This window comes from Sarcophilus harrisii, chromosome 6 (genome assembly GCF_902635505.1).
Source record: "Sarcophilus harrisii chromosome 6, mSarHar1.11, whole genome shotgun sequence".
In the NCBI taxonomy this organism is placed as follows: domain Eukaryota; kingdom Metazoa; phylum Chordata; class Mammalia; order Dasyuromorphia; family Dasyuridae; genus Sarcophilus; species Sarcophilus harrisii.
The window spans coordinates 100,118,299-100,262,477 of record NC_045431.1 but is presented as its reverse complement, the minus strand read 5'-3'; positions in this window follow the sequence as shown (position 1 = coordinate 100,262,477).

The following is a 144,179-nucleotide window of genomic DNA, read 5'->3' as shown; positions in this document are numbered from 1 at the left end:
TTTCTCAAATAACTTAAAAGTAGCTGAGACACTTAAGATTACTTATCATCTCCACTCTCCCTGGCGGCCTCAGTCTTCTGAGAAGGTGGAGAAAATGAATCACATCCTCATTTGAGTCTTTACTCAACTGTGCCTGAAGACTCAAGAGAATTGGGTGCAAAATCAAAGGTTTCCCCCCCAGCTGGATTCATGCTTCTAGAATTAAAAGTGTTATTCCTGTTACTTCTTGTCCCTCAGGTATTCTTGAATATCCCTGTGAACCTATAGTGGACCTAAAATTACTCTTCTATAGGACTCCGGGAAAAATACTGGATAGAAAAGGAAAGGGTGAAATTGTCTGTGTCCTTCTCTCCCTCACTCTAGCTTTCTTTCTTTCTTGTTATTTGCCACTTTTCCTGGTGCACCTTTAACAACACTCTGAGGATGAGAGCTTTGCTCTTAGTATTTTCTCTCCATTTCTCTCAGTGTCACTCTGTGGGCCCCTAACAGTGGGGAGAGAGCTCCTTAATCAGGCTAGGGAGCTCCGTGGGCAGTGGGGGCACTCAGGAATGTTGGGTGTGCCATCCACATCCTCAAGACAACCCACACATGGGACCTGATGCAATATTTGCAAAGGCCCTATTCCCAAACATCACCATCTCCACCCTGAATATCACCCCATTTGTATATACCCCCCAGAGGAACAACTCTAACCTGACTATCCCCCTGTCTTCTTGCCAGAAAGGATCTCTTACCCACATAATAATTATAGGATATCCCATTCCAAAATTATTCTGGCAAACTCACTCATAATGCTTCTATACCACCTTCCTTGAAGCTTCTTTATAACCTCCTGAAAACTACTTTCCTCCACTCTCCAAGATACGAACTTCCAACTATTTGTTCACCCTGAATACAATCGGCTAATTAATCCTGACACTTAGCACCCCTCTGAATGCTGCTGCCTCTGTCTTCAAGTTGCCTGTCTCCCCTCCTCAGTCTGGACCCCACTAGGCAGAGACAGCTCTACACCCCTTATTAGCATGAAGCAGCACCAGAAGATGAGCTCTCCATCCCTTTGTCCCAAATGAATTTGGGGTGTCACTGCTTGAGAGGGAAATGATGTAATATAGCTTCTAGGGAAGACAGCAGTGATATTAGAGTCCCTTGACCTTAGGGGCTTCTGTTATAACAACAATTCAGTGATTCTAAGTCCTCTGGCTTTGAAATCTGTGACTGAGGCCCCCCACACCCAACTGAAAATTCTAAAGTCTTCTGGCTTCAGAATTGTCCCACACATCAAATTCCTGAGACAATAGTGAATAGACCATTCTATTTTCATTTCATTGCTGACTGTCAGATGGATAATCTGTGTCAGTGATAACCAAATTTCAGAGACCACTCCTTGGTTCTACCTCTGGGCCATAAAATTAACATATCAATAACATGAAGAACTACATAAATGTGTCTCCTTGCTTAAGTTTCTTTGCTAAATTCTCTTGGAATTTAGACTGCTTCCTATTGACATTATAATTTCAATAAATCTTGTCCTTTGACTAGGAAATGGGTTCAAGCCTGCAAATTCTTTTGAGATACCTCAAGACACTATTTTTATGACTCCATCCTTTTGGGGTTCCCTTCCCAATCTCAACAAGTTGGTTTGAGTTCCCATCAATAGTAACACAGAAATGGCAGTAGAAATATTTAGCAAAAATATTTTTAATGCCTATTTATGAAATGTTTTAAAGTTTGCTAAAGACTCACGGACATGCAATCTGATTTGTCTGAAAGTTTCAAATCAAGGGAGAAAGCGCTAGTGCTCTAAATATGGAGCACTGGGTATGGTTCCCCCCACCCCACCCCCACCTTTATTTCACTTCAAAATACTTTCAAATAGATTAACAAAAGAAAGATGTAACAATTTCCTAAGGGCCACACATGGAGATGAGAGATTGAAGAGTTTTTTTGTGGGGAACAACTGCAAGAATACTAGGCTGCCTAGAGTAGAAGAAGAGTATGTATAATGAGATATGGATGGTAGATAAAGTTCTGCTTGTTAAAGGTGTGAAAAGCCCCCAAAAGGAGGAGTTTATAGGCTAGTCTGTTCCCACTCCAGGCTTTCCTTTTTGTTGAGACTTTTTCATTAAGCATATATCTTCCTCTTGTAAATAAATATTCCTCCTGTAAAACTTGAGGGCCTGGAAAATAAAATATAAATTCCTGTGTTTTAATCACCCTTTTCAAGTTGGCCCCAATATATCTTTCCATCCTTGTTATACATTTTCTCTTTTCAAGTTTGAATTAGCCTTCTTTCTGTTCTTCACAGGGAAGCTAGGTGGTACAGTGCCAGATATGGAATAGAAAAGAATCATCTTCCTGAGCTCAGATTTGGACTTTACTTATTAGTTATGTGACCTCTGGATAGAGCATTAGGTGACACTATCATAGAGCACCAGGTCTAGAGTCAGGAAGAGCTGAGTGCAAATTCCACTTCAGACACTTACTTGCTGTGACTCTTAGGAAGCCACAACTGAAAAAAAACTGAACAACTCTTTTTCACTTGTAGCACTCCTCCCTCTACTATAAATTTCATTGGTCATGTCTATATGGCCAGTCTACAATGTCTGCAATAAAATACACTTCATCATCATCTCTGTCTCATAAAAAGTTGACTTTCTTAGAAACATAGCTCAAGTATCTGTACATGAGCTATATTTTAAAAGAAGTAAACTTTTTTGTTTTCACAAAATGTATATAAGTATCCCTCTGTACAGGAAGCTCTTTTTGATCCTGCCCCTCAAATGTTAGCACTCTCACTCACCTACCACATTATACTTCATGGATATTTTTTCTGTATGTACTTATATATGCACATGCTATTTATTGCTTTATATTTTGTACTTGTATCTAACAAGTATAGCTCCTAGGACATAGAAAGAACTGAATAAATGAATATTGGCTGATCGATTGAATAAAGAGGGAGCTGCCAGAACTTAGATGACATCTTTATTATATTTTCTGTTCACAGAAAGCTAAAGAAGCACACATATACTGCACGAAGAGCAGAACCCAAAGAGAATCTGGGAGTGTGGAATGCTAGGCCAAATCTAGGTATGGCTCAGATACCACTTTTTATGAGATTATTGTTGAACCCTCTTGCTATCAATATTCTATTTTTTTGAAATTACTTTGTATGTGTTGTGTTTATTTAATTTTATCCAGCTATTTGAATGTAAACCTTTTGAGAATAGAGAATGTTCAATATTTGCCTTTTTATTGTGTCTAGCACAATTCTTCATGCATAATGTTGCTTGTTAAATAATGAGTAACTTTTGTGTAGTTCTTGAAGGTTTTCAAAGTGCTTTATAAATATAATCTCATTTTATTTCACAAACATTCTGAGAGGTAGGTGCTTCATTATTTTCCCCATTTTAGATATGAATAAACAAGTTAAGTGACTTACCCAGGATCACACCATTAATAAATAACTGAGTCCTACATTCAAACTTAGGTATTCCTGATTCCAGGTCCAACATTTCATCCACTGTGCCACAGAGCTGCTTTGATGAATTGAACTGAATTGCTAATATAGAAGAACAAAATGCCAAAAAGGTCTGAGCTTCTTATTTTCAACAACATAGGTCAACTTCAAACAAACAAACAAATAGTATACTATTCAAGATCTCTTTATCATTTGCTCATCTACATGAAGTTTTAAAATCCATTAAATTTGGTGTTATCTTTTAAGTTTTTATGATCTCATCATTTCTGAAAAGGAATTTTTAACATTTCTAATGAGACCTTTGGTAAGTAATTTAAAATTAATGCAACTATCTGGTGTTCTGATTCTATAATCATGTAAAATCCCCTTTATTCAGATTGGCTTTCAAAATTGCTTATGACTAAATATTCATAACCTATCATTCAGTGATAATTACATAACTATGAAGAATAAGTATTGGATACTAAAATTCTATAGAAATCAGTTGACACATAATTTCAGTCACAGCCTGGAAATATGCTATTTGGGTTACATACTCGATTTTTTGAAAGAAAATTTTGCAAATTTGATGTGTAGGAATAAAAAAAAAATCACTAAGAGTCTGGAACCTCTTTTCTATGTCTCTGCTTATTTGAAATGTAAAACTTTTAACACCTTTTCAAGATAAAATGTGTTTGCAGACAGATTGGTAATGTATTTGGCTTAGAGAATTAAAATCACATATGCTATACAATATGTATGAAATATCTTTCTTTTTCTCAAATAGATATCTGATAACAAAAGTTCTATTCTATCCTAAGTTTAATTAGCATTCTTTCTTTGACCTGTTAGAATGTACACTGTAATTTCAATACACTACTCTGCTGATTTAGCAAAGCTTTCTTTTAGTCTCTCACATTTAGGAAACAGTGACACATTAACACTCACCATAAACTAACCAAGAAGATTGCTGACTAATGTAATAACCATGCAGACATATTCATTCATACTAAAAGACAAGGAAGCCTGTATTCTTTTGTCCATTCTCATTGGTGGCTGCCCTTCTTTATCTAGTCTAAGGAAATGAGATTGCAAAAGTAACTGCTCCATCTACATAAACAGTCCTGTTACTAAGTGATATATAAAACATAAAGTCAATTCTATTGTGATATAAATAAAGGGAACTGGTGCCTTTTAGAAGTGCAACAGTCCTTGGTAATCAGGGAACTAAACAGAAAGGTTATCATCATAGATTCATCTTGTTATTTTGCTGATTTGTTGTTTTTATGTACTACCCTCTTCCAAGTAAAGGTTTTTCAATTAATTTCAGTCTTAAAAAAAGGGCAATTTTTGTCTGTTCTTCATTGCTATATTTCTTTTTGTTTAACAATTTATGTACATTTGTTCTCATATACAATAACCCTTTATTTTAATTTGTTAGTTTAATAATTTTTAATGGGTAATTAGTTTCCGAATTCTCACCTTTTCCTAATTCATGTGTTTAGAGATTAAAAAAAATTTTTTTTTTTCCTCCTGGGAACTGATTTAGCTGTTTCATAAAATTAGTAATGCTATTTAATTGGAATTATAATTTTTTATATCATTACTAATTTTTCCTATGATTTGTTTTTTTGTAGAACTAATTACTTAGGATTTCATTATTAGTCTCTAATTGCTGTGTCTTTTTTTGTATTCCTTAAACTTATTTCTATATTCATTGAATTGATTATAATTTTATTATATCATACAGTTTTATAAAGAATCCTTTTAGTATTTTTGTCTTTTTATATTTATTGGCAATATTGGCCATTTATTTGGTCTTTTGGGGGGGGGGTTGGTTTGTTTAATGTATGTACATTCTGTATCAGTACCACATTAGTCCAATTTTCTTTATATTTGGATATCTTTCCTTTAGTTTCTTATAGAATTAATTTGTTGTTCATAAATAGCATTGTTAAGGTAAATCATTTTTTCTTATAATTTGTAACCCAGGATTATTTTGTTTTGTTTTGATCTTTTAAACCCCAAAGCTAGCTGTGGAATTTTTGGATTGGTATTATGTTTTCTAAGTTCAAATTTCTGGAAAGTTGTTTGTTTTGCATTATTTCTTGGGTTATGGCATTCATGCTGTTTGACTTGTCAAGTCCTTCAAGGAGATGTATAATCATTAAATTGCCTCTAGACATCCTGTCTTCAAGATCAATATGTTTTGATTACATAAAGATAATGTGTTCTTTAAAGGTAATGGTTTCCGTTTCTCCTCTTCTGACCTGTCCTTCAGTTTTGCATACTTGTATTTCTGATCTGTTTTTCTTTCACTTCTTTGGAGAAATTTACTGTCAAGGATTAAAATGTTTTGTTTTGTTTTTTAACTTTTGTTCTGTTTTTGCCTTTTAATTGAGCCAATTATTTCTTCTGTGTAGCTTATCTTTTAATGATTTTTTTTTCTCCTCTCCAATCATTTAGAAGCATCCTATTGGGGTTCCATGCTCTCTCTCTCTCTCTCTCTCTCTCTCTCTCTCTCTCTGTCTCTCTTTCTCCAATGTCCTCTGCTTCACTAGGCATTAGTTCACTTTCTTTTGTTTTATAATATTTATTTAAAGATAGATGGACTTCTTTGGATGACCTGTAATTAATCACTTCTACTATGCATATCATCCCTCTTGGTTTATGTGCTGGTGCCCAAGGTTTTAGCTCAACTTCCTTCCTCTGGAGATTTTTGGTCATTTCTCTATTTTCTTATTCTGCTTTTGCTCACTTTTCATCTTTAGTGAAGGCTATTCCATACTGGTGGATCTTCTGAAGATAAACCCTCAAAGATATTTCAGTCTGTTCTCATATTGGAGAATTTGTTTTTCTTCCACCTCAGTTCCTACTCCAAGTGGGGAGTAGAAGTGCAGAATTGCCTTAAGTGAATAGTTACTAGTCCCTTGGTGCAGCCCCAAACTGCGGTTCCGTCCTAATTCCTTCTTTTCTTTAATTCTCTGGCTAAAGCAAAGCCAGGTTTGCTCCTGGCAAAGCAAGCTTCAGCTTCTCTAAACTTCCACCTTCTCTTTGAGGGGAAGGCAGAGTAGAGGTTTGAGGCTTTTTAAACAAAGGTGGAGTGAGGATAGGGGTTGGGTTTCCTGGCAGAGAAAACTGCTGTAATGAGGAAACTATGGAATGAATCTCACAACATAAGTCTATAAAATTATGCTGCTCTACCAAATTCTTTGAGTTGATGGGGAGGGTTTACTGAGTGAATTCTTTATAGATTAAAGAGTAGCCTTCTTATCTGCTAATTAATCAGATGTAATCACTTCTTGAGATTTCTTGGTGGTTTATTTTGCAGATTTATTACTTTATCTCCCACCCATAATCCTTGTTTTGGAATGTTTGGAGAGTTTTGGGTAGGAGAATATTTCTAGTCCTCCATAATGTTGATTACCTGATCAGAATTGTGCAATAGTTTTCTAATTGATCTTTTTGCTTCAGGTCTCTTAGAATTCCCATATATCTTCCATTTAACTTCCACATAAAACATAACTGACTAAATCACTTCTTCCACTTTCTCCCTATCAATAAACTCTAATAGCTCCAATAAATTATCTGGCTCCTTCATGCTTTTCCAGGCTTCTTATACCCTCTTCCATTTTTTTCTAGTGTCTGAGACACTGATAATTTTGCTATTCCTCACACAAAACAATCTATCTTCTAATTCTTTGTACTAGCTACCCTCCAAACTTGGAAGGTTTTCCCTCCACTTTATCTACTGATTTTTCTGTTTTTCTTCACTGGAATTTCTTCTTTTGTAGAATGTCAGGAAGGATTATTGTCCTAATTAGCTCAAATATGGGCTTGGAGTCTTACTAGCTATGTGACCTTGAATAAGTCACTTAACAGTTTACTCATCTGTAAAATGTACTGGAGAAGGAAATGGTAAATTACTTTGGCATCTTTGCCAAGAAAACCCCAAATAGGGTCACAAAGAATTGGACACAACTAAAAAATGACAAAATGATTGAATCTCTCTCTCTCTCTCTCTTTCCTTTATCTCTTTTTTTTATCTCTGTCTTACTCTACAATACAACTTTCTACTTGTGTTTTTGTATACATACACATTTAAATAAATGTGTATATTTGTATATACGTATAGAGAGCCAGAACACTGGACAAGTATACTTGAAACAAGGTGTTAACTCAGTGGAATTGATGAGATGATTGTTCTCTAGTTCACATATATACTTACTATTTAGCATGGCGACGTAATAGTTCTCTAGTTAACATATATACTCAGTATGTTGTAATGATGTAATTATAATACGGTATTTAAACTGGGGATAAAGTCAGACTGGAAGGGAGACTGGTTGAGACTGGCAGACTGGTAGACTGGCAGACTGCTGTGAGAGACTGGGTCAGACCATGACAGAAAGCTAGCCCATGTCTATATGTGTCCATCTTTATGCACATTTTTATTTATGAAAATCTATATATGTGTATATATGATTTGTATACATTTGCACATGCTTTCTTCCTTTACCATATGGTAGGAGGAAGCATACTTTTACCTTTTTTTTTTTTTTCGTATCCCTAGCATTAATTACTGTACCTAGTAAATAGTAAGAACTTAATTAATGCTTGTTTTTGGCCTGACTAAATTTTAATATCCCCATAAATCTTTTTTCTCCAATCTATACAACATCATTTCCTCCAATCAGTGCTCTTATGACATGAACTCTAAACCCTTTAGTCTGCTTGCTTTCCTTTGGATACACTCCAGTTTACCAATTTCCTTCCTAAAATTTTGTCCATAGAAAAGAATACAATACTCCAGATGTGGTTCCATTCTTCCCTCTGAGCACATCCATTTGGCACCAATATCTTGATGGTTTCAGCATCCAATTCCCTTTTTGTGTGTACAAAGCTGCACAGAAGAAACACATATAGCAACAATTATAGAGAAGTGGGCAATTGAGTGAATGTGGATTTTCCCAATATGCAAAATGTAGGCTTTTCTGCAATGAATGTAATGACTGCACAAGTCAGCACAAATCTCAACATGAAAAACAAACAGGAACAAAAACACATTTTGTTATGGGATATCTTCCCAAAGAGTCTAAAGCCTTTAAACATATTGGAACATGTCATCTTGACTGAAATATAGCAAAGTTTCTTATCTTAATGCTGAATTAATCAGAAAACAAGATATATGTACTTGCTTCTGCCTCCTGAATGTTCTATAGCTCTCTTTTGGGAAATAGGCAATATTTTTTAGAGTAACTAAACATGTTCTCTTACAGGTCCAATCTTGTTTTTGCAGGATAGAAATTTACAAGTATGTTGATATCAAGAAAAATTTCCTAGGATTAATATAATTTAGAGCTGGAAGACATTTTAAAGACAGATCGTCTCATTCAATGTTCTAAATTTAGCGATGAGGATACTTAGGTCCAAATGTAGAGAATGTTTTGCCCATGTGTCTTGGGCACATTCCCAAGAATTAAAATTAGAATACTTGAAGATAGAGATTCTTCCAGTAGCAACTTGAAACTCCATCAATGCCATAGGATATAGAAAAGCTAATTTGACCATGAAAGGAATAGTCTTAATTGATAATAAATCTCCTGTTATTCTGTCCATTGGATCATAGGATCCTAGCACCAAGGCTAGTGGTAACATTAGAAGCTATTTAGTCCAACCCCTTCATTTATAAATGAATATTATAAAAAAATGAAGCAACTGAGGCCCATATAAATTAAATGACTCACCCAAGGGCAATTAACATTAGAGATAGAATTTTAACTGAGATACTATCTCTAGAATCAGGATTCTTTTCAAAAGTTATCACAAATCATTCTTTTATTTAAATTCAACATTAGTTTTGTGCCATTGTGCCAGGTCCTTTTCCAAGTACAAGTCCTTTTTCCTGTTGATATGTCTTCACCTTTCCTTCTACTTAGCAGTTCCAATAGATCTTTCTAAATCTAGGCAGGCAAAAAAAAGGACACATCATTTTGAAGCCCCGGCAAAGTTACAAATTCTCTATGACTGTTCTGACTATGAGTGATGGTCCATAAGATTACCTAATATTGAATTCACATACCAAGAAGGTAAGATTTTAACAGAAAAAGTCCCGATCATTGAGTTCTAGTTATTTGCGAGTTCTTTTCCTTAGAAGGCTGCATTCTCCTTGAAGATGGGAAGTGTGAGAGAATATTGGTGCATGATTGTTCCTTTGCAAATTCTGATGCACTCAATGTTGTCTCTGCAAGCAGAAATGCAGCAAAGTATGGATCTGTTCTCTGATGCTTGTGCTGATTTTTGCCTAATGATCAACACTAAGAAAACATAAGTGCTCTATTAGCCAGCACCACACCATCCATATGTGGAACCATTGGTTACAACAAATGGCAAAGTGTTGAATGTTGTGAGTAAGTTCACTTACTTTGGCAGCATACTTTCCAGGGATGTTCACACTGATGAGTCTGACCTATTCATTATCAGAGCTAGCTCAGTGTTTGGAAGTCTTCAAAGGAAATTGTGGGAGAAGAGAGGAATTAGACTGATTGTCTACAGTCATGATGCTGACTTCATGATTGTATGTCTGTGAAAACTGTGAGAACAGCGCCATGCCAGGAAACTGAGTCACTTCCATATGAATTGTCTTGGAAAGATTCTGAAGATCATCTGGCAGGAGAAGGTACAAAACTCTGAGGTCCTTTATTGAACTAAGCTGTTGAGCATCCAAACCCTACTGCAGAGAATGCAATTGCATTGGGCTGGCCACATTGTCACATGCCAAACACATACTTGCCTAAAAAACTGTTTCATAGAGAACTCATTCAGGAAAAGGACTCACATTGGGGTCAGAAAAAGTGATTCAAGGATACATTCGAGGACCCATTTAAGAACTTTTGAATTAATTGAATTAATAGTGTCATGGATAATATTGGCATAGGATTGCCCAGCATGGCAACAGAAGGTCCTGTGCTCTATGAAAAAAGAAAAATTGAAGTAATTCAAAGATATATAAGATGCAAAATTTAGAGAATCTACCCCAAATGTCCACATGGACCACTTGGGCCTGAACATTCTGAGCGCATATTGGTTTGATTAGATATACACACTGTAACTTTACCCTAATAGTGATGTCATTTTGGTCTTCCTCAAGAATGAAGGACAACACCCAGCCTTGAAGACAGGAACTTTTTGTTTCTGGTCTTTATTTGTACCCTTATGGCTTAGCAGATAGCAGGCACTTACTAAATACTTTTTGACTAACAGGCTTATTTTGTAACTCTCCTGGGACTCAGTTATTTGGCCCAATTCTCCTTGCTATCATTTCCAGAAGAAGAAACTAGTAGAACCAGAAGAGATTATAAAGTTCATTTAATGTGCAATGTGTGTGTGTGAATATGTGTATGTATGTATATACATATAATCCATTCCTGAAAAATTTTAAAAGCTAGCATTTGTATAGCATTTTAAGATTTTTTTAAAGCACATTTACATGTTACCTCGTTGAATAGCAATCCTAAGAAGCAGCTATTGTTGTTATTATCATCTTCATTTTCCAGATGAGAAATTGAAGGTAAGCTGAAAAATGTTAAGAGACTTGTCCAAAATACAACCAGCAGGTATCTAAAATGGGATTTGCTATCAGTACTTCCTGCCTTCACTTCTAATACCCTATTACCTAAGTGTCTCATTTGAGCTCTCCAAGCTTTATTTTATATTATGTCTGGGTTTGTTAGCCATTAGACTATAATGCATATATTTGACAGTGTCTGCCCCGTTTTTTGAGATGTGCTTGTGAAGAATATTCCATATGAAATAAACGTAAACTCTCTTATATTGAAAGTTTGAATTTGATGGTGAGGTGGTCATTAGGGTAGTATACTTTGAGAAGAAAACTTCTGTAATCCATTTTTTCTAATGGAAGAGTGCTGAATCCAATGATATTTCCTTCACTTTCTCTTTTCCTCTCTCCCTCCCACAAAGTCCTGTCACTTCAACATTTCCACTATGAGCTTAAGTGACACCAAAATTCAAGAGGTGTAAGATCTGTTCTTCATCTTTTTTTCCCCCCCAAACATACCCTTCTTGATCATAGATACAGACTCTTCTTGCATTTTAAATGCTAAACTAGGAATGTAGAACCAAGATTTCCTGACTCTTCAACTGATTGGAACTCTCTAGTTTAACAATGGCTAGTGACAAGGAATCCTCAGGTGCCAGTCAGTACCTTAGGAGATTTTTTCACAGTGAAAAAAGAAAAAAGCTAATATAGAAAGTTCACTCATACATGCCATCTCTACTGCTTTTTTCTCCTTTCATTCCTAGGACAAGGTCGTTTTCACTTGGAATTTTTTTTTTTTGAAAAAAAAAACTTTTATTTCATGACATCTGCCATGCCTGCCCTAATTTTTTGTCTCTTACAGTGATCTCAGGAAACTGGCACTGAAGTTCACATTTATCTTCCAGCAGAAATTAAGGCAAACTTTCTCTCTGTCTCTCTGTCTCTCTGTCTTTGTCTTTATCTCTATCTCTGTCTCTCTATCTTTCTGTCTTTTTCTGTCTATGTCTCTCTCTCCTCTGTCTCTGTGTGTCTGTCTCTCTTTCTTTGTCTGTCTCTGTCTCTCTCTCTCTCTCTCTCTCTCTCACACACACACACACACACACACACACACACACAGACACATAAACTTTGAGCTAGGTACTAAGTGCTGGGACTCCAAAGAAAGGAAAAAATAGCTACTACTTTCAAGGATTTCACAGTCTGATAAAGAGATAACAAGAGGAAGTCACTAGCAGTCTTATCTTATCTTATAACCTTGAAAGGGATGCCTTTGAACTTTCCTACATTAGATCTATAGCTATGTGACTTGGCAGAAAAGGAGGCGATCAGAAAATGTTGCAACTTTCACCTCAAAGCAACATTAGGTTATATCAACACAATCAGTTCCCTTTGAAATGCTGCATTTAAAAAAAATCATTCTGAGACGGAATCTATAGTCTTTACCAGAATGTTGAAAGGATATATGACTTTTTTTTTTTTTTAAAGACTAAGAACTCTTGATCTATGACATAGGATCCATGTGGGTTTTATACAAGTCAGATTTTTGAAGAAGGTATGACTTGTATTCTCATATGCTATTAAAATACAAATAACCAAAGCTCCTTTTATTTTCTCTTCCTCCCTTCTTCCCTCCCTTACTCCCTCCTTCCCTTCTTCCTTTTCTTCCTTCCTTCCTTCCTTCCTTCCTTCCTTCCTTCCTTCCTTCCTTCCTTCCTTCCTTTGTTCTTTCCTTTCTTCTTACTACCAGCCTACTACTCTCAGTCACCAATTCCATTCTGATCATTTTAAGAGCTTTGGCCTGCCCCATTTCCAACTAGTTGGGTTTACTCCTTTGTAGACAACTTGGGAATATTAATGTGGAACTTAGTGAATGAATCCCTTTGACAGTTCCTGTATTCATATTATCTTAGCTCAAGGGATCTGGTAACTTCAGCTTCCTCATTAACTTTCTATGTGTTTACCATGACATCCAGTTCTATAATTATGTTTTGTCTAGGTGATGTGCTGACAGTTATACATTATGAAAATTTTCTTAGGAATTATATATCATATATCATAGTTACCTTTGTCTCTAAAATACTTTAGACATAGAAAAAGATTAATAAAATTTTGAAATATATATTTTTTCTCTTTTTGTAAGCATCTTCAGAAGTCTGGTCCAGTTGTCATTCTCTTTCCCCGCCCCCAACCATTAATAGTCATCTCTATATTTCTTTTTATCTATGGATGTATTCCCTTTAAGTATAGTACCCTTGGGAATTATGGGCTACAAACTGATATTTTATATTGATATAGTGTTGAACATATTTAAGTTGTTTCAGCTTTCTCTCAAGATCACAAATGCCATATTTTTGCTTGATTGCAAAGAGGTAGAATAGTCAGCTGTCATTTCAATCTCCCTTATCTTTAGTGGACAAATGATAGTTTTTTCAAGGAACGTTCTTTTTCAGCTTTTCTATAGTATACAAATCTAATTTCATTGGTATCAGCAGTGTAATATTCCCTCCTAACCTTAGCATCCTTGAATGTTATTTTGTTAGCATTTGCTCATCCAGGGTCCATTTTCCACCTCTTCTTATATCCTTATCTTAGTTAGAATTCCCTGGATATTGGGGTTTTCTTGTTGTGGTGGTAATTGTTGCTTTTTTGTTTTATTACCTATTTTTGGTAATACTGACCCAGGTAGTATTCCCTAGAAAAGTATAGTAATCTAGAAATTCAATTAAATTTCTAGTTTTCCTCCAATGCATCTATTGGGGTGAGTTATAATACCACCTAGTGAAAAAAATGAAGAAATGCAGAGCTTTATAAAGAAATGATATAAAAGTTGTGAATAATTTGGAGCAAGTTAGAAGAATATATTCTATTTTTTTAATATAAGTATCAGGTTTATTTATTTATTTATTTTTTTACAATTGATTTTCTTAAAGCAGGAATCATTCACATATCTTTTCAGATTGACTAAAATAAAATCAAGTGAAAATATTATTGATATCTTGTTACGTTGGGAAACCAAGTTACTATTCCCATTACATTGTACTTATTTATTTTTACATTCTTTTCATATGTAATGAAAAATATTCTTCTCTATGGTTACCACCAATTCCACACACCACCTCTTCAACTCTTGCCAATAATATGTCTCTAATCTGGAAAGACCACTGTACTGGTAGATGGGATAACTGAATTTTATTTTATTTTATTTTATTTTATTTTTTATTTATTTAATAGCCTTTTATTTACAGGATATATGCATGGGTAACTTTACAGCATTAACAATTGCCAAATCTCTTGTTCCATTTTTTCACCTCTTACCCCCCACCCCCTCCCCCAGATGGCAGGATGATCAGTAGATGTTAAGTATATTAAAATATAAATTAGATACACAATAAGTATACATGACCAAAACGTTATTTTGCTGTACAAAAAGAATCAGATTCTGAAATACTGTACAATTAGCTTGTGAAGGAAATCAAAAATGCATGTGGGCATAAATATAGGGATTGGGAATTCAATGTAATAGTTTTTAGTTATCTCCCAGAGTTCTTTTTCTGGGAATAGCTGGTTCAGTTCATTACAGCTCCATTGGAAATGATTTGGTTGATCTCATTGCTGAGGATGGCCTGGTCCATCAGAACTGGTCATCATATAGTATTGTTGTTGAAGTATATATATAATGATCTCCTGGTCCTGCTCATTTCACTCAGCATCAGTTCGTGTAAGTCCCTCCAGGCCTTTCTGAAATCATCCTGTTGGTCATAGAAGAATATATTCTAAATAAAGATCCTGTAGTTCTATTATCACCATAATTTTATTCTTCTTTGTTTTTAAAAAATAGCAATAGAATTAGCAGAAACATTAGCCTTATTTATGCCATATTGAGAGTATATTATATATATTCAAAAGTAATATAATTTATATTATATTAATTTAAACGGCCTCAATTCAAATGTATTTCTCCTTGATTTCATTTATTGTTTTATTTAAAAGATTTAGGACAAAGCTGTGTGTGTGTGTGTGTGTGTGTGTGTGTGTGTGTGTGTAATGGCAGTGCCTCACACATACTAGATATTTGTTAAATACTTATTACATTGAACTAAACAAGACCAAATAGCAATCATATAGATATGATGAATTCATTTCATTTTAAATTCAAGCCTCTGTCATCAGGTAAACTCATTCTTAATTTCAACCCAATAAAATACAGAGCTACACTAATTTTTTTTAATTACAGAAAATTTTAGATTATTTCTTATAAACTCACTATGTACAATAACTCCAATGATTTCTTGAAACTTTTTCAAACTACATTTTTTATCCTCTAATTTAACTATTCTCGGTAGAGTAGTTACATATAATTTACTAATGTATATTACCCATTAATATATTTGAAAAATCATGATTTAGAAGAAGGAATATTACAGCATGTGTTTGTATATGGAGGGAAGAGCAGGTTGGGAGGATTTATATTCTTGAGTTTCAGTCCTGGCTTTTCTACTAACTATGTCTCTTTAGATAAATCATTTAATCTCATAGAGATCTTACTTTCCTCATCTATAAAATGAGAATTATTAATAAATGATGTCTTTTTTACTCTAGAATTTTCATTCAAAGCTCATCTTAGGCTTCTCTTTATTTCTTAAAGTGCAATTTCTTAAATTAAAAAAAAAAACTCTGTTATTCTCACATGAATACCTGTTATTATTTTGCTAACATAAAATTCTATTCCAGTGTTTCATCATTCTATACAGTTAACCCTTGTTTCTCAGAAAGCTATATTAAGGCAGTTCATGTTCTGATAGGTGTAACCAAACTGGAAAGATTTCCCTGTTAAAGCTTCCCTCCCTCCCTCCCATCTTTCTGAGGATTTTTTGGATACAAATGCAATTAGGTGACTTGCCCAGGGTCACATACCTGGTAAGTATTTGAGGACAGATTTGAAGTCATTTGACTCCATGGCCAAGTATTTTTTCTACTTTGTTACTTAATTGCCCTTCCATCATAGATTTAGTGATGAATTGTATGTCTATGGTCCCAGGACTAGTCTGAGTACAGATACTTTTTTCCCATAGAGTTTGTGATCAAGTTAAGATTTTTTTATTTTTTTTATTTTTGCTCAGTAGCTCATTAAAATTATCTATTAAGGCATGGGGGAGTTGTATTCTATAGAGTTTTTGAAATAACTGGACACAATATTATTAAAGGCAAAACAGTGCTAGATTATTTAAAAAAAAAAGATATCTTCTATTCCAATGTTATGCTTCAAAGAGAAAGTTTTTCAGAAGCAAAATAGCAATATCCCACTCCTTGCACAAACTATCAACTTACACTGGTCTTATTGTCTTCACACACATACAGACACACACAACTACTCCTTTGCTCCATGACTGTACTTTATTCCTGAAATCATCTCTCTCTTCACCTCCATTCTTTGCATCTTCTGTCTTACTTCAAAATTCAGCTTAAATCCAACCTTCACTAAAATATACTTTCCAGTGAATCCTCTTCTCCTTCCCCTCATTTGCTAGTGCCTTCCTTCTGAGATTCTCCCATTTACAATATATATCTATCTATACTTTTTTTAACCAAAAATATCAAAAAGTGATCTGTTTTTAGGTATCACATGCTGTATTAGGTATTACATATTACTTATTTATGTATTATATATGTATTTTATCTTTTAAATATATTTATAGCAGGTTTTTGTATGATAACAAAGAATTGGAAACTGAAGAGGTGTCCATCAATTGGGGAATGGCTAAATAAATTATGGTATATGATTGTGATGAAATATTGTGCTGTAAGAAATGGTAAGGGGTATGATTTCTGAAAAAACATGGGAAGACTTAATTGATGACATAAGCAGAACCAGATTACCCTACAGTAACAGCAATATTGTACTCTGATCAATACCATAATATATCACATCTCCAAAAGACTTATGATGTAAAATACTTTCTACCTCCAGAAAGAGAACTGATGGAATTTGGATTACAGATGGAAGCTAACAGCTCCCCCCCTCCTCCCTTTTCAAAGTATCACTAGTTTGGAAATATATCTTCCATGATTTCATATGTACAATGGATATCATATTTATTGATGGATGATACTGATATGAAACTGAAAACAAAAATAAAATTTTTAAAAGGAAGTTAATAATTTCTCTATTTCTTGTCCTTAAAGTCAAATTTCTAATTCCATGCATTTCAAAGATATCCCTTTTCATTGACTGAAGGAGTGCAACTGCAGTGGTCTCTGTACCAAAATAACCATAGGTCCATTCTAACCACATTCTCATTAACTATGGTAGTTTCAAATTAGAATTTGAATTCTATTCTCCTAGATGTTTTTTTCAGAACTCCATCTAATACAACTAGGTGTGTGTAAAAAAGTTAAACTGCAATTTATTTTTCACTTAATAAGCATCTTAAAAGTAATTTATCCTATTCACTAACCACAAAATATAGTCATAATAAAGTCCTCTAGCAAAACTAATTCCTACATTAGCTTTTCCCAAAATACGTTCTTATGTGCATTCAAAAGTTTGTTATCTAATTATCAGTTTGTCATTGTGCTATTCAGGGTTCTAAAAACTTTAAAAGTTGTTTTTCTCATAATGTAATTGTATAAGTTGTTTTCCTGATTCTGTTTACTTCTTATGACTCAATGATATTTAATTACATTCATATATCACTATTTGTTTACTAGTTCTCCAATAGTGCCCATTATTTGTTTATCATGAAAAGGGCTCCTGTAAATAACTTTGTACCTAAAAATCTGTCATTTTTCCTTCCTGTGACCTTTCAGATATTAGTATTTATATAGCAGAGTCTAGCATTGATTAATGCTAATCAAGAGCTTTTGATACTTTTCTGGTCATTTTTTTTTTTTTGCAAGGAAATTGAATTAAGTGATTTGCCCACAGTCATACAGTCATCTAGGAATATTTCCAAACTACTTTGAAGAATGGCTGTCCCAATTCACACCTCTACCAAAAGTGTAGTAGTGTACCTGTTGTTTTATTGTCCCTGTAACACAAATCATTCTCTGCTTTTGTTTACTTTGTCTAGAATCTCAAAGTGGTTTTAATTTGATTTTCCCTAGCTATTAGAAATGTTTGAGGTTTTTTTCATATAATTTAATTCCTTTGATTTTCTTTCTTTTATCATTTATCTATTGGAGAATTGTTCTTATTTTTATGAAATTGAAATATTTTCTTATGTCTTGAATGTAAAATCTTTATTAGAGAAACATGTTAAAAGATCCCCCCACCTCAGTTACCCATTGCCCTTCTAATTGTTACTACATTAGATTTGTTTGTGAAAAATATGTTTAATCTTATAATGAAAACTATACATTTTATCTTGTGTCAGCCTTTCTATTACTTATCAGTTCAACTTCTTCCCTTATTCATATCTTAAAAGGTAATTTCTTCTTTATTCTTCTAGATTGTTTATAATGTGACCTTTTAAATTTAGGTCATGTATATAGTGCCATTTGTAGTATATATTGGTGTATAAGAGAGGTTGTGAATCCAAACAATTTCTGTCAGACAAATCCAGTTTTCCTAGAAGATTCTGTCAAATAGTGAGTTTTCCCCCTCAGTAACTAGGACAATAGAATATTTAAACTAAACTACCTTAGAGCTCATTCTGTCACCTAAACATTGTAAAATAAATTATCACCACAAAAGGCTTGGGGAAGTAATCAAGACTCCCATTTCTTAAATCACTTCAATGAAGTGGGTGTAATAGAGTGTTAAAATGAGTCTTGCAAAAGTTGTCTAGTTTTCTGGGATCTGGTATGACCACTTCTAGAAAAGATATAAGAAGAGTGGTCAAAGAAGAAAGCAAGGGGGAAAAAAAAGTTAAGGAAATAAAAATGGAGACTGAACATCATAATTAGGTAAATGCAATCAAAATTTGAAAGAGGGAGATTTCACAAAGCTATCAAAAATTGTGCCACACAATTCTTTTCTTAATGTCGTTGTGTATCCCACATTTTATCTAATATATTGATTTGTATATAGTAGGTATTCTTTAAATATTTAAATAAAAGGATAAAAGTATTTCTTTGTAATATACTCTTCACTTCCATTCTTTTCCCATTTATAATTAGCAAATCCTACTCTTATTTAACTCTGCTTTTTAACTTTGGGTCCAAATCTATGATTTCACTGACAAAGGGAATTCTCTGGATGAAAATTCTATCTACTAATGCAAAAGAACTATTATCTATAACTCATAATCTTCACAAATAGACTGATGTGTGCTATACTAATAATATGTGTCAGAGGCAAGGTCATCCTAACTCCACAGCCAGACTCTTATTTACTTATTTATCTTATACCATGTTGCCTCTCAACCCTTAGCCAGGATTAAATCTCAGTGGAAGAGTGACAGGACTTAGAATACAGAAATAAGCTTTTGTGATCCCAGATGCAGCATTGTTGTTCTGCAGAATTAGTTGCATACCTCTCTAACAGTGGAATTAAGTCATTATTCAAGGGATAAGAATGTCTCAAATACATTATGGTGTTTATACGACCCCATTTTGTAATGTTAGGCTTTGGAATTTTATGTACTGCTTACTCATTAATTCTATTATGTTTTTAACTACACCAAATGCACTCAGTCAGGATCATTTCCAGCTTACTGCAATGGCAGCCATAAAAAATGCATTAAGAAATAAATTGGGATGTCTAGATGCACCATCTTCAAGATTCATTAAGATGACTGGTTGTTAAAATATAGAGAAACCATTTAATTATGTTATATGATAGTAGGCTGGAGTGAGGCCATGGCAATATAGCTCTATAAAGATTTACCAGCTCATTTGACTGAAGCCAGGAGTCACCATCTAAGACTCCTCAAAAGAACTGAAGTGTAATAATAGTTTATTAATATAGGGACAGACATTCTAAGAAACTTAAGGATCCTGAATGGCACTTAAACCTAGAGGAAACAAACAAATCCAGAACCATGCCTGACTACTACAAGTCTGGCAGCTAAGAAACTGCCCATGAAAATGTGACCTTTGCAGGGAAAAGACAGGGAACTGGGAGTTACCAGCTCTAAATCTGGATCCTAGCTCTACCATCCTCCTGTTACTATCTGTGTTTTCTCCAGCAATTAATTAATAAGCATCAATAAGTGTGACAGATGGAATGAGGTTTTAGAAAGGGGTATTTACAAAAGTGGCTGACAAACTCATGAAAACTCTATGACAATTTTCCATAAAACATACAGAGCTCAGGACATAGTTGATTTAAGATTGGGGGACATATTTGTCAATAGAGTAGAAACTACCTCCATTTACAACTCTTCTGGATACTGGGGAGCTTTTTGTGCCACCATTGTCCACGCTCAAATGACTTAGGGGTTTACCAGTAATATTTTCTCCTTTTTGCTGAGAGAAAATTGGATGTCTTTTTCCAAATTTAATTTCTTCATTTTGCAGAAGCTATAGAAACATAGTGGTTATGACCAAATCTCTCAACCAATTTGGACAGATTTCCTTTTCTGTCTTATAAAAATGCCTTTTATTGATCCCATAGAGTTGTCTAGGGACTTGTTCACACTTAATTCATTTCTCAGGTTGACTGAATCAATTGAGATATTCTCACCTGGCCAAGTTATTAGAGTTAAATGGAGTGAAGGGGTTGATTGACTCAAACCATGATTTGGAACTTAGGAAGACTTCACACACTTTTCTCTTCGAACCATTTTTCATAAAGTCTTGACCAGGTTGAAATCCCACCTCAAACACTAATTTTCTGACTCATGGCAATTCATTTAACCTTCATCTGCCTCAGCTTCCTCATCTATAAAAAGACCACTTGGCCTCAAAGGCCCTTTCTAGCTCTAAATCAATGTTCTTATGATTTTTGGGAACTTGGTTTGATTGCTTGGGAGAAGGTTATTTCAACCTCTGATCCTACAATTAATTTTGCAGTCAGGCAGCCATTTTATACTGTCAATTTTTCATGGCCATTTAGCTGTGCTTTATTTATACTTTCTGTGGGAGAAAATGAACAGAAATTCACCTGATTTCTAGAGACTCTTTCAAGAAAGAAGTGATGAATCTTTTGTAGGGATAAGTCCCCACTCAAATTTAGTCTCATGTCATTTATATCTACAGTTACATATCCTAAACTGCCTAATGAAAGATGTTGTATTGATGGAAAGATGGTACCTAAGTATGAATCCCTGCCCCATCACTTCAGAAATTTACTAGCTGTGGGCACTTGGGAAATTCCTTTAAGCACTTTAACCTTCAGAAGCACAGAATCTTAGATATGGGAGAGATTCCAGAAGCCATTCTACCATTAGTTTTGTCTTCAATAAATTCAGGTGTGGCCATATAGTTGTTTCTTGGAGGTCTACATGAAGAAAAGGCCATTGTCTTCAGGCAGTCCATTCCACATGTGGATGTCTCTCATTCTGAAGAAAATCTTCTATATATGAAGCCTAACTATGCTTCTTTGAAAATGCCACCAATCATTGCTAGTTCTACAAATAGAGCCAAGTAGAGCAAATCCCTCTTCTATATAACAGCTTTTAAACTGTTAATAATGTTTTCCTTAAATTTCTATTTCTCAGGTCTTATATCCTTAGTCCTATTCATTGATCCTTATATGCCATGAATTTTTAGGCCTTCAACATCATGACTGCTCTCCTTTGGATCCAGCTTTCCAGCTTATTGATATCCTTTCCAATAAATCTGGCTCCCAGAGATAAACACAATGAAAGGAAGGCATTTATTAAGCACCTACTATGTACCAAGCACTGTGCTAAACAGTGAGAAATATTATTTCATTTGCTCCTTACTATAACCTTGAAATATGAATCTTATTGTTATCCATAATTTATAGTTGAGCAAACTAAGATAAATAAAACTTAAATAACTTGCTAAGGGTTATACAATCTGAAGGTAAAACTGAACTCAGATTATCCTCAGTCTAGGCCTCCTTACCTAGCTACTGCACCATCTAGTGTTCTTATCACAAAATAGAACATCAAGTCTACAAACTCTCTTGGATCTTATGAAACACAAAGATTTATTATATTAGCTTTCCTTAATGTAATTGTTGAATTATGAGTTCAAGGACCATGAACAAAACAGATCTATTTGTATATGAAGGTCAGCTTGGTGTACAGAGAATAGACTACTGGTTCTATGGTCAGGAAGACTCATTTCCATGGGTTCAAATCTGGCTTCAGACACTTACCAGCTGTGTGATCCTAGGCAAGTCACTTAACTCTGTTTGGCACAGTTCTTCATTGTAAAATGAGCTGAAAAAGGACATGGCAAACCACTTCAGTGTCTCTGCCAAGAAAATCCCAAAGGGAATAATTGAGAGTTGGACACCAAGTGACTTAACCACAAAATTGTCTAATAAACTGCTGTGTATTCATGCCTTCATTATCTTGTGATTATTTTTAATATATATATATGTATATATATATATATATATATATTTTAAGGCACAAGTGATGATTTCATGTTTATCCCTATTAAATTTTACTTTATTTAATTTGACTAAATGTTTGTCAAGACCTTTTGGGCTCTCAATTCTACCATCTAATGTGTCAACTATCCTTCTTAGTTTTGTATCATTTATATATGTGAATATATATATATATATATAGTTTACATATATATATTCAAATTAATAATCACAATTTTAAACAGCACAAAGTTAAGTACAAATCCCTGAAGCATTTACTCCACTGGAGACTTCCTCCCACAAGAAAAGATTATGTGAATTAACAAAGGATTTTTGATTTTATTTATAAAGAGAAAACCTAGTATGAGATTCTTCAAAACCTATCTGTGACTTAAAGCTGAGATCCTAGGTCCTAGGAAGTTGTTCAAGTGTATAGTAGCTTCCATAGCTGGTAAGTGCTAGAGGTTATTTGAATCCAGATTTACCTAAGTTGTGTGTTCTACCTACTATACACACTATTTCTACAATTAAAATTAGTTATAAAAGCAACAATTATTATTAATGTGTTAGATCTGAGAATAGAGTATCAAAAACCAATAATGGGATATTTCATCAGTATACTAAAGATTCCTATTTTGTTTCATATATATGTGTATGTATATATGTATATATATGAATATACACACTATATATAAACACATAAACATATATACATATGCATACAGATACATACATAAATAAATACATACATACACAAACATATTCAGGAAAAAGAGAAAGTTGACCTTGAGAATCAAGTTTTCTTCTGAAAGGATTTTCATTGTCTCCTTGTGGCTATGCTTTCTGTAATGGAGCAGTAGAAGTTCTACTTTGAATTCCCATGATTGGTAGCTTTCTTCCAAGCTCTCTACCTTAATCATTACCCACTGGGGACCAGCTCTCACCTCATTTGCTCTGTTTGCCCTCTTTCTTCCCAATCCTTTCTTAAAACCCACAATTTTCAAAAGCCTGGATATTAATATCCCTGTTGACAATGTCTCGCTGCTCTCCTGTGCTTCAGTTACCTTTTGCTTCGTATTAGCCTGAATTAAATTGTAGTCTCCTTGGAACAGTGACCTTGGTTTCAATGAAGTTATAAAATTCTGTGACCAGCCACAATGATATACAAATAAGAACAAATAAGGAGTTGGAAAACAATTAGTGAATTAATATGTTCATGTGCGTAATAAAACTAAGCCTTTATTGTCAGTCTCAAACAATTTTACAAATGCAACTTGGCAGATTTTTTTTCCATAAGATGTGAAGTATAGCATATATAGTATATATGGTACAATGGGTAAAGAAGTAATTCTGAAACAGTCAAGCCATGCATCGATGGAGATGGTGGTGAGGGAGAAATGTTATCCAGTTGTCAAGAATGAATATGAGAATGCCAAATATTCCCATATTCAAGGATTGTACTAAATCCATCACCTTGCCTTATTTCAAAATTCAAACATATTATATGTAAAATAATATTAATAATAGATCATGTTATTATAGCTTTATAGTTTACAAAGCATATTTATTGTAATAAGGTTTTATATTCCAAGTAATGAATACTCTATATTTAGAATTTTCAGTGATTTCATCTGATATAATGGAATTGTGAAAGAAATATATCTCCCTCTTTTTTTAACAAATTAATAAAAATCAGTAAATATAAAAATATTAAGTACCTACTATGTGTCAGGCACTTTGCTAAGTACACAGGGGGAAAAAAACCCTTAAAACTCATTGAAGACAGAGCAAGAAAAGCTAAAATCCATTGAGACAAAACAATCCATACATGGTCCATGGACCTGGGTTCTAAATTGTCAAGTTGGAACCTGTATTTTATCATATTGTTGATGTGTGAGAAATTAGGGTAAGAGATACATGGGCTAGTGTAGTGTGGCAGTATTTTGCAAGAAAGAAATTGCAGTTCCAAATGCAGGCAAAGTTTGTGGCAAAAATGGGTTTATTACAGCGAGGAAAAAAAAAATAAAACTTCTCAGCTGGCCAAATCCTTTTAGAATTTTTAAGAAAGATTTGGGATTCAGCCTTTGATAATATTGGGTTTTTATGGCCCAAAGCTAGGGAGCAATCAATTGAGGGACTAATTTTCAATTCAATAAAGGACAGTGATTATGCCCCAGGCCAAGATCTCCAATTAAATTGTAGGTGAAGGTTACCACCTGGAGGTTTCCTTGACCGCCACCCCCCCAGGTGAGGGGGGTTGAGATTTTACCCAGGTCAACACCCCACAAAGAGCAGGGGGACAGTTTATTTCAATCTTAGCCCAATGTTCCTTCTACTATACTCCAGGGTTATGTTATCACAATGTTAGATGGGATGGCCAAGGAAAGAAAGACAGAGACAGAAAGAGAAACCCAGATTGGGAGACTGCGAGAGCTAGAGAGACTGGACAGAGAGACAGAGACAGAGAGAAACAGAGAGAGACTGAGAGACAGAGACAGAGAACTGAAATGAAACTCAAGATCCGGGTGTTTTTGTTTTTACTTTTTTATTTCTCCCTTTTCTTTAGCTCTTCTTTGTTCTTGTTTTGTAAACTTAGTGATGTTTCTGAACTTGAGTAGCTTCTTACTTACTCCACACATACTTGAGACTCAAGCAGTCCAAGTAAACCTGGATTGCCTAAACCTTGTCAGATAATCCCACCACCTTAAAGTTGTGAGAGTTGGATGAGATTTTAGTTTTCACAGTTATGTAAAAAATTAGAGAAATGAAACTTAAATTGGACAAATGAAATTGAAACCTAAGGGTTAAGTTGACATGGAACAAAGGAAGCAAAGCTTATAGAGGGACCTTCATTATAGTCATTCACAGGGGAACTATGACCAAATAAAGTGAATGAATGTCAATGGGAGATGTAATCAGGGTGGGGACTTATATTAATGTAAGAGAATTAAATGCTTCATATAGGCTTTAACTCCTATAGTACCCAGCTAATGGGGGAAGCAGGGAAGAGACTTGCATTTTACAAACAAAAAAAATAAAAGGATGTGCTCTTCTAATTCAAGGGAGTACCTATTAGCTCAGACACCCACTTTTGCAAGATTGTAAAATAAAATCTTTCCAAGTTTCATCAGTGAGTCTGTGTAGTTCTTGATAGAGTACTTGTCTCTTCCAGAGGGAAATGCATGTTGCTCATTTAGGCAGAGAATAAGAAAGGAAGCTTTTGGAACCCCTAAGACTCAGGTTGATGGTTTGTTCTTAAAGGATATTGGTTGCAAGTTTTGATTAACAAAGTTTGAATACATGTACTGAAAACTGAAAGTCTAATGTTTTGGTAATAAGTTATGATAAAAATGTTGAAAGTATACATTATTTTGGAGCTCACAATACTGAAACAAGACAGGATAAAAATACAAAAAAAAAAATGCAGGATGTTGGCAGAATGATAAAACAGATCCACTGGACACCAGAAGAAAATAGGAACTATGCTAGTAGCCAGGACGGAATGAAATACCCTCTTCCCTTTTAAGGAGGCCAGTACTTCTAATGGGAGGACCGTCCATCCTTTTTAGTCCATCCATCTTTGGTGTTTAATTTGCACTCAACTCTTACCGTGGCTCCAAGAAACTGTAGCATGTACAGGGGCCACATCTTAGTAAATAGCCTTGGTATATGAACTGAGCCAGGTTGGGGCTAAGTCTTGGATTTTTATTGGGTTTTTATTTGGGTCTAGTAGAACCTCTTCTCTACTGAGAGAAGGGAGGTGTGAGCCTCCTTGACCTAGATTTTGGTGCTGATTTATGCAAGTGAGGAGAAGAAAGATTCCTGGGGAATTTGAAGCTACTTGATATTCAAACTCATTGTTGCTGTGGGGACTGGAGTAAATTCTGGGACTATACTGCTAGTCTTATTCTGACAGGATGAGAGCTTCCCTGTCAAAGGGTGTTTGAGCTTCCCTGGGGCTTATATGATGAGATGGGAAAGTTAACATAATCTTTACCAAGGTCACAAATGAATAAGTATCTGAGGTTAAAATCTGTACTTTGGTCTTCTCAATACCAAGCACAGTATATTATATTTTCTGCTAATCTTCCTCTTATCAAAAAAGTTGTCCTTGAACCAATTACACTGACAGAGTGGGCTAGCCCAGTTAGCCTCTATTAAAACCTGTTGTTAAGGTGAGGCTGTGAGGGTTACAAACATAAATTAATAAGCCACTTTAAACAGTGTTATCTGCAGTCAGTCAATTCCCTACTGTTCTTTCTCTGAAAAAGGTCTTAATAAAATTCTACTTTCTCTAAATTTAACAGTCATTTGGGATTGCAACTATCCCTTGAACTTTCAATGCCTTTGGAGAGGCTCTTCTTTTCCATGCCTTTAGGTATGTGGCATTATTTAGATGAATCTGTATTCTTGAGATCAAAGTACCAAAAGTCCTGATCATAGAGATCAATAGAGAATGAAATAGAAACCTGGTAAGAAGGTTGAATAAAAGCTTCCAACCAAGTAATTTTCATTCAGCTCATGTCTATGAACTTAGGGCAAGACCTCAACCAGGTTTACATCATTTTGATGTGCCAGACATTGGAGTAAAAGATGAAAAATGTGAATTACAGCTTCCACTGTCACCTTCTTAGACTACCTCATCAATGCTATTGGGATTCTCTCCACTCCAGATAAGGTATCTGTAATCATGACTCACTTACTCGGGAAACAAAGCAAGACCTTGAAGTCATCCTGGGGCAACTCAATTTTGAAAACTGTCTGTACAGAGACAACCCTTCAAATAGTATCCCCTCGATGAATAAAAATTATGGCAGGGAAGGAGAAAGTGCATTATATGAAATGGGGATTGGTATAAAGCAGTGTTAGCATTTTTAGTCCTTTTGACTTGTTGTAATAGCCAGTGCTTTTTAGTCTAAAAAAATCCCAAAGTTCTGGTTTATTAATAGATAACACAGTGAGAAACACAATAAGTAACATAAAACAATGAAATAAAGGGAATCCAGGGAATATAGTGAAAAAAATGTAATCAAAGGATATCTCTCCTGTACCTGTATTAAATAATAAAAAATTAGAGCCCCAATTAAAAAAATATCTGTAATAGCAAGAAGATAAAAATTTGAAAAAGAAGACAACATAATTAATATAGAAGAATAAGTCAATACTAACTCACCAGTCTCTATCCCCTTGGAATTTTCATCCACAGCTCACAAACCAGGCCAGGTTGAATTTTCAGCCTTGACAGGATTTCCTGATCCACGAGGTCAAGTCTCTATTACTTTAAAATATTCTCACTGATGGCTTTGATTCTTCCTCAGATCACTGCTGACCTGAGGCCTTACCTGTCTAGCCAGCACAGTTTTAGATGCCTGGGACATTTATAGTTAACACTTTGGTACCATACCAAAAAGTAGCCATGCTACAAGGATGGGCTGATAATTGTTGATGGGACCAGGACTCAGACCTAAAAGGAGGTCCAGGGGAGCAGTATGGGACTGGGAAATAAGAAAATAGGAAAGGAAAGGCAGGAATTCAGCATTTAATATGATTATTTATTATAAAATAGAGGAAACTAGTGAAATATAGAAAGTGTGAAAGGTAAATGAAAGAATTGTTCAGTTGTGTCTGTTTTTTTGTGATCTTATTTAGGATTTTCTTAGCAAATATTATACTGGTTTCCATTTTCTTCTTTAGATGAGGAAATTTTGACAAATGAGATAAAATGATTTGTCCAGGGTCACATTAGGTAGTAAGCTTCTAAGGCCAAATATTAACTCAAGAGCATGAATCTTCCTGACTCCAGGCCAGGTACCCTTTGTACTGTACCACTTAGCGATTCTGGATGGAGAAGACTAAGTGCAAAAGAAGCACCCCTTTTAGCAGTGTATGAGTAGACTTCTCTCACTCCTTTACAACCACTAAGGCTGGGAGTGAGGTAGGAGAAGGGAAATGGAATAGGTGATAGGGGAAGAGTGTTTGCCAATTTAATCTAAAGAAAGACGGTTGCAGAGAGAGGATGGTGGAATTTAAAAGAACGGAGCAAAGGTGGAGGACAGGCCCAACTTGAAGCAACTAATTAGAATCTGCTCAAAACAATATTTCAGTGATCACCTTCATTTTCTGAAAAAAACCAAAACACTTTCAATCATGGTGAGTTGAGAGAAAATAGGCAGCAAACTATGTGGGTTCCAAAATAGCCCTGGGACTTTTTGAAGGGAATGGAATAGCAATTTAAAAAATTATATATACATTTTTTTCAGCAAAGACAGCATAGAAATATCAGCAGAGTGATTAATAAAGACAAATAAAAGCTGCCTGAGAAATTAATCAGTATTTGAAGAAAGATCCACCTCAATGCATAATTAATTCAAGAACAAAGAAAATCAAGTAAACTGAAGCATGTGCAAATATCATAATAAATTCTGCTAACCCCCCAGAAAAGTTAACAAAACAATCCCAACAAGTTTCAAAATGGTTCAGAAGAGCACTGAAAGAATTAAATGATTTTATCAAAGGTTAGAATGCTTCAATAAGTATTTAAGGAAGAAATCAGCAAGTCTAATCAGAGATGAATAAATAAATTTGGAAACAAAAAGTCTGAGCCTCTCTACATAACAATAGTCACAAAGATAAAAAAAATTCTTTATAGAATATAACAAAATAAAAATAGCAATGAAAAACAATGAACAAAACATGAAGACTAAACTAAAAAAATTCTTTAATAATAAATGAATTAAAAAATATTATCAAAGCAATTAATGATAATAATAAAACATCCTAGAACTTACAAGATCTAACTAGAACAGTATTCAGAGGACAGTGTTTCTTTTAAAAATTATGTTAATGAAAGAGAAGATCAATAAAGCAAGCATATATTTTACAAGTCTAGAAAATACAGACATTTCTAGCTCCAAAATAGGCACATAAGAATTAAGTTTTATAACAAAAAATATTCATATTGTAAAACATTATAAACATAAAGAAATTTGAAAAAAATAATGATGAAAGAACCTATGAGCAAAACTAACTTATTTCTTAGCTAACCTGTTCAACAAAAAGGGAAGGAAGGGAACGAGAGAGATAGAGATGGAGACAAAAATTATCAAACAAAATAACATGATAACAAAATTATCATGCACATTCCTTTTTTTTTCCTTTTGTATCTTCCCTTCCCCTTCTCCTCCTGCACTTGTCCTAGAGATAGTTACTATCAGATACAAACAGGCATATATATATATATATATATATAGAGAGAGAGAGAGAGAGAGAGAGAGAGAGAGAGAGAAAGAGAGAGAGAGAGATGTAAATACACACATGTAACATAAAACATTTGTGAGTAAACATCACTTGCAATGGAGAGAAATTAGAACTTTTCTGCATTTAAATAAGAATAAAGCAAATAAATTTCCTCTCTCCACTTCCTTTTAGATATAGTTTTAAAAATGTTATTTTTATAACTAAAACATATGACAAAATTTAACTGTAAACATAAGTGGAAAACTTGAGAAATGTATGCACTGGTGATAGTTATATTTTGATACAATTTTAATTTGATGTAAGAAAAAAAGGAATTACAATTGATTTTGGTACATTGAGTACCAAATAACTGATCATTTTCAGGGGCGTCAACTTTAATTTTAAAATAATAAACAAATAATTGGAAAATAGGAGATCATCTGTCTCCTTAGAATTTTTGTTTCTATAAACTGTATAACACAAAATAGTGTTTTTTTCTTTTTCTTTTTCATAGCAGTGACCCAGCAGAACATATACTTAAAATGCAGCTGAACTTCTTGGCTGGCAGGAGTACCCCCAAAAGAGCAGCAGTCTGTAACTGGAAAGCCCACATGGCCTGGCTTTTTTGATACATTTTAATTTACCAATCGCCATCATTCTGCATGGAATTCTAATATAAAAAGTAGTTTCTGCTTGAGATTACTTTTCAAAAAGCCTTACTGCAAAGCTTATCATTTCCATTCACTTCATTTCATAAATATGCCCTTCCTGAAGGAGAAAAAAATTAAAAACAGGGTCATCAATTCCTTCCAAATCAAACATCGTTGTTGTATTTGATTTTCTAGTGCTGAAATTTTCACAATACATCCTTTCTTCATACTTACATGTGACTGCTATATGTAGTTGTAGTCCTTTAGTTAATGATAAGTCTAGGAATGATATAATTTGACTTTTCTAATCTTTAGAGAAGAACAGAGTTTAGAACAGCAACAGCTATCAAGATTTGTCCTAAAATATTAAAAGTTTTAGGACATAATTTTTTTTTTCCAAAAACATTTTTCCCCGTTCTTGGAAAAAAGAATTTCAAACAGTGCTTCTCTCCAAAGTAACAGTGGAGATTTTCAAGGAACTATTCTAAAGAACAAAGTGAGCAAGGTGTAGAGGCAGAAAAATGCAGTGTCCAAATGGAGGACAGAACCCATTTTGACTGGGAAAGGAATAATCTGAAATAAGAATGTGGGACAGTCTTTAGGAATATCCCCAAGGCTACTTGACCTTGGGAATAATGGAATTAGGAGCAATATGTTTCTTCCCTTAGGCTACCTATCTCACCCTAGCTGACATTATATGACCAGGATGCTGAGCCCAAAAAATTGCTGGCTGTTAGATATCAGTCTAATGGCCAGTGATAAAAGGATTTCTGAAACGAATGAGCAGAAATAATCAGATACTTAAAGTTAATGCAGGTGCAGAACAAAGTTGGATTTCCTCCACTTGACTTAGTGATGTTTCAAGGCTAAAAACTTTCCTTTGGAAGGTTCCCACTTTCAGCTCTGCCCAGGGAACTATGGACACCACACCTACACACAAAATCAGAACTAGATCATTCTCAATTTCACCTCTAAACCAAAAAATTATCATATCCGGGATAAATTTTCCTTCTTGTTTTTGGCTCTTTGTTAACTTTATTTTGGAATTTAGTTCACTTTAAATGGTATCACAATTATAGTAAATTTTGTCCTTTGACTTGAAGATGGGTCTTATGGCCTGCAAATGCACTTGAGATACTCTTGACATCAATTAGAGCCCCAGCATTTTTGGAGTTCCCCTTGAATCCCAACAATAAGACTAAGAATATAAAGTGGCTAGAGATTTGGGAAGGCCTTGAATTCTGAAGAAAGAAATTTCCATTTTAATCAGGAGGCATAGGCAGATTGATAGGCGAGAAAGATTGTTTTGGCAATGATATAAAGCAGTTCTCTAAACATTTTCTGATCACACAAGCCTATCAGTAAAATCTTTTGAGCTGACACTCCAATATATGAATATTCACAAATTACCTATATGTACTGCTGTGCGAATAAATACATCATAAAACACACAAAAAATTTTGTGTTTTTAAAATGTTAAACTTGGTGAGATAATTTTAATATAATAATAACATTTAATATGTAATATAATATTAAGAAGGAGACCAGACCTGTGGAACTTAGAACAGCTGTTTGTTAGTGCTATTGTGACCATTAAGTAATTTTAAGACAAAAAAAATGTATTTATTATGTTGACCAAAGTATTTGTGGGATTAAAAAAAGTGTTCTAAACTGAAAGTCAAATAATATAATTTCATAAATTGTAGAATATCTCCCAAATACCAGGATACTTGGAGAAAGCAATGAAATGATTTGTCAATGACACAGTTGCTAAGGATTAGAAAGGAATTTGAAGCCACTTTCCTGACATTTAGGTCACTCCCAATGCTACAACAGATTACTTAAACATTTACCTAGCAATTTTAGCACTAAGCTTCAGGTAACTTCATACAAAGTCAATGTGCCAAAGGAAACTTGAATTCTACTTCTGATTCTCTCTCACTGACTCACTGTATATCTTGGGACAAAGCATATTGCCAGGGATGCTTTTGAAATGAGGTAAATGTATAGCTTTTGGGGATGGGGGGAAAATTGTCTTTCTTCTTTTTTTGTTGTTCCTTCTATGTTCCTTTTTGTCCCTTTAAATTCTGTGCTTCCTTCCTCCTGACTCTCTGCCCTAAAAATAATATATTTTCTGGGTCAGCTAGATGGCATAATGGTTAGAGCGCCAGGCCTGGAGTCAAGAAGATTCATTTTCCTGAAATTGTACCAAATTGTACCTAAGACACTTAATTAGCTATGTCAGGGCTTCTTAAACTTTTTTCACTTGCGACCCCTTTTGCCAGAGAAATTTTTATGTGACCCTGTCTCAAATCTGAGCCAAGCTGTTCCTGGCAACATTCTTGCATGGGCAATGCAAAGGGCAAATGCTATGGCTTTAGAAACAAGGTGGCAGTGAATTCTTGCTATATAGCATAGGCAAGCACTACCAGAAGCACCTCAGATTCATTATACATTTGATTTTGAATTAATTTTTGGTACTTCAGAAAATTTTTGCTGTTTCTTAATTTTTCAAGACCCCCACACTCAGTTACACAACTCCACCGTTTAACCCACAGTTTAAGAATTTTTGAACAATGTGACCCCCTTGGTGAGTCACTTCACCCTATTTGCCTAATTTTTGTCTCATCAAACCTCAGTTTCATCATGTGTCAAATGAACTGAAGAAGGAAATGGTAAAACTACTCCAATATCTTTACCAAGAAACCTCCAAACTGAGTCACAAAATATCAACAAAGCCTGAATAAATATCTCATCCTTTAGAGCCTATACTGTTTATGCTAATTTTGAATAAAAATTAATACCAAGAAAACACAGGTGCTCCATTAGCCAGCACCACACCATCCATACATGGAAATATCCATGTAGCAAATGGAGAAATTTTGAGAGTTATTGGATAAGTTCATTTACTTTGACAGTATAATTTGATAATGAAGTTGATGAATGTGTTCTAGATTTAGCTCAGTATTTGAGGAAAAGTGGGGGAGAGGAAAGGTTATTAGTCTGATGATCAAATTGAAGGTCTATAGAGCCATTGTGCTGACCTCTTTATTGAATGTGTGCCTGTGAAATCTGGATAGTAAACTGATAGTAAACTGAATCACTTCCATTTGGATTGTCTTAGGAAGATTCTGAAACTCACCTGGCAGGATAAGGTACAGACACTGAGGTCCCCTCTTGAACCAAACTGCCAAACATTAAAACTCTACTGATGAGAGCACAATGCTATTTGACTGGCCTCATTGTTAAAATGCCAAATGTACATTTGTCAAAGAGACTATTTTATGGAGAACTCACATAGGACAAGCACTTGAAAGGTGATTGGAAAAGGTGATACAAGGACATTCTTAAGGTCTCTTTTAAGAATTTAGAATTGATTGAACAACATAGGAGACATTGGCATTGGACTGCCCAACATGGTGTGCCCTTATTGGAAAAGGCGCTGTGCTATATGAGCAAAGGAGATTTAATTAGCTCAGAAGATACATGAAATGTGCAGAGAATCCACCCAAATTTTCATGGGGATTATCTCTGTCTCACCAGAGCATTCTGAGATTGTAGTGGTCTGATCAGCCACCAGTTTTACCTTGACCCTAACATAGTGATGTCATTTTGGTCCAATTTGAGAATGTAGGACAAGAGTCAAACTCTATAAACAAAATTAATATTCTACCACTATATATTCACTATTTAAATGGAAACTTATTGTTATATATTTTTAATCCTTTCTGATGTTCTGCAGAGCCTAGGGCAATGTTCTGGGTTTTGTTGTTGTTGTTGTTTTTATTTTCCTTTTATTTTTCCTATTCTCTTTTTTTTCTTATTTAACAAAATTTTTTTTAATTAGGAGAAGAAAGTTATAGCTCTCTGGAAAGAAGTCTCAAATATTCTCTTTAGTGAAATTTTAAAAAATTAGCCATGATTAAATAAAACTAGATGCTCACAAGAAAAAAGAGCAGAGAGCTTATGAGATCCATGAGACTATTCTTACATCAATAGAGATATAGACTAACCAAAGAGACTGAATTGTTCCCAATATTGAAAAATGATTCTGTAAATCTTCATTTTACTTTGAATGAAGGGAAATAAAACTGAGGGAGAATAATGTATCATATTGATATATATTGTTTGAGGCAATATGGTAAAATAGAAAAAGCTAAAAGTTAATAAAAATAGTTTCTATATACATATAGTAGGTAATAGAACTTGATTTGTCCAACTTAAAAGATTAAAAGATTAGATTTTGTTTAGGGTATAGTGATTATGTTTAAATTGTATTCATATCTGCTCTAAATCCCAGAAAAGTTCCTAGAAACTGCAGTGTGTGATTTATTGAGGTATTTTGTCAAACTTAAATGGAAAATGAGCTAAATTTTCCTGACATTTAAAGATCAATTCTGAATTAGGAAATGACTAGTTATTAAATATAAAAAACCTTTTTAAGTGAAAAATCAAAGACTTTTAAAAATGTTTATGTTACAAAATTACATGTTATGGCTTATTACTATTTTAAATTCAATTTTACCTCGATTTATAAATTGTCTTCCACTTTCCTTTACCCCACCATTGAGAAGACGAGAAAAATGAAATCCATTACAAATATTTATATAGATAAAATCAAAATTTCTGAGTTAGCCAAGTTCTAAGGAAAAAAAAAAAGGAAAAAAGATATTGGAGAAAATATAACCTATATTCTGAATCGTTTCTCTGAAGGTTGGTAATATGTTTCATCATAAGTCTTTTGGAATTCTTCTTGGTCACTGAGATGAGATTAATTTTTTCAATGTTAATAATCTTATATTACTATATAAATAATGTTCCTGTTTCTGTTCACTTTATTTCCTATTAATATAGGCCTTCCTACACTTTTCTGAAACAATTCCGTTCATAATTTCTTATAGCACAATAAGTGTACCATTATATTCATATATTATAGCTTGTTCAGCCACTCCCCAATTGATGAGTATTCCCCAAGTGTAAAATTCTTTGCCAGTGAAAAAATAGATGCTATAAACATATTTGAATATGTGAGTCCTTTCCCCTCTATTTCTTTGGGATATGTTCCAGTAATGGCACTCCTGGATCAAAGATATGCACACTTTTATAGCCCTTTGGGGCTATAAAACTATAAAGCTATGCCTTTGGGCATAGTTCCAAATTGCTCTTCAGAATGGTTGAATCATTTCACAATCCTACCAACAATACATTAGTATCCCAGTTTTTCTGCCTTTCCCTCCAACATTTATCATTATCTTTTTCTGTCATCTTAACCAATCTGAGAGGTATGAGGTGGTACTTCAGAGTTTTTTTAACCTACATTTCTCTAATCAATGGTGATGTAGGTAATTTTTTTCATGTGACTATAGATGGCTTTAATTTTATCTGAAAATTGTCTATTCATATCCTTTGATGATTTATCAGTTGGGGAATGATTTGTATTGTAAGTTTGACACAGTTCTTTGCATTTTTTTAGAAGTGAGACCTTTATCAGAAACACTGGCTCTAAAAATTGTTTTTCAGATTTTTGTTTCTCTTGTAATCTTGGCTGTGTTAGTTTTGTTTGTACAAAACAAAGTTGTCCATTTTGTTCATGATGTTCTCTAGTTCTTTGATCATAAATTTCTCCCTTCTCCAAAGATCTGATAAACTACTATCTGTTGGTCTCTTAATATGCTTATAGTATCACCCTTTAAACATAAATCATTTATCCATTTTGACCTTAATTTTGGTATGGGGTATGGAAGTTAGTTCTATGCTGAGTTTCTGACACATTTTTCAGGTTTCCCAACAATTTTTGTGAAAGTAATTTTTTATCCCAGAAGTTGTTTTGGGGTTTTTCAAATATTAGATTATTAAAGTCTTATTGTGTCATGTGAATCTAATGTATTCCACTGATCTATCACTCTTATTTCTTAGCCAGTAATATGTGTTTTTGATGATTACTGCTTTGTAAGAGTTTTAGTTCTGGTACTACTGGACTACTGCTAGGTCTCATTTCTAAAACATGTAAAGAACTGTGTCAAACTTACAAATCATTCCCCAACTGATAAATGATCAAAGGATATGAATAGACAATTTTCAGATGAAATTAAAGCCAATTCTAGTCATATGAAAAAAAATTGTCATTTATATTTTTTCTTTAATTCCCTTGATGTTTTTGACCATTTTTTCTTCCAGATGAATTTTTTTTTCTAGTTCTATAAAATAATTTTTGGCAGTTTGGTATGGCACTGAACAAGTAGAGCAATTTAAGTGGAATTATCATTTTTATATTAACTCAGCCCATCCATGAACAATTGATATTTTTCCAATTGTTTAGATCTGACTTTAATTCTGGGAAAAGAGTTTTGTAATTATACTCATAGTTCCTGATTTGTCTTGGCAAGTAGACAACCAAGTATTTTATTTTTTATCCTGCAACTTTGCTAAAGATGTTGTTTCAAGTAGACTTTTATATGATTCTCTAGGATTCTCTCCATCATGTCATCTGCATAGAGTGATAGTTTTATCTCCTCATTGCCTATTTTAATTCTTTTAATTTTTAAAAAAAAATATATCTAAGACTTTTTTTTATTAAAGTCTTTTATTTTTAAAAGCATATAAATGGAAAATTTTTTAACATTGACCCCTACAAATCATTGTTTTTCAAATTATCCCCTCCTTCCCTCCACCTCCTCCCTTACATGATAAGTAATCCAATATATGTTGAACATGTTAAAATATGTTAAATCCAATATATGTATACATATTTATACAATTATCTTGCTGCACAAGAAAAATCAAATCACAAATGAAAAAAATAGCAAAATGCAAGCAAACAACAAAAAAGAATGAAAATGCTATGTTGTCATCTCCACTCAGTTCCCACACTGCTCTCTGGGTGTAAATGGCACTCTTCATCACAAGATCATTGGAATTGGCATCAGCATCTCATTGTTGAATAGAGGTATGCTCATCATAATTTATCATCGTATAATCTTGTTGTTTTGTATAAAGATCTCCTAGTTCTGCTCATTTCACTTAGCATCAGTTATGTAAGTCTCTTCAGGCCTCTCTAAAACCATTCTGATCATTTCTTATAGAACCATAATATTCCACAACATTTTTATGCCATAATTTATTCAGCCATTTCCCAACTGATGAGCATCCACTCCAGTTCCCAGTATCTTGCCACTACAAAAAGGGCTGCCACAAACATTTTTGCACATTTCCCTACTTTAAGACCTCTTTGGGATATAAGCCCAGCAGAAACACTGCTGGATCAAAGGGTATGAATCAAAGATAATTTTGGTTGTAATCCCAGGTCCTTTGTCTTCCAAGAATATGATATTCCATGCACTCAGTTCATTTATTGTAAAAGTTGCCAAGTCCTGGTTAATTCTGATTGTTGCTCTTTTTTTTCTGGCAGTTTGCAGTATTTTTTCCTTGAGATTATAGTTCTTGAATTTTGCAGTAATATTTCTTGAAGTGTTCCTTATGGGATCTCTTTCTGGAGGTGATGGGATGGATTCTTTCAATGACTATTTCACACTCTGGTTCTGTTGTAGCAGGACAATTTCCTTATCTCTTGAAGAATGCTATTCAGTCTCTTTTGGTCACAGCTTCCAGTAGAGCAATAATTTAAAAATTGTCTTTACAGAAACTATTTTCCAGGTCAGCTGTTTTTCCAATGAGGTATTTTACATTTCCTTCAACTTTTTTTTTCATTTTTTGTAGTTTAATTCTTGATGTCTCAGAGTTAGCTTCCATGTACCCAGTCCTAGTTTTTAGTGTGTGATTTTCTTTGGCTAGTTTTTTTTTTCTTTTTCCATTTGATCAATTCTCCTTTTTATTTTTTTATCATTTCTAATTTTTTTTAATAGAAAAGAAAAATAAAACAAAGAATGACCATTTTCATGTACCCAGCAGAATGTTAGGGAGGATTCAAAATATAACAGTGAATTTCCAGTTCAAAAAAGTTTATATAATAGCAACATAAATTATATTCATGAGCTTCCATTTTTTACTTGGAGATTTTTTTTGTTCTCTGTTCTGCACTTTTACTTTGTTCCTTATTTTCCCTTTTCATCTCTAACTCCTTCCCCAGACTAAATTAAGCACAGGTATATTCAACACACACACACACCTGCCCACATACAATACACACACACACACATATAAACACATATACAGACCCCCTAAAACATATGTATACATAGAGCAACATGCATGCATATCTACATATACTCAAACACACATACATGTATATATACATGCTTTTATTCAAAAGTAAACATGCATCTAAAACAATATTAGCATGGTTGACATGTATATTTAATAGATAAGCAATGCACCTACCTCCCACATATATAGAGCAATATGCACACATATGTATAACACACACACATTTACTCATAAGTAAACATGCATCTAAAACAGTATTATTACGGCTGACATGTAAATTTCTCTCAACTGAATCTTCAAGCTTGACTGAGTCTAAAATTGATTAATTCTCCTTTTCAAAGTGTTTCCTTCAGTGGATTTTCTTTTTGTATTTGGGCAATTGAATTTTTGTTTTCTTCAATTTTTACCCTCCCTTTTCCAAGCTGTGGAGTCTCACATACTTCTCACTTTTTTCCCCAATTTTTTTCTACCTTTTTTGTCTGTTAAAATCTTTTATCAGCAATTTTAAAAAGTCTCTTTGATATTGAGACTAATTCATATTACTTCTGTGATTGTCCTTATCTGAATTAGTGTTTCGGTTTTGTCCCCAGGGTAATTTTCTGGGGTTAAGGTTCTTTTCTGCTTCTTGCTCATTTTCTTTTGTTCTATTTTTGAGTTCTGTGGTCAAGTTCTGCTCCCGGGGCACAGTGGGTGCTGTCCCAAGCTTCTTGTGCAGCTCTGAGCTTTGGCTTTTAACACAGGGGCCCCTTGTGTTTAATGTCTTCCTCACAGCCTTACCTGTTCTCTCCAGACTTATTTCCTGGGCTGGCTGTTTGCCTTTTGTGCTGGCACAGAAGGCTGTCCCACCAGTCTGCCCTGACACCGAGCCAGGACTGAGGGTCTCAATTGCTGATCTGCTGTAATCAAGAGCCTCTCACTTGCTTTCCTGGACACCATCTGACCTAGGCAGAGCACCCCTTTCTTGAAGTCCTTCCAATCTGTCTTGAGCTGGAGAGTGGTTTCACTCTGCCAGACACTGTTCAAAGGCTTGCTTTCATGTGGTTTCTGAGGTAAATTAGGAGAGTTCAAGCAGCTTCCTGGTTTTACTCTGCCATCTTGGCTCCTACCCCAAAACTCCAATTTTATGTAATCAAAATTATCCATGTTATTTCTGTGAACCTTATCTCTTTTGTCATGCACTCATCCCTTATCGATGGATATAGGGATTTTCCCCCATGTTGCCAAAATTTATTTTCAACATCAACCTTTATATACAAATCATGTACCCACATTGAATTTATCTTGCTGTATGGTGTGAAATGGTGGTCTATGTCTGGTCTCTCAGATCATTTTACAAGTTTCCCCAAAAAGTTTTGTCAAATAAGTTTGAATCTGAATAGTTGGGATCTTGAGGTTTTTCCAACATGAAGTTACTGAACTTATTTGTTTCTATTTAATGTGTACCCGATCTGTTTCACTTTTGTCAGCTTTTTATTTCATACCTAGTAACAAATAGTTCTGATTGGAGTATTGTTATTTTTTTCTAATTTGTAGGCAGTTAGTGACTTTGCAGATAGAGCACTAAGCCTCGAGTCAGGAAGACCTGACTCAAATATGGCCTCAAATACTTCCTAACTAAGTGACTCTGGGACAAATCACCTAACCTCTGATTGCAAATCACTCCAGGATCTTTGTCAAGAAAATCCCAAAGCTGGTCACAAAGGATAAGATACAATAGTTTGACATCTGGTAATGCTAGTCTCTTTTGCTTCCCCCACCCCCATTTAGTTTTTGTTAGTTCAATAAAATATTTAATCATTTGATTGCTATGACAGTGACCAAGTATGTTAATTTAGGTGATATCATTTTCATTATACTAACTTGGCCTAACCATGAAAAATGAGCATTTCATCAATGATTTTGTATGGAATAATTCATCACTGTGTTCATCTATTTCCCATATGAGTCTTGGCAAGTAGACTCCCACATATTTTATACTGTCTTCACTTCTTTTAAGTGCAATTTCCCTGTTTCTTCCTTATGGATTTTGATGGCAATTTAAAGACTGATGATTTTTTATTTTGCTGTCTTGCAAGTTTGCTGAAATTGTTAACCGTTTCAACTAATTTTTAATTTTTTTATGGATTTATTTTGCATCTTTCAAGTTTACTGAAATTGCTGTTTCAATTAATTTTTTAATTGACTAGTGTTCACTCATTAAACCAATGTATTTTCTGCAAAAAAAAAAAAAAAGTTTTGTTTTCTTGTGTTTTCTTTCAATTTTTTTTTGGTATCTTGTTGCTATAGATATATTTTTAAACACAATATTGAATAGTAATGGTGATAATTGAAATCCTTGTCTCATTCCTGAAATGACTTCTAGTTTATCTATATTATATAAAGTTTACTCTTGATGTTAAATTGATGGCATTTTATCATTTTATCTCCATTCTTGTGATTTCTAGTATATTGTAACAGGAATAGATTTTATACTTTATCAAAACTTTCCCCAGCATCTATGGAAATAATATTTTTGCTGATTTTGTTAATATGATTATTATTATTTTAGTTTTTCAATCATGTCTAATTATGATCCTATTTGGGATTTTCTTGGCAAAGATACTGAAGTTACCATTTTCCCCCCTCCATTTCATTTTACAAATCAGGAAACTTAAGTAGGATCTAGGCTGTAAAGGACTGAAACTCTTAAATAGTATGCTTGAATCAGACATCTGATATAAGACAATGACTCTATTAGCAGATGTTTGGAAAAATGACCCTTCTCACTGTTTGGCGCTGGTTCAATGTTTGGGTTTAAGATAATCTGTAGGCAAGGATTAGAGGGTGGGGTGACAGAGGTCAGAGACTCACTTGGCTGCAGGACAAGGAGGAGAAAGGTGGAGATTCTGGACTCCAGAATCAAGAAGAGATCTTTGGCTAAACTCCTGACAGTTTGCCTGCTTCTTCCCCTAAAAACCAAGGACTTTCACTTATCCTGACTCTGGGTGATCCTGAGGCCTCTAGGAAGCTAGCTCGGACTTAACACTAAGGATCCTTGTCCAGGATTACAAAATTAGTATCAGACCACATTAGTTTTCCTTACTCCAGATGCAACACTCTTACCAACTGTATCACCTAGCTGCCCCATCATAGTCTTCTTAATATTTAATTGGCCCCACATTCCTGATATAAATCCAGCCTGATCATGTTATATGACCTTTGTGATTCATCACTGCAATCTTTATTGCTAATATTTTATTTAATCAATAATTATTAGAAAAATTGTTTTCTAAGTTTTACTTTTTTTGTTCTTTTTTGTTTTGCCTCCCCCAGTTTAGGTATTGAGGTCATATTGTATTATAGAAATTTGAAAAGATTACTTTCTTAATCATTCCCCCTCACCCCCCAGTTATATAGTATTTGAATTGTTCTTTAAATATTTCATAGAATTCACTTGTACATCTATCTAATCCAGGGATTCTTAGGGAACTCATGGTTTGTACAATTTATTTTTTTAAGGCAGGGTTATTTAAGTATTATATTTTATGTTTTGTTTATCTGGACAGCATATACTTTTGAAACTATTGATCCACTGCCAGTTTATTAGCATAGAATATCTTTTATCTTCATTAGTTATGAGTTCTTTGTATTGGTAATTTGGTTCTCTTTTATTGGCTTATTAAAAAAAAAAAAACAGGGGGCGGAGCCAAGATGGCAGAGAAGACACACGCGACTTTCTAAGCTCTTCTCTTACCCTCTTTATCAATATTATATCGAGCCTCAAAAATAGTCTTGACTGCTACAATTCGTAAAGATAAGAAGTAGAACAACTCACCGGCCAAAGAAAATCTGCAGTCTCGCAAAAAAGGTTGGTTCCGGGGCCAGGGGGGAGATCAGAGCAGACCGGGAGAGAAATTAGGTTCCAAGGAGAGTATCAAACTGAAAGTGAAAGCACAGATCTCAGCACAAGCTTGCAGCCCCAACCCCCAGTACTGGGCTTTTCCTTGGGGCAGTTGTGATCCTGCACGGCAGGAGGGCACAGCTCAGGTTAGCTTCTAATCTGTGCAGTGGGGGGCTCAGCTTGGGGCCATAGAGCTTTTCCAGGGCCGATTTGCATCAGGCAGAGACACTGGGGCAGAGTTCGGGGCGGTCTGCGGTCTGCGGTCTGCGGTCTGCGGTCTGCGGTCTGCGGTCTGCGGTCTGCGGTCTGCGGTCTGCGGTCTGCGGTCTGCGGTCTGCGGTCTGCGGTCTGCGGTCTGCGGTCTGCGGTCTGCGGTCTGCGGTCTGCGGTCTGCGGTCTGCGGTCTGCGGTCTGCGGTCTGCGGTCTGCGGTCTGCGGTCAGCTGCTAATACTCACAGTCCCACAAGAGGCTCCGGCCTGGGGCAGTGACACTTTCACCCCTTAGTCTCTAGTCTAGGGCAATCACTAACCCACACAGCCCAACCGGGCACTTCTATAGCTCAGCCAGTGCTGAATCCACTTCCTGTTGGGGGAAGGGAAAACTCTCACTCAGAGCACTCCCATACCTTGGAGCCGGAAATCTGTTTACATCTTTCCCTGCTCTGCAGAGGAAGCTGGTAATCCCCTTGCCTAGGAGACCTACCCTAAAGGCTTTAAAACATGAATAAAAGATGAAAAGAAGATCGACAGCTTCTGTGCAGAAAAGAGCAGGTCAGCAAACCTGAAGAGACCCTCAAACAGCAAAAATGCATCAGACTGTCCTCCTTTACATGATGCTCCTCATAGAAGAGACCATTAAAAGTCTCAAAAGAGAGTTAGAAGATAAATGGGGAAAGCGAAGAGAAGCCTTACAAGAGAGCAACAACTTCCTGAAATACGAATTGAAAAGATAAAAATTACCAGGAAGTCGCAAACTGGTGAGATTGGAAAAAATAAAAATCTCAGGAAAGTAAGAATTAGTGGAATTGAAAAATAAAGAATTCATCTAGAAAGTAGGATTTGTGGAATGGAAAACACAAAAGAACACTCAAGAAAGTAGGATCTGTGAATTGGAAAAAGAAAATAATTCACTAAAAAAATTACTGAAATGGAAAAATTCCACAGACCAAAAACAATACATTTAAAACTCAATTGACATATACAGAAAGAAGTAAAAAAGCTAATGAAGAAAAATAATTCTTTAAAAATTGAACTGAACAACATAGAAACTAATGATTCATTGAGACAACAAGAATCAGAAGTCAAGCAAAACAACAAAATGACAAACTGAAAAAAACCATGAATTATCTAATTGCAAAACGACAGACTTGGAAAAATAGATCTAGGAGAGATAATCTGAGGATTATTGGACTTTCCAAACACTATGATGAAAAAAAAAGAGCCTAGATACTATTTTACAAGAAATCATCAAAGAGAACTGCCAAGATGTAATAGAATCAGAAGGTAAAATAGGCATTGAAAGAATTCACCGAACACCTTCTGAACGAAACCCTAAAATAAAACCCCAAGGAATATTATGCCAAATTTCAGAACTATCACATTAAGGAAAAATTTTACAAGCAATGAAAAAAACCATTTAAATACCTGAGGTGACACAATGATCATTCACCCAAGATCGGGCTGCCTCTACATTAAAGCGAAAGAAAAGGCCTGAATATATATTCCGAAAGGCACAAGAACTTGATAGCAGCTAAGAATAAACTACTCCAGCTAAGTCTGAGCATTTTCTTCCATGAGAAGAAAGATGGATATATTTAATGAAACAAAATGAATTCCATTTGTTTCTGAAGAAAACCAGAACTAAACAAAAATTGATCTCCAACCCTCAGAACTCAAGAGATGCAGAAAAGGGTAAAATAACTCTTGCCAGAATTGTATTTCTTGTAGGATATACAAAAAGAATACATGTATAATTTGATGTACTGATATAACATAAAAAGGGACATAGATATGGAAAAAGGATGATGGCAGAATAAGGTGGAAGGAGGGATAAAAGAGGAAAGCCACATCCCACAAAGAGGCAAAGGAAACTATCATATGCTGAGGGAACTTAGAGAGCGAGAACATTGTGTGAATCTTACTCTCATCAGTTGAGCTGAAAGAAAAATAATTGACATTTTTTAGAGAAAATTCTCTCGCCTCATTAAAAAACGGGGAGAGGAAAAGGGAAAAGAAAAAGAGTAATAAGGGAAGGAAGAGGGAAAACTCAAAGGGGAGGGAGGAATTATAAAGAGGAATAAGCAATGGTAATACAAGAAAGGGGTACATAAGTTTAAAATGGGGAAAGAGGGTTGGGGAAAGAAGAATAAGTAAAGCATAATCAGGGGGTATTAGGGATGGCAGAAAAACAGATTTAGAATTCTAACGTAAATGTGAATGGAATGAACTCCCCATAAAGAGGAGGCAGATAGCAGACTGGATCAAAAGTCAGAACCCTACAATATGTTGTATTTACAAGAAACACATTTAAAGCAGGGAGATACATATAGAGTAAAGGTAAAAGGCTGGAAACAAAATCTATTATGCTTCAGGTGAAGTCAAAAAGGGAATGCCATCCTTATCTCAGATCAAGCAAAAGTAAAATTGATCTAATTAAAAGAGATAAGGAAGGAAACTACATCCTGCTAAAGGGTAGCATAAACAATGAAGCAATATCAATATTAAACATATATGCACCAAGTGGTAGGGCATCCACCTTCCTAAAGGAGAAGTTAAGAGAGTTGCAAGAAGAAATAGACAACAAAACTGTAATAGCAGGAGATCTCAACCTTGCACTCTCAGAATTAGACAAATCAAACCACAAAACAAATAAGAAAGAAATTAAAGAAGTAAATAGAATATTAGAAAAAATTAGGTATGTTGGATCTTTGGAGAAAACTGAATGGAGATAGAAAGGAATATACTTTCTTCTCAGCAGTTCATGGAACCTATTCAAAATTGACCATATATTAGGACATAAAGACCTCAAATTAAATGCAAGAAAGCAGAAATAGTAAATGCTTTCTTTTCAGATCATGATGCAATAAAAACTACATTCAACAAAAAGTTAGGGGAAATAGACCAAAAAGTAATTGAAACTAAACAATCTCATCTTAAAGAATGATTGGGTGAAGCAGCAAATTATAGATACAATTAATAATTTCACTCAAGATAATGACAATGATGAGACATCATACCAAAATTCCTGGGATGCAGCCAAAGCGGTAATAAGAGGGAATTTTATATCCTTAGAGGCTTACTTGAACAAAACAGAGAAAGAAAAGATTAATGAATTGGGCTTGCAACTAAAAAAAAAAAAAAAGACCAAATTAAAACCCCAATCAAATACTAAATTGGAAATTCTAAAAATTAAAAGGAGAAATTAAAACTATTGAAAGTAAAAAAACTATTGAACTAATTAATAAAACTAAGAGTTGGTTCTATGAAAAGCCAATAAAATAGATAAGCCTTTGGTAAATCTGATTAGAAAAGGAGGGAGGAAAATGAAATTAGTAGTCTTAAAATGAAAAGGAGAACTTTCCACCAATGAAGAGGAAATTAGAGAAATAATAAGGAGTTATTTTGCTCAACTTTATGCCAATAAATTTGATAATCTAAGTGAAATGGATGACTACCTCCAAAAATACAGACTTCCCAGACTAACAGAGGAGGAAGTAAATTGCTTGAATAGTCCCATTTCAGAAAAAAGAAATAGAACAGGCAATTAAACAACTCCCTAAGAAAAAATCCCCAGGACCAGATGGATTTACATGTGAATTTTACCAAACATTTAAAGAACAATTGGCCCCAATGCTATATAAATTATTTGATAAAATAGGGAATGAAGAGTCCTACCAAATTCCTTCTATGACACAGACATGGTACTGATACCTAAACCAGGTAGGCTGAAAACAGAGAAAGAAAATTATAGACCAATCTCCCTAATGAATATTGGTGCTAAAATCTTAAATAAGATATTAGCAAAAGACTACAGAAAATCATCTCCAAGATAATAACACTATGATCAAGTAGGATTTATACCAGGAATGCAGGGCTGGTTCAATATTAGAAAACTATCAATATAATTGGCCATGTTAATAACCAAATTAACAAAACCATATGATCATCTCAATAGATGCAGAAAAAGCATTTGATAAAAATCCAACATCCATTCCTATTAAAAACACTTGAGAGTATAGGAATAAAATGGACTTTTCCTTAAAATAATCAGCAGCATCTATTTCAAACCATCAGTAAGCATCATATGTAATGGAGACAAACTCGCAACCATTCCCAATAAGATCTGAGTGAAACAAGGTTGCCCACTATCACCGTTACTATTTAATATTGTGTTAGAAACGCTAGCTATAGCAATAAGAGCTGAGAAAGAGATTAAAGGAATAAGAATAGGCAATGAGGAAACCAAATTATCACTCTTTGCCGCTGACATGATGGTATACTTAGAGAACCCCAGAGATTCTGCTATAAAGTTATTAGAAATAATCCACAACTTTAGCAAAGTTGCTGGTTATAAAATAAACCCACATAAGTCATCAGCATTCTTATATATCACTAACAAAATCCAACAGTCAGAGTTACAAAGAAAAATTCCATTTAAAGTAACTACTGATAATATAAAATATTTAGGAATCTATCTGCCAAGGGAAAATCAGAAACTTTATGAGCAAAATTACAGACCACTTTTCACACAAATTAAGTCTGATCTAACCAATTGAAAAAATATTAAATGCTCTTGGATAGGGTGAGCAAATATAATAAAGATGATAATATTACCTAAACTAATCTATTTATTTAGCGCTATACCAATCAGACTCCCAAAAACTATTTTAATGACCTAGAAAAATAACAAACAAAGTTCATATGGAAAAACAAAAGGTCAAGAATTTCTAAGGGAATTAATGAAAAAAAATCAAATGAAGGTGGCTTAGCTGTACCAGATCTAATATTATATTATAGAGCAGCAGTTACCAAACTATTTGGTATTGGCTAAGGAATAGATTAGTTGATCAGTGGAATAGATTAGGTTCAGGATAAAACAGTCAACAACATATAGCAACCTAGTCTTTGACAAACTCAAAGACCCTAGCTTTTGGGATAAGAACTTACTGTTTGATAAAAATTGCTGGAAAATTGGAAACTAATATGGCAGAAACTAGGCATTGATCCATACTTAACGCCGTACACCAAGATAAGGTCAAAATGGGTTCATGACCTAGACATAAAGAATGAAATTATTAATAAATTAGAGGAACACAGGATAGTTTACCTCTCAGACCTGTGGAAGGGGAAGGTCTTTATGACCAAAGCAGAACTAGAGATCATTACTGATCACAAAATACAAAATTTCGATTATACAAACTGAAAAGTTTTGTACAAACAAAACTAATGCAGACAAGATTAGAAGGGAAGCAATAAATTGGGAAAATATATTTTTACAGTCAAAGGTTCTGATAAAGGCCTCATTTCCAAAAATATATAGAGAATTAACTCTAATTTATAAAAATCAAGCCATTCTCCAATTGAAAATGGTCAAAGGATATGAACAGACAATTCTCAGATGAAGAAATTGAAACTATTTCTAGTCATATGAAAAGATGCTCCAAGTCATTACTAATCAGAGAAATGCAAATTAAGACAACTCTAAGATACCACTACACACCTGTCAGATTGGCTAAGATGACAGGAAAAAATAATGATGATTGTTGAGGGGATGCGGGAAAACTGGGACATTGATGACATTGTTGGTGGAGTTGTGAACGAATCCAACCATTTTGAGAGTAGTTTGGAATTATGCTCAAAAAGTTATCAAACTGTGTATACCCTTTGATCCAGTAGTGTTACTACTGGGATTATATCCCAAAGAGATTATAAAGAAGGGAAAGGGACCTGTATGTGCACGAATGTTTGTGGCAGGCCTTTTGTAGTGGCTAGAAACTGGAAACTGAATGGATGTCCATCAGTTGGAGAATGGCTGAATAAATTGTGGTATATGAATATTATGGAATATTACTGTTCTGTAAGAAATGACCAACAGGATGATTTCAGAAAGGCCTGGAGAGACTTACACGAACTGATGCTGAGTGAAATGAGCAGGACCAGGAGATCATTATATACTTCAACAACAATACTATATGATGACCAGTTCTGATGGACCAGGCCATCCTCAGCAACGAGATCAACCAAATCATTTCTAATGGAGCAGTAATGAACTGAACTAGCTATGCCCAGAAAAAGAACTCTGGGAGATGACTAAAAACCATTACATTGAATTCCCAATCCCTATATTTATGCACACATGCATTTTTGATTTCTTTCACAAGCTAATTGTATAATATTTCAGAGTCTGATTCTTTTTGTACAGCAAAATAACGTTTTGGTCATGTATACTTATTGTGTATCTAAGTTATATTAATATATTTAACATCTACTGGTCATCCTGCCATCTAGGGGAGGGGGTGGGGGGGTAAGAGGTGAAAAATTGGAACAAGAGGTTTGGCAATTGTTAATGATGTAAAGTTACCCATGTATATATCCTGTAAATAAAAGGCTATTAAATTAAAAAAAAAAAAAAAACCACACACCTTTTTATGTATTTTTAGCTCTGAAATCCTTAAGAAGATATGGCCTGAATGGATTATTTACCTATGGTGGTAGCAGCTATCCCATTTAAAGGTCATGACACCTTCATAAATCTATTACAATATGTTGTACAATTTATGTGTAAACCTTAGCAACAAGTAGTACTAACTATTCAATAGTCACTTTCACTAGGGCCACAATCACCAATTAAGCCACTGACCTCCAGGTATATATTGGAACCTAGAGCAGTTAATTGGGTCTGGAGTCAGGAATAACAAGTTCAAACTGGTCTTCACATTAATGATCCTGGGCAAATACTTAAACATATGCCTCACTTTTGTCAACTATAAACATGGAGATAATATAATCTACTTTCAAATATTTTATATGTGATATGGAAAATGTTCATCTATATAAAAATTCATTCAAAAATGTGGATTTGACTAGTCGCTAAGTATCCTTCCAATTTTCAAATTATGTGAAAATTAAGGTGACTAGATTGTTGTCATGATCTAAATTCTATAATTTTATATGATTAATATATTATATATGTGAATACAGATTTGTCTGTGTTAGCCTATATATTACACTCTTCAATGCTTGTAATATTACTAAATTAAGTCACTTTTTCTGAATTCATGCTTATACTCAATGACCTTTTATAAGGAATAGCTATCCTAGTTATTTTATAATGTCCAGATTATTGATTTCAGTTATGTGGACAACTCCCTGAGAGGAAAATGTCTCTTATCAATGCATATCTATCCCCTATTCAACTTAGGTATTCTGGGATGCAAAGTTTAGATGATTTGGTCAGATCATTTTTCACTCTGAATTCTAAAGTTATTTTATTTTTCAATTTTTGTTTCCTGACTCTCATTTGAAAGCTGTAAGATGAAGAATTACTTCAAGGAATAGTTTTTTTTTTAAAGATATAGGGCAGATAGAGAACTCTCAAAGGTTAGGGATATGACCTCACAAATATTTTCTCACAAAATAGGAACTTTTTTCATTCTTTGCTTCTTTGCCTCCACTACTTGTATATAATAATTGCTGAGCACACAAATAATGCAGGTATAAATGATTTGTGTAATCAAGAACTGCAGGATGAATTTCAGATAATTTTACTTTAAAATGTATTCTAAATATAGAGCAAATTACCAAATCTAGTTTTGTGAACATCTTATGCCAGGGCTATTCTAATAGCCACAAGAAGATTTATGAAATTCATATGACAGCCACTAATGCAATTACAATTACAACTAGTTATATAATGACTCTCTCTTGCACACCAATTTAAGACCAACAAAGCATATTACAGATATACTTCGTTTTGTTCTTACAACCTCCTTAGAGATATTTATTATGATCATTTCTATTTTTACAGGTGAGGAGACTGAGGCATAAGGAGGTTAAATGGCTTGCCCAATGTCACACAATTATTTAAGTGTTTTGAACTGTAATTGAACTCAGATCTTGCTGATTCCAGGTCCAGCACTCCATTTACTGGTAGCATCTAGCTGCCAAAGTTTTCAATCACTTAAAATTTTAAATGTATGCCAGTTCCAACTTTTCCTTTGAGGAGAGATTGTAGAAAAGGAATCAGTATAGAACATATTATCCAGGCCAATTACAGGAATGTCAACTCTAAAAAAAGGTTCACAATTATATATGTAGAAAACTATACACTGGCTTTCTTCTCCAAATTTCACCCAAATAGTTCATTTTTTAAAGGTGTACAGATGACATAAGAAACTTGACCATATTATCCTTTTATACAACTCTCTCTCTCTCTCTCTCTCTCTCTCTCTCTCTCTCTCTCTCTCTCTCTTTCTCTCTTTCTCTCTTTCTCTCTCTGATTCTGTCTGTCTGTATCTATGTCTCTGTTTCTGACTTCTGTTCAGTTTCTCTCCTTTCCATTCTTTTCCTTTCTTTTTTTTTCACCCTTTATTTCCTTCTTAGGAAAGACCTGATTTTTTTGCAAATTATTTCTATACTTGACTACTACAAAATATACAAATACACTAATTCTTTTTATTTAGCCATTTTACTTAAGCTCTTTTGTGCAGCAGCTCTAAACTTTGCCACTTTTAACCATCTTAGTAAGACTGGAGAATGACACAAAGAAAGGAGAAACAACTCAACTAAATCTTCTGCTCTATTAGAAAAATCAGTCATGCAGGGAGATAATCAAAGATTACTATGCTGCCAAGAATTCCATACTCTGAACTGGTGCAAGAGTCAGGAAATAAGTCCCTGACAAGTGCTGAGAAATATGCCACCAACTTTCCATTTTTTCCCCCTATATATAGTGGTCAATCAGTAATTAAGTGTGGAACACTATTAGAGAGCAACAGACCAAAGTGAAGAAGCATTCATTCATATTCCCCAGAAACCTAGAACTGCAAAGGACATTAGTAGGTCTTTGAAATTGAAAATGATTTGGCTACATGAAATAGTACATAGAAATTAACCTCCTGAATTGTGTTCTATAGAAAGCTAATACCATGGAAAACAGATCTGTCCTCATATGATTTAACTAGTGCTTTATAATTATTGGAAACAGAAATAAATATGATCACAGAATGGTCTGGATAAGGCACTTTACAGATATTTATTAAGGTGAGAGTGTCAAAAAAGAGATGGAGAAGGGACATAATTTTTTTGAGAAGAAAAGAAGTCAGTTAAAACTCAGGACTGTGTCCCTCTTTTGCTTTCTGTTTCCTTTTTAAAAATAGATCTCAATTGCCCTTCCCCTCCTTTTTAAAAATACTTTTTCCTCTGACATTCGAATTTGCAGGGTGATCACTGGAATGTAAAGCAATATTTCCTCAGTTAAGGAAAAATGGCATTTTCCCTTTGATGATTAGCAAAATGTATCATTCCCTCTTTACCTACCTTTCTGATATATTCTTAACCTTCCTCCTTCTTTCCAAACACCTAGGCATGGGACACTCCATAATAAAGACATGACAGATAAAGCATTGTCTATGGTATTGTTCAGAATAAGGTTTTGTAGTTAAAGGATATAACAAGAGATACCAGGGAGAAAAAACTAAATTTTGTTGTTGTTGTTATTGTTGTTGTTGCTTTAATTATATACTACCTGCTATGTGGAATATAAATTAATCATTCTTAGGAAGCATAAGAATATATCCATTGTATTCTACAAATTTGAGATACACTCTTGATCCAAATTAAACTTCTCTTTGTTATTGCATTATAGTCTTCATATATGATGACTATTCATCATACTTTAATCTTTCATGGAATTACCTGACCTAATATCTCTCTCCCTTAAATGAAATTATTCTCCAAATCAGGGACATTATCAGAAGGGTAGTTCTGAATTACATTGGAATCAGGATACAAAGAATGGTTTAAAGAATTAAGAGAAGAGGTAGCTAGGCAGCTCAGTGGATAAAGTGCCAGCCCAGAAGTCAGGAGCACCTGAGTTCAAATCCTATCTCAGACACTTGACATTTACTGTGTAACCTTGAACAAGTCATATAAGCCCTATTGTCTAGTCCAAAACCAACAATTACAAGACTTTTGGCAACTAATTTCAATTAACCCCAATTCTTGAAGGAAATATTAGTATAATCAAGCTGATATGATTGAATTTGGTAGATAATTTGGTACCCTCATGTAAATAAATTATGTGTGTTTATATATTATATGAATGTTTATAAGTATGTATATCTCAATATATACATATATGGAGAAAAAGAGAGTTGTTTCTGTAAAATACAGGCAACTGAGAAAAGGGGATAGTGGTGGTGGTGGTGTTAATTATAACTATAGTAAAAACTAACTCATATAATGCTGGAGAGAAAAAATTACTAAGTCAAATAAATTCAAATTAAAAAAAATATATCATTTACAATGACTTTTATGAAAAGACTATTTAAGGTACTGACTTGAGATTATAAAGGTTAGAAATGCTGTAAATGTTCTCCCTTATTAGCCACTATGTATTAAACCATATTCCAATTTGTTTTAATGAAAATGCATTTTCTCCCTTTCCCATTACTTCACAAAAACAAATGACAAACAAAGCTCTCATAATAGACTTTCATGCAAAACAGATTCCTCCATTGGCTATATCAAAAATGTGTCTCATTATGTGCTTTCAGTTCATCACCTTTTTGTTAGGAGGTGGATAGCATGCTTAATCCTCAATCTTCTGGAATTATAGTGAACCACTGTGTTGGTAGAAGTGATTAAATATTTCAAAATTGTTTTGATAATGTTAAATAAATTGTTTTCTGATTCTGATTATATTATGTCATAATTCCTACAAATCTTTAAAGCTAAGTTTCCCTGAAAGTATCACTTTCATAATTTCTTCATATATATATATATATATATTTTTTTTTTAAATTAAAACTTTTTATTTACAAAACATATGTGTGGGAATAAACATCAGTTACTTCTGTAGTTGCAAGTATGGAATAATTTAATGCTCAATTTTTCAACATTGACCCTTGCAAAACCTTTTGTTCCAAATTTTCCCCTCCTTACCCCCATCCCTTCCCCTAGCTAGCAGGTAGTCCAATATATGTTGATATGTTAAAATATATGTAAAATCCAATATATGTATACATATTTATACAGTTATCTTGATGCACAAGAAAAATAGGATCAAGAAGGAAAAAAAAACCTGAAAAGGAAGACAAAATGCAAGCAAATAATGCTATATTGTGGTTCACACTCAGTTCCCACATCCTCTCTCTGGGTGTAGATGGCTCTCTTCATCACTGATAAATGGTCAAAGGAAATGAACAATTTTCAGATGAAGAATTTTAAACTATTTCTAGTCATATGAAAAGGTGCTCCAAATCCTTATTGATCAGAGAAATATAAATTAAGACAACTCTAAGATACCACTACACACCTCTCAGATTGACTAAAATGACAGGAAAAGACAATGACTCTCAAAATTTAGAAATCAATAAAATAATAAAGAATTAATTATAGGATATATCTTTTTCTAAAACATAACTGTTCAACAAAAATTTAGCAGTAAACTCTGATGAGCTGGTAGAAGCTGGCTCCAGCAACTTTGTATGTCTTCCTACACCTTTTCAGTTTCCGTTTTTTGTCAACTTTGGCAATTTTAAGTACTTAACATGGTACTTCCAGAGTATATTAAGTTTTCATTTCTCAACTAGCATTTTTTCACAACTATTGATAGTTCAGAACTCTCTTTTAAAAGTACATGTTCATATTCTTTAAGCACAACACCTCTTATTCTTATGGATTAAAATAATTTCCTTTTATCTTTTGGAAATGAAATCTTTCTTAGGGAAACTTATTGCAAATATTTTTCTTAATTGTCTGTTTTTGACATAACAAAATTGCTGCAAGATGTGCTGGATGACTCTGCATTGACAGTTTCTTAGATGACTTTCTCAGCAGCTAGGACGTCTCTGTCTTACTATGCTGAAATGACTTGCTCTGTATTTCCTAATCACAATGCAGTACAATCCTTTTCTTTGGTCTTTGTTGGAATAGTTATAGTGGGAAGAATTTCTTCTTCACTGATGTCTTTGCTAGACTGCAATTTATTCTTTAAGCACAACTATATTCACATCATAGAATGTAATCTGCTTAAATGAAAAAGCATTAATGGATTACTTACTATATGCCAAGTGCAGTCTTGAGCATAGAGGATAAAATATATAAAGTAAATATTCACTGGCCCCAAATAATTTATTGTCTTAATGAGAGACATTTTACAAAGGGTTATGGTGGTTAAGGATAGGTATTTTGGTCTGGAAAGTTACAGGAATAGTTACTTGGCAATGGCAGAGTATATGACACTTTCCATTCTGTTGCAGTAGCAGAATTTTGATTATGCTTCCTGGCTCCAAAATTTAGTGCCAGTATATGTATGTTGCCTAGGGGTGGAGAGGTCCTTGTCTAGAAGATTATGAACTAGATGACTCATGAGAAGAAAACAGTTCAAGTCAAAGAGTGAAGTGAAACATGGTTGGATATTTTTGTTCTGAAAAAGCTAAGCTATCAGAGGAAATTATTAATTATGAGATGAGAACTCAAGACAGATTAGCTGACATATGTAGTAGACATTTAATAAAATATCTTCATTGATTATAAAATTATATATTCTCTGCTTTCAAGGAGGAAAAATGAAAAATGTACACAAATGAATAGAACAGCTTTAAGTGAATAGGAAAGATGTAGAGTATAACAACAGCTTATGAGGAGGAAGAGAGAATGAGATAAGGCTTCAGTCTAAGCTAAGTTGTAAGATAGCTAAACTTTCTTTTTTTTTTTAATTTAATAGCCTTTTATTTACAGGATATATACATGGGTAAACTTTCAAAAGAGAATTATTTCCATAGATAGAAAATGTGTGTTAGGAAATAAGAGGTTCAGTTGGCAGTTGAGTTGTGAAGTCAGTAAAGATACACACACATACATATATATGTAGGTTTATTTATGTATTTATATATGTGTGCATGTATGTGCATGTGTTCTAGGCAATGCAGGGGGATAAGGGAGGTCAAAATGAGATCAGATAAGTATGTACTTTGCTTAATAGTTCATGAAAAGTAGTATGAAATAGTACCAGGAGGACATACCAAAGGCCTCTTTAAAGAATTCAGTTCACTTCTATTCCATAAACATTCAGGGGTTACCATATGCCAGGAATTTGTGATAGCTCTGTAAATGCAAAAATGAGACATTGCCTGCTCATGATGGAGCTTATATTCTACTGGGGGAAGGATGAAATTATTAAATCTTTACATAAATGTGTTCAGAGATAAGTAAATTCAAGATACCTATAAATATACAATGTATTTCTACATGTATCTACACATATAGATGTGTGTATTTATATATATATATATATATATATATATATATATATATATATATGTGTGTGTGTGTGTGTGTGTGTGTAGGTATATATATAATATATGGAGAGGTGGGGAGGAAAGCATGGGAACAGGGAGAATCAAATGATTTCTTGCAGGTTGTATTTGAGGAGTTTAGTCATTAGAAGCAGCAGAGTTGGGGAGGTGAAATAGATCAAATATTAGGGAGGCCTACGAAATGGCATGGGATGGATGATAGAATGCCAGGTATGATGAAGAGAAAGTAGAACAGTTTGTTAGGAATGAACGGTGCAGAGGGTTGACAATGGCACAATCAATTTGGGAAAATAGGTTTTTAGAGTGTGAATGAACTTTAAATGCCAATGGAAAGAGTTTACATTCATCCTTAAGGCAAAAGACAACCATTAAAGCTTCATAAGTAGGAAAATGACATGATCAGAGAAATGCCTTTTCTTGTAATTTGCTGAGAATAGTTTGTCAAAGGTTTATCCCAGAAACAGGGAAGTTATTGCTTCTTGCAAGAAGCAATGAGGCCTTAAAGTTTGGCGCACATGAGTGGATAAAAGGAAATAGATGCAAGACATCTTGGAAAGATAGACGATAAAATTTGGTAACTGATTTGGTTTGGACGGTGAGACTATATAAGACTTTATAAACTATATAGTCTTATATATATTATATATAATATAATAATATATTATTAATTATATAATTAATTAAATTATTATTAATTTTATATATAATAAATTAAATTATAATTAAATATAATATATATTATTTATATATAAGACTATATAGTCTTGAAAATAACTCCTAGGTTGCCATTTAATTGAGTAGGTCAAAAATAATTCCTTAACAGAAATAGGGAAGATAGAAAGAGGAGTGGTTTAGAGAAAAACCTCGAGTTCACTTTTGCACACATTAAGTTTGAGATTCTCATCTAGGGTCATCTTTAATTGTAAAGCTTAATATTTTGTGATTTTGGTAAGGAAGCCAATGGAGGGTTTTTTGTTTTTGTTTTTCTAGAAGGGTAGTGACATAATTAGATCTTTACCTTTTGAGAAATCATTTTGGCCATTGTGTGATCATGCCCTTTCTAGTCTTAATTTTCAGCCTCTTCTTACCATATTAAAGAAATTACTCAGTTGATCTAGAGCCTGGGGTCCTCAAACTACGGCCGCAGGCCAGATGCAGCAGCTGAGGATGATTATCCCCCTCACCCAGGGCTATGAAGTTTCTTTATTTAAAGGCCCACAAAACAAAGTTTTTGTTTTTACTATATAGTCCGGCCCTCCAACAGTCTGAGGGATAGTGAACTGGCCCCCTATTTAAAAAGTTTGAGGACCCCTGACCTAGACCATTCACACATCTTTATTTCTAATTATGCCCTGAATCTTTTCAATTCTTTCTAGATAGCTATAAAAATCTAGTCTTCCTATTGCCAACAAACATCCTTATATCACTCCCATTCTTTAAAAAAAAAAAACTCAAATTTGGACTTATACTTTAATCATCCTATAGCTCTTCTTGCTTTCAAAGAAAAGATTCCAAGAAAAAAATATACTGAATATGTTGAAATATATGAATATTTGTCTCAACCTCTTCTCTCCTTCAGTTCCCTTTGAAAGCCCTTGTTTCATCCCCACACACAACTTTTCAGAAAACACCATCTTCTTTGACATAAGAAAGTCAATAATGATTTCTTTATGTCTGACTCTATTGTCCTTTTTTGGGCCTTTCTATACCATTTAATCCTTGATCAGTCCTTACTCCTGGACATAGTGTGTCCAGGGTTTTTTGGGGGTTTTAGTGAGATTATTCATCAAGAACTATCTGACTAAAAGTTATCAGTTTCATTTTCAGCATTATCATCCATATTTTCCTTGTGTATATCCCACCCATCTCTATTTGATTCCTCTTCTCTTCATTCCATGATCTTATTTGTCCCATGAAAACATCATATATTATGAAGACCTCTATCTACATTTGTATATATCCATATATACATTTCCTACATTTTTTGTCTGATTCCAGTCTGACATATTTAGTTGCATTCTGAACATACCTACCTTTTCCATTGACATCCGAAATTGAACATGTCAAAATAAATTCATCCTTTCTATCTAAACTCACCTCTCCCTGGTGGCCCTACAAGGAATCCCAAATTCAACATGTCACAAAACAAATTTTATTGTGATTTCCTCTCAAGCTACCTCCTCTTTCTACCTTTCTTGTTTCTGTTAATGACACTAGCCTCCTCTTCATCAAAGAAAGCACACTATCATTCTCACCTCTTAACTATCACTGTCCCTTCATAGCCATCAATTTGCCAAATCATGCTGCTTCTTCTTTCTCAATAACTCTAATACTTGTCTCTTTATTTCTATAAATACCACAAATGTCCTAATTCTGTCACTAATCACTTAGGCTATTGTAGTACATTCCTAATTGGCCTCCCTATGTTCAATTTTGCCTCCTCTCTAATCCATTCTCTAAACTCCTAGAAAATTAAGATTCCTAAAATATATGTCTGACCAAGGCATCTTTGCTCTATAAGATTTAGTTGCTCAGTCAAACCCCATTACCTCTAAGATAAAATACAAACTTATCTGACATTTAAAGCCCTTCACCATTTGATTTTAATCAATCTATTCTAGATTACACATTCCTTCCCTTTACTAATGTTAAAAATGGACCCTTTATTTCTTCCAAAATTACATCTCCTACCTCCATGCTTTTGTACTTTGTACCAGTTGTTCCCAATGCCAGAAATAGTATTACTGTTCACTGATCTTGGAACCTTTAGTTCAATTCAAGTTTATTTTTTACATATTCTAAATTTGCTTGTCTATAAACACATTAGATATAAACTTTTTGATATCAGAGATTGTCACATTGTTATATTTGCATTCCCTGTACATAGTGATAGATTATATATATAGATTCAGATACATAGACATGAATATAGCATAGTGTCCAGCTTTTAGTTGAGATTTAATAGAAATCTGTAGATGAAGTAAAAAATACAGTTGTATTTTACAGCAGAGAAATTGGAAGCAGGGAGAACAATTAGGAGAACTATGACAGTAACTTAGGTGAAAGTTAAAAAAAAAAAAAACACCCTACAAAAAGGAAACAAAACAAAGAAAAAAAACAAACTCATAGGCTACACCTTTAAAATAAGCAATCCATCTTTGGTATATATCTTTGCCCAGAAATTAGAGATGGTAGAAAGAGGAATGGTTTAGAGGAAAATCTAGAGTACACTTTTGGCTTGTTAAATTTGAGATTTTCACTTAAAGTCATCTTTAATTGTAAAGCCTAAGATTTTGTGCTTTATTTCATAGGAAAGCCGTTAGATTTTCTATAATTATACATAATTTTTAGCCTATTTTTATAAAAAGGTATGATATACAAACTGCACTTTCCTCTCCCCTCTCTACATATATATATATACACCCTTTTATTGGTAAAAGTTATTCTTTATGTTTCTCTTTTATTCTGTGTATTTATATTCTTTAATCTATAATCTAGACATTTAGTGCTTTAAGTAAATACTGTCATGTTCTTTCCCATTTTAACTGGAACTCATCTGTCCCTCTTCACCACTTCACAATGAGTTTATAATGCACATCATCCCTCCAGCTAAGAATAAGGTTTTCTTGAACATTTTCTTTAATTCTCATCATGCTGTTATAATCTTCTTGATTTAGCTTACAGTCTTCCAGAAACCCCACCCACACCCCTGTGAGCTGTTATAACCTCCTTCACCTCAGTGACTTGTGGAATTATGGTCACTTGTATACTTTCCTACCAGCTGCCTCAGCAGTGATCTTAAGATTCAGAGGAAGTAAAATGTAGATCCCCCTATGGAAAAGGTTGCAGACCTCTGTTCTATGACTATAGATAAAAGCTGGTCAGTATTCTCTTCATATAGTTCTCTGTATAGATGAAAACAGTTTAATAAATTGCCTTCCAACCCTTTTCCTCTCTGGACTAACTCCTAACTTCTTTAATCTTTCCTTATACATCTTACTTGTACCCCTTTAATCATTTCTTTTCACTAAACCCTTATAAAATACAGCAATAAAATGAAACATAGTATTTCAATAAGAAATTGTATAATTTCTTACTGATCTATCCCTTCTGACCCCAGTTTTAACTAGAAGAGATGACAATGTCTTTGGGTCCATTAACCTCAGAAGTTAAGAATGATAAAAATTTCTAAAAGGTAAATATTGACTTCATTTTCCAAAAGTCAGAGGAGAATTTGGAATCAGAGGAACTGGGTTTGAAGTCATATAGTTCTACTTTGTAGAATGCTGAATTTAGCTAAGGTAAAAATTTGTATATTACATTTTTCTGGGCCTCAGACAAAATGAGAGGGCCAAACTAGATAACATGTAAAGTGTGCAGGTAAATATTTTAAAAGATGCTTCCAGAAGAATATGTGTACATAAGACACTTATTTTAATTTGCATCATTAACAGTTTTCCATTACTTTTCTCACATATAATCATCAGAACAATAAAATATGTGATTTGTAGCATTTGCCTATTTCCAAGACACTATCACAGTGAAAATTTAACAAGCATATCCCTGCTTTGAAGTCTATTATGCTTTTATGAGAGCAGAAGAGATAACAGGAAATTTTGGCCCTAGAATAATTTGAGGTGGAGTATCTAAATAATAAAAAATCTATGGCACTAATACAACAAAATTAAGTAACCAAAATTACTTGCTATGGATATATCTTTAGATCCCTGACACCAGGTCCAGTGCTTACTGCCTAATTAACCTTCAGCTTTAATTTTTAGAAAATAATGGCTTTTAACTTTGTAAATAATAATAGTTAAAAGTTCACAAGAAAACATCTTTTTTTTCCCTTCAAAGAGGGGAAATGAGAAGAAATGGACATTTAAGGAAATAGAAACTGTTAACACATTTTTTCCCAAAAGTTTAAAAACGTTATTCTCATATGCAGGCCTTTTTAATTTTATCTAAAATGTAGAGATAATGTATTACCATGACTTAGTAATCCTACTTAATATTTTTGCAATGCCTAGTAGGCAGTAATAAATTATAGTAACTTAAGATGAAGAGAAATAAGAATTTGATCTCATATGCTTAGTTTTGAACATCACTTTTTACAATTTCAGTGATTGCAGAGAACAGGTGATGCCTAAAGAAAATTCCAACACAGCAGTCTACACTTACTTTATTAAAAATAGTGACTAGCATTTGAGTAAAACTAAGATTTGTTAATGTTTTACAAATCTCAACCCATTTTATCCTCACAATAACCAGGGAAGGTAAATGCTATTAACATTTTTCAAGTGAGGAAACTTAGAGGTTAAGAGTAATACAATTAATACATAACTGAAGTTGTATTTGAATTCACTCCAGGCCCCCTTCTTAATGTATATTTATTTTCATTTTTATTCATTAGAAAATTTGAGATACAGGATAAAGACCAAAATATTTTAAGACAAATTTGTCACTTATCAAGCCACTTTGTTGTTGTATTTTAAAGGTAAATATTTTACATAATTAAGATAGTCTACTTTGTCAAAATGAAAAGACCAAGCCACACCTTAGAATAGAATATTGGTTCTTTTACAATAGGTTTTTATTTCATTCTTTGAACTTTGTATCCTTAATGCCTAGCATCTAGTGCTACATCAGGCACACAGCAGACTATGTTAATTGATTAGTAGTATGTTGGCAAAGGTTGTATGACAATTAAATTAGTATTTTAATTCTTTCCCCCTTTTTTGTTTCCTTCTTACTATACACTTTAAAAAAATATATCACCTTTTACTAATTCTCTTCACCTTCATTCTCTATCTAGAGATTCATGCTATTTCCTACTGTCCATTCCTTTTATTCTACTAGATGATTAATTTTTGCTAATGTTTATTTAATATTGAGGTGTTACAAAATTATTCTTAAAGTTAATTAGCTTTACTTTATTTTTATCTGGATGTACTTTGACTCTATTAGCATGTACAGAAGTGGATTCCTTTTAAGAAAAGAAAGAAATGATCTCTGAAGACTGAGATTTGCAAGACACATCTTGAAATAATGTTCTCATTATATCATGTAAATTTATTCCCCCTCTTTTTCCAATACTTGATAAAGTCCATGTAATATCACAAAGATGTCACCTGTCATAATTAGTTAAAATGTCACTAATTGTTCCTGGAGTTGTGGTCTGAAGGGGAAAAATATAGATGGTAAAAGATATAGGTATTTCAATGGTACAGGATAGAAAACAGTTTGGATATTTCTTCTCAAAGAAGTTCAAGACAATTACTTTAGTTAAGACTGACAAACGGACTAAAATTGAAAATGGTAAAGATATTTAAAATTCTGTAATGATCTTTAAATAATTACAAAGAAGCATAAATAAAGTAGCCTTTTCCATAATCTTCAGAAATTTCCATTTATTTCTCCATATCTATGCCTTCAACATTCCCTTGATTCATCACCTTATTTCCTCTTAATAGTTTGGCAACTTTAACATTTTTACATACAATATTTCCCATGTACCATCATTTTCATCATCATGAAAAAAGTTGAGAACCTTCAAACTTCTTGTTATTGTTTGCCATCATTTCCCTCATTTTCCACATTTGAAATGGTCAATCTTCAATATTCAGAAGTAATGGTGTCAAATCCTTTGTTGAATTCTGTTACATTATTTTTCAATGCCTTGGAACTCTAAACTGTAATTTTCAGTTTGTTTGTTTTTTCCATCTTTGCTTTCAGGTTTTTCAAAACATTGATTAACCAAAGAATCTTTTAATGTCTAGTTTTGAATTCTCAGTTAATTCAGGTTTTCCGTGAGCTTTCTCCTGCTCCCAGACGTAGGTGTCCACTCATAGCAGATGATCTCTCTTGGGTTGTAGAGAAATTCACCTCCATCCTGCCCTCCTGTTGCTTAGCAACAAGACCTTGCCCAACTGACTCTTTCCCTGTGTACATGTGCAATCGGACCCATTGGAAGTTTGAGTTGGATAAGATGGATCCAGAGGCTGTCTTAAGGAAAAAATAACGTTGGGCTTGTCTTGAATCTGGGAGGACAGATGAGACTCGGGGCCCAAATAAATCCTCCTAAAGGGAAATCAAGAAGGCACTGGAGCTAGTTCATTGTCGCTGGAGAAGCTGAGTAGCTTTTATGCTCTCTCACAGTTCTATCCTCCCTTAAGAAGAAAAGAGTAGGGATAGCCTGGGCAGTGAAGTGCTGCACCCGTTATCAAAGTTTATAAAAGGCTTCTCTATCCCAAAATAATAACGAATCCCCAGAACTTGGTCAATTTCAATAATCCTATTTGAATAGTAGGGAAGGGAAAAATAATTTGGGGCAAAATGGGAGTTATGATACTTTTCAAAACATGTAGTTGACTTCACTACCACAGTGCCTGGTCAGTGGTAGCTATTAAATAAATGATAAAAAAGGATTGTTTTATTTATGTAGAAAATTCATCATGTATCAAAAAGAAAAATTCATAGGCTGTTTCACAGAGAAGTTTGAAAATCTATCATTTCATCCCCATTTACAATAGTCATACTTTACATTTGTAACATTTTATAATTTTCACAATGCATTTACATCTATTTCATTTGAAGATTACAGTGATCATTTGTGATAGCCAGATAAGGATTCTTATACTTAAATTAAAAATAGTGAAAATAAGAATTCCTTGTAATCAAAGAGCTACTAACATATGGAGCAATGACTTGAATCCTCTTCTGAATTCTAATTCAATGTTCACTACATCATGCTGTATCCAAATTCTGAAATCTAAAAAGAATCAAATATATAAAGAGTGCAAGCTCAATGCTATGTATTTAATGAGCTTTTCAAAAAATATTTTGATCATAAACCATGTTATTTTAGCCAGAGAAGAAAACTATGAATAAGCAGAAGTTGAGTTCATATTTTACTTCTATTTTTTAAAGTATATAACCAATATTATGCATATAATTAATATGTCAAAAATATTTTTAATATCTGTTCTAGATGTATAACTTAATGGCATAATTCCTTTACTTATACAAACTTTTAGAGTTTATTATCATTTGATTTTTAGTCTATGACTTACATTGATCTTACTCTGTATTTTTTGGAAATGAAGTACTAGTCACACAAGCCACTTTTGTTAAATTTACCCTGTAATTCCATACAATAATTCATATGTGTTAATTCTCCAGAAATATTATAGATTTCCTGCTGCCAAAAATAGCCTTCTGTGACTTGATTATCACTTTAATAATCTAAATTCCTTATTTTTTTCTAATTTAAATGTACATTCTTTCACATCTCACAACTGTTTGGGGAACATATTCCTACATTTTTTAAACAATTATTGTAATGCTACATCTTCACAAGTCTTTTCTGCAGATAGGACAACACAACAAGAAAATATTCAAAACTAGAGGACAAAATTTAGGGTTAATTGTCACAACAAAATATATCAAATATGAAAGGCTTTACCATAAAATTTTGGTTGTTTTACATTGGGAGTTCTATTAAAATGCAATTAAAAAAAAAAAAAAAAACAACTTTGATCCAATTGCAGCAGTGTGAATACTTTCTTGCCCCAGAACATCTCTAATGATACAAAGACAACAAATGTATTGTTCTTACATTATCTCTTTCTGGTTGTATAACTTGCCTACCACATTTTCTGGCCAGATATAATTATTTTTTACTACCACTTCCAATATGTGTTATCACTGGCTGTAGTAGACAATAACCTATATTTAAAACCTTCCATTGTCAATTAGTCATATGTAATTTTTATTATTCTAACAGTAGGATTCCATGATATGCAATCATATAGCATCTTTCAAGGAATATCAACATTTTGTAAAAATTAGACTTTTTTGACAGCAATGTGTATTAAAAATTGAAAATCCTTGGCAATTTCCTCTTAACATCCTCCTTAGCTATATCCAATTTCTATTAAATTATGGTCTCAGATCATTGAATATATATATGCTCTATCTTGATAGAGAGACCAAAATAAATACACTAACTCAATGGGTTACCTGTCCAAATCTACCTATTAATAATGCATTAATGTAATCCCACTCTTACTAAAGACAATCAGAACAATGTTATCTTTAAGCAAGAGAATCTGAAGATGTCCACCATTTATAAGAATATTATCTTAACTAGAGGACAGGAGATATACTTCCTCTTTATTGCCATTGGATATTTTTGAAGGCACTGTCTTTTTTTCTCTTAATTTTTGTATTCCTAACATCTGGAACCTAGGTATTTAGTAAATATAAGCTAAGTTGAAATAAGTGTTTTTCCCCAAAATTTAAGTGCCCTTTTGATTTCTTCTCCTTCTCTTTGTAATTTTCATCCTTATTATGGCTAATATTTCTAATTTGGTATATCCCATTTTTACCTGCTAAACTAGATCATTACAGGTACATGTTAACAAGTGTTAGTGATTTATCTTCATTTAACCCTCTATCTTAGCACTTGTAGTAGAAGTAGACAGGCATATGCAATTGTTCATTTAAAAGAGCTAAGGTTATTTATGAATGTCACAACTTGGCAAAGACCTTTCTGATTTTATGTTAGTAAATTGATATAAATTTTAAGCACTCTGCATGTACAATTTCAAGTTTATTAATCTTCTGAGGTCCTTTTTCTAGTTAAGTTCTACCCTATTCCTATAAGCACTTCCACAAATCTCACTGAATCAATCTTGGAGTCAGAAGGAGCCTAAGAAGTCACATAAGTCCAGCCCAATCCTGACTTGGAACCCTTCTTCAAAATCCTTGAGAATTAATCATCTAGCCTCTATTCAAATACCTCCATTGGTGGAAAATCCATTACTTTTATAGTACATTCAACTTTCAGACAATGTTAATATTTTTTTCTTTTAAAAGGAGCTAATTTTGGTCTTTAATTTTAACTTATTGTTCCTATCATGTTCTATGCTGTAAAACAGAGCATCTATTACCTTCCTCTCCCCTATTCTCCTGTTCTCATAACAGTCCTTCAGATATCTGGAAATAGCTATCAACCAAAGACTCTAGCTTTGGGAATAAGAATTCACTTTTCGATAAAAACTGATGGAAAAAAAACTGGAAAAACGTGTTGCTGAAATTAGACATCGGTCAACATCACACACCAGGATAAAGTCTAATTGATCATCTATTCTCTGTTCAACTAAAGGAGTCTTCACATATCGAAATTAGGATCAACAAGATACTTTGAACTCTCAGATTTTTGCAGAATAAAGAACTGTATGGACAAAAACTGAAAAGAACATTATGCAAATTCAAAATGGATCAATTATCAACACAGGATTACAATCTAATGATACATATTTCAAGAAAAGTATATAAAATTAGGAAAGCAAGATTTTTACCTCAGATTTTTGATACAGATAATTTCAGAGATTATATGACCAAAGAAGTCAAATTCATGAAATATCAATCTTCAAAATTGATAAATTGTCTAGATTGAACAACCAAGTTTCAGATGAGAAAATAGGAAACCTCATCTAGTAGTTATCATAGATACATGCACTAATCATTCTAATATAAGAAATACAAATTATAAAGAACTCAAGTCATTCCACTAATTGATAAATTGCTTAATATGAGAAAATTATAGATTTCGAGATGAGAAAAATGAGAACCTAATTCTGGTATAGATTAATCCAAATCCATTCTAAATACTATTTGGATACAATGTAATACAAATATAGATACTGGAACATTACACATATTAATTGCCATTGTATGATGAAATTCAATAGATGTTGGAGAATGAGAAAGATTGAGACTAATTCTCAGTGAGTGAGATCCAAATTCTAGAATATTTGGAAAATACTCAATATGATAGGAAAATGTACATTATTATCACCATTGTGAGATCCAACTGAGATAGCATCCAGAAGTGATCAAGTCATTTAAATCTTTGATGAAAATGTTTGAACACATGGCTCTTTTCATTGTGGTTTCTCCCTTTTGTTCTGATTCTTCTTTCACAACAGTATTAATGTGGAATATGTTTAACATGATTGTATATTTATAGCTTACGTTGGATTACCTGTAGTCTTGGGGAGGGAGGAGGAAAGGAAGAGGAGGAGAAACAATGGAACTCAAAATCTGGCAAAAATGACTGTTGAAAACCATTTGCATATAATTATAAAAATAAAATACTATTAAATTCAAGAAACACATTGAAAGGAAAAAAATTAAACAAAAACTGTGTATATATGGGTCCTCAATAATAGCTATAATAACTGACAGAGCATTTTAAGGTTTATACAACACTTTATATTTGATATTTAATTTTGTCCTCACAACAACAAAAAAAGAAAATAGTTATCTCGTGCCCCCTACAATTTCTCTTCTTTAGGGTGAAAGTTTTCAGATACTGATTTTAGTCTAGAAGTGTTCCCCAGATCCTTCACCATTCTGGTTGCTATTCTATGGATATTTGTGTCCAATTTGTTGTCCATATCCTTGCAAAATGTGGTTCTAATTGAACATAATATTCTACATAAAACCTCCCAGATAAAGAATACTATCCTCTTTTTATACTCCCTCCCAATTAATGCAGCTTCAAATGGTATTTACTTTTTAAAAATTTTTCCTGCCATATAACACTATTGATCAAATTTTTAGCCTACTATCATACTTTAAAAACAAGCCAAAATTGGCAAAAAATTAATTATCCAATCTTATTATTCTCTGTTTGATAAATGAGTAATATTGAGATATCAGAAATGAGTGATATCTGACCTAGGTACTTCAATTAATTTTGTAAAAAGCAATTTACAGTAAAAGGATGCTTAAATGTTTATTCACATCAATCATCTTGTATAGAATAGTTAATAGGTGAACAAACTTTCTGAATAATAATATGCTTCATATTCTCAGAAAGTGGTGTTTTTTCCTTAGATTTGGGTATTCTTTCTATTTCTCTAATATCTGCAAACATTGAATAGTGAATTCTCATTAATAGAATTTCCACTGTAGTAATTATTGTGACAACCACTACAGACGAGAATCTCATGCCCTGCTAGGATCTTTTCTTAGCATAACAAGTGAGTTAGTATAGAAACAAAGGACTCTCTGTTCTTTTTGAGACTAGTTATAAAGAGAAAGCATTTATAACAATATTGATGTACTTTAAACTGGCCATTAAGTGGTATCTTGAAAAGAGAATAATGTGGGTAGGAACAAGAGCTTATGGTAGTGCAGTGTCATGTTTGGAGTGCTGGGAGCCTAGATCACCCTTTTTTCTCTGCTTTTTTTTTCTATGTGCCTGGTCAATAATGTTCAGGAAAAGGGGCAGCCAAGAACAGCAGAGAAATACATATAGCAGAAATATTAAGCCATAATCATGACAAGTTGAGGCCCTTAAATTTGGTGATCCATAGACATTTGGGTCAAAATTCATTCAGTTTAATTATTCAGGTCTTTAGCTTCAATTTTCTCTATCTGATTAGTAAAACTAAAATGGACCTGAAATTGTATTAATTTGGAAGTTCCCTATAATCATGCGTATCACAGTCTTCCTGCTTTTCCATAATCTGAGGGCTCAGATTTGACTTTTTTCACTATGACACAAAAAGTAAGTTTAAAGATTGAAAGTCTAAAGATTGAAGAGCATATGATACAATTCAAATTATATTATCTGTCAGCAATAATGAACAAAGTTTATGGTAGATTTAAAAGAAAGACAAAATATTTAAACCAAATAGGCACAATGAGAATGTAAATGCATGTGCCTATACATGTATGGGTATGTGATATGCCTGAATTTCATTAATCAAAGCAATCTGATTGTCCCAGTATGTATGAACAAAAGGTAGATATTTTATATCTGTGTGCTCAACAATGTTCTTCTTAATGATTGCCTTGAATTTACAATGAATTTTATAATTTTTCTTGAGTGCTATTCAGAAAGATCCTTTTTTTCTCATTTAGCTTTCCAACTTTTATTTGGCTTTTTTAGCCTTCATACTTATCTCAAATATGGACATCCTTCTTCAGTTTATTGATATTCAAGGAGAACATGTAATTTGGAAAGTTGGGAACAAGGAGTTAGCCAGTGTTTAGTGTTTCTGTCAGGTCAGATTGGACTTAGATGAGGAGTGGTGTATTAATGATTGGATGTGAGCATTTATGGCATTCCATAATGAAAAGATGTATTCTCTATTCAGTGCATGGTAGACCAACAATAATGAATGATGTGGACACATGCTGTCAAGAAGAGTACAAATAGACAAGGTCCTCATTAAATAAAGTAATAGTTATACTGATCACTCCCTGCTGTGACTCATCATAAAGATAAATGACCAGATATAGAAGCTGACAGATGGTGAATGACAATTTTATAATTGGATAGTAAGTTTGAAACTCACTGTTAATGTTCATGCAACAGCTTGGTTTTCACCTAAGTTTTGGGGACAATTTCTGTAAATTATTTTTCTACTTTTCATCTCCCCCACCTTTATCTACATTACATTTCCTACAACTTTAAAAAACAAGAAGAAATTATTTAGAGTTTATCTGGAAAATTACATCATGACCTTTAACACATAGGAGTCTCTGAGCCAATTTGTATATGAAACACTAAACAAAGGAAAATGAATTGAAAATAACTCCCAAATTTCTGAAAAAGTATTAATTGCCTATTTTCAAAAACAGTTTGTAAAAGTTTTAGAAAATAAAACTCAAGGCTATGAAAGTCATTCTTTAACTATACAATCATAATGAATTTTGCATTTATTTATTTTAGATTTTTAAAAAACAAACCCAGTATTATTTTGACTGCTAGTAGTCTTAATTGCTTCTAATAATCTCAATTACAATTAAATAATGTATTTTTAAAAATTTCTAAATAACACATTTCTTCCTGAAATTCATAACATTTCAAAAGTTATGCACAATGAAAAAATGTTCCTATTGATTCTTAAGTTTCAGCTATTAATATAATGATAAGTTATATAAGGAGCCTATACTGTAGTTTACTGGAGAGAATTTCTGAAGAAATCACAGGTGAAATTCCACCTTAAAGAAGGGGAAACTCACCTGTTCACTTTGAAATGAAAGTCCTTAATTTATAATGTAATATTAATAATAGCTTTCCATTCTTTAGAACTTTACAGCTTATAAAATAACTTGGGAAAGTGCGTGTATTTCTTCATTGGAAATCACATCTTTCCAAATTTATTCCTTTTTTAGGTTAATAAATTAAGAAGAAACAAAAAGCTGAGTGTTCACTTCCATCTTGAGGAATAAACAATTTTTCTTGGTGTCATTGCGCAATCTTAAATTTGGAAAGAGGAGAAAAAATAGGTTACAGAGAAACAGGTGAAAAATGAAGATGAGAAGAGCTTTAGTAATGAGGAATATAAGTTCAAACCAATAAAATTCTGTTGCTAGCGACAATCTCATAAATTCCTTAACTTTATACTAGTATAATGAGGAAGGTATCATATCTTCTCCAATATCTATTTCCTCTCCAATGGCCCTAGATCTTTGTATGATTTTAGTGGAAATCTAAAATGAAGACAGCTCAGAGAAATTTTTTTTTAAAATAAAACATATGTATGTTTGCACTTAGTCTTATTACTTCAAAGAACCAAGAATCAATGATTTTTGCTGCAGTGAGGAATTGGAAGTAGTTTATAATGGGGCAATTATTTTTTGTCCTTCTGTCTTCTCCTTTAGCCCTTAGAATAAATCAACAAAAGAAAATGATCCTGCAAAATAATACATTGTGATGTAATGTATTTGGAAAATCCCACACACTCTGTTAAACTTCTGTGTTTCATAGGTTCTTTAAGATGCTTAGAAAAATCAATTAATGGATATCACTCTCTAGTCTCCTTATGTTTATATTTCACCCAAAAAAACAAGGTGAGAAATCTATATAGACCAGCACCTAAATGGTTTGTACTTCCCACTATATTCCTATGAGCCCATTAAAAGTGACTGATGCTCCAGAAATTCTTTCTGGCATGCACTTGAATTTTTACAGATAGTCTGAGCAAATGAAAGTTGTTTTTTTTCTTAATCTTCTGCCATAAAGATTTGATAGTACCCTCCAACATAGTGCTAAAATGAAGAAAAGCAGCCATTCCTGCAGCGTTACAAATGCTACAGAGAGAGAGAAATTATCTTAGAGAAAAGAGCAGTCAAATTTGTCAAAAATTATATATAAGTTAAGGAGCATAAAGACTGAGGAAAAAAAGGAATGAGATTTACACTCTAAGAGATTGTTGCTGGAGTAGATACTCTCTAGTGATGAGATTGGAAGCCAAATGAGAAAGCAGAGGCAGCTGACTTTTCTAGAAGTGCAGCAGTGAAAAAGAGGTTTGTAATTTAAAGGGCATAGGAAGGTCAAGTAAAAACGTGTTTATGGATGGGGACATCTAGACAAATTTATAGAAAGGGAGTTCTCAGCCAGTATGTAGGGAAATTTTGAAGATACAAAATGATTGAAAGGGGAAAACAGGACAAGTTGGGTCAAGGACACATACTTGGTGGCCTTGGACAGGAAAAGTGTCACACTTTCTTAGAATCTGAAGCTAAAGAAAATGAAGTATGAGAAAATGCAGTGTAGCAGGCTACATGAAAGTTATCTCAAGGATTGGAAAATTTATCCAAATATTACCTGGGGGAGCATAGAGATCACATTTGGGATTTCTTGGAATGCCCTAAAAATGATTACAGAGCTTTGGGACAACAATTCAGAAAACCTTTTTCCCAGTCCCATCAAGGGTTTGTTTTCATAAACTTCAGTTCTTTTATGGTACATATTACACCACTAAGGCCATTTATTCATTAATATCTTCCCCTGAGACCTGTTTCTACATGCAAAGATTTGATCTTTGATTCAATACCCTTTGGCAGATGCTAGATTCAAAAGTTCCTAAAATCCAGTTAAAATATTTTTCGCTGTGGAATAGAGCAGATGATTGTTTTTTAGTGTTTCTTTTCTTTGCTATTTGCTTAAACCAAGAGCAGAAAAAAAGGTTTCAACTAGTCAGAAAATCTGGACCTTCTGCTACTTGCATATTTCAGTCCCACAAACTAATGTCATTAATCTTGTATGTGATATCCCTCCAGGTTAAATAACTCATAACTTACATTTGTTTCTTTTTTTTTTTTTTAATTTTTTTTTATTTAATAGCCTTTTATTTACAGGATATATACATGGGTAACTTTACAGCATTAACAATTGCCAAACCTCTTGTTCCAATTTTTCACCTCTTACCCCCCCCACCCCCTCCCCTAAATGGCAGGATGACCAGTAGATGTTAAATATATTAAAATATAACTTAGATACACAATAAGTATACATGACCAAAACATTATTTTGCTGTACAAAAAGAATCAGACTCTGAAATATTGTACAATTAGCTTGTGAAGGAAATCAAAGATGCAGGTGTGCATAAATATAGGGATTGGGAATTCAATGTAATGGTTTTTAGTCATCTCCCAGAGTTCTTTTTCTGGGTATAGCTAGTTCAGTTCATTACTGCTCCATTAGAAATGATTTGGTTGATCTCGTTGCTGAGGATGGCCTGATCCATCAGGACTGGTCATCATCTAGTATTGTTGTTGAAGTATATAATGATCTCCTGGTCCTGCTCATTTCACTCAGCATCAGTTCGTGTAAGTCTCTCCAGGCCTTTCTGAAATCATCCTGTTGGTCATTTCTTACAGAACAGTAATATTCCATAATTTTCATATACCACAATTTATTCAGCCATTCTCCAACTGATGGACATCCATTCAGTTTCCAGTTTCTAGCCACTACAAAAAGGGCTGCCACAAACATTCGTGCACATACAGGTCCCTTTCCCTTCTTTATAATCTCTTTGGGATATAATCCCAGTAGTAACACTGCTGGATCAAAGGGTATGCACAGTTTGATAACTTTTTGAGCATAGTTCCAAACTACTCTCCAAAATGGTTGGATTCGTTCACAACTCCACCAACAATGCATCAATGTCCCAGTTTTCCCGCATCCCCTCCAACAATCATCATTATTTTTTCCTGTCATCTTAGCCAATCTGACAGGTGTGTAGTGGTATCTTAGAGTTGTCTTAATTTGCATTTCTCTGATTAATAATGACTTGGAGCATCTTTTCATATGACTAGAAATAGTTTCAATTTCTTCATCTGAGAATTGTCTGTTCATATCCTTTGACCATTTTTCAATTGGAGAATGGCTTGATTTTTTATAAATTAGAGTTAATTCTCTATATATTTTGGAAATGAGGCCTTTATCAGAACCTTTGACTGTAAAAATATTTTCCCAGTTTATTGCTTCCCTTCTAATCTTGTCTGCATTAGTTTTGTTTGTACAAAAACTTTTCAGTTTGGTATAATCGAAATTTTCTATTTTGTGATCAGTAATGATCTCTAGTTCTGCTTTGGTCATAAAGACCTTCCCCTTCCACAGGTCTGAGAGGTAAACTATCCTATGTTCCTCTAATTTATTAATAATTTCATTCTTTATGCCTAGGTCATGAACCCATTTTGACCTTATCTTGGTGTACGGCGTTAAGTATGGATCAATGCCTAGTTTCTGCCATATTAGTTTCCAATTTTCCCAGCAATTTTTATCAAACAGTAAGTTCTTATCCCAAAAGCTGGGATCTTTGGGTTTGTCAAAGACTAGGTTGCTATATTTGTTGACTGTTTTATCCCTTGAACCTAATCTATTCCACTGATCAACTAATCTATTCCTTAGCCAATACCAAATAGTTTTGGTAACTGCTGCTCTATAATATAATTTTAGATCTGGTACAGCTAAGCCACCATCATTTGATTTTTTTTTCATTAATTCCCTTGAAATTCTTGACCTTTTGTTTTTCCATATGAACTTTGTTGTTATTTTTTCTAGGTCATTAAAATAGTTTTTTGGGAGTCTGATTGGTATAGCGCTAAATAAATAGATTAGTTTAGGTAATATTGTCATCTTTATTATATTTGCTCGCCCTATCCAAGAGCATTTAATATTTTTCCAATTGGTTAGATCAGACTTAATTTGTGTGAAAAGTGGTCTGTAATTTTGCTCATAAAGTTTCTGATTTTCCCTTGGCAGATAGATTCCTAAATATTTTATATTATCAGTAGTTACTTTAAATGGAATTTCTCTTTGTAACTCTGACTGTTGGATTTTGTTAGTGATATATAAGAATGCTGATGACTTATGTGGGTTTATTTTATAACCAGCAACTTTGCTAAAGTTGTGGATTATTTCTAATAACTTTTTAGCAGAATCTCTGGGGTTCTCTAAGTATACCATCATGTCATCGGCAAAGAGTGATAATTTGGCTTCCTCATTGCCTATTCTTATTCCTTTAATCTCTTTCTCAGCTCTTATTGCTATAGCTAGCGTTTCTAATACAATATTAAATAGTAACGGTGATAGTGGGCAACCTTGTTTCACTCCAGATCTTATTGGGAATGGTTGCAGTTTGTCTCCATTACATATGATGCTTACTGATGGTTTTAAATAGATGCTGCTGATTATTTTAAGGAAAAGTCCATTTATTCCTATACTCTCAAGTGTTTTTAATAGGAATGGATGTTGGATTTTATCAAATGCTTTTTCTGCATCTATTGAGATGATCATATGGTTTTTGTTAATTTGGTTATTAACATGGCCAATTATATTGATAGTTTTCCTAATATTGAACCAGCCCTGCATTCCTGGTATAAATCCTACTTGATCATAGTGTATTATCTTGGAGATGATTTTCTGTAGTCTTTTTGCTAATATCTTATTTAAGATTTTAGCATCAATATTCATTAGGGAGATTGGTCTATAATTTTCTTTCTCTGTTTTCAGCCTACCTGGTTTAGGTATCAGTACCATGTCTGTGTCATAGAAGGAATTTGGTAGGACTCCTTCATTCCCTATTTTATCAAATAATTTATATAGCATTGGGGCCAATTGTTCTTTAAATGTTTGGTAAAATTCACATGTAAATCCATCTGGTCCTGGGGATTTTTTCTTAGGGAGTTGTTTAATTGCCTGTTCTATTTCTTTTTCTGAAATGGGACTATTCAAGCAATTTACTTCCTCCTCTGTTAGTCTGGGAAGTCTATATTTTTGGAGGTAGTCATCCATTTCACTTAGGTTATCAAATTTATTGGCATAAAGTTGAGCAAAATAACTCCTTATTATTTCTCTAATTTCCTCTTCATTGGTGGAAAGTTCTCCCTTTTCATTTTTAAGACTACTAATTTCATTTTCCTCCCTCCTTTTTCTAATCAGATTTACCAAAGGCTTATCTATTTTATTGGCTTTTTCATAGAACCAACTCTTAGTTTTATTAATTAGTTCAATAGTTTTTTTACTTTCAATATTTTTAATTTCTCCTTTTAATTTTAGAATTTCCAATTTAGTATTTGATTGGGGGTTTTTAATTTGGTCTTTTTTTAGTTTTTTTAGTTGCAAGCCCAATTCATTAATCTTTTCTTTCTCTGTTTTATTCAAGTAAGCCTCTAAGGATATAAAATTCCCTCTTATTACCGCTTTGGCTGCATCCCACAAATTTTGGTATGATGTCTCATCATTGTCATTATCTTGAGTGAAATTATTAATTGTATCTATAATTTGCTGCTTCACCCAATCATTCTTTAAGATGAGATTGTTTAGTTTCCAATTACTTTTTGGTCTATTTCCCCCTAACTTTTTGTTGAATGTAGTTTTTATTGCATCATGATCTGAAAAGAAAGCATTTACTATTTCTGCTTTCTTGCATTTAATTTTGAGGTCTTTATGTCCTAATATATGGTCAATTTTTGAATAGGTTCCATGAACTGCTGAGAAGAAAGTATATTCCCTTCTATCTCCATTCAATTTTCTCCAAAGATCCAACATACCTAATTTTTCTAATATTCTATTTACTTCTTTAATTTCTTTCTTATTTGTTTTGTGGTTTGATTTGTCTAATTCTGAGAGTGCAAGGTTGAGATCTCCTACTATTACAGTTTTGTTGTCTATTTCTTCTTGCAACTCTCTTAACTTCTCCTTTAGGAAGTTGAGTGCCATACCACTTGGTGCATATATGTTTAATATTGATATTGCTTCGTTGTTTATGCTACCCTTTAGCAGGATGTAGTTTCCTTCCTTATCTCTTTTAATTAGATCAATTTTTACTTTTGCTTGATCTGAGATAAGGATGGCTACCCCTGCTTTTTTGACTTCACCTGAAGCATAATAGATTTTGCTCCAGCCTTTTACCTTTACTCTATATGTATCCCCCTGCTTTAAATGTGTTTCTTGTAAACAACATATTGTAGGGTTCTGACTTTTGATCCAGTCTGCTATCTGCCTCCTCTTTATGGGGGAGTTCATCCCATTCACATTTACGGTTAGAATTACTAAATCTGTATTTCCTGCCATCCTAATAACCCCAGATTGTGCTTTACTTATTCTTGCCTCCCCCAACCCTCTTTCCCCCTTTTAAACTTATGTACCCCTCTTGTATCACGATACTTATCCTCTTTATAATCCCTCCCTCCCCCCCTTTGAGTCTTTCCCCTTCCTTCCCTTATTACTCTTTTCTTTTTCCCTTTTCCTCTCCCCGTTTTTAATGAGGCAGAGAGAATTTTCTCTAAAACAAATGTCAATTATTTTTCCTTTGAGCCAACTCTGATGAGTAAGATTCACACAATGTTCCTCCCTCTCTAAATTCCCTCAGACATGATAAGTTTCTTAGCCTCTTTGTGGGATGTGGTTTCCCTCTTTTATCCCTCCTTCCCACCTTATTCTGCCATCATCCCTTTTCCATATCTACTTCCCTTTTTTATGTTATATCAGTACAATCAAATTATACATGTTTTCTTTTTGTATATCCACAACAGAAATACAATTCTCAAGAGTTATTTTTACCTTTTCTGCATCTCTTCAGTTCTATTCTTGGAGATCAAATTTTTTGTTTAGTTCTGGTTTTTTCTTCAGAAACAAATGGAATTCATTTGTTTCATTAAATGTCCATCTTCTTCCCTGGAAGAAAATGCTCAGTTTAGCTGGGTAGTTTATTCTTGGCTGCATCTCAAGTTCTTGTGCCTTTCGGAATATCATATTCCAGGCCCTTCTTTCCTTTAATGTAGAGGCTAGCCAGATCTTGGTGATCCTTATTTGGCACCTCGGTATTTAAATGGTTTTTGGCTGCTTGTAAAATTTTTCCTTAATCTTTAGTTCTGAAATTTTGCCACAATATTCCTTGGGGTTTTTATTTTAGGGTTTCTTTCAGAAGGTGTTCGATGAATTCTTTCAATTGCCTATTTTACCTTCTGATTCTATTACATCTGGGCAGTTCTCTTTGATGATTTCTTGTAAAATAGTATCTAGGCTATTTTTTTCATCATAGTTTTCAGAAAGTCCAATAATCCTCAGATTATCTCTCCTAGATCTATTTTCCAAGTCTGTCGTTTTTGCAAGTAGATAATTCGTGGTTTTTCCAGTTTGTCATTTTTGTTTTGCTTGACTGATTCTTGCTGTCTCAATGAATCATTAGTTTCAATTTGTTCAGTTCTAATTTTTAAAGAATTATTTTCTTCAATAGCTTTTTTACTTCTTTCTGTATATGTCCAATTGAGTTTTGAATGTATTGTTTTGGTCTGTGGAATTTTTCCATTTCACTAATTTTTTTTTAGTGAATTATTTTCTTTTCCAATTCACAGATCCTACTTTCTTGCGAGTTCTTTATTTTTTCCAATTCACCAATTTTTTTCCTCACTTTCCTGAGATTTTTTTACTTTTTCCAATTCATATTTCAGGAAGTTGTTGCTCTCTTGTAAGGCTTCTCTTTCCTTTCCCCATTTATCTTCTAACTCTCTTTTGAGACTTTTAATGGTCTCTTCTATGAGAGCATCATGTAAAGGAGGACAGTCTGATGCATTTTTGGTTTGAGGTCTCTTCAGGTTTGCTGACCTGCTCTTTTTCTGCATAGAAGCTGTTGATTGTTCTTTTCATCTTTTTATTCATGTTTTAAAGCCTTTAGGGTAGGTCTCCTAGGCAAGGGAGTTACCAGCTTCCTCTGCAGAATAGGGAGAGATGTAAACCGATCTCTGCCTCCGAGGTATGGGAGTGTTCTGAGTGAGAGTTTTCCCTTCCCCCAACAGGAGGTGGATTCAGCACTGGCCAAGCTATCAAACTGCTTAGTAGGGCTGAGTGGATTATCGATTGCCCTCGGCTAGAGACTAAGTGGTGAAAGTGTCATGCCCCAGGCCGGAGCCTCTTGTGGGACTGTGAGTATTAGCAGCTGACCGCAGACCGCCACAAACTCTGCCCAGCGTCTCTGCCTGATGCAAATCGGTCCTGGAAAAGCTCTATGGCCCCAAGCCGAGCTCCCCACTGTGCAGATTGGAGGCTAACCCGGGCTGTGTCCTCCTGCTGTGCAGGATCACAACTGCCCCAAGGAAAAGCCCGTACTGCGGGTTGGGGCTGCGCGCTTGTGCTGAGATCTGTGCCTTCACCCTCGGTTTGAGACTCTCCTCGGAACCTAATTTCTCTCCCAGTCTGCGCCGATCTCCCCCCTGGCCCCGGAACCAACCTTTTTTGGCGAGACTGCATATTTTCTTCGGCCGGTGAGTTGTTCTACTTCTTATCTTTACGAATTGTAGCAGTCAAAGACTATTTTTGAGGCTCGATATAATATTGATAAAGAGGGTAAGAGAAGAGCTTAGAAAGTCGCGTGTGTCTTCTCCGCCATCTTGGCTCCGCCCCCTTACATTTGTTTCTGTAACTGAAATAGGATAAAAGCTCTGTGAGTCCATTATTGGATCAAAAAGTAAAAGAAACTGATATTTTAAAATATCCTTTTATTTTTAAGACCCCTGGAGAAAATCCTAAAATGAGATCTACATCCCCTATATGTGTTTAGGATAATTTCCCATCATCCATATTTGACATAAAGGCAGGTATGGAGCAATATGCTGCATTTCAAATAATTACCATTGATTACATGACAGCAGAAGTTATTGAACCAAAGAGAAGAGTCTTTATTTCAGAACAAATATATTCAAGTGATAAAAAATGAGGAAGTTTTATATTGTCCTATTGGGGGAACAGAAAAAAATTAGTCTCGACAAAGTACTTTGTGGAAGTTAACAGTGTATGTATAATTAGTATATTGATTGTCTCTTGTGATGATACATATTTTCTCTTTTTAAAAAATTTTATTTTTAGTTTATGGGAAAAAGCAATTATTTTCATAACATAATCCAATGAAAAAATGATTGTACAGGAAACTGCAAACCAAATTATGCACAATTTGTTATTCAAATATACAAGAAAAATATCATGTAATTTATTTTTTTTCCTCTCCCTTTTTCCTAGAGATGGCTGTCATCAGAAACAAATCTTATACATATATTTGTCTTATACATATATTTGTGTGTGTATGTATGTATGTCTAAGTCTTTGTGTGTCTGTGTATTTGCATATATGTATATGTATATCTGTATTTATATAGAGAGAAATATATATGTATGTATATTTGTCTTTCATGATATGTAAAATTATCTTGTATATGCTTCTATTTTCCAGTTCTTTCTCTGGATACAGGTAGTATCTTTCTTCTTATATAAAAATGTTCTTTGAAAGGGGTGAGGAAGAAGCTGTTTACCTTTTTGTTAGCAAGTTTGGACAATTAGCTGTAAGTGAGCCCTTCTCCTTTTTGCAATCTATTTTAAAAACTTATTCTAGCACCCCTGATTTCACTTTCCTTGGTTACTTGGCTACAGAATCTGAATGGGCCTTCTAGCTAGTCTGTTCCAGCTTGGCCTGAGGGGCCTAAATTCTGGTCTTATAAATTATTTAGGAGATCACATTCTTTTTCACCCAGAAAGAGGGTTCTGAGGCATAATAGGGAATTTAATCTGTTTCTTGCAAAACCTTTAGGGTAGTTCTTAGGTTTCTATAGCTATTAATATCTTTCCCAGGCAATGATCCTTCAGACTCTTAGGCTATTCATAATGTGCAGACAATACCTAAACTGGAACAGTTCATCTCTATTCTGTGCTTATGTAACACTGTTCTCATTCTCCCAGCTAGACACTACTACATTACTTTATGGGGTAGGTACAGATCTCAAAAGAGATTTTAAAGTGCCTAGTTTTCATTTTGGATCGAAAACGTGAGCACAGTTAATGATTGAATTTTTATTCCCCTCCCTACCCACCCCACTACCAATATACAGAAATGTTGCCTACTTTTTCACTCTCTCTCTTGCAATAAAAACCAGCTAATGGAGGCTATAACTGACATGTCTCACTATACCCTCGTTTCCACCCTCAAATTCTCAGGAAGGTGGAAGTCAATCAATGGAGTTGCTTCCTCAACTATTTTTTTTCCCTTTAACTGTTCTATAATTGCTATTTCTGGGCACTAAGAGCATATGATACTATATACCTAACAAATGTCCAGGATATCAACTTAATATCACTTTCCTAAAGCTATGAAAAAATGTCCTTGAACACAAACTCCATTGTGATATTTAGAAGCATAAATTTCTGAGTAAATCTCTCAATGATGGAAATAACTGATTCATGCTGACTGGGCAAAGTGGCTAAATCACAACCGATATAAATGTCAACTTCCATGAGACACTTCATTCCCAAAGTAAAAAGGGAGGCTTTTTCTCACTGCATACTTCCACTCACACTCCCCCACACAGACCCTTCTGTAACTGTAATCCTGAAACAGTTATTTGAATGACTCAGGGTGAAACAGTTGGTTCATTCTATTTACCACTCATTGTAAAGCTGACTGAAGGTGAGAAGGGTCAGTGAAGGACCCTAAAAAAACACAGTACAAACCCTAGTGTACCTGTGGAAATGTCTATGCTGTTTGACCTTTGAGTTGGAAAGATCCTCTTTGAACTAATCTAAACTAGACCTGAATAAATAGGAATGTCATTCCACAGCATATCAAGGAAGTGCCATAAATGTTAAAAGGGTTAAGGAAACCTACTACCTCTGCCATTCCACCTTTGGATGTGTCTAATCGTTAGGAAGTTATTTTTCCTTACATCAAGCTTAAATCTGCCTATCTGTAGCTTGATTCGTTACTCCTAGGTAACCTATTACATTTTTGCATAGCTCTAATCATTAGGAAGCTTTTTCCTCATAGCAAGTCTCTATATGCTTCTTTCCAGCTTTTGTTCATTCATCCTAGTTCTGCCCATTGAAGCCAGACAGAGGGCATCTTATTATTCCTTTTTCATAAGCCAGCCCTTCAGGGACTTGGAAGTAAGCACATTCTCAAACTTACTCTTTTCCAATGTGTCCAGTTCTTTTGACTATTGTCATGGTCTAGTATCCCCTATTTGAGGCTACTCAAGAGTTTCGGTTTCTGAGGTTGTCTGAAAAAAATGATTTTACTTGAATGGTGATTATGTCTTCACTTCTAAGAATGGGGCACTCAGGGCACATGATACTTGGTCTCCTGTTTAGAGTTTGGTGGATCCACTGATAAATATTTTGTAGAATGTGGTTGTCTGATCATTTATTTTGACCTTAGGAACTTTACTATTGAATGAGGAAAGGAGAGCTAAGATGAACTTGATTCCCTTTGTTTCCTCTTTTAGTTTTGATCTCTCTCACATCTCATGTTTGGCAATCCCCAATCTTATTCCACACAGAGTCTACTTACTAATTATTTTCCTTTCCCAGCAATATTCTCCAACAGAATAAATCCACTCCAAATATTGGAGGGTACTTTTACTGCCACATTGACTAGGGTGTTTTTAGTTAATTCTCTAATTACTAAATTCAATGTTATCCATTTCTTGCAGCATTCAGAAAACTGATTATTCATTCGGCCTATCCATGCAATGCTTGATAGTAAATTTGGCAGATCCATTTTTTTAAGCTTCTACCAGTATCATTGAGCTGAATGAGGCTGCTAAGTGTATATAATGCTCATTTATGCTATCTGTGGACTGTATTACTTGAAGACTTTCTCATTGATTAATTATACATTTGAACAACTTTTCTTGGAGATCATCATTTTTCCCTGTGCAAGAAATCGGGGAAATATAATAACAAAATATTTCCCTTTTTACTATCCCTACATACTGAAGTTCCCTAGCAAATCCTGGATCTTGACTGATTGAAATTCTGGTCTACATTCTTATCATATTAGATCAAGAAACTTAAAAGTGAGAACTTACACTTTTATTTTAGAATTCTTTTTTCAAAAGCAAATTGGAAGAATGGAGTCAAGAGAACAAAGTAAAAAGAGGAACTTACCTGAGCTCTCCAAAAAGGCCCCCAAAGACTTTAAATAATATCTCTGGACAAATTCTAAAGTGGCAGAATCCACATAAAGATGGAGTGAAACAATTTTCTAGCCAGGGACAACTTAGAAGGTCAGCAGGAAATGTTGGGTTTTTTTTCTTTTTTCTTTTTTTCATCAGGGTGAGAGTTGGAGCACAGCCAGCACTAGTGAAGAACAAGCCTCTGCAAACTGGAAGCAGAACTCTGGAATGACTGACACAATCTTATAGTGGTGGTTTCCAGCACCCAGATGGGAAGGGGGTCAGAAAACTGGTCAGAAGAAGATTTGCAGAGGTCTCTGTTGACACAAGGGGAGGAACTTTGTTGCATTGCCCATACTTGGATCTAGTTGGAAGTCCTGGATCTCAGTCCCAAGGCAAGAAAGAGAACTAGCTCACCCCAGGATGCAGCTGTGGGGTAGTTGGGACCCTAGTCACAATTTTAGGGTGGAAAAGAGTGCTTGTATTTGAATGAGGCAAAAACTTACAGATTTCCAGAAATACCTCTGAAAAACAGCTACATAAAAAACGTTGTTTGGGACAGTCCCCACTCCACTTGAAAGCAGAGCACCACTTTAGCATAGAGTTAAAGAAATAGACTAGAAAATTAGCAAATGCCAGAAAAGGATCCAGACTATAGAAAGTTATACAAATTCAGAAGACAATAAGTCACAATTTGTACATTCAAAGTCTCAAAGAAAAAAATTAGAAGTTTTTCCAGACCACATAGAAGAGCTCAAAGAAGATTTTAAAATTCAAATAAGAAAGGTAGAGAAAAATTGGGGAAAGAAATGAGAGTGATGTGATGCAAGTAAATGAAAAAAAGGTAACATCTTGGTAAAGGAGGCATCAAAAATACTAAAGAAAATAATAGCTTATAAAAACAGAATTGGACAAGTGATAAAAGACACTAAAAATTCAATAAAGATAAGAATAACTTAAAAAGGAGAATTGGTCAAAAGGGAAAAGATATATAGATATATAGATATATAAACCCATTGAAGAGAAAAACTTCTTAAAAAGTAGAAATGTTAAAATGTAAAAGTAGTTACAAAAGCTCAATGAAAAAAATAATTCCTTAAAAATTAAAATTGAGCAATGTGATAAGATACTAAGAAACAACAAAATAATCAAAATGAAAATATAAAAGTGGAAATGTGAAATTTGTCATTGGAAAAAAATTATTTAGAAAATAGATTCAGGAGAGATAATTTAAGAACTATTAGACTACCCAGAAACCATGATCACCAAAAAACCCAAAAACATACAGAGCCAAAACATCATCTTTCAACAAATTATCAAGAAGATTGTCTTGATAATCTAGAACCTCTAAGAGGGGAAAATAAAAACTAGAACGAATCTACCAATAATCTCTTAAAAGAAATCCTCAAACAAAAACTCCCACAAATATTGTAGCTAAATTCTAGAGCTTTCAGGTAAAGGACAAAATATTGCAAGCATCCAAAAAGAATCAATTTCAAATATTGTGAAACCATACTCAGGATAACATGAGATTTAACAGTAAATTAAAGGATTAGAGGGCTTGAAATATTATATTCCAGAGGGCAGAAGAGATAGGATTACAATCAAGAATCATATACCCATCAAAACTAAATATAATCATTCAAGGAAAAATGTTGTAACTCAATAAAATAGAGGACTTTCAAGAATTCCTGATGAAAACAAAACAAACAAACAAAAAAAAAACAACAGAGCTGAATAGAAAATTTGACTTTCACATAGAAGAAAGACTCAAAGTATAAAAAGAAAAAAAGATAAGAGATTCAATAAGATTAAACTGTTTATATTCCTACTCCAAAAATTTTTTTCTTACTCTTTAGTTGGTTAGGAGTATACATAGAAGAAAACACAGATGTAAATTCAATGTGATGGTAGGATTATCTAAAAAATAAGAGGTCAGAAAGGATAATGCACTGGGAGAATTGGAAAGGGAGAGATAGAATGGAGTAAATTATTTGACATAAAATAAACCTGAAAAATATTTTATAGTGAAAAGGGAAATGGAGCAATAGTGGAAGGAATCACATGAACTAATCCCATAAGAATTGGCTCAAAGAAGGAGTAAGATACACATTCAGTTGTGTGCTGAAATCTATCTTATCACATAAGATAAAAGAGGGGAAGGAAATTAGAGATGGGGAAGGGTGTTGGGGAGTTTAATAAAAGTGTGGGCAGTTTGGGGGAGGTGAAAATCAGAAGAAAAACACTTTTTGAGAATGGACAGGACAAAACAAATATGAGCTACCACCACACACCTGTCAAATTGACTAATAGACAGAAAGGGAAAATGATAAATGATAAATTAAAACAATAACATTTACTGTTAGTGAAGCTGTATACTGATTTAATCATTCTGGAGAACAATGAGAAGCTATGTCCAAAGAGCTATAAAACCATTTCCAAGCAATAAACACTCTTAGATCTATATCCCAAAACAGATTTAATAAAAAGAAAAGGACTTTTTTATACATTTAAAAAAATATTATCTCTTTTACTGGTAGTAAAGAATTGGAAATTTAAGGTATGCCCATCAATTGGAGAATGGTTGAACAAGTTGCATATGATTAAAAAGGAATACAATTGTGCTTTAAGAAATAATAAACAGGATATCCTCAGAAAAACAGGGAAAGTTTTACATGAACTGAAGCAAAGTAAAATAAGTAGAACCAGAAAAACATTGTATACTATAAGCAATATTGATAATTTACTATGAATAACTTAATTATTTTTGGCAATGCAATGATCTTAAGACAATTCTGGAAAACTTAGGTTGAAAAGTGTTGTGCATCTCCAGGGAAAGAACTGGTGAAGCCTATGATACCTTTAAAAATGCATGTATTAATATCAATATGATTATGATTGTACAACATAATCATAATCATATTGATATTAATTAATGTTTAAACTTTTAAATTTTTTTCTTTATTTTTCTTGTTGTATTTTATTTCACAGTATGATTTATATGGAAATGTGTTTTACATGACTACATATTTTTAACCTATACTAAATTGCATTCTTTCTTGGTAGAAGGGAAAAAGTGAGAGAATATGGAACTCAAAATTTAAAAAAAATGTTAAAATTTTATGGGAAAAAATAAAATGTTTAATTATAATTTTCAAATAGCACCAAAAGTTAGCTGTTTTCTTTCTTGGTATTGGTCAAAAGAAGCTAAATCTATCCCTAATTTCCATATTTACCATCTACCACAACTTCTTTCCTTTTCCTTTGAGGGGACTTATTACTAAAGGGAATAGCATTTCAATAACTGACTACCACATGGATTCCAGAAACCTAAGATTTTGTAACGTGGAATAAATTGTACTTCTGGCTAGTTTGTATTCATGCCCCAATGGGTTCATTCACATTTTTAGCAATACAGTAAAATCATTCCCTTAATCCCTGGTAACTATTCCAATAGATCAGATTTGATTAGAAATTTGAGGAAGAAGAATACTACTGCTTGAATAATTTTTCCTGCTTCAATTTTTTAAGGACACAGCTAGCAAGAAGTGGAAAGACAAATTAGGGATACAGCATCAGTAGAGGTACCTCATCCCTTTTCAGTCTTGACTCAATAATACACAAGAACTATAAATCTCCATGAAGATCTGAGTGGTTCACAGGCTTATGTCATTTTGTACTTTGTAATAGAAAAGAAAACAAATTAAAAGAAAAAATCTAGGCACCTTTATAAAGGCACCAATCAGAAGCAAGTTTAACTGAAGTACACATATTGATTGGTATCATTTATTTTGGTGCCAATTTTTGGCAAATTTATTGAGTGAATATTTATTCCTAAGCCTAACTCTCCTTTGTCAGCACAAACCAGTAATAAATGAACAATATACAAATTCATAGAGAAATCAGACTAATAAGAAATAATCAAGGCATATCTACCAAAAAGATGATGATATAAAAGAAGAAATACCAATTTAGCATCTGGTGAATATGTCTTAATAATTCATTAGTCATCATAGCAGTTTTTATAAATGAATTTATTTATTGGGTAGGGCAGGGTAAGGCAGAATGACAGAGCTTTTTAGTCAAATAAGACTTCCCAATAACAAGAGAAGTGGAGACCTGAACATCATTCTAAAATGCTGGCATCAAGGTTCTTCTCTGCTTGGTCAGATTGTCCATCCTTCTGACCTCCTGTACCTGCACTGATTTTGGTTTCTTCCAATGGCTCTTTCTACCAGTACATCTTTTCTTTTAGCTGATCAGTTTTTAACTAATTTATCTTATTTATTAGTATCTGAAAAATGACCTTGCTTTTACAGCCATAATAGCTCATTGTCTTCCTGGTTTTTCCTGAGAACTTGAACTAGTAAAGCATGGCTTATCCAATTGTGTGTATTGTGTCTTTAGTCACCACTTTCTTCAGTTCAATGGAGTCATACCTTATGTATATTAAACTACTGAATTCAGCTATATAGATTTCCCATCATTTTTAAAAGCTAGATGAGGGAAAAAATAAATAATGCAGATTTTTTCCCATACTACTCAAATGCCCCAATTGAAGTGAGATGTGAAATACTGTTCCCTTCTCAATCCTTAGTTGCTCTCTGTTTCATTTACTTTTCAAATCTCAGGGTCTTTCTAGGACTCTAGACCTTACATCATATCTATAGACAATAATCTACTAATTCTTAGGCTGCTAAAAGCTAAAAAATTAGGCAGCCTTAGATTATTTTTACAACATTCTTTGGAAGATAGAAAATTGTTATGCTGCCTTTGACTTCCTAGTAGAGAATTTATTTGAAGAAAAATCTTACAAGTATAATGGATGTTTTCAGGTTTTTGATAAAAGAGGGAATCTTAATGTACATCAGTTAATTACTAATGGAGAAAAACCTGAGTTCTCTAAAGAATTCACATTAGAAAGGTAATACATTAGTATTGGATGGTCTTCAAGGTGATGCTATAGTTTATTCAACATCATATGTTTGATTAGTCACTTTATATTCATAAATGAACATCAGTAGTTTTTCTTCAGAACATACCGTAGTGTTATATAATTGTTACTAGAAAACAGCTCAAGAAATATGAGCTGTCCTTTCAACTAAGAATATTTTACTCAACATGAATTGATTGATTTATTATTGATTAATTATTGAGAGAAAGTTTTCCCCCATATGCCTTACTCTCCACCCATCTATACTAAAGAGAGAAATGTGCTTTTAATGAATATGGAAAGCCCTTCACATCACAGATCTTGTTCAGTCATTTCAGTCATGTCCAACTCTTCCATGATCCCATTTGGAATTTTCTTGTAGAAAGTGATTTGCCATTTCCTTCTCGAGCTTATTTTTAAATAGATGAGTATCTAAAGCAAGCAGGATTGGCCCAGGTTCACACAAGTAGTGCTGAGGCCAAATTTTAACTCAAAAAGATGAGTCATCGTAATTCCAGTTAGCTGCCCTTTAGATCTTATTGTGAATCAAAAACTGCCACTGTAGAGAAGACTTATGAATAGATAACTTTTTGAACATAATTAATAAATATAAAAGGTTTAGACTTCCTTGTGTATTGTCCTGAATCTTGATGGTAAATCAGGAAGAAGAAAGTTAGGTAAGGGCTGTGATGACACTATAAAATAGTAATATTTTCACAGAAAATTTTGAAGAGTATGTTTTCCCACATACTCTTCAGCTTTCATGACAATTAAATTTTTACCCATTGTTTCTTTTCACTACAAATTCCAGTTTCAAGGCATTCTTCTAATTAATAGTTTACCTGGATCTTGAGAAAAATGAAATTGGAATATTTTCTGTAGTAACCATTTTAGATCTATTTCTGATACCAACTCAATTCCTACTAAAAATGCTTTAAAGTACTATACTCCAAAAAAATTTTAAGCAATTTTCAAGGGAAATTCTGATTATATGAAGTTTTTACCTTACAACTGATATGTCTCCTTAAATAACTAGGAACTTTTCCCCTTTTCTTTTGAATTATAATTAGAAAACTTAATATGAAGGTGTTTCATACATTTCATATTCCTAAACTGATTATCCACTGCTCTCAAGCATTGTGCACTGCAACTGATGAGTTTTCAATTTAAATATAGGCAACTCATTTTTTTTTTTTGGGGGGGGGGGGGACGGCTCTCTTTTCTGAATACCTGAATTTCAGGAATCTATCTCAGTCAGAGTCCTAAGTTATGTTTTTGTGTTTTTTTTCTCTTATTCTTTCCTACTTTTAGGGTAGCAAAGCCACCTGAGAATAATGGCAACTTCCTTTAGGGATCCTCTCCTAGTAAACTAATATCTGAATAGCAACAGATTATTTGTTATTCACAAATAATGGTCAATGGTTAAAAAAAAATATGCCTACATTTCTAATAACATTTGTCATACTCTTGATCAGTTGGACCCTGCTCAACTTTTTTCCCCCATAGCTAACATAATTTAATAAAGAGGTTTGTAGCAAATAAATATGTGACATTAAGGGGTTTTTCCTACTTGCTATGTATTCCCATCCATGGTTATCTTTGGAAAGTTTAGAATTGCTCCAAAAAATTCTTCAAAAAATTGCTTCAAAAAATTCTCACAGAGCAGCCTATTCTCATTTAATGGATTGTCCATAATTGCTATTGACCTTGTATTGATCAGTGTGGCTTTCAGCTACTTCAAATTCTTTTTATGTCTTATAGATAAAAAAGTTAAATTAATTTACATATGAAATATTTATACTTCAGGAAAAATGCCATATTGAATGTGCTTATTATTGACACTAGTGATTTTGTGCTGTTTATGGTGTTTCCACTACTAAGAAGATTTAGAATATCTATCTTTGGAATGTACATAGTCCAATACATTGAAAAGGAATTATCTTATAACAGAGAAAAATAGACTTGAAATCAGAAAGTTGAAATACAAATTTTGAGTTCACTATCTTCTGGCCAGTTGAATTTAGACAATTCATGTAGTCTCTGAGAAGTTCAGTTCCTCTTTCTGCAAAGTGTGAATAATAATATAATAATATCTGCTTCACAGGGTGGTCACGAAGGTCAAATGGCAATAATGTATATAAAGAAACTTATGGTCATATGATTTATTGCTTTCTGAAAATGACTTGCTGAGAAAAGTAAAGGGGACATTTAATACATATTTGAAATAATTTTACACACTATCTTTCCCACCTTAATTGCCTCACTTATCAAATGAGTCCAATAGAATTGACATTTGCTCATTCTAAATTTCAAATTGCATAATTTTGTTTCCTCACAATGAAAAGGATTCCATAACATTAAGAAATGATCCTCAACATATTATTCTCACTCTATTTGATGTTGTTCACTTGCATTTTGTTTTCTTACTAATGTTCTTTTTTTTTTTTTTTTTTTGGATCTGATTCTTCCTGTGCAGCAAGAGAATTGTATAAATATGTTTACACATTATGGATTTAGAATATAATTTAACATGTATAATATATATTGGATTGCTTGCCATCTAGGGGAGGAAGTGAGGGGCAGAAGGAGAAAAAAATCTGAAACACGATGCTATGCAAGGGTCAATGGTGAAAAATTGTGCATATGTTTTGAAAATAAAAAAGCTTTAAAAAAAAAAGAAATGCTCTTTAAACTACTATTTCTAAAAGAAAGAAAGAAAGAAAGAAAGAAACCCACTTTACTCTATTGTTTTGATAATTTCAGCCAGTTAGAACTTTGTGAATACTGCTATCATATTAAACCAATTATTAAGAAAAACACTTTCTTGATAAACCTCTTTTTCCTATTTTGCATGGTTCTCAAATTGTCTCATTTTTCTTCTTTGTATTGATATTTTGATAGAATTTCCTGTCAATGTGGATATTTCTTCCCCTGGTAAAGATTGCACTGAAATCATACTTTCTCATTTGGTGCATTTTTTTTTTTAATTTGGGATTATCCTTAAATCCTCTATAAAGGCTATAATCAGTAGTTATGCTGGAGGCATTCTTCTTGTTTATGGACACCACTACAATACTCAAGATAAATTCTTTATTGTGTCACTCTTGCTTATCAATTGGGCTCTAAGGGGAAAAATGTATACACACATGCTTTTAAGTTTAATCTGTATCGTTAAAGCTTCCTGAAGTTTAGTCAAACAACAAAATGATAAATCAAGCCCTTATTAGTAGCCAATTTCCAATTCCTTAGGTACAAATACTTATAATGAAAATTTAATGATTGTCTGTCACAAACCAGGTAGTGGTATATCTAATGCATCTCTGGAAGTCATATTTGATAACCATGTTTAATAATACACTGTAAACTATTTATGACCACTGTGAATTTTTCTATCCATTTCATTATTACTCAAAATCTTTTTGATCATTTCCTCTTACTTTATGCTTCTCATATACATTTTTTTTCTTTTTGCACTCCCATTTTTAAAGAGTTATTACTGAGTGACCTTTATTATCAAAAGTCTCCAGAGAAATCAACAGGATAAGCAGAAAGGTAAAGACAAAGTAGTTATTTATACAGGATAAACCAATGGAGATATGTTGCTTTGCAGTGAAGTGGAGGATAGAGTTAAGAAAGTAGCCCCCTATGGCATAATGGAACATACCAGGGAAAACAGAATTGCATCTGACAACTCACCTGTATCTACTTTTTTAATAAAAAAAATTTTGCTAAAATCATTAGAAAGCCTTTAGTTTCTGCATTGTACTTTGCTAAATGTTACCGTACACACACACATACAGATATACACACATTGTTCAAATGTGTGTATAACATGTTTTGGAAATGAGACCTTTATCAGAAAAACTGACTGTAAAATTTTCCCCTAGCTTTTTTACTTCCCTTTTAATCTTATTTCTGTTAGTTTGCTTGGGCAAAAACTTTTAAATTTAATTTTGCATGTTGCATTTTGCATTTCATTATATTCTCTAGTTCTGTTTTGATCATAAATTCCTCCCTTCTTCAGAACTCTCCTTATCTTATCGAGAATGCTTTAGCTTCTCCCCATTACAAATAATGCTTTTTGATGGTTTTATTATCTTAAGGAAAACCCCATTTATCTAGTGTTTTTAATAGGAATGGATGCTATATTTTTTCAAATACATTTTCTGCATATATTGAGATTATTATATGATTTCTGTAAGTTTTGTTGATATGTTTAATTATGGCAATAGTTTTCCTGATATTGAACAATAGCTGCATTCCTAGGATAAATTCCACTTGGTCATATCCAACTGATAAGTTGTCAGAATCTTTTTGCTATTATTTAAAATTTGTGCATCAATATTAGAGAGATTGATCTATAATTTTCTTTCTTTATTTGACTCTCCCTGCTTTATGTATGAGTATTACATTTGTATTTTAGAGGGGACTTAACTGTCCTCACTCATTTTGTTAAAGCTTTTTATTTTCAAAACATATGCACAGATAATTTTTCAACATTGATTCTTGTTTTTCAGATTTCACAGATAATTTTTCAACCATTGATTCTTGTTTTTCAGATTTCCCCCTCCTTCCTCCTATCCCTTCTCCTATATGGCAAGCAATCTAATATATGTTATACATGTTCAAATATATCTTAAATCCAATATGTGTAAATGCATTTATACTATTCTCTTGTTTCAAAAGAAAAATCAGATCAAAAAGGAAAGAAAATGAGTAAGAAAAAATTCAAGTGAACAATATCAAAAAGAGTGAGAATGTTATATTGTGATCCACATTCAATTCTCACATTCCTCTCTCTGGGTGTAGATGTCTCTCTGCATCACAAGTTCATTGGAACTGCCATCAGTCATCTGATTGCTGGAAAAAGTCACATTCATCAGAATTGATCTTCCTATAATATTGATGCTGCCATTGTACTCACTTTTTAACTATTTTTCCAAATAGTTTCCATAGTATTGGAATTAACTGTTCTTGAAATGTTAGAATTCACTTTTAATCCCTCTGACCCTAAAATTTTTTTCCTTAGGGAGTTCATTGATGTCTTGTTCATTTTTTTTCTAAAATGAGACAATTTAAATAATTTTATTCCTCTTCTGTTAATCTGGACAATTTATATTTTTGTAAATATCCATTTAAATTAGATTGTTAGATTTGTTTACATAGGATTAGGCAAAATAGCTTATAGCTTTAATGTTTTCTTCATTGGTGGTGAGTTTACTTTTTTCAGTTTTCATGCTGGTTATTTGATTTTTTTCTTTCCTTTTTCTAATCAAATTAATGAAAGGACTATATATTTTGTTTTGTTTTTTTCATAAAACCACTCAATTTTATTAAATAGTTCAATAATTTTCTTATTTTCAATTTCGTTAATTTTTGATCTTCTGAATTTCTAATTTGGTATTTAAGTAGCTTTTTATTTATTCTTTTTTAAGCTATTTTAGTTGTATGCTGAATTCATCAATCTCTTCATTTTCTATTTTATTCATTCTATTTAGAGATATAAAATTTTCCCTAAGAATTGCTTTGGTTGCATCCCATATGTTTTGGTACGTTGTCTCATTATTGTAATTCTCTTGTATGAAATTATTGTTTCTATGATTTTTTTTTTTGTTTGATCAACTCAATCTTTAGAATTGGGTTATTTAATTTCCAATTGGTGTTTAGTCTATGTTTTCCTGGTCCTTTATTGAATGTAATTTTTATAGCACTGCAATGTGTAAAGAAAGCAGTTACGATTTCTGTCTTTCTGCATTTGACTGTGAGGTTTTTATGCCCTAATACTTTTTAATAATTTTTGTGTAAGTGTCATGTATTCCTGAGAGAAAGATACATTCTTTTCTATCTCTATTCAATTTTCTCCAGAAGTTTATCATATCTAAGTTTTCTAAATTTTTTTATTAACCAAAATGCTTTCTTGTTTTTTTTTGGGGGGGAGGGTTAAATTTATTTAATTCTGAGAGGGGGAGAGTGATTCCCCCATTGGTATAGTTTTGCTATCTATTTCTTCCTTTAACTAATTTCTCTAAGAATTTGAATGTTGTACCACTTGGTGCATATACATTTACTATCAATACTATATTACTATTGTCTAGGGTACCCTTTAACAAGATGTGACTTTTTTTAGTTATCTCTTTTTATTAGATCTATTTTATGTTAACTTTATCTGAGATCAGAATTTCTATCCTTGCTTTTTTGTTTTGACCAAAGGATTAAAAAACTCTTGTCCTGTATGTATCTCTCTTGTTTAAAGGTGTTTTTTGTAAAAAGCTATTGTAGGATTCTGTTTTTCAATCCACTCTATTTGTTTCTATTTTATAGGAGAGTTCATCCCATTTACATTCTCAGTTATGATTACCAGTTTTGCATTTCTGCCCATATATACTTTTATTTTCTTTTCCCACACTGTCCATCTTTAGTAGTGTTTAGCTTCTAACCCACCCCACCTTAAATCTGTCTTCCCTTCTATCACCACTTTTCCCTTCTCTTATTTCTTTCTTCTAATGTTTCTGCCCTCTTTTCTATCCAGCTCCTCCCATTTCTTTTCTCTTCTTCTTCCTACTGCCTTATATAGGGTAAGATAAATTTCTATATCCAATTCTTTGAGTCAAAATTGATGAGATTAAGCTCCAGACAAGGCTCATCTTTCTCCCTTCTTTCCCTTCTTGTAGTTAATGTGTGCCTCTTAATATGATATAATTTATGCTATTTTATCTCACCTTTTCTCTTCTCTTTACAATACAATCCTTTCTCCATCCATTAATATTTTTCTTTTGATATCATCACACCAGAATCACTTCATAGCTCCATCCTCTCCATCCCTGTATGACCTTTGTAAACTATCTCAGTAACATACACAGTTACAGGTGTTATTTTCCCAACTAAGGATATAAATAGTTTGACTATTAAATTACATATATATATATATATATATATATATATATATATATATATATATATATATATTAAAACCTCCCCATTCCCTTTCTATGTTTTTTGAGTGCTGATTTAATTAAAAAAAAAACTTTGTCTTATTTTTTCTTACAAAAAAAAAGACAACAACAAATCTCTTTTGAGTTTTTTTCTGTTGTTGGTTTTGGTATACTAGATGACTTAAACAGGCAAGACCTCACAAATCAGTCCATTCCACCTATAATTATTAGCAAGATTTTTGTTTTGTTCTTATTGTTGCCGTTTTGTCTGTTTCTTTGTTTCACTTCATGACTAAATAATACTTCTGAGTTAACTTCCTCTTAATTAGATCCTCGTTCTGCTCTCTAGGGCCAAGTAGAACAAATCTAGTCTTTCTTCCAAGTGAAGCCTTTTAGATATTTGTTATGTTTAGGCAACTGGGGTTAAATGACTTGCCTAGAATCATACAGCAAGTAAGTATCAAGTATCAGAGGTCACTTTTGAACTCAAATCCTCTTTACTTCAAGGCTGATGTTCTATCCATTGCACCATATAGTTGTCCTTCACCTTTCAAATATTCGAAAAAATTTATTTTATCTCCAGGAGGTCTTTTTCTTTTCAGGTTGAATATCTTCCAGTCAACAGCTTCTTGTATAGCATGGTCACAAGCATATTTATCATCTTAGTCATGGATATATTTGTTTTTTCAAACGTTTGTTAAATGAATATGCACCTAGCTACTGCTTGATGCCCTAAGGTTTATTTGGTTCCAGCTAAAAATTATGTCTATCTGCTGAAGATTTATGCATTAGATGTTTATGATAAGTAGAAGTACTGGTTCTGTCTTTTTGTTTGCACAGCTAACTAGCAGTTGGGGAAATCCAACTGACACAAGTCAGTACATTCTTTAAAATGATGTTAGAAACCAGTTGTCTCAACCAGTGAAAAGTTGCAACTTGTGAAAGATCAAAAGGCAGAATATAAAAAAGGCAGAACTTGTACCTTAATTGCACTGGTTTCAATGCCAGTTCTCTATCCACTATACCATAATAATTTTATTCTTTATGGAATATTTTCCTGATGTTCAAGATACATGTTTTAAATTAGTGGTTCTTAAATCTTGAAACAGACAATGCACTGGGAAGTACAAAACACTTTGAACACCATATCAGTCTAAAATACTATAAGGTATTGGTGTTATTTCATTTTTATTTTAATATAAGTCAGTTTACTTATCCTAATAAATGAAATACTTTTCATGATTTGCAGATGACATTTCTTTCAGAAGGGAAAATAATGAAGAATGGATAAGATAGGAAACAAATTGAACTATTAGTGAATATTTCTATTATATGACAAATTTAGATAAATGTAGACATTTATTTAGGAACAAAAATAGGGAATTTTATTATAGGTAAGTTGAAGATGTACAGCAATATATTGGCATAAATATCAATTTGAAAGCTGCTATATGCAATTCTAACTTGAAAAAATGAGACATTAAGATAAATGCTTGAATTGCTCAATAAATTCAGGGAATATCTATTTGCACTGATAATGAGAATTCAAGCACAAATGGAACTGTCATTGCATTTGTGATCAGAGTTTAGGAGATGAATTAAAAAAATAAAATAGCAAATTATAGCAAATAAACAAATTAAGTTTTAATTAGAAGTGTTATTCATACAACAGTTAAAAGAATGGAACTTTCTGCTGAGCATAATTATATCTTTGTCAATTTTGATTGGTTTGCAACTGAAATACTTTCCATATACTAGGGTACAATCTCTATACACCTCATATTTCATTAATAAAACACAGTGTTATTGTAAAAAAACATTTTTATAACTTAAAAGTGTTATGGAAGTATGTTTTTTTTTATTAAGAAAACTGCATATGGATACAAATATGTTTACAAAGGGAAAATGAAGTTGAAAAGTAGAATATTCTTTGATTCTTCACAATAACATTATTTTTTTAGAGGGTAGAATATTTCTTTTTTTGACCTTGGTTAAATAGATTGTTTATTCTTCTGCTTCCATAAATGTCAACACATCTGTAGAGATTTTTATTCAATTTTATTGTTGTTATAAAACCACTTCAATCCTTGGTTTCCTTTTCACAGATGCTAGAACAACCATTTTATGTGAACCTCTGTGAGTATTTTTTTTTTCTTACACTGAATGGTTAGTTGTTTTTGACCTCTCTTGGAATATGAAAATAGTAACAGATATTGTTAATAAAACTCCTTTATTTGAGCCTTCACTATTACCTTGATAGCCTGAGATGAAAGGAGTCTAGTTTCACCCATTGGAATGTATATAATAAAATAAAGAACTCAAGCAATGATTAACAATTGAATTACCATTCAATGTATGAAATAAGTTTTATCAATGACTTCTAGCCCTTATAAACATAAATAATATTAGATGTATTAAAAATCTCTTTACAATCATCAACTAAAGAAAATCTCATGGTTGATTCAATTTAGAATTTTTTCAATCTTTTCTCTTTGTACATATTTATTCTTCTTTTGCATCTATGCCCATTGACAAATTATCAGTGAATAATATTAGCTACAATCTTTTGTGCCTGGGGACTATGCCCATTAATATATTAATATTCATTATTGACAAACTCATAATTGAGATCATTTCCCCTTCATGGACATTCTTCTTTTTTTTTTCAAGGATACCAAATATTCTCTCTCTTTGTCTCTCTCTCTCACCCTTTAATCTCAACAAAAATTTGCATTAACAATTGTCAACTACATTGGCTACCGTTAAGTACCTGGAAAATGGCTACTTCAACCTCAGTTTTCTTATGTCCACAATTATTCCTGATTAACGTTGTACTTCCTAAGATATTATAATAGTCACTTCATGTTTATTTAATGAAGACTTAAATTATATATATGTGTATGTGTGTATACATACATATATATATATATATATATATATATATATATGTATGTATACACACATAAATATATACTTATATGGGAAGTGAAATGGAGAAAGGGAGTAAAAGAGACAAAGAAATAAAGGTTTTTTTTTAATGGCATGGGCAATTAAATAGCTTCCTGAATATTCACACCATGTCTATTTTCTCCTTCAATATCATATATAATAATAATTATAATATGTAATATATTATGATACATATAATATATATTATTTATTTGTGCCTGTGTCTATAATATATATTATTTATAATATGTAATATATGTATCGTAATATATTACATATTATAAATAATATATATATAATATAAATATAAAATAATATATTATATTTATATTATTTATATTATACATAATACATATATATTATATATTGTTACATTATATATTATTATATTATATTGTATATATTATATATATAATATTATATATTATATATACATTATATATTATATAACATATAATTATATAATAATATCATACATAATAATAATCATAATAATGTTATATAATCCACTTTACAAAACTTCACATTACCTATCTGGAACCTTATTGTTCTGTCATTTCAGTCCTATCCAACTCTTAGTGTTCCAATTTTCTCAACTGATTTGCCATTTTCTTCTCCAGTTAATTTTACAGGTGAGGAGAGGCAAACAGGGTTAAGTGACTTACCCAGGGTCACTCAGCTAGTTTGTTTCTGAGCCTAGATTTGAACTCAAGAAGATTAGTCTTCCTGATTTCAGACTGGGCACTCTTATATCCTCACTGCACTACCTAGCTGCTCCTGAAAGCAAAATTTAAAATAAAAATTACTGAATATGATTCTTAAAGTTGAGCCTATTTTCTGACAATATGAAAAAAAAATCACAATCGTTTAAAATACATGGTAGCAGTATTCTTTCTTTATATCTTCATCCATAAGACTGGTAAGTGCAGAGAGTTTTATCCACATGGAATTGAATGGCATAGTCACATTCTCACACAATAAAACAAATGCAGTTAAATATCCTGGGGCATTATTTAAAATCAGTAATGCTTTAAACACAATATTGTTGTCCTTATAATACGTTTAACTTTAGTTGGGCAAAAATGACTTGAAAAACAATCTCTATGCTTGCTTAGTTGATCCAACCAAGAAGCAGAATTTCTTAAGGATGGAAACATTTTATAGTTTGAAGTTTTCAGACAAACAAATAAGCATTGGTTTTATATAAAATCTTCCTCTCTATTACCTCTTAGATGATCTTTCAACAATTTAAAACCAAGTTGAGGTTTTTGTTTTTGTTTTCTAAGAAATACAAATTCTAGAAGGCATTCCTTTTCAAAATCTGTTCTATTCATAGGAAATTTTGTTGATTATCATATTCTCTACCTTCAATTATTTTCTTCTAAACACTAAACTATCTAGTTTCCATGTTGCATACTGGCTACCTCTCTGGGAACTTTAACATTATGTAATTGAACTCAATTCTTAAAGTAATTAAAATAGCCATTGCTTGCAGAAAAAGTTGCTTCTCTCTAAATTTGATTCATATTTTCTTTCACTGCCTTAAACAATTTTTAAGCATTTGTCTATATGGTTGCTTTGTTAAGAATTTTTTTTTTGGTTGCAGTCTTCAATCATACCATTAAGATATTTCATTTCTCTCACTATGACACTTCTTTTCGTTATAGTTGTTTGTAAACCACAAAAGGCTGATACAACTTTGCCTTTTTTCTTTTATTTCTTCTCTGTGTTTTATGATATTGTATACTGTAGATTCAGACATTTCTACATCTTATCCTATGTTAGAATTACTATGACAAATTCATGATATGCAATGACATTAGATATGCATTTTTATTTGTTAAAAAATTCTATCGTTACTGTTGCTTTGACAATGTTTTCACTTGAAGTATGCTTTTATTTGCCCATTTTAGGTCTCTTAAAAACACAATTGATTATACTGTACACAGTAGCAGAGTACATCTACAAGCAATGACAGACATGTGAAACATGATTGCAACTTGCAGCATATTAAAACCCTCATTAACTCTTGCACATTGCATTAATTGAATTTTGCTTATATAAAAATAAGCCCTAGCACCATTTCACAATTTGTACCAAAACAAATTTCTCATTTATTGAACTCAAAATAATCAAAAAGCTAGTTGTATGCATTAAAATACCATAATATTGTTTGAAAAGGGACAAGTATCACATTTGATTTCTTAATCTTCTGTATTTCTCATACCTAGTCTTCTTCTACTTTGTATTATATATTTTACAGATGGAACTACCTGGGTTTCAAAAATAAAAAAGGGGCTGAAATAGAGTTTAAAATATGTTAAGAAATGAGAAACCACAGTGGTCCAGTACAGATCCATGTTCTAATAGTTCCAAAAAGTGATACAACTTCTCAACAACTTAACAACATTAAGCATCTGCTATATGCCAAGCACTAGAGATACAAATACAAACAATGATACAATCCCTTCTCCCAAATAACTAGCCTTAGCTCCCAACTCTACCTTTCTCTGAAGTGCCTTTTAGTTGATTTGAAGACGTGTCTCTGGAAGATCTTTGTAATCCAGAACCCACAGAATCATTGTTAAGTTCAGTCCTTGTTAGAGTCCTTATTTGCCTTCAATACATCCCTGAGGGCCCTTCCCATTCCTCCTGATCTGTATTTGACCACTGGATCTAGATGGCTACTTAGGAGAAAGTGGGGCCGATGATTTTGCACAGCCATCCTTCACTGAAATCCAATTCATTTGCATGCCATGGGATAATCTCCCTGATGTCTTGGTCCTCTGAGAACAAATAGCAACCTTAATGAGTAGAAGCTGCCCCACTGAGGCCTGAACACAATTTTTTTCCATTTTTTCCTTCCTTTCTTTCTTCATTACCTTTCTCCCTCCCTCCTTCCTTTCTTCTTTCCTTCCTTCTTTTCTTCCTTCTCTCTCTCCCTTCTTCCCTTCCATTTTTCTTTCCTCCTCTCCTCTCCTTCTTCTTTCCTTTCTTTCTTTTCTTCTCTCCCCCCTCCTTTCTTCCTCCTTTCTTTTCTTATTAACATCTTTTTTATTTTTCCAAATACATGAAAAGGTAGGTTTTAACATTCACATTAGCAATATCTTGTGTTCCAATTTTTTTTCCTTTCCTCTCCCCCATACTCTCTCATAAACAGCAAGCAAAGCAATAAGTCAATTTCTCTAGTTTGAGAAACAAGGCCTTACTTAGAAACACTGGCTGCAAGAAAAAATGTTTTTCTCAACTGTGAGCTTCCTTTCTAATTTTGGTGTGTTAGTTTTGCTTGTGTAAAACTTTTGTAATTTATATCCAGATTGTCATTTTTGCACTTAATAATGTTCTCTAGTTCTTCTTCAACCATAAATTCCTTCCTTCTCCACAGATATGAGAGTTAAACTATGCTTTTTTTCTTCTAATTTGCTTATAATATCACCTTTTCTGTCTAAATCATGAACCCATTTCAACCTTATCCTGCTATAAGGTGTTAGATGTTGGTCAGTGTCTAGTTTCTTCCATACTATTTCTCACTTTTCCCAGCAATTTTTATCAAATAATGAGGTTTGATTTCAGAAGCTGGGGTCTTTGAATTTATCCAACAAAAGATTACTATAGTCATTGACTATGGTGTCTTCTAGTCCTAACCTATTCCATTAATCAATTATTCTATTTCTTAGCCAGTACAAATGATTTTGATGACTGCTGTTTTATAGTAGAGTTTTTAATCTTATACAGTTAGGTCACATTCCTTTGCTTTTTAATTTTCATTCCCTTGAAATTCTGGAAATTTTGTTCTTCCAAATGAATTTTGTCATTAATTTTTCTAGCTGTATAAAACAATTTCTTGACGGTTTGATTGCTATGATATGGAATATGTAGATAAATTTAGATAGAACTGTCATTTTTATTATATTACCTTGGCCTACCCATGACCATTTGATAATTCTTTTAATTGTTTAGATCTAATTTTATTTCTGTGAAAAGCATTTTCAAATTGTGTTAATATAATTCTGGCTTTGTCTTGGCAGGTAGACTCCCAACATATTTTATATTATCTACAGTTATTTTCAATGGGATTTCTCTTTCAATCTCTTGCTGCTGGGCTTTGTTAGTAACATTTAGAAAAGTCAATGATTCATGTGGGTTTATTTTATATCTTGCAAATTTGCGAAAATAATTGTTTCTAGAAGGTTTTTTTTTTGTGAATTCTCTAGGATTCAGTAAGAATATCATATCATCTGCAAAGAGTGGTAGTTTGTTCCCTCAATTCCTTGAATTTCCTTTTCTTATTGCTGAAGCTAATTTTTCTAGTATAATATTGAATAGTTCTAGTGGAAAACTTGTTTCATCCCCAGTCATATTGGGAATGCTTTTAATTTATCTCTGTTACATATAATGCTTGCTGAGAGAGGCTACTCTACTATTTCAAGGAAACCTCCATTTGTTCCTATGCTCTCTATAGTTTTTAATAGGAATGGGTGTTGTATTTTGCCAGATGTGTTTTCTGCATCAATTGAGGTAATCATAGAATAGTTTGCTTATTGATAAGGTCAATTATGCTGACAGTTTTACTGATATTGAACCAGCCCGTATTTCTGGTATAAATCCTACTTTTGTCATAGTGTATTATACTGGACATAAGTTGCTGTAATTTTTTGGTAATATCTTTGGTAAATATCTTTGGTAAAATTTGGTAAATCTTTGGTAAAATCTTATTTAAGATTTAAGATATTTAAGATTTTCAATATTTTTTAGGGATATTGGTCTATATTTTCCTTTTCTGTTTTGGTCCTTCCTAATTTAGGTATCAGTACTATATATGTGTCATAAAAAGAATTTGATAGGACTCCTTCTTCCCCTATTTTTCGAAATAGTTTATATAGTATTGGAATTAATTGTATACTAAAACTTATTCAGCCATTCTCCAACTAATGGGCATCCACTCAGTTTTACAGTTTCTTGCCACTACTAAAAAGGGCTGCCATAAACATTTTTTCACATGTGGGTTCCTTTCCCTCCTTTATGATCTCTTTGGGATACAGGGCCAGTAGAGACACTGCTAGATCAAATGGTATCCATAGTTTGATAGTTTTGGGGGCATAGTGCCATATGGCTCTTCCAAATGGATGAATCAGTTCACAGCTCAACCAAGTGTATTGTATTAAATGTCCCAATTTTCCCACATTCCCTCTAACAAACATTATCTTTTCATGTCACCTTAGTAGTGGTACTGCAGAGTTGTCTTAATTTGTATTTTTCTGATCAATTGTTATTTAGAGCCTATTTTTTCATGGATTATAAATGGTTTTAATTTCTTCATCTAAACATTGTCTGTTTATATCTTTTTTTACATAGTAAATTTTTGTTTAGGTTCTATATACTGTTGGGAAAAATGTATAGTCCTTTCTGTATCCATTCAATTTTCTCCAAAGATGTATCATACCTAAGTTTTCTAAAATTCTATTCACCATTTTATCTTCTTTTTTGTGCATTTTGTCATTTGATTTATTTAGTTCTGAAAGAAGGATGTTGAGATCCCCCTCTAGTATAGTTTTGCTATTTCTTCTTGCAACTCACTTAAGTTCTTTATGCTATGTCACTGGATGCTGTGCCAATGTTTAGCACTGATACTCATTATGCATAGTGTAGTTTCCTTCATTATCTCTTTAAATTAAAACCATTTTTACTTTTGTTTGATCTGAGATCAGTATCATTATTTTCCTGTTTTTCTTTTTTATTTAAACTGAAGCATCATAGATTCTCCTCCAGCCTTTACCTTTATTCTGTATATCTCTTTCTGTTTCAAATGTGTTTCTTGTATACACCATATTGTAGGATTCTGGCTTTTAATCCAGTCTGCTATCTGCTTCTTTTTTATGGAGAATCCATCCCATTCACATTCTCAGTTAAGATTTCTAATTCTTTATTTCTCACTATCCTATTCTTCTCAAGTTGTAGTTTACTCTCTCTTTAATCCCTTTTCCTCCTCACAAGTTTATTGTTTATGAACACCTTCAATTTGTCCTCCCTTTTTTCACCCTCGCATCCTTTCTTATCCCTTTCCCTTTTACTTTTGCCCTCCCTTCTATTAGCCTCCACCTTTCAAATCTCATTTCCTCTCTTACTACCTTCTAATGTAAGAGAAATTTCTACACCCAACTCAGTATTTTATTCCCTGTTTTGTGTCAAATCTTATGAAATTAAGATTCAAACAATAAGCATCAAATATAATATGTCAAATATAAACCTTTTGTGCCTTTTCATGTGGTGTAATTTTTTCCATTTTATCTCTCCTTTCCTTTTCTCAGGAAATTTTACTGATTTTTTTTATATCATCACATTAAAGTCAGTCTAAAACTGTACCCTTTAAGTTTACTCCTTCTAACTGCACTGACAAAAATATAGTTCTCACATGTTACACATATCTTCTTTCAATATGAGGATACAAACCTTTTAGCCTTAAAAAAACACTTTTTTTTTCTTCTATTCACCTTTTTATACTTTCCTTGGGTCTTGTATTTGGACAATAAATTTTTCTGTTCAACTCTGTTTTTTTCATCAGAAAAACTAAAAATCCCCTTTCATTTAATGTGCCTCTTTCCCCTTGAATAATAATAGTTCAGTTTGCTGGATAGTTGATTCTTAGTTGTTGTCCAAACTCTTTGCCTTCCATAAATCATATTCCAGACCCTCCAATTCTTTAATGTGGATGCTGCTAGGTTTTGGGTAGTCCTGATTGTGTTTTGTTGAAATCTGAATTGCTTCTTCCTGGCTGCTTGCACTATTTTCTCCTTGAGTTGATATTCTGAAATTTAGTTACAATATTTCATGGAGTTTTCATTTTGGGGTCTCTTTCAGGAGATGGTTGGTGGATTTTTTCAATGACTATTTTACTCTCTGGTTCTAGGACATCAGGGCAGTTTTCCTTGCTTTCTTTAAAGATGTTGTCAAGGCTCTTGTTTCATCGTGGTGTTCCAGTTAGTCCAGTAATTCTTAGATTGTGTCTCCTAGATCTATTTTCCTCCAGATCAGTTGTTTTTCCAATAAGGTGATTTTTTTCTTATTTTTCATTTCTTTATATAGGAATGATTTTTTTAAAAATTTCTAGTTGAGTCACTCACTTCTGTTTGCCCAATTCTACTTTTTTTTAATGAATTGTTTTCTTCAATTAGCTTTTTTATCTCTCTTTGCATTTTGTCAATTGCATTTTAAAGGAATTATTTCACTCAGTGGAATTTTTTTTTTCCTTTTGCAAATTATATATTTTAAGGATTTGTTTTTTGTCAGTATATTTTTAAGGAGTTTTCTTCAATTTCTCTATTTCCTTTTCCAAAATGTTGGCTTTTCAAAAAAAATTCATAATTCTCCTTCAGAGCTTTCATTTCCCCTCATTTTTCTTCTATCTTTTAAATATCCTTTGTGAACTCTTTCAAGAGTACTATTTGAATTGGTGACCAGTTCATATCCTTTTTTGAAGCTTCATCTGCAGGCAATTTTCATTTGCTATACTTTTCTGGATTTGTGTTTTGGCCTCTTTTTTTGCTCATATTTAAAGTTTGAGTTCTGCTTTTAGGGCACAGGGTAGATTACACCAAGTTTCCTCTGTATGGTGACAGGAGCTTCTCACTGGCTGCACTGGAGCTAGTTGCTGCAAGCTTCCCCATTGCATTGAATGGTTTGGCCAAGTTCTATTTGTTATGCATGCGTTCAGAGGCTCACAATTTGCCTTCTGTGATTGTGTTGGAGGTCTCACAGATGGTCTTCTTACCAGGACAAAGTAACCAATGCTGCTGTATTTTGGCTAGGAGTCTCCTAATAGATTTTTTGAGCCAGCCTCCCTGCACTGGGCTTCCCTAAGCTGAAACTCATTGGGTCATGTTCTCCCCTGCTCAATTGACATAGACCTTAGTCCTTCCAAGACATTGTAAGCTGGAAAATTATTACATTCTGAATATTTGTGGGTTCTGTCACTCCTAAATGCAGTTGGAGTCTTGATTTAATATTGATTATGAAGAAAGCCAGGAAGAGCTTAATCAATGTCCCATCTACTATGTGCCATTTTGGCTCTGCCCCCTCTTTTTGTCTTTCTTTTTATTTCTCTTTCCCTTTTTTCCCCTTTCCTTTACACATTCCCTTTAATTACCTGTGAGTTCTCTGCCCAAAATTTAAATGTATGTAAATGTTGATCACTGAAATTTCACAAGATATCTTTGGGCTCATGGGCTAGATTGTTTCTTAACAGTCATACATTAACCCCAAATGACTCTGGCTGTCATTGATTGATCAACATAAGGTCCCAGGTCAAAGTGCCTTGGTGCTTGTTTGAGCACTGATTTTCTCAGAGTTAATGTAAATAACAATGGTTTCTGTTTTGCCCCAAAACCCTAAGTGTTCTCCCTCCCAGACTGATTTTCTTTACTAGTTTAAAAAGGCCATTCTTTGCCCTATGTTTTTCTTACTTTGCCTTAATCCCTGAATGAGCAATTGCCTCAATCAACTGGAAACCTGTTAAAGAACTTAGATTAAAAAAGCCACATTCTTCCATGGCACCAAGGGGAATCTGCAGTTGTCCTCATGTATATCTAACCACTCAACCATGATGCTTTGGAGAAGACTACAAGAATAGTGACTTTGCACAGTTTTCCTTCACTTAAATCCAATTCACTTTCATGTCAAAGCATCACCTCGCTCGTGTTATGGTCATTTTCAAGAACTAAGAACAAACCACCACCACAACAATAATACATTCCCTGAGCCAGATACAAATATATTTTCAGTAGACAATTTGGGACCCCAAGAGGACCAGTAGAATCTCTGAGTATGACTGCTACCTTTGCATCATTAACTCTGAAAGATACCAAAAAATAATTTCTATGCATCTTCATGATGTAAGAATTGTAAATGAGACTATTTTCTATTATTTTAATTTTGTTTTTCATCAATTTCAAATTCATTTGTTTTAACCATATAATGAGCCATTTTCATTGTAGGAAGCATTTTTCTTAAGTAACAAGAGGTATTCCAATCTGAAGTTCCACAAAGGTGTCATGGTTATAGCATGTTCTGCTTCTGGCTTGACATTATCAATTATTCAGTTTTTGGTGACAGATTTGAGGAAGATGCTTGATTTTACAAACAAATATTGAAGCATATGCACTCGATCATCATAGCATCCTATATTTGAGGATGAAAATCCTTTTCAGATTATCTGGTCTATCCCTCTTAATTAAAAATTGAGGAACCTAAGATCCATCAAAGTTAAGACATTTTTTTTGAGATCAAACAAATTCAGAAAAGATTTGAAACAGGCCCTTTGACCTCCAATCCCACTATCTTTCTTGTTATTTTGTTTTATGTGAGTATTGTATATTCTAAATATCTGAATTCTTTCAGAATTTATAATTATTTTCCCAACTCTCCTAATTCAAAACATCATGGTTTCCTTGATACTTGGAAATCTTTCTCTTTGTCTTAACCCTTAGGAACTTATGGTCCTCCTTTCTGCCACTTAAATTTACCACATTTATTTATGATAAATCTTAAACTCTTCCAATCTTTCAAAGATCCCAGAAATTACTATCTAGTTTTCCAACTTGTCACAACTTAACAAACTTCCCCATGTCCTGGTATAGTACTGATGACTTCCAAACTATTATTTGGTTCTTGTGAGCTTCAAAGCACACTATCTCCTCTTGAATATGAACTACTGAAAATTCTAGACTTTTCCTTAAAAACCCAGAAACATTTTTGTTTCCTTGAAATGATAGAAATTTGCCCTAGGAGTTCTGAGCTTTAGAAGTTTGAACTGATATCTACCAAGCTCTGAAAACTTATTTTTTTGCATATAATAATTTAACCTCTTTCCTGTAAGCCTCAGCAATATCACCAAGGAGATCCATGACAAATTTTGTTATGATCTGCTTTTTCTTACTCTTGAGTTATTTTGTGTCATCAGCTACATCCTTGAAAAGTGAGTTATTATTTTAAAAAAACTTAGGAAATCACCTGAATTTGTTATACATAAAGTGAATCTAGTAAAATATTTAGTAGTAGAAAATGTTTGTAGACAAAGAATGCAATTTATAGATTATGACATAGCAATTGCCTATTTTAAATAAATAGGTTACTATAAGAATCTGATCATAATTCTGCTGTCACATTCCACACTCTTTCCATTAAACAACTTTCTAATTAACTTAGAGATGAGCTTGTTCCTATTATTTTCTCTTTTCATTATGAAATACAAAAGAAATTTCTTAAGTCAAATAGAAACTTGTGGAATTGGTCTTTATGTGCAACAGGATTGTGACTTACACACCTAGATTCAAGGGCCATCAATACAATTTATTCCATAACTATGTGCAATTTAGTTAAACTCTTTAAGCATTACTCCAGTTGGAATATGGGTTGCAAAGGAATACTTCAGAGGCCCACCAACTCCAAAATAATAAAAAATTTTGCCTAAAACACCATTAACAACTGTGCATTCAGTTCAACAATGGCATGTTCATGATAACTGCCAATTCTCATCTGGGCATTTTAGATGCTTAAAACCAAAAATTTCATCCTGAGATATATACCAGTTTCAACTCATATTGTAAAGCTTTGGATTAGATTGCTCTTAAAATATTCTTTAAGTTTTGCAGCAAGGTAGATACCTTAGAATTCAGTTCCCTGCCAAATTATTTTAGTGGGTACGACATATCAGAACTATAAGGAGATATTTACAACCCTTTTCTTCCTGCTTAGGATTGAATATGGTCTTAAAATATCATACAATTTAATAACTATCAGTGGCTTTGTATAATTTCATCACTTTTAATATGCATGTCGGCTAACGAGGTGAGACTTTGACTTGCAATCTTGTCTTGTCTCCCTCTGCTTTACAACTTAAACTATATGTAAAACATGTAAATCGTACCCTAAATCCAACTAATAGATATTGAAAATTGTCATTGGTTCCATTAGAACTGATTGTGTCAGAGAAAATTTTAATGATTCTGTTCAATAAATACTTATTAAAACATCTATGTTCTAAGAACTGTGCTCAGGATAGGATATGTAGTAAGACATGAAAGACATGATTAGAGCCTTTGAGCTTTTGGTACTAGTTACACCAGTACTAATTATACTAGTCTATATCCAATTATATATGGGTATATCTAGTTGCATCCAGACGGTTACATTTAGCAGTTGAGTGTTTATTCTGAATCACCCATTACACATTACAGTGGTATACTGGGATTAGACATCAGGCTTCTAAAAATAAGTACATTAAGAAAGTCTATTGTTTGTTTTGCTGATTCATAATAAGTACATAAGAAACATCATGAAACTGTTCAAGATACTAATTTGGCTTTTTCAATTAAAGAATTTTAGGACTCAAAAGATTTTCAAAAGCTTAAAAACTTATTATTTCAAGCATTGTTCTAAGAACAGGGGTTTCAAATTCAAGAAGAAAAGGTTCTTTCTCTCAAAGAATATATATTCTAATGTAAGCAAACAACACATATAGAGGACATGGAAATTAGGATAGGGAGGCACATGTAAACATGTCCAAGAAATGGCAAGGATTACTTCTGGATAATATAAAATCTTATCAGAGCACAGAGTATTCCCAGGATCAGAATGGAAAGTCCAATGGGGAGAAAGTAAGGAGAGTGAGAAATACATTCAAAATATCTAATCATCTAGCTTTTGCTTGAAAATCTCAGGTGAGGGGGAGGCAGAGCTAAGATGTCAGAGTAAAGGCAGGAACTTGCCCAACCTCTCCCCAAAAGTACTCCAAAGTCCTTTAAATAATGACTTAAACATTTGAGCATCAGAATGCCCAAAAAGACAGAGTATGAAATTTTCTATCTGAAGACAACTGAGGTCAGTAGAAAAAGTTTGTGATACCAGTGTGGGAGTCCAGAGTGCAACAGCAGCCCAGTCCCAGCCCCAGCCCAGGCCTAACCACTAAATGAGCAGTAGTACTGGAGGCTTCCAGACCTCTCAGCCCAGAGAGACCAAAGTTGGTATTTGGATCAACAAAATTGAAAGGTGGAGAGGGTCTGTGGCAAAGTGGGAATCTGGTGTGATATCCAATGCAGCCCAAATCAGGGGAGCCCTAGCTCTGCCAGTACAATAGTTCTTAGAGCCACAGCTCCAGGGCAGAAAAGAGTTCTTGTGGTTAGAATCCTTTAAGAATTTCTGAAAACAGCTGCACAAAAGCCTTGAAGCTTGGGTCAATGCACCCTCTACCTTGGAAACAGCTCCTTTAACAAAGAGTTAAAAGCTGAGTAAAAGGCTAGGAAAATGAGCCGAGAAAAAGAAGTTTCTGACCATTGAAAGTTATTATGATGACAAGAAAGATCAGAACACTCAGAAGGTGATAAAGTCAATGCTGCTACATCCAAAGCCTCCAAGAAAAATAAGAATTGTGCATAGGCTTTGGAAAAGCTCAAAAGGGATTTTGAAAACCAAGTAATAGAAAAAATAGGGAAAGAATTGAGAGGTGCTAAAGGAATCACACAAAACAAATGATAATACCTTAAAAAGCAAAATTGGCCAATTGAGAAAGGAGGTAAAAATTTGCTCACTAAGGAAAATAATTCCTTTTAAAAAAAGAGAGAGAGCAAGTGGAAGACTTTATAAGAGATGGACTTTATAAGAAATAGTACAATGAAGCAAATCCGAAAATAAAATGAAAAAATAGAAAAAAAAATGTGAAATATCTCACTGGAAAAACAACTGACATGTAAAAGAGTTCCCAGAGTTAATTTAAAAAAATTATTGGTCTATCTGAAAGTCATGATGAAAAAAGAACCTGGACATCATCTTTCAATAAATGATCAAGGAAAACTTTACTGATATTCTAGAACCTGGGGTAAAATAGAAATTGGAAAAAACACCTCCTGAAAGATATCCCAAAATAAAAATTCTGGGAATATTGAAGCCAGATTACAGAATTGCTAGGTCAAGGAAAAAGTATTGCAAGCATCCAGAAAAAAAACCAAGTATAATGGAACTACAGTCAGAATAAGACAAGATTTAGCAGCTTCTACATTAAAGGATCAGAGGGCTTGAAATATGGTATTTTGGAGAGCAATGAAGCTAGGATTACAACCAAGAATCACCTACAACAAAATTGAATATAATCTTTCAGAGAAAATGTTTTCATTCAGTGAAACAGGACTTTCACTGTTGAACCATTCCTGATGAAAATATCAGAACTGAATGGAAAATCTGATTTTGAAATACAGGACTCTGAAGAAGCTTAAGGAATTAATCAGGAAAGTGATATAAGGAACTTAATAAGGTTTATCTGTTTACATTTCTACATGAGAGGATGACACTTGTAACTCATTAGAATGTTCTCATTATTATGGCAGGAGTATATAATAGCATGGGTATGAGTTGAATATGAAGGAATGTCTTAGTAAAAAGGGATGAAATTAAGGAGTGAGAGAAGGAAGTACTGGGAGAGAGAGAAAAGTAGAATGGTCCAAAAATGGGAAGGAGTGGGTGGGGGATAAAAGAGGGCATATTGAGGGAAGGAGTGACCAGTAGCAAAACACTTCTGAGAAGGGAAAGGGTGAAAGAGAATAAATGGAAGTAAAAACAATTAGTCATAGTAATTGTAGAAAAAAAATTCAAAGTAAATTTCTCTGATGTTCTATTCTCTGGAAAATGATGTGCAGGATGCTCTCAGGAAAAAAAAAACCTGGAAAATCCTCCATGAACAAAGTAAAATATACTGTACACAAAGTACTAGCAATCTTCTGGGATGAGCAGCTGTAAATGACTTTGCTATTCTTAGTAATATACTTTTACAAATTGTTAAGCCATTAGAGTTGATTTAATCTTAGAAAGAGTTATTTTGGGCCAGAACTTGAAACAAGGTACTAAGTGGAACTGATTGAACAATGCTTGTGTTCACACCTTTAGAGAGCTCATAAGTATTTAAGTACTCAATAGAGTTCACATGTTTGGGAGAGTTCAGGGTTAGGGTTTTGCACTCTGGGAGATAATGCTTGGGTTTATCAAACACTAAATTTCTATAGTAATTCATTTGTATCTTGTGAACCTAAGCTCTTCCACTGATGTGCTACTCTATTTCTTAGGCAGTACCAAATGGATCTGATGACTGCTGTTTTAGGTCTAGGTCTAAAAATGATTTTTTGTCTTATGCTTTTCTTGATTTTTGTATTTGAAGATTAGCTAGGCCACCTTCATTTGCAGTTTTTCATGAATTCCCTTGAAATTCTTGACCTTTGGGGCGGAGCCAAGATGGCGGAGAAGACACGCGACTTTCTAAGCTCTTCTCTTACCCTCTTTATCAATATTATATCGAGCCTCAAAAATAGTCTTGACTGTTACAATTCGTAAAGATAAGAAGTAGAACAACTCACCGGCCAAAAAAAATCTACAGTCTCGCCAAAAAAGGTTGGTTCCGGGGCCAGGGGGGAGATCAGGGCAGACTGGGAGAGAAATTAGGTTCTGAGGAGAACCTCAAACCGAAAGTGAAAGCATAGATCTCAGCACAAGCTCGCAGCCCCAACCCACAGTACGGGGCTTTTCCTTGGGGCAGTTGTGATCCTGTACAGCAGGAAGACACAGCCCGGGTTAGCCTCCAATCTGCTCAGTGGGGAGCTCGGCTTAGGGCCATAGAGCTTTTCCAGGGCCGATTTGCATCAGGCAGAGAAGCTGGGCAGAGTTTGTGGCAGTCTGCGGTCAGCTGCTAATACTCACAGTCCTACAAGAGGCTCCGGCCTGGGGCAGTGACACTTTCACCCCTTAGTCTCTAGCCTAGGGCAATCGATAACCCACACAGCCCAACTGGGCACTTCCATAGCTCGGCCAGTGCTGAATCCACTTCCTGTTGGGGAAGGGAAGACTCTCCCAGAGCACTCCCATACCTGGGAGCCGAAATCAGTTTACATCTCTCCCTGCTCTGCAGAGGGCTGGTAACCTCCTTGCCTAGGAGACATACCCTAAAGGGCTTTAAAACATGAATAAAAGATGAAAAGAACGATCCACAGCTTCTATGCAGAAAAGGCAGGTCAGCAAACCTGAAGAGACCTCAAACAGCAAAATGCATCAGACTGTCCTCCTTTACATGATGCTCTCAAGAAGAGACCCATTAAAAGTCTCAAAGAGGTTAGAAGATAAATGGGAAAGGAAAGAAGCCTAAAGAGAGCAACAACTTCCTGAAATACAATTGGAAAAGTTAAAATTCCAGCAAGTGCAGGGAAACAAAATTAGTGAATTGAAAAATAAAGAACCCAAGAAAGTAGGATCTGTGAATTGGAAAGACAAAGAACCTGCAAGAAAGTAGGATCCGTGGAATTGAAAAGACAAAGAACACGTAAGAAAGTAGGATCTGTAATTGGAAAGAAAATAATTCACTAAAAAAAAAATTAGTGAAATGGAAAAAAATTCCAGACCAAAACAAGACATTCAAAAACTCAATTGGACATATACAGAAAGAAGTAAAAAGCTAATGAAGAAAATAATTCTTAAAATTAGAACTGAACAAATAGAAACTAATGATTCATTGAGACAGCAAGAATCAGTCAACAAAAAAAAAAAATGACAAACTGGAAAAACCATGAATTATCTACTTGCAAAACGACAGACTTGGAAAATAGATCTAGGAGAGATAATCTGAGGATTTGGACTTCCGAAAACTATGATGAAAAAAGAGCCTAGATGCTATTTTACAAGAAATCATCAAAGAGAACTGCCAGATGTAATAGAATCAGAAGGTAAAATAGGCATTGAAAGAATTCATCGAACACCTTCTGAAAGAAACCCTAAAATAAAACCCCAAAGGAATATTGTGGCCAAATTTCAGAACTATCAGATTAAGGAAAAATTTTACAAGCAGCAAAAACCATTTAAATACCGAGGTGCCACAATAAGGATCACCAAGATCTGGCTGCCTTCTAATTAAAGGAAAGAAGGGCCTGGAATAGATATTCCGAAAGGCACAAGAACTTGGGATGCAGCCAAGAATAAACTACCCAGCTAAGCTGAGCATTTTCTTCCAGGGAAGAAGATGGACATTTAATGAAAACAAATGAATTCCATTTCTAACTAAACAATCTCATCTTAAAGAATGATTGGGTGAAGCAGCAAATTATAGATACAATCAATAATTTCACTCAAGATAATGACAATGATGAGACATCATACCAAAATTTGTGGGATGCAGCCAAAGCAGAAATAAGGAGAATTTTATATCTAGAGGCTTACTTGAATAAAACAGAGAAAGAAAAGATTAATGGAATTGGGCTTCAACAAAAAAAACTAAAAAAAGACCAAATTAAAACCCAATCAAATACTAAATTGGAAATTTAAAATTAAAAGGAGAAATTAAAAAATATTGAAAGTAAAAACTATTGAACTAATTAATAAAACTAAGAGTTGGTTCTATGAAAATAATAAAATAGATAAGCCTTTGGTAAATCTGATTAGAAAAAGGAGGAAAATGAAATTAGTAGTCTTAAAATGAAAAGGAGAACTTTCCACCAATGAAGAGGAAATTAGAGAAATAATAAGGAGTTATTTTGCTCAACTTTATGCCAATAAATTTGATAACCTAAGTGAAATGGATGACTACCTCCAAAAATATAGACTTCCCAGACTAATACAGGAGGAAGTAAATTGCTTGAATAGTCCCATTTCGGAAAAAGAAATAGAACAGGCAATTAAACAACTCCCTAAGAAAAAATCCCCAGGACCAGATGGATTTACATGTGAATTTTACCAAACATTTAAAGAACAATTGGCCCCAATGCTATATAAATTATTTGATAAAATAGGGAATGAAGGAGTCCTACCAAATTCTTCTATGACACAGACATGGTACTAATAACCAAACCAGGTAGCTGAAAACAGAGAAAGAAAATTATAACCAATCTCCTAATGAATATTGATGCTAAAATCTTAAATAAGATATTAGCAAAAAGACTACAGAAAATCATCTCCAAGATAATACACTATGATCAAGTAGGATTTTATACCAGGAATGCAGGGCTGGTTCAATATTAGGAAAACTATCAATATAATTGGCCATGTTAATAACCAAATTAACAAAACCATATGATCATCTCAATAGATGCAGAAAAAGCATTTGATAAAATCCAACATCCATTCCTATTAAAACACTTGAGAATATAGAATAAATGGACTTTTCCTAAAATAATCAGCAGCATCTATTTAAAACCATCAGTAAGCATCATATGTAATGGAGACAAACTGCAACCATTCCCAATAAGATCTGGAGTGAAACAAGGTTGCCCACTATCACCTTACTATTTAATATTGTGTTAGAAACGTTAGCTTTAGCAATAAGAGCTGAGAAAGAGATTAAAGGAATAAGAATAGGCAATGAGGAAACCAAATTATCACTTTTGCCGATGACATGATGGTATACTTAGAGAACCCCAGAGATTCTGCTAAAAGTTATTAGAAATAATCCACAACTTTTAGCAAGTTGTTGGTTATAAAATAACCCCACATAAGTCATCAGCATTCTTATATATCACTAACAAAATCCAACAGTCAGAGTTACAAAGAGAAATTCCATTTAAAGTAATTACTGATAATATAAAATATTTAGGAACCTATTTGCCAAGGGAAAATCAGAAACTTTATGAGCAAAATTACAGACCACTTTTCACGCAAATTAAGTCTGATCTAACCAATTGGAAAAATATTAAATGCTCTTGGATAGGGCGAGCAAATATAATAAAGATGACAATATTACGTAAACTAATCTATTTATTTAGCGGTATACCAACCAGAGTCCCAAAAAAACTATTTTAATGACCTAGAAAAAATAACAACAAAATTCATATGGAACAACAAAAGGTCAAGAATTTCAAGGGAATTAATGAAAAAAAAAATCAAATGAAGGTGGCTTAGCTGTACCAGATCTAAAATTATATTATAGAGCAGCAGTTACCAAAACTATTTGGTATTGGCTAAGGAATAGATTAGTTGATCAGTGGAATAGGTTAAGTTCAAGGGATAAAACAGTCAACAAATATCGCAACCTAGTCTTTGACAAACCCAAAGATCCCTGCTTTTGGGATAAGAACTTACTGTTTGATAAAAATTGCTGGGAAAATTGGAAACTAATATGGCAGAAACTAGGCATTGATCCATACTTAACACCGTACACCAAGATAAGGTCAAAATGGGTTCATGACCTAGGCATAAAGAATGAAATTATTAATAAATTAGAGGAACACAGGATAGTTTTCCTCTCAGACCTGTGGAAGGGGAAGGTCTTTATGACCAAAGAAGAACTAGAGATCATTACTGATCACAAAATAGAAAATTTCGATTATACCAAACTGAAAAGTTTTTACACAAACAAAACTAATGCAGACAAGATTAGAAGGGAAGCAATAAACTGGGGAAATATTTTTACAGTCAAAGGTTCTGATAAAGGCCTCATTTCCAAAATATATAGAGAATTAACTCTAATTTATAAAAAATCAAGCCATTCTCCAATTGGAAAATGGTCAAAGGATATGAACAGACAATTCTCAGATGAAGAAATTGAAACTATTTCTAGTCATATGAAAAGATGCTCCAAGTCATTATTAATCAGGGAAATGCAAATTAAGACAACTCTAAGATACCACTACACACCTGTCAGATTGGCTAAGATGACAGGAAAAATAATGATGATTGTTGAGGGATGCAGGGAAAACTGGGACATTGATGCATTGTTGGTGGAATTGTGAACGAATCCAACCATTCTGGAGAGTAGTTTGGAACTATGCTCAAAAAGTTATCAAACTGTGCATACCCTTTGATCCAGCAGTGTTACTACTGGGCTTATATCCCAAAGAGATACTAAAGAATGGAAAGGGACCTGTATGTGCATGAATGTTTGTGGCAGCCCTTTTGTAGTGGCTAAAAACTGAAACTGAAATGGATGTCCATCAGTTGGAGAATGGCTGAATAAATTGTGGTATATGAATATTATGGAATATTACTGTTCTGTAAGAAATGACCAACAGGAGATTTCAGAAAGGCCTGGAGAGACTTACAGAACTGATGCTGAGTGAAATGAGGCAGGACCAGGAGATCATTATATACTTCAACAACAATACTATATGATGACCAGTTCTGATGGACCAGGCCATCCTCAGCAACGAGATCAACCAAATCATTTCTAATGGAGCAGTAATGAACTGAACTAGCTATACCCAGAAAAAGAACTCTGGGAGATGACTAAAAACCATTACATTGAATTCCCAATCCCTATATTTATGCCGACCTGCATTTTTGATTTCCTTCACAAGCTAATTGTATAATATTTCAGGGTCTGATTCTTTTTGTACAGCAAAATAACGTTTTGGTCATGTATACTTATTGTGTATCTAATTTATATTTTAATATCTTTAACATCTACTGGTCATCCTGCCATCTAGGGGAGAGGGTGGGGGGGTAAGAGGTGAAAAATTGGAACAAGAGGTTTGGCAATTGTTAATGCTGTAAAGTTACCCATGCATATATCCTGTAAATAAAAGGCTATTAAATAAAAAAATAAAAAAGAATGAAATTCTTGACCTTTTGTTCTTCCAGATGAGCTTTGTTATTATTTTTTCTAGCTCTGTAAAATAATTTCCTGGGAATTTGACTGGTATGGCACTGAATAAGTAGATTAATTTATGTAGTATTGTCATTTTTATTATATTAGTTCAACCTACCCATGAGCACTTTATATTCTTGGACTATTCATTAAGGAAATCAGTCTATAAGTTTCTTTCTCTGCTTTGAACCTACCTGGTTTAGGTACCAGTACCATATGTATCTTAAAAGGAATTGGGTAGGACTCCTTCTTGCCTTACTTTTGTAAATACTTTGTATAATATTGGAATTAATTGTTCTTAAAATCTTTGGTAGAATTCACTTGTAAATCCATCAGACCCTGGAGATTTTTTCTTCAATTTCTTTTTCTGAAGTGGAACTATTTAAATAGTTTTTTTTTTTCCTCCTCTGGGCAATCTATGCTTTTGTATGGATTCATCAATTTCACTTAGATTATCAGGTTTATTGGTATAGACTTGGGCAAAATAGCACCTAATTATTCCTTCATTTCCTCTTCATTGTTAGTAAATTCACTCTTTTCATTTTTAATGCTGGCAATTTGATTTTCTTTCCTTTGTCAAATCAAATTAATCAATTATCTATTCTATTGGCTTTTTCATAAAACCCACTCTAAGTTTTATTTATTCAATAGTTTTCTTTCTATTTTATTAATCTTCCTTTTATTTTCAGAATTTCAAATTTTATATTTAATTGGGGGTTCCTAATTTGTTCTTTTTCTAGTTTTTTTTTTTTATTTGCATGCTTAGTTCATCGATTTTTTTCTTTATTTTGTTCAAGTAAGAATATAGAGCTATAAAATTTCCCCTGGAAACTTTCTGCATTTGATTTTGAAAATTTTATCCCCTAATGCAATGGTCAATCTTTCTTTAGGTTCCATATACTGCTGAAAAAAATGTATAATCCTTTCTGACCCATTGTATTTTCTCCAAAGTTCTATCATACCTAACTTTTCTAAATTTCCATTTACCTCCTTAACCTTTTTCTTGTTTATTTTGTTATTTAATTTACCAAGTTGTCATAGAGGGAGGATGAGATCTCCCACTCATATAATGTTGCTATCTATGCCTTCTTGCAAATCTCTTACCTTCTCTAGGAATCTGGAAGTTATACTATTTGATGCATATGTTTAATATTGATATTACTTCTTTATCCATAGTACCATTTAGTAAGATGAACTTTTCTTCCTTATCTCATTTAATTAAATCTATTTTTGCTTTTGCTTGATCTGAGATCATAATCTCTACCTCTCCTTTTTTTTTTAATTTCAGCTGAAGCAGAATAGATTATACTCCAGCCTTTTACTTTTGCTCTGTATGTATCTCTTTACTTCAAATGTGTTTTTCTTAAACAACATATTGTAGAATTCTATTTTTAATCTGTTCTATTATCCATTTCCATTTTATGATAGAATTCATCATATTCATTTTCACAGTTAAAATTCCTAACTCTGTATTTCCCACGATCTTATTTTTCTTGTTATACTTTCTCCTTTTCCCTTTCTCTCCTCACCTGTGTTTTGCTTCTGATCACCTCTTCCCTCAATTTGGCCTCCATTTTTTCAGCCTTTGGAATATCTTTGATCTTTAAAAATGGAACCTGCTAGGTCCTCGCTAGGAACCTACTAGGTTCCTGATTGTGGCTTCTTGATATTTGGATGTTTCTTTCTGGCTACTTGCTGTATTTTCTCTTTGATCTTACAGTTCTGGAATTTAGCTACAATATTCCTTGGAGTTTTAATTTTGGGATCTTAGGAAGTGAACAGCAGATTCTCCCAATGGCTTTTTTATGCTCTAGTTTTAGGATATAAGGGCAATTTTCCTTGATTATTTTTTGGAAATTGTTGTCCAGGTTCTTTCTTTCATTATTGTTTTCAGGTTGTTCAATGCTTCTTAAATTGTCTCTCCTATGTCTGTTTTCCAGGTCAGTTGTTTTTCCAGGGAGGTATTTTACATTTTCTTCTCTTTTTTCATTTTTGGGGGGTTTGCTTGAAATATTGATGTCTCATTGAGTCATTCACTTCCTTGTTAAATTTCTAATTTTTTTGTCTTCAAATACAAGATTTAAGAGGACATCAAAAGGTTTACAAGGGAAGAAACAATGTTATTCAATAAGATCAAACTAGTTACATTCCTATACCAGAAGATATTTGTAACTCTTGAGAACTATATCTCTATTAGGATATTATAGTATTTAGGATATTAGGATATTTAGAAATATATATAGAGTAGGACTTTGATAAAATGATACAAAAATTAGGGAATAAAAATAATTATTCTGTAAAAAGAGGAAAAAGAGAGACAAAATAGGGCAAATTATATCTCATTAAGAGTTGGAAAATATATATTTGTATAGAGGGAAAGAAGGAAGGAAGGGAAATATTGTTTGAACATTACTGTTATTGAATTTGTCTCAAAAAGGGAATAATACACTCATATGTATACAAAAATTTACCTTACTCTTTAAGGAAGTAAGAGGGGGAAAAGGAAAGAAAATAGAAAAGGGGATAGTATATGAGAGGGCAGAAGTAAAAGGGAAAAGAAATGGAGAGAGGGATTGATAGAAGAGATGGCAGCTTGAGGGAATGTGGTGGTCGGAAGTAAAACACTGGTGAGGAGGGACAGGGTAAAAGGAGAGAGAAAGTATAAATGGAGAAAAATAGGATGGTGGGAAATGCACAGTAATTGTAACTGTGAATTTGAATTTGAATTGGATGAACTCTTCCATAAAATGGAAGCACTTTGTTTACAAGAAACCCATTAGCAGCAGCAAGATAGACACAGAGTTTAAAAACTGGAACAGAATCTATATGGAAGTTTGGATGAGTAATGAGAAGATGTGTTTTGGACATATTGAGACTCAGTTGCCCATAAGACATTCAAACAGAAATATCCAACAAGTAGTTGTCAATGACGGTCTATGGTTCAGGAGAAAGATTGGAATTTTTTTTTCCCTGAGACAATTAGGGTTAAGTGACTTGCCCAAGGTCACACAGCTAGGAAGTATCAAGTGTCTGAGGCTGGATTTGAACTTAGTTCTCCTGACTTCAGGGCCAGTGCTCTATTCACTGCACCATCTAGCTGCCCCTGGAATTCATTTTTTAAAGGACTCATATAAATTCAATGTATCAATTTCCCACTCCCATATTAAAAACACCACAATTTGATGAATGGAACATATAGTAATGTATTTAAAGTATTGAGGAAATAAATAAAGCCCTCAACCAATATGGGGGGGGGGGGTGAGGAAGACTAGTTTTATTTATTTTTATTTTTTTTATGTTTTAGTGGCAAAAAGGAAATTTTATTGGCAGAGAAGTCAGCTTTGCTAGGACAACTGACTTCCTCAGTGGCAAGGTCCTAGCAGAGAAATAACAAGAGGTTTTCACTGAGAAGAAGTCTCTTCACAGCAGGCAGGAGTCCTGGTAGGCAGCTATGCCAAGGGGAGAGGGTCTCTTGGGATGGCATAATTCCTACTCTGGACTTCTGCAAGTTATGAGTTAATTTCTTTTTTTTTTTTTGTAGAAAATTTGAGACTAAAGTTTCAATTGAATGAAATTCCTCCATGTTGTCACTGCCCCTAGGCCTAGATTTCCAATTGAATGAGACCACTTAAGTTCCAGCTATTAGGAGTAGTTCTGGACTAATTTTCAGCTCAATAGAGAGTGCAGCTAGTCCCACCAACATAACAGAATGAAACCACATTATCTTGATTCCCCTGAGGCGGCCTCTGCCAGAGGAGAGTTTCTCAGAGTTCACCCCCATGACTTCCAAGTCAGGGAGGACAGTTTCAGGGTTCCCCCAATCAACTTAACCCCAATTACCTCAGGAAAAAAAATTACTTATATTCTTAATCTGAATCAGTTCTTTCTACATTTTAGCCTTTATTAGAAACATGGGCTGCAAAAATTTTCTCCCAACTTTTTCCATCCCTACTAATGTTGTCTTCATTGCTTTTGTTTGTGCAATAACTTTTAAATTAATGTAATCAAAATTATCCATTTTGCATTTCATAATGTTTTCTGGTTCTTCTTTGGCCATAAATTTCTCTTTTCTCAACAGATCTGACAGGTAGACTATTCCTTCTTTTATTAATTTGCTTACACTATCATCTTTATTTTATTATTATCATACCTTTTTATTTACAAGTTATATGCATGAGTAATTTTACAGCATTGACAGTTGCCAAACCTTTTGTTTCAATTTTTCCCATCCTTCCCCCCATCCCCTCCTCCAGATGGCAGGTTGACCAATACTTGTTAAATATGTTAAAGTATAAATTAAATACAATATAAGTATACATGTCCAAACAGTTATTTTGCTGTACAAAAAGAATCAGACTTTGAAATAGTGTGCTATTAGTCTGTGAAGGAAATCAAAAATGCAGGCAGACAAAAATATGGGGATTGGGAATTCTATGTAATGGTTCATAGTCATCTCCCAGAGTTTTTTCGCTGGGTGTAGCTGATTCATTTTATTACTGCTCTGTTGGAACTGATTTGGTTCATCTCATTGCTGGAGATGTCTGGTTTTATTTTTTTTTAATTTGGCTACTTAATTAAAATATATATGCAATTGTGTGGTAGATGCAATTATAGAGATAATTTTAACATTATTCTAAATATCAACAACAATAACAAAAAAGGACATCCAACAGAGAAATATTCCAAAAGCATTTGCTTATAACGTCAAAATGAAAGAACTTTTCCTTATAAAACATTTGGATTACCAGATATTGTGTTGATAAATATTTTGCTGATTGGATCAACACTATAGGTGTTTTTTTTTTTTTTTTAATTAAGACCTACTGTCATTTGAATATTGCAGAATACCAAATCATTCTGGAAGACATGGGAAATGGATGTTGTCTGTATCATAAAGTACAGTTGATTTAATAATTCAACCAGTTCAAATATCCTGGAAATGTATTATATATAGACTGTGAGTTATTTGAAGAGGAAGAAAAGAGCTTATGTTGCACTTCTGAAAAACACACAATAAAACCAATCCCCGCCACCAAATACATAAAAATCTCCCTTTGAATTTTTAATTAAATGCCGTATTCCCTGATTTTACAAATGTTATCTCATTTTCTTAATACTAATGTTTTAATGATGATATATTTCTGAGGTCATGAATTATAGTCACAAGATCAAAATATAAGATGATTCAAAGGATGACAAGAAAACAAATAACTGGTATAAGTAGGAAACTAACCAAAGATATGTCACAGGGAAGAGAATTTGACTGCTCTAGGAAGAGTACAATTAAACATTGTCTTAGTAAATACTAAACTGGTTCATGCTAAAAAAAATAATAATAAGGGATTGATGGTCATTCCTCTATTGGACAAATGGAAAATTTATAGAAAGATATGGATAAACATTGCATAAGATGAGAAGTCAAGATTGGTTTTCAGGCTGTACTATTAGAAAATAATTTTTCTCTAATAATGATTAGGTAATGGATAAGTAAAGTTGTGAAGTTACAAAAGATAGAATTCAACCCCAAATAAACTCAAACTATTTAATAAAAATAATGCATTATCAGTTTGTATGAAATGTTTTTGGTCTGCCTCCCTCTGTTGATTTTTATTGCTATACACATATATATGTAAATTTTTAATTTTTTGTTCTTTTAACATTTGTATGAATTAGACAATATTGTTTTATATTATATTATGGGAAATTGTAATTTTTTATAGTAACCAGTAAAATCCAATAAACAACAAATGTGATGAAATAGATGTGACTCAGATGAAACCTTTTATTGAAGAAGATAAAAGTCATTCATCCCAAAGTATTATTTATTTTAGACATCTTTTTAAAATTGGAATTCATAGTTTATAGATATTGAGCTTTTTGTTATGAATTTAGAGACATGTACAATGACAAGTAGATAACATTTGGATTTGTTTTAATGTTTCAGTTTCTAAGATCTTATTTCCTCCACATTTTTTTTTATTTTTAAATAATTTACAATGACAGAAAAGTTAGAGATTGGATTTTTGATGAAACTGATATCTTTACAAAAAATATAAAATAGTATCCTAAAATAGGATTCATTTAAGTGAGTCAAATAACTTCTGCAGACACCAAACAATAATATCTTAATAATAGCTTTTGAATTATTATAGTCTAAAGTAACTGAGAGAGAGAAATTCAGAATTTTGTTTTACAAATAAAAGTAGCCTTTAAATAATATGCTTACTCTCTTTGTACGTGGAATTTTGTCAAATAAAATCAGTAATTTGGTTATCTCTAATATATTATGATATTTTCTTTATAACAATAGTATCATAAATTCAAAAGTGGATGGAAACATGAGGATTATCAAATTTAGCCACCTCATTTTTCAAATAAACAACCGAGACCTAAAAAGGAGTAAATGACATGTTCAAGGTCACACTAGGTAACCAGTAGCTTCAGGTTAGTTTGGCTGCTATTTTCTTTGAAGGTTTTCATGTTCCTCTATCCATATAAATGTTTCCTAATATAGGACCTAGTAAGTCCTCTAACTAAGCCTTTCAAAACTGTTTCAATGTGTATTTCAAACAACAAATGTAGGTATTTTTAGTACCTTCAAAGAGTAACTCATAATAGTATCCCTGTTGAGATTTTCCAATGAATAATAACTTCTAGATCACTTTCAGGAAACGATTCTGAAATTATTTTCAAGAAATTGTATAATAATTTTTAGAAGTGTATAATGACAGAAGTCCTTATTAGTTGTTTTGATCCTATCAACTCCCTGAGGTTTCTTTGTCTATCCTAAGACAGAGTGTATATTCACTGACTATTCTGAGAAACTGTTTTTATACCACTCTAAAATACCATCTTCCCTACCTTACCCCACCAGAACCCAAATGCCAAGATGAAATTCTAAGATGTTAGTGTCTTCATTCCCCCATTTGTATCAGAACTTTCAGTAATAACATAGTGTTCCAATTACATTGAAGTATTTGTGAGCTTTAGTAAATTTCCAAGATTCTCTTTTGAGTATACCTGAACTCAATTTTTCTATTCCCCCAGCCCTTGTTATATTTTCATGTTTTTTTATAACTATGGGATTCAGCAGTATAAAATTGATATATAAGTAAACTATCTATATCTATATATCTATATATCTATATATCTATATCTATATCTATATATATTATATATATATATATATATAGAGAGAGAGAGAGAGAGAGAGAGAGAGAGAGAGAGAGAGAGAGTTGTGGAGAGAGTATTTTTTAAATTAAGTTGGTTAATTTAGTTTTAATTAATTTTTTAATTAACTAATTGGACTAATTGGACCAATTAATTAATTGGACTAACCTCATAATCATTATTAGTTATAGACCACCAAGGTACCCAGTAACCCTTCACCTGTATCATCATCGTATGTCCATCTTCTTATCTGAAAGATAACGCTCATTTTAGCTGAATAGCTGCAACCCAAGTTCCTTTGTCTTTTGGAATATCAGATTCCAGGCCTTTCCATTCTTTAAGGTGAAAGCTGGTAATCCCAGGGAAATCCTGATTGTGGCTCCTCAATATTTGAATTGTTTCTTTTTGGCTACTTGCAATATTTTTTCCTTGATCTGATAATTCTGAAATTTAGCCTTGATATTCCTTGGAGTTTTCATTGTGGTATCTGTTTCAGGAGGTGATTGGTGAATTCTTTCAATGGCTACTTTACCTTCTGTTTCTAGGACATCAGGGCAGTTTTTCTTGATGATTTCCTGAAAGATGATATCTAGACTTTTTTTTGTCATTACTTTCAGGAAGTCCAATAATCCTTATATTGTCTCTCCTAGATCTATTTTCCAGGTTAAATTGTTTTTTCCAAGGCTGTATTTAACATTTTCTTCTATTTTTTCCATTTTTGAAAGTTTTGTTTGACTAATTCTTAAAGTCTTTTTGAGTCATTCACTTATATTTGTTCAATTCTATTTTTTAGTGAATTATTTTCTTCAGTTACATTTTTTAGCTCCTTTTGTATTTGGCAAATTAAATTTTTAAATGAGTTGTTTTTTTATTGCACTTTTTTTTTCAATTTCACAAATTCTGTTTTTCAATGAATTAGTTTATTTTTCATATCTATTTTGTAAGGAGTTACATGCTTTTTCCATTTCATCAATGTTGAGGTCTGCTCTTAAAGCAAAGTGGTGACAGTCACTTTAGTTTGTCCTGGGGCAGTTCTGATCACTGACTTCTGCTGCAGGGTAATCCCAGCCAGGTCCCTCATTCTTCTGGGGCCCAGCAGCTTACAATTTGCCTTTTGTATTTGCTTTTGGATGTTTAACAGCAAATCTGCTAATCCACCCACTTATAACAAGGACAGAGTAGCCTAAGACCCTCACAGAAGATTTCCAGTGTGCAATGAGATCCTGTGTGCAAATGCCCACTGTTCTAGCTCCCTGTCATAACTCCTTGCCCCAGGTCCCTATCCTGTGGTCTTGGCTTGGTAGACTGTCCCTCTGCCTGATTTAAACAGACCGGTTTTGAAATTCATCCAAAGTATCTTCTTCTGGAAATGTGTTGTACTCCAAAATTTTATGGGTTCTGCCACTCCAAAAGTAGTGCAGAAGTTCAATCTGCTGATGATTTGAGAGAAGGTCAGAGGACGTCACAGAAAACTATGTTTGTTCTCCACTATCTTGGCACTACTCCTAACTCCCTTCCCAATTTATGTACTTTTTAAAAATGTTTTGGCAGACTATATTTCATTGTTTTTTTCTTTGTCATTTTATGTATTTTATTCATTAAAAAAACATTCTGAGAGATATGGAGGTTTCACCAGATAATTAGAGGAATGCATGATGACAAAAACAACTAAAAGTCAACTATATTTAGATGATCTTTATGGTATTCTCCAGTTTCCATTAGATTCTTCTAGTATTTTAAGTAATTTCACTGGTACTGTGGTTGAAATATTAGTATCTTTGTTTACTAATAAATTCTCTTTGGTTGGACAATTTTCATGATAGATATGTTTTCAAAACTATATCAAATAAATTGTCATTTCAGTGATATTTTATCTTTGATTTGTTACATTGTTAATGACTTGGAAAACTTTATTTCTAATCTTTGTGTCATCTTACATTGTATTGATTAAACAACTCATTACTGCCTGACAATTCCAGGATAAATGCTAGGAGCAGAAAAGTGTAACATATAAAAAGTCTCTTGATCTGAGGTTTTTGATATTGTCAGTTGTGAGGACTTATGGAAAATTATTTCAAAATTTCATTGCCTGGAAAAGTCCATCAGTGTTATACATCAATTTCAAGACATCATGTTAAAATTGGTACTGGATAATGGACAATGCTCTCACTTTTTCCCAGTCACCAATGGAGTGAAGCAGGATGTATGCTTGCTCTTATGCTTTTTAACATGATGTCTTCAGAAATATTGTCAGATGAATTTAGAAAGAATGAGCACAGCATCAAGATTAGGTAATCTACTGATGATAAATGATTTAACTTTAAAAGACTACAAGCCAAGACAAAAATAGAAGTAGAGTTGCTGCATGATTCAATCTTAGGTGATTGTATATTTAATACAGATTATGAATCTGAGATGCAACAAAGTATGGATTGATTATTTGCTTCTTTTGCTAATTTTAGCCTAAGAATTATAACAAAGAAAACACAGATTCTAAAACTGCCAGCACCATACCATCTATATGTGGAACCATCAGTAATAGTAAAAGGAGATGTTTTGAATGCTGTTAAATACTGTTAATGTAGCTGAGTACTTTCCTGGGATGTATACATGATAACAAAATTGACACACATTGCAAGAGCTAGCTCAGTATTTGAAAGACTCTTAAGGAAAGTGTGGGAGAGAAGTTTTAGACTGCCTACCAAACTGAAGGTCTACAAAGCTATTGTATTAATCTCATTGTTGGATGCCTGTAAAACCTGGACAGTATACCAGCACCACAGCAAGAAAGTGAATTGCTTCCATTTGAATTATCTTAGGAAGATGCTGAAGATCACCTGGAGAATAAGGTACAGACACTAAAGTCCATTTTTGAGCTAAACTGTCAAGCTTTCTAACTCTACTGCAGAGATGGCATTTCTTTTTTTTATGTAATAGCCTTTTATTTACAGGTTATATGCATGGGTAATTTTACAGCATTAACAATTGCCAAACCTCTTGTTCCAATTTTTCACCTCTTACCTCCCACCCCCTCCCCCAGATGGCAGGATGACCAGTAGATGTTAAATATATTAAAATATAAATTAGATACACAATAAGTATACATGAACAAACCATTACTTTTCTGTACAAAAAGAATCAGACTCTGAAATATTATACAATTAGCTTGTGAAGGAAATCAAAAATGTAGGTGAGCATAAATATAGGGATTGGCAATTCAATGTAATGGTTTTTAGTCATCTCCCAGAGTTCTTTCTCTGGTCGTAGCTGGTTCAGTTCATTACTGTTCCATTGGAAATGATTTGGTTGATCTCATTGCTGAGGATGGCCAGGTCCATCAGAACTGGTCATCATATAGTATTGTTGTTGAAGTATATAATGATCTCCTGGTCCTGCTCATTTCACTCAGCATCCAGTTCGTGTAAGTCTCTCCAGGCCTTTCTGAAATCATCCTGTTGGTCATTTCTTACAGAACAGTAATATTCCATAATATTCATATACCACAATTTATTCAGCCATTCTCCAACTGATGGACATCCATTCAGTTTCCAGTTTCTAGCCACTACAAAAAGGGCTGCCACAAACATTCGTGCACATACAGGTCCCTTTCCCTTCTTTATAATCTCTTTGGGATATAATCCCAGTAGTAACACTGCTGGATCAAAGGGTATGCACAGTTTGATAACTTTTTGAGCATAGTTCCAAACTACTCTCCAGAATGGTTGGATTCGTTCACAACTCCACCAACAATGCATCAATGTCCCAGTTTTCCCGCATCCCCTCCAACAATCATCATTATTTTTTCCTATCATCTTAGCCAATCTGAGAGGTGCGTAGTGCTATCTTAAAGTTGTCTTAATTTGCATTTCTCTGATTAATAATGACTTGGAGCATCTTTTCATATGACTAGAAATAGTTTCAATTTCTTAGAAATGGCATTTCTTATGGACTAGATATTTTCTTTGAATGCTAAATGTATTCTTTTTTTAAATTAAAACTTGTTTTTTTAAACAGATGCATATATATGTGTGTGTATATATATATATATATATATATATATATGTTGTTTTGTTTTGTTTTGTTTATTTATCATTTTGCTGAGACAATTGGGGCTAAGTGACTTGCTCAGGGTCACACAGCTAGGAAGTGTTAAGTGTCAGGCCAGATTGAATTCAGGTCCTCCTGACTTCAGGGCTAGTGCTCGATTCATTGTGCTACCTAGCTGCCCCTGCATAGATAATTTTCAAAATTCATCCTTAGAAAATCGTATGTTCCATTTTTTTTCTTCCTCCCTTCCAACTCCTCTCCTACAGAACAAGTAATCCAATATATGTTAAACATGTGCAGTTCTTTTATACACATTTCCACAATTATCATGTTGCACAAGAAAAATCAGATCAAAACAAAATGCAAGCAAACTACAACAAAAAAGTGAAAATACTGTATTGTAATCACACACAGTCCTCTCTGTTGGTGCAGATGGCTCTCTTCATCACATGACCATTGGAATTTGCCTGAATCGCTTCGCTGGCAAAAAGAGCCACATCCATCAAAACTGATCATCACACAATCTTGCTGTTGCTGAACATAATATTGGCCTGCTTCTACTCACTTCACTAAGCATCAGTTCAGATAGTCTCTCCATGCTTCTTTGAAATCATTTTGCTGATTGTTTCTTATAAAACAATAATATTTCATAACATTCATATACCATAACTTATTCAGCCATTCTTCAATTGATGGGCATCCACTCAGTTTCCAGTTCTTTGCCACTACAAAAAGGGTTGCCGTAAATATCTTTGCACCTGTGGGTCCCTTTTTACTTCTTATGATCTCTATGGGATATAAGACTAGTAGAGACACTGCTGGATAAAAGGGTAGCACAGTTTGATACTCTTTTGGGCAGAGTTCCATATTGCTCTCCAGAATCGTTGGATCCATTCACAATTTACAATATATCAGTGTCCCAGTTTCTCCACATCCCCTACAACAGTCATCATTATCTTTTTCTGTCATCTTAGCCAATCTTAGAGGTGTGTGGTGGTACCTCCGAGTTGTTTTAATTTGTATTTTCCTGATCAATAATGTGTAAGAGCATTTTTTCATATGACTAAAAATGATTTTAATTTCTTCATCTGAAAATTGTCTATTCATGTCCTTTGACCATTTATGAATTGGAGAATGACTTGAATTCTTATAAATTTAAGTCAGTTCTCTATATTTTTTAGAAATGAGGCCTATCTCAGAACCCTTGGATATAAAAATGTTTTCCCAGTACTGTTTCCCTTCTAATCTTATCTGCATTTGTTTTCTTTACACATTTTTAGCTTAATATAATCAAAATTATCCCTTTTGCATTTCATAATGTTCTCTAGTTCTTCTTTGGCCACAGATTCCTTCCTTTTCAGAGATCAGAGAGGTAGACTATCCTGTGTTCTTCTCATCTGCTTATATTATCACTCTTCATATATAAATCATGAATCCATTCCAACCTTATCTTGGTATAGGGTGTTAGGTATGGATCAATGCCTAGTTTCTGTCATACTAATTTCCAATTTTCCTAACAATTTTTGTCAAATAGTGAGTTCTTATCTCAGAAGCCGGGGTCTTTGAATTTATCAAACATTAGATTATTATAGTCATTGACTATTGTGTCTTGTGGACTTAACTTATTCCATAGATCAACTACTGAATGCTGCTTTATGATACAGTTTTAGGTCTAGTACAGTTAGGTCACCTTCATTTGCTTTTTTTTTTTCATTAATTCCTTGAAATTCTTGATCTTTTAGTCTTCCAGATGAACTTGTTTACTATTTTTTTTCTAGTTTTGTAAAATAACGTCTTGGAAGTTTGAATAGCATGGCACTAAATAAGTAGATTAACTTAGACATAATTGTTATTTTTATTACTTTAGCTTGATCTGCCTGTGAGCATTTGATATTCTTCCAATTACTTAGATCTGACTTAATTTGTGTCAAAAATGTTTTATAATTGTGTTCATATAGTTCCTTAGTTTGTCTTAGCAGGTAGATTCCCAAATATTTTATATTATCTACAGCAATTTTAAATAGAATTTCTCTTTGTATTTTTTGCTGCTGGACTTTGTTGGTAGCATACTGAAATGCTGACGATTTCTGTGGAGTAGCTAAATGTATTCTTACCCAAAAGACTATCTTACAGAGAACTCATGCAAGAAACATGCTTACCTAGTAGTCAAAAGTGATACAAGGACACTTTCAAGATTTCTATGAAGAACTTTGGAATTGATTGAATGATTTTCAAAATGCTTTCAAAGGACTTCCCAGAATGCTATGTTTAATCAAAGAAGGTGCTGTACTTAATGAGCAAAACAGAATTGCTGTTGCACAAAAGAAACATGAGAACCTAAACTTTAGAGAAATCTCACAGACAATTTGTGCTCCATCTGTGCTAGATTTAGTCCATAAATCCATAGTTGAATATATAGTAAGTTGTCATATGATTTTAGTCCTCTTTGAGACCAAAGGACAATTAACCAACCATACCAACAAAGCATTTTCAGATTTTGAACCAACTAATAATACTACATTCTAAATTGTCTGATAAAAAAAATCAGTTTTGAGACAAAGTCCTCTTAATACACAGAAGGTCACTTTTTCAATACAATCTACATGACCCATTAGGCTCCATAATATTAATAAAGATGGGTTAATATCATTTGGAAGAAAAAAAGGAAGCACTTCCTATCTATCCAGCACATTGCTAAATAATAGGAATACAAATACAAGCTAATATAAAGACTGCCATCAAGGAACTTTCATTTTAATGTGAAAAGGCAATTAACAAAAAAACTGAAAGGGGAGGAGAATATGAATAAAAGTATCCTGCACATAGATAGGATTTTTCAATTCATGAACCAGGATCAAGGCCTGGAGGGGAATAAAGGTCCTTTACAAAAATAAATCTCTAGGAGGAATTCAGCAGTTAGAGAAAGAAGTATGTCTCACAGAGGAAGATTGTAGGTTAAGAAAGCCCAAGGGATGGTTGGGTGCTTCAGACTGAGTAAGGAGTCCCTAAGAACTAAGGAAAATTCTGTTTTAAATAGAAAATATTCCCCTCAATCTCATGGTACTTTTATGAACCATTTATTGTAGCTAGAATAATGGTGATAGAGAGGTGATGGGTTCTTCTAATGCTCTTGTCCCATTCAGAACCAAAAAGTTTTAATTTTTAATCATTAAATTGCCAAGAATGGCAGACCTAAGGTCTCATTATTAATTCAAACATCATTTCTGCAAATCATAAAAGAATTTACTACATTTCTTTTTTCTAATAATTTATATTTTTCTTTTTTTCAATGAATATTACAATTGAATCTGTTAATTTGGAATTTTCTCTTCCATTACTCCTTATCAGTGCCACTTTGCCTAGGCAAGCAGTAGTCAAAATCATAAATGGGATTATCTTTTTCAACCAGAGAAAATCACTCCTAGATACTCTGGACATTATATAATAATGGGGGCAATATAGTCCAGTGTATCAAAATAATGCATATCAGATGGGCACTCACCTTTTATTTTAATTTTTCAGTTCATATCCCCACTTTAGAACTTGCATTTATAGTAGGAAAAATAGAATTGAATTAACATTTTACCAAATGGCTGGGATAATATTTAAGGAACATTTCATCTTTATTGGAATATTTTTAAGTAAAATGGAATCATTTCATCTATTAAAATTATTTTTATGCCTAGTTGAATACTAAGAGCAGTCAGTGGAGTCATCTTTGAATGCCAATGATATATGTTTAATTGAATAAATCCTCAGAGTCATTAAGAAAAGTTACTGAAGCATTACAATTCGTAAAGCAGCCTTGCTCAAAGCCACTAACCCCATTTCCCAGGGGATGTGACAGTTAATGTTGGGGTAAAATATTTTATTAACAATTGTATTGCAGTTTGCACAGGAAAGGAGTAGAAGAGATAAGAATTTATACAGTGTCATAGGGTCTTTAATTCTTGAGTATTCCCATCATTCCTTTCTGTTCCGTCATTCTCATAGTCCTGGCAATTCTTAGAGAGTAGAGAGAACGTACCCACAGGGTAAGTGAATAATTTGTTCAATTAATTCCATTTCCTAATACCAAAATTTAGCTTTTTTTCCTGATTCTCATCTTGCCTAATAATCATACTTCAGCTTCTCATTCTTTTTATTATTTTTTTTCTTTTCTATGAAAAGAGCTCTCATGTAAACTTAAGAAAAACCTGAACATTCTGGCCCCAAAGATTAATAAAGAGGAAGATCTTTCTGCAATAAAGAAGTCTCACTGATGCACACCTGTGCATCACACCTGTGCACACCTCTAATGAAAGCCTGTGCAAACCAACCCACCTATTCAAAACAAGAGGTGGCAGGAAAGGACTAACACACAGGTGACAGGATTGAGAGTGAAACTAGCTGAATGTTATGGAAGGACAAGCAAGAATTAATGCCACAAAATATCTCCTACTATGTTTATAGTGTACTATTGAATCATGCCATATTTTTGAGTAAGAAGCATTATAATTCTTCATGACTTGAATGCAATTTGGCAACATATTTATATAATTAAGTTAGTTTCTGCAAAATAACTCTTGTAGCAATGCAGGGCAAATATACTTTAACTCTGATAGTTTTTCTTCATTCTCCTTAAGCTCCAAATCGATATTTCCTTGGACCTGGATTCTCTTAAAACAAAGGAGCAAATGATTGGTATTTCTTTATTCATTCCAATGGCATTTCCCTGTTGATGAGAATCAAAGCTTTAAACTGAGAATTGAATATTAAATGTTAATATTTGTCCTTATCCATGCTGTTGACTCTCTCGCATACCTCTTGTTTCTTTACTCATTTTTTTCTTTTGCCTCCTTTATTTGCCTTTTAAAAGTCTTTGATGAGTACTTCTAAGAAGTCTGTTTGAGTTTGAGTTTGAGATATGACCAACTAATATCACTCTTTGAGATTTCCACTGTGGGCATTTGGTCCTCATCTCAGTTGGTGTTTTGGTCTTCCCTGTCATTATAGTAGCTTTCCAGGATCAAGGTTCTTTTCTGTTTCTTGCTCATTTCCTTTCCTCCTCTTTATTTTTATTTCCTCTGTTGTGAATTTTGTGATTGGACTTTGCTCCTGTGGTAATGGGGGTCCTGCCCCAAGCTTTCTGTGTAGCACTAAGTCTTGGTTTTCAGAACAGGGGACCCTTATGTTTATAGCCTGCTCACAGCAGGAAGTAACCCTACCTGCTCTTTCCAGGAAAGTCTGCTTTCCTCAGAATTTGCCTCCTGAACTGGGCCGGGAAGCTTTTCCTCTGGTATTCTCTACTACTGAAACAGGACCAAGGGCCTCAGTTGCTGATCTGCTTTGTTTAAAAAACTTTCACTGACCTTCTGGGACATTGTATGAACTCAGCTGAATACCCCTTTCATCCCAGTGAGACTGAAGTCTTGAAGTCCTTCCAATCTTTCTTGAGTTGAAGAGAGTTTTATTTCATCTTATTTCATCAGGCTCTGTTCAGAAGCTTGGTTTCATGTGATTTTCAAAGGAAACTCGGAGAACTCTGAGAGATTTCCTGGCTTCACTCCATCATCTTGGCTACAACTGCCCCTCTCCCTGGAACTCTAATATTTGTTATTAGTATGAGTCTTATGCATGAATTAGGAGTGAAAACAGAGAGTATCTTTCAAGACCCTTTAAATCCATCTAAATACCATCTATAAGACCAACCTACATTTAAGTTTAAATTGAAAAAAAACTGAAATCATCACTGATGTTATTCAGTCATTCTGTCAAGTCAGATTCTTTTGACTCCATGAACCATAACATGTTACACCCTCCTATCCTCCATAATTTCTCAAAGTCTCTGTACATTCATATTGATTGTTTCCATGACACTCTTTATCCATCTCATTTTCTGTTCCTCCTTTTTCTTTTGTCTTCGATTTTTCCTACCACCAGTGTCTTTTCCAAAGAGTCCTGAATTCTCATCAAGTGACCAAAGTATTTAACCTTCATTTTCAATATTTGAACTTCCAGTGAGTAGCCTTACTTAATTTTTGTAAGTATTGACTACATTAATCTCCTTGCTGTCCAAGGGAGTCTCAAAAGTCTTCTCCATCATCACTATGCAAAAGTATGAGCTATGCATTTACTTTGTTTTTTTTTTAATTTAATTTAATTTGTGATTAAATGAAAGAAAGCAGAAATAGTAAATGCTTTCTTTTCAGATCATGATGCAATTAAAAACTACATTCAACAAAAAGTTAGGGGTAAATAGACCAAAAAGTAATTGGAAACTAAACAATTTCATCTTAAAGAATGATTGGGTTAAGCAGCAAATTATAAATACAATTAATAATTTCACTCAAGATAATGACAATGATAAGACGTCATACCAAAATTTGTGGTATGCAGCCAAAGCACTAATAAGAAGAAATTTTATATCCTTAGAGGCTTACTTGAATAAAACAGAGAAAGAAAAGATTAATGAATTGGGCTTGCAACTAAAAAAAGTAAAAAAAGACCAAATTAAAAACCCCAATCAAATACTAATTGGAAATTCTAAAATTAAAGGAGAAATTAAAATATTGAAAGTAAAAACTATTGAACTAATTAATAAAACTAAGAGTTGGTTCTATGAAAAAGCCAATAAAATAGATAAGCCTTTGGTATATCTGATTAGAAAAAGAGGAGGAAAAATGAAATTAGTAGTCTTAAAAATGAAAAGGAGAACTTTCCACCAATGAGAGAATTAAGAAATAATGAGTTATTTTGCTCAACTTTATGCCAATAAATTTGATAACCCTAAGTGAAATGGATGACTCCTCAAAAATATAGACTTCCCAGACTAACAAAGGAGGAAGTAAATTGTTGAATAGTCCATTTCAGAAAAAGAAATAGAACAGGCAATTAAACAACTCCCTAAGAAAAAAATCCCCAGGACCAGATGGATTTACATGTAATTTTACCAAACATTTAAAGAACAATTGGCCCCAATGCTATATAAATTATGTGATAAAATAGGGAATGAAGGAGTCTTACCAAATTCTTTCTAGACACGACATGGTATGATACCTAAACCAGGTAGGCTGAAAAACAGAAAAGAAAATTATAGACCAATCTCTAATGAATATTGATGCTAAAATCTTAAATAAGATATTTGCAAAAGACCTAAAAAATCATCTCCAGGATAATACACTAACCAAGTAGGATTTATACCTGAAATCAGGGCTGGTTCAATATGGAAAACTATCAATATAATTGGCCATGTTAATAACCAAATTAATAAAAACCATATGATCATCTCAATAGATGCAGAAAAAGCATTTGACAAAATCCAATATCCATTCCTATTAAAAACACTTGAGAGTATAGGAATAAATTGACTTTTCCTTAAAATAATCAGCAGCATCTATTTAAAACCATCAGTAAGCATCATATGTAATGGAGACAAACTGCAACCATTCCAATAAGATCTGGAGTGAAACAAGGTTACCCACTATCACCATTACTATTTAATATTGTATTAGAAACGCTAGCTTTGGCAATAAGAGCTGAGAAAGAGATTAAAGGAATAAGAATAGGCAATGAGGAAACCAAATTATTACTCTTTGCTGATGACATGATGGTATACTTAGAGAACCCCAGAGATTCTACTAAAAAGTTATGAGAAATAATCCACAACTTTAGCAAATTTGCTGGTTATAAAATAAACCCACATAAGTCATCAGCATTCTTATACATCACTAACAAAATCCAACAGAGTTACAAAGAGAAATTCCATTTAAAGTAAATACTGATAATATAAAATATTTAGGAATCTATCCACCAAGGGAAAATCAGAAACTTTATGAGCAAAATTACAGACCACTTTTCACACAAATTAAGTCTGATCTAACCAATTGGAAAAATATTAAATGCTCTTGGATAGGGCAAGCAAATATAATAAAGATGACAATATTACCTAAACTAATCTATTTATTTAGTGCTATACCAATCAGAGTCCCAAAAAACTGTTTTAATGACCTAGAAAAAATAACAACAAAATTCACATGGAAAAAAAGGTCAAAATTTCAAGGAATTAATGAAAAAAAAAAATCAAATGAAGGTGGCTTAGCTGTACCAGATCTAAAATTATATTATAAGAAAGCAGTTACCAAAACCATTTGGTATTGGCTAAGGAATAGATTAGTTGATCAGTGGAATAGGTTGTTCCAAGGGACAAAACAGTCAACAAATATAGCAACCTAGTCTTTGACAAACCCAAAGACCCCAGCTTTTTGGGATAAGAACTTTTTTGATAAAATTGCTTGGGAAATGGAAACTAATATGGCAGAAACTAGGCATTGATCCACACTTAACACCATACACCAAGATAAGGTCAAAATGGGTTCATGAGCTAGGCATAAAGAATGAAATTATTAACAAATTAGAGGAACACAGGATAGTTTGTCTCTCAGACATGTGGAAGGGGAAGGACTTTATGACCAAAGAAGAACTCGAGATCATTACTGATCACAAAATAGAAAATTTCGATTATACCAAACTGAAAAGGTTTTGTACAAACAAAACTAATGCAGACAAGATTAGAAGGGAAGCAATAAACTGGGAAAATATTTTTACAGTCAAAGGTTCTGATAAAACCTCATTTAAAATATAGAAGAATTAACTCTAATTTATAAAAAATCAACCATTCTCCAATTGAAAAATTTTCAAAGGATATGAACAGACAATTCTCAGATGAAGAAATTGAAACTATTTCTAGTCATATGAAAAGATGCTCAAGTCATTATTAATTAAGAAATCAAATTAAGACAACTCTAAGACACAACTACACACCTGTCAGATTGGCTAAGATGACAGGAAAAATAATGATGATTGTTGGAGGGATGCGGGAAAACTGGGACATTGATGCATTGTTGGTGGAGTTGTGAACAGAATCCAACCATTCTGGAGAGTAGTTTGGAACTATGCTCAAAAGTTATCAAACTGTGCATACCCTTTGATCCAGCAGTGTTACTACTGGGCTTATATCCCAAAGAGATACTAAAGAATGGAAAGGGACCTATATGTGCATGAATGTTTGTGGCAGCCCTCTTTGTAGTGGCTAGAAACTGGAAACTGAATGGATGCCCATCAGTTGGAGAATGGCTGAATAAATTGTGGTATATGAATATTATGGAATATTACTGTTCTGTAAGAAATGACCAACAGGATGATTTCAGAAAGGCCTGGAGAGACTTACATGAACTGATGCTGAGTGAAATGAGCAGGACCAGGAGATCATTATATACTTCAACAAAATACTATATGATGACCAGTTCGATGGACCTGGCCATCCCTCAGCAATGAGATCAACCAAATCATTCCCAATGGAGGAATGAACTGAACCAGCTACGCCCAGAGAAAAGAACTCTGGGAGATGACTAAAAACCATTAATTGAATTCCCAATCCCTATATTTATCCACCTCATTTTGATTTCCTTCACAAGCTAATTGTACAATATTTCAGAGTCTGATTCTTTTGTACAACAAAATAACGAGTTTAGTCATGTATTCTTATTGTGCATCTAATTAATATTTAATATATTTAACATCTACGGTCATCCTGCTATCTGGGGGAGGAGTTGGGGAGTAAGAGGTGAAAATTGGAACAAGAGGTTTGGCAATTGTTAATGCTGTAAAGTTACCCATGCATATAACCTGTAAATAAAAGGCTATTAAATAAAAAATAAAAAAAATAATTTAATTTGTGCAGCAAGAGAATATTCAAATAGGCTTATACATATTGTATTTAACATATATTTTAACATGTTTAACATATTCAGTAACTCAAAAATTGCTTGCCATCTAGGGGAGGATGCAGGGGGAAGGAAGAGAAAATCTGAAACACAAAGCTATGCAAGGGTTATGTTGTCAAATTATACATGCATTTTTATTATTATAGTTTTTTATATTCAAAACATATGCATAAGTAATTTTTCAACACTGATCCTTGTAAAAACTTCTGTTACAACTTTTCCCTTCCTTCCCTTCACCCAATACATATTAAATATATTGAATATATGTTAAAGATAATATATATATATATACATATATATATTTACAGTTATCTTGTTGTATAAGAAAGATCAGATTTAGAAAGAAGGTAAAAATAATCTAAGAAGAAAAAACAAAAATGCAAGCAAACAATAACAAAAAGAGTGGAAACGTTCTGTTGTGGTCCATACTCATTTCCCAGTATTCTTTCTCTAAGTGTAGCTGGTTCTTTTCATTACAGGGCAGTTGGAACTGATTTAGATCCTCTCATTGTTGAAGAGAGACATGTCTATCAGAATTTATCATCATATACTATAGTTGTTGAAGTGTATAATTATCTCCTGGTTCTGCTTATTTCAATTAGCATCATTTCATGTAACTCTCTCCAAGCCTCTCTGTATTCATCCTGCTGGTCATTTCTTATAGAACAATAATATTCCATAACTTTCATATACCACAGTTTATTCAGCCATTCTTCAATTGTTGGGCATCCTTTCCATTTCCAGTTTCTAATCACTACTAAAAGGGCTGCCACAAACATTTTTGCACCTATAGGTCTCTTTCCCTTCTTTAATATTTCTCTGGGACATAAACCCAATAGCAACACTCCTGGGTCAAAGGGTATGCACAGGTTGGTAACTTTTTGAATATAGTTCCAAATTACTCACCAGAATGGTTGGATCCATTAACAATTCCACCAAAAATGCTTCAGTGTCCCAGTTTTCCCACATCCCTTCCAAAAGTTGTCATTATCTTTTCCTGTCATCTTAGCCAAACTGATAGGTATATAGTGGTACCTCAGAGTTGTCTTAATTTGTATTTCTCTAATCAATAATGATTTGGAACACCTTTTCATATGATTAGAAATACTTTCAATTTCTTCATCTGAAAATTGTCTGTTCATATCTTTTGACCATTTATTGATTGGAGAATGACTTGATTTCTTATAAATTAGAGTTAATTCTTTCTGTATTTTGGAGATGAGGCCTTTATCAGAACATTTACCTGAAAAAATGTTTTCCCAGTTTATTGCTTCCCTTCTAATCCTGTCTGCATTAGTTTTATTTGTACAAAAGCTTTTTAACTTAATATAATCAAAATTTTCTATTTTTGATCAATAATGATCTCTAGTCCTTCTTTGGTCAAAATTCCTTCCTCCTTCACAGGTCTGAGAGGTAAACAATCCTATGTTCTTCTAATTTATGCATAATCTCATTTTTATGCCTTGATCATGAACCCATATTAAACTTATCTTGATGTATGATGTTAACTATGGGTCAATGCCTAGTTTCTGCCATACTAATTTCCAAATTTTCCCAGAAATTTTTGTCAAATAATTAATTCTTATCCCAAAAGCTGATGTCTTTGGGTTTGTCAAACAATTGATTATTATAGTTATTGACTATTTTGTCCTGTGAACCTAATCTATTCCACTGATCAACTAGTCTATTTCTTAGCCAATACCAAATGGTTTTGGTGACCGCTGCTCTATAATATAGTTTTAGATCAGGTACAGCTAGGTCACCTTCATTTGATTTTTTTTTCCATTAGTTCCCTTGAAATTCTTGACCTTTTGTTCTTCCAGAGGAATTTTGTGGTAATTTTTTTCTAGGTCATTAAAATAGTTTCTTGTGAGTCTGATTGGTATAGAACTAAATAAATAGATTAGTTTAAGTGATGGTTCTCAAAGTGTGGTGCAGTGAATCCTGAAGGGTTTCTTAAATCCTTTCAGAGGGTCTGCAAATACAAAATTAGTTTTTTTTCTATTCATGATAAATATCTATTATGTAACTCACATAAACAAAACTCTTTGGTCATATTCTCAATAGTTGTTAATACCGTAAAGATACTGAGAAAAAGAGTTTGAGACCACTGGTTTAGGTAGTATTGTCATCTTTATAATATTTGCTCAACCTATCCAGGAGCACTTAGTATTTTTCCAATTGCTTAGATCTGATTTTATTTGTGTGGAAGGTGTTTTGTAGTTTTGCTCATATAGTTCCTGATTTTCCTTTGGCAGATAGAATTCCCAGTTATTTTCAATGGAATTTCTCTTTGTATCTCTTGCTGTTGGATTTTGTTAGTGATGTATAAAAATGCTGATAATTTATGAGGATTTATTTTGTATCCTGCAATTTTGCTAAAGTTGTGGATTATTTCTAATAGCTTTTTAGTAGAATGTCTGGGGTTTTCTTACTATACCATCATATCATCTGCAAAGAGTGATAATTTGGTTTCCTCATTACCTACTCTAATTCCTTTTATTTCTTTTTCATCTCTTATGTAGAAGCTAGCATTTCTAATCCAATATTGAATAGTAACTGTGATAATGGGCAACCTTGCTTCACTCCTGATTTTATTGGGAGTAGTTCCAGTTTATCCCCATTACATATGATGCTTACTGATGGTTTTAAATAGATGCTCCTAACTATTTTAAGGAACAGTCCATTTATTCCTATACTCTCAACTGTTTTTAATAGGAATGGATGTTGGATTTTATCAAATGCTTTTTCTGCATCTATTGAGATGATCATATGTTAATTTGGTTATTAATATGTTCAATTATACTAATAGTTTTCCTAATATTGAACCAGCCCTGCATTTCTAGTATAAATTCTACTTGATCATGGTGTATTATCCTAGGGATGATTTTCTATAGTCTTTTTGCCAATATCTTATTTAAGATTTTAGCATCAATATTCATTAGAGGTATTGGTCTATAATTTTCTTTCTCTGTTTTCAACCTACCTGGTTTAGGTATCAGTACCATGTCTGTGTCATAAAAAGAATTTGGTAGGACTACTTCATTCTCTATTTTTTCAAATAGTTTATATAGCATTGGGGCTAATTGTTCTTTAAATGTTTGGTAGAATTCACATGTAAATCCATCTGGTCCTGGGGATTTTTTTCTTAGAGAGTTGCTATGGCTTTCTTATGGTAAATGTAGTAAATAGATTGTTCTCAGAAGACCTTGTGTTTTGGAATGCTCTGTTGTATTTTGTCATGCCTGATGGATAGTAACTTGGATTTATTTTTTTTTCCTTTTTTTTCAGTGATGCTATGCAATAGTTCAAAGACTAAGTTAGAAAGTCATCTTATATATATAAATGTATAAACAGTTTTCTGTAGGAATAGATTAAAATGGTCACTAACTGTGTGTATATAAAATGTTGCTCCAAAATCTTCTAATGGTTTATAGTGTTATAGATCATATTTATACAAAGACACAAAACATAGGTAAGTCTCATATCAATGGCACAGAGTATTATTTCATCAGTTACATCTTCAGAGTCTGTATCCTTACTACTCCTATTCAAAATAGCAATTAGATTCTGCTTGAGGAAAAGGCACCAGAATCTGTGTTCTTTCATTTTTCAATAATTTGACCATCAATTGAACAAGGAACCTAATCAACAAGAGATTTACAACAGTATACATGAGAAGCAACAAATGCATGCAAAAAAGTCTTAGCTGACATTTTATCCAAGCAATAGAGATATGCAATTACACAGATGATAATAAGACATTTTAAAAAGTGCTTGTAAATGTGTTCCAAAACTAATTTCAGTGTCAGAAACAGCACTCATAATCTCTCCATCACAATTTAATTGGATGGAGGCATCCAATTCAATTTTCTAAATAGTAGTAAATTTTAGAAAACTCTTCCCCCCCACCAACCAACAAAACTCCAAGTTTGGTATCATCAACATAAAAATAAGCAAATAAATTATAATGTGAAATGCAGTTACTTAAAAATTCCATGCAGTTTGATCATTATATCTGCTACTACAAGTACTCATGGTCTTATATTTGATTTAAACTACATTTACTATGAAAATAACTATGTGGCTTAGTGGAGCAAGCACTGGGTCCAGAGTCAGGAATGTCTGAGTTCAAAACAGGCCTCAAGTACTTAGGAGCTATGTAATCTTGGCGACTTTTAAACTCTATTTGTCTTAATCCACTGGAGAAGGAAATAGCAAATCATCTTAGTATCCTTGCCAAGATAACCCCATGGACAATTGTCTATAGGATCATGAAGAGTCAGACAAAATAACAAATATATTATTCTTTGGCCTTAAATTTTGCAATATTTTACTTAAGATAAGACCTCAATTTAATGCAATTAGTATACAAAATATTTCTGTTATGGCATTTTAAGAACAAAGGACAAGAGAAATGAAGTTCTGGACTATGTCTTAACACTATTAGCTTAAAAGCCATTGTATTTATTTAGAAAACAAATATCTGTGAACTTTGATGCAGATTTATAACAAAATATTTGAATAAAGTGAATTTTTCTTTTGAATTATGTGACCTTTATGGGGTATAGCCCAGCCCTACCAAAAGGGACACCTGTCATTGTACTTCAGGAATGTGTTTATTGAATCAATTGAAAATGCACATTTCTTCTCATTCACAAAAATGCATCTCAAGGGATTGTCTCATATGCCATTCAACCAACATATGTGTATGTAGAATGGCTCAAATTGATCCATTCTTGCAGAAGAAATCTAAGTCGTTATTAAAATTTATAGGCCTTTATTTGGGAAGGTTTTAAGTTCATTCTTTAAACTAAGCTAAGTCACTGAAGCCAAACTTGAACAAGGCAATCTCTCTCTCCCCAACCCCCACATTTAATAGTTTTTTTTTTCCAATCACATGTAAGGATATAGAGTGATACAGAATTTTTATGTCTCTATCTATGACATTCCTCTAATATACCAATTCTGCTGTCCTGAAAGAAAATAAATTAGTTCATTATGATGTGACTCAGCTTAAATATTGATGTCCAAAATATTTGATGCTTAGATTTAAGATAACCAGGAAGTAATTACATTTAATAGATATGAAGTTATAGACTTAAACAAAGTTTATTAGGAAATTACACAGAAATGGGTGTCAACCAGTAGTCCTATTAATCATGGCAGATCTTTTAAGTTGTGTATCAAGCTGGATCCTAGATTCTTGTTTATGGGCCACATTGGCAGTTTCTATTAATAAACAATTAGAGAGTCAAAAGTGATCCATATTCAAAATTTCCTCATACTGCCACGAGCCAGAGAGGCTTACTCAATTTCCAGAAACTGGGGAGAAAGAATTGACACAACTGGAACTCTTCACTTGTTTTCTCCTGCTGAAACATTTTCCCACAGAATATACCATCCAATTTACACAAACTATGTGACCATATCTATCTAAGGCACATAATTTTTCAGTGACTTAGGCCACCTACAAAGACTATAAATGGTAGCTTATGTACCATCCAGCATCACTGGAAAGATATTTCCAAATGTAATTTTAACAATGTGGGAAACAGAAAAGATCTTCACATCTGTGCCAAAAACTATGACTAGAACATCACACTTTGTGTCCATGTATGTTTTAATTAGTCCTCGTATTTCACTATTCTTAAGTCCCTTCATTTTGGTGTCACTTGGCCCTTTATGATATTTCCAAAGTTCCTCTATGGAAATATATGTCTCATTTATTAAAAGTCAAATGCTATCAATATATTAAAATGCTTATAACTAGACTAGAATGAATGAATCCATAAGGTGTTAGAAGTACAGTGCTGATTTGTTTCTCTATAAAGAGCAAAACGTGGCTGATCTCTTTTCTCCAATAAATAAAAAACAAAGTATAAATACACGAATGTCCATTCCAGTTGAATATTAATTATACAACAATATCTATTTCAATTAAAGCAATACCCATGGAGATGTCCAACACTGAAATATAATCACATTTCAGTAGTCATGAGAATTTCCACTATGACACTATTTCTAGGTTTAGTTACCTGTGATACAACTTGGAGAGAAAAAACAAATACAAAGCAAAACTATGTATATGAATGTAAACAACAGAACACAAAGGTGGGCATTTAGGACAATAATGGGTTTATGGAGCATCGTAGAAGAATAGGATCAATTCTTAGACCACTTTGCTATCCTTTGAAATAGATTTTTGTTAAATAAAGAATGATTACACATCTTTACATCTTCACACTATCCAAAAGTAAGCTCAGATATTTACCCAGACCACAAATACAATATCCATAATAGAGAATTCATATAAAAAATTAAGGCTAGGTTTTCCTGAATCTATGTAAATTTCTGAAATAACTTCATCAGAAACAAGTTGCATATCAGAATTGCAAAATTTTTGTCACAGTCAGAATTTCTAAAAGTTTATAGTACTTCTTTTGAACCTCTAAAAATATACTCTCTGAGGCCAGACTTCTTCAGTTTACCTCTCCTGGAAATGAGAGAAAATATGAAATAATTCTTCTCAGAACAACATGATGGCAGATATTTCCATAAAATCTCCACAGCAACTAGCTTCCCACAGAGTCTATTT